The 121,896-nt window shown below is 43.4% G+C and overlaps 1 protein-coding gene across 2 annotated transcripts; it reads left to right on the top strand.

Moving 5' to 3' along the window:
• The first annotated feature begins 215 nt into the window (after positions 1-215).
• Positions 216-100,154, top strand: SOBP (sine oculis binding protein homolog). Of its 2 annotated transcripts, XM_086461319.1 has the most exons (7): positions 216-311; positions 9,643-9,781; positions 11,656-11,841; positions 23,980-24,131; positions 64,155-64,250; positions 95,783-95,854; positions 98,202-100,154. In XM_086461319.1, the coding sequence occupies exons 1-7, from the start codon at positions 216-218 to the stop codon at positions 100,152-100,154; spliced, it is 2,694 nt and encodes an 897-aa protein (XP_086317445.1). The 2 variants fall into 2 exon arrangements, with proteins under 2 accessions (XP_086317445.1, XP_009960247.1); XM_009961945.2 differs by lacking the exon at positions 95,783-95,854.
• Positions 100,155-121,896: the final 21,742 nt, after the last annotated feature.

The following is a 121,896-nucleotide window of genomic DNA, read 5'->3' as shown; positions in this document are numbered from 1 at the left end:
CTGACTCGCCGGGGCACCCGCGCCCCTGCCCGCCCGCGACCCCCGCCCGCCCGCCACCGCCGCCACCGCCACCGCCGCCGCGCTCCCCCCGGGCCCTCCGCGGCGCCGCCTGCCACCACTGAGAGCCGCCGCCGCCGCACCCCCCCCCGCGCCCCTCCCGGCCCCCCCAGAGCACCAGCAGCCATTTCATCTCCACCACCAAGTAGGCGCAAAAAATGGCAGAAATGGAGAAAGAAGGGAGACCTCCCGAAAATAAAAGGAGCAGGAAGCCGGCTCACCCGGTGAAGCGGGAGATCAACGAGGAGATGAAGGTAGGTGCCTGTGATGGGGAAGGGAGCGGGGGTCCCCCCCCCGCCCCCCCGCCTCCGTGCATGGAAATGAAATAAGAAAGGATCTCTTGTCATTTTTTTTTTTTTTGTAGGATGCACTGAATGTGTCTCAACTCCGCCTCCTGGGCTGAAAACAGAGACGAATTCACAGGCTGCAAATCCTGTTCATTGACCAGCTTTGATTTATTTATTTTTTTAAAATAACTCTCCCTCGTTGGGCTTCTAAGCTCCTTGGGTGCCACTGATAAGCCTTTTTTTCTTTTCTTTTTTTTTTTTTTCTTTTCTTTTTTTCTTCCCATAGGAATCCCCTCAGGTAGCTGGGAAGCCCTAAAGTTAGGAAAGAAAGGGACCTCTTTTAAACACTGTATTTCTCTCCTTTTTTTTTCAGTAGCTAGCTGCAACTGTGTAATTAAATTGTCAAAGTGAAATGTTACGGTCTGAGCCGCGCATCATTCTCGCACTTAGGCGCGGAGACCCCTTTTCTTTCCTTCTCCCTCTCGCCTCCTCCTGTGCTTTACGGGCTCCGCTTCGCAGTTCATCGCGGAGGTGATGCTGGAAGGTGGCTGTCCGAGGGCTGCTTTTGATGGAAGTGTATTTATCGTGCGGTGTTCCTGATAGGAACCGGTGCCAGTCCAGCTGTGCTCTGGAGGTAGCGCTTGAGGCGGCTGCTCCAGATGTTAGGATGGCTGCGATTGCACAAAAACATTATTTCGGGACTTCCTTTTATCATTAGGTCGCTGCTCGGGGCTTGACTGGTCCTATTTTTTGCGCCTGTTTTTCCACGGCTGTTACATGTCTGTTTGTTTTACGTCTCTGATTCCCCAAAGTTCGGAACAACGTATTGCGAGACTTTAGCTGAACTTGTTGTTGTTGTTGTTTAATGTACAGATAAAGTGACTGAAACAGCATAGTCTGGTTGTGAGATAAAGCTGCTGACATTTAATTTGAATATGTCATTTATTGAAAGGCTGATTGTAAGTGGAGGACTGCCTGGAAAATGTCACACATTCGCATAGTATGCATACTATATAGGCGAGTATATAAATATGCATGATGTCTAGTGAAAATATCTTTGCTTTCCGGAGCATTGATCTCCCCATATAAAATGAAACGGGAATGCACAATCCCCTCCCCTCTCCCTCCTTTTGCACACCACTAATTTCGGTTAGGTGCCCTTTCATGCCCAAGGCAGGCATTCTTGCTCCTGCTGCCTGCCTAATGAGCATGTACACAGTTCTGCATGAACATCAAATGGAAATGTGGACAAGAGTAGTATTAGGGGAATGGACAAATTAACGTGTTGGTGCATCTCTTTGGAAACAAACCGTACTAGTTTCAAGTCCTGAGGAGCAGTGTTATTCTTTGCAAGATGTATGACACATCCTATTTTCGGAGAGGGCTCTGTGCAGGCACCAAAGAGTCATTGCTCATTGTAATCCCACATAGTTTTGAGGGCTGCCGAGGTCTGTAGTATGGGGCATTGGCCCCTTAGAGCATCGCCTAATGCGATCTATATGGATTGCAGCTTTTAAGTTTCATAGGTTCTAGAATTACAAATTAGCTAATTTTAATCAAAACATGTGAAATGTTATCCTGGCTGGATATAAAGGCTGACTGTGCTGGATCCTCTGGGTTTGTTTTGTTTACTTTGGCTGCAGGCACACTCAGCGGTTTGGGAGATAGTTGTTCTTCTACAGTATAACAGATGTTTGTCTGAAAGGGTGAGGAAGAAACAAAAACAACATTGTGTGAAGGAGAAAAATTACACAATTTTAAACTAATGCTTTGGTATTAAGAGCTGGCGTTAGCCTTCCTGTAGGGAGTTTCTCTTTTTTTAATCATGGGTAGCTGCTTAAGGTTAGAAACCTCAAGATTTCAGCTGACTTAAAAAATAAAGGCAAGTAGAAACAGCACGTTGAACCAATGTGATTCCTGGTCAAGAGCGAGATAGCTGGTGGCAGAACCTGTCACAAAACACAGGCCACCTTTCAATGTAAACTATGCTATATATGCTATGCATTTTCAGTAGGACAGTTGGCTGCTATCATCCAACAAGGGGAAAGAGAGGAAGGAGGAAAAAAAAAAGTGGTTTGAATTTTTGACTGGTTGAGAAAGTTAAAATCCTGTGGTGATCATTTACTTTTTCTTTACTGATGAATTAAGATGTCTAGTTGTTCTTCATAAACCCGAGGAATACAATAATGTAACAAATTGGTTACACTGTGCAAGATGTTTGCAGTGAAATGACAGAGGGAGCACAATGTGCCCTTGTGTAGGTTCATATCTGTAATGTTCAAACAGACTGACTGTTTCCCTTCATCTGAACTGCTTTCATCTGGACCAGTGTAAAATAAGCTCTGGTAAGTAATCACGGCAGAGCAGAAAGAAAGGAATGTATACAGCAATAGACAGCCTAAGCTGTAAAAACTGTAACCCGAGTATCAGCAGCAGATCAGATATCAAGGCTTTAAGGTAGGGGAAATGAAAGAGATGAAGGGGAGGAAAAGACAAGAGAGGGAATGGAAAAGTCAACTTGGAAAGTGAAGGAGAAGTAGGAGGGCCCCCTCAGGGAAATTTGGCTCAGGGATTAGGGAATTTTATCATGGTGTACAGTGACCTACTCAGGTTTCAGCCCACGTTGGATCGAATTGCCTCCCTTTGCTAGCAGAAAGAAAAAGGACTGGTGTATATGTGTTTGCTTTTTTTTTTTTTTCCCCCCTTCAGATAATAAAAAGGCCATTGGTACAAGCATCTATTTTAAGTACAGCAAATGCAGGGCACTATGAATGAGCAATAAAATTACCTCATCACAGAGACTTCTTTCAAGATTTGCTGTTTGATACAGTCAAGTATTTACTCGAGAAGGATCACAACACCTAACCACTGGGTTTGGTGTCTTCCAACAGTAGTGTCACAGCTCGGTTTTATCATGACTGGATGGATATTTAGGTTGCTTGCTCTTTCCTTATGCCGGATATTAGGTTACATTTTTGTTACCACTAACCTAATGTACATGATGGTTATAACAAATTTTAATTTGATACAGTGTTGTGTGCAAAAACTACATGGCTCTGCACAGTTTTCTGATATTACATTTCAATGAAAAATATACTCAGGAGGAACTGTTTTGTTTCACTGTGACCTTCACAGCCTCTCTTTCTTTTTTCTAGTTGTTTTATTCTTTTGTCCTCCTTCCTCCTTCAGATGATACTTTCCATTTTTTTTTCTTCCAGAGGTAGGATTGTTCATCTCACACTTTGGAAGAAGAGCAGATAGTTATTCTGAAATTCAGTTCAGTGCCATTTCTCACTCGCTGATGAATAACAGAACACGTAATAGATGCAAAGCTATCGCAATCAGGGAACCCAGTGCTATTTTAAGACCAAAATATTTTTTACAGTTTAATTGATGAAAGCACTTGTCAAGGTGCAGTGATGGCTTCCCCATCCATCCCTCCTCAGCTTATTTCCATTTGCTGTCCTGCTGCCAGGCAGCAGTGCTGCTCAGGAGGAGCAGCTAGGTGCTCTGCAATGTTGTGAAATGAAGTTACATCCAGTACTGGATTGCACTGGAAGTTCTCCTGAACAAACAAGACAGCGTATCCACGTGTCTCTGTCAGTTGAAAGGTGAGCAATTAATTTGCACTGTAATTTCACAGGGCTGCTCCATGTGCCCAAGGAGTTTACCATCTATAAATATTCCCAGTAACTAATTTGTGTCTAAAATTGGGCTTCGTTCCTGATGCCTAGAGCTTAAGACAGCCCCATCTGTTATAGTTTAATAGTAAACTCATCAGAAGATCTTTCAGTTTAGTGTTTTAATATTCCCTGTTTGGCATTTAAAAGTACTACTGTCAGAAGGAGGAAAGCGGTGAAGCAGGCATAGCAGCACTGCGCCTGGAGCAAGCCAGAGCGCTCAGAAGATTCCAAGGAAACTCCTCCCTTCTCTCCTGAAAAGCAAATAATGTCTTCAGGAGAGTGGAAAAGCAGACAGAGTTTATCAATTGTACTATTTCAGGAGACAGGGGTGGAGGGTTTTTTTGTGGAGTCTGCGTGGATGGAGTTTTGTGGGATGGCTGCAAAAGGGAGTTGTGTTGTCTGCACCGGGAGCCTCACCTGCCTGTCCGCTGCAGAAACAGTGCTTCCCCAGACAAAGTGGGTATTGCAGAACCAACTGTGTATGTGGGATGGCGAAAGAAATTAAAGCATCAAGAAATTTTGCTTTCTGATAGCATGAAGGTCTAAACACAAAATTCAATATGGCGACAACATGAATAAGCAAAGAAAATGAGGTCTGGTTAAAAAAAAAATATCCAAGTTCGTATTGTGACTAGAGAAACGTTTCTATTTCCTTGGTGCAATGAAAGTGAAAAGTGAATTTGTGGGGCTCTGCACCGAGTGGGTTATGCAGGCAAGGAAATGGAATGGAGTCACTGTGCTTCCTCCCAGATCTGAAATAAACATTCAGCAGTAAAACCTAGAAGAAAATGAGTCTGACAGACTCATTCTCCCCTGCGTTTCCTGCCTCCGTGTTTGCCAGGCCTCGTTCGGTGAAGCCAGGCCTTGCCCCCTGTGAATAAGGTTCACAGAGAAGGAAAGGCAAGAGGTCTAAGATGGAAAGAGAAGCGTGGCTTAGCTTCAGAATGTATTAATTAGCAAAGATTTGGGAAGGTGGTGCATTGCAATGTAAAAAATGGAGCTGTAGGTGTACTGTTACGATGAAATGAATCCTAAAGCGGGAATAAATGTGATTATGTTTTTACTGCCTAGCTTATAAGTCAGTCTCGCGAAGGAGAGAAACCACAGTCTGGCGAGTCAACACACTCTTCATCTTTCTTGTGAATAGGAAGCAAATTCAAGTCAAAATACCAAGGAGCATAATAGTTAGTTAGTTATCCTGGCTCTTCCAGGAGGGAGGATATTTCTGTATAGTGCAAGAATAGAGAAATCATACAGTTAAAACATGCAAATTACACATTGCCCTGCAGTGGTGATAAGCAGTTTGGGACTTTGGGGGGAGGGGGAGTGTACCAAAAAAGGGGAGCAAAAAAAGAATTGCTGTTTATTAGGGAGGGCTTTGGTGATGGTGTGGGACTGGGGTCACTGGAGCAGTTTTGTGCCAGATTTTTTGTCAGGAGTGAACTGGTCATGCTGCAGTGGTGGTGAATGCCCTGGCAGTTAGACAGCTGTGATGTTGCACTGTCAGCTAGAGGAGCGCAGGAGATTTGGCTCCGGTGGGATGTTAACCTGCTGCCTGGGTGCGCTGGCAGCTGCAGAGGTTATCGGTGTTTCCAGCACAGCCTCGGGAGCCTGGCTGCTTGGTGCACACCCAAGAGGCCGAGTGTGGCGTGGAGGTGTGAGCACAGAAGGACATGGGGCAGGATTTCTGTGCTTGTCTTCTCAGCTCTGACGCTGGCCCATGTGGCCCATGCTGTGAGCGGCACTGGGGCTCAGTCTCTTGGTTTCCCCACAGAGGACCAATCATCGCTTCCTAGGCAGGGTGAAATTAGCTTCCATGCTGTGATTTTGCAATGAAATCCACGGACCCCTGCAGGGCTCCCTTTGGGATTTACTCTGGGCTCAAGGGTCGCAGCTTACCAATATGATTGCTGGCTTGGGATTTTATTGATGATGGGCAAAGTTTTTGTGGTGTGCTGGTCTTTCACATCATAGCAGCCCTCTGGCAGGGTTGCGGGGTTGGGGTGGCAGCCTCCATCCTGCAGACACTCTGCATCCTTTTAGAGAATGAGTCTGAAAGTAACCATGGACTGTCTGTCCTCCTGTCCTGTTCCTGCAAAAGCTTGGAATTGCGCCTCCTTGCACATTCTCTGTCTGTTCATTCATGCTCACCTTCGTATCTCCTTCCCCCTGGGTTTTGGCAGGTCCGTCACCTCTCAGTTCAGCTGCTTCTTGTCTAGCCTGCTTCGTCACTGCTTCTGCTCTCCTGCTCCAGCCTGGGGTCCCACATTCTTGCTTTTCTCAAACGTCGTCATTACAATCATCACCCTTCCTTTCACTATGCCTTTGAAGCTTGTACATGTTTCAGTGAGGTTCTGCTCTGCATGTACAGGTTGTGTATTAATTGGCTCGCTTCCTTTCCTTAATTTCATCAAGCACTGGGCTTTTTGCCTTGTTTTTATTTCCCCTGCATTCACGCAAAGAAAAATTGTCATGTCTCATCTCATCATTTGTGTTTTGACTATTGCCACCACAGTGGTCTTTGCAAATCCCATCTTGTTACCATATCTTGAATCCATGTAGATTGGGCCTACCATTGAAATGGAAGAAGGGAGAATACATGGAAACAGTGAAATAATAGTGGTCAGCTTCAGAGCAGTGGCTTCAGCAAGGAGCATGACCTGTGTGACCATCATCTTGACTGACGTGATGTTAGGACATCACTGCAAATGGGTATTGTAGTCAGGAGTCTGAGGGAAGGTGATGTTGTAGTTCTGTGGATGCCCATTTATGCAAGAGAGCGTGGAAGAAAACATTTCTCATCTTCGATTACCAGCTTGCTAAGGATGGCATCGTCCTCTTGGTTTGCTGTATATAAAGTGCTGCGTAATGAAGCCCTAGTTGTTAGCCACTGAGAGAATAGTATTAAGTCATCAGCATCATTGTAATAGGTAAGATAAATTATGAAGGAAGATGGCTTAATTGTTTTTTTTTTTCTCCAAACATCCTTGTTGAGAAATCACAGTGTTAAAAAGGTACTTACTTTTGTTACTGCTAATGTGCAACCTCCTTGTACACTCATTGAAGTTAGTAGGAAAAACCCCAGTGGGTGTGTTTTTTTTTTTTTTTTTTTAAGAGTCAAGTCTCTGTGATGGGTAATTTCAAAATCAAACTTATTTTTTGTCATTACAAGTGTTCATTTTTGCGTGTCAGTCATCATAGATAGTAAAAAGGAGGCTTGAAAGGTACTTAAACTTTGTGCTGTTACAAACCCAACCATCACTTGGACTAGATTCTGAAGACATATACGTGTATGAATTTTCAGAAAAAAACCAGCAACATATATACAGCCTTCCTTAAATATTGCTTGACAAGTAATTAGAAATTACTCATTGCCTGAGTTGATCAACAGTGCGAATAAAACACAAAGCATCCACAGGAGGCAAATTTAGAGCTACTCAATTAATTTGGTTGCATGGGGTTTAAGTCACGAAGACTTTGTCAATTGGTCTCTACCTTGCTCGATTAGTCTCTAGGGCTGCGTCTCCATAGTTGAAATTTAGCAAAGCAAGGGAAGCTGGCAGAGCTTGCCTTCGGGCCTCCGTGGACCCCTTCAGATCATTCTGGGTGAGCTGCAGTGGCGAGGTTTCGCTCCCTGTCTCCAGGTCATTTTGTTGTTGGATTCCTGTGGGTTGGAGACAGGGTTGGTGCGTTGGGACTTTCAGCGCTGAGAGAAAAGTTTTCTAAAATGCTGAAAAACAAAGAAAAAAATCTTTAGAAAAATTTCCCATTTTTGTTAGCATTTAAAACACTTGCAACGCTGCATCATTCAAATGAGAATTTAAATATGTGTTTTAGAAACGAGTGTAGATGTTAGCCACATTACACTGTATCGTACTCGTTGGTGGAAACTGTAGTAGTGACATAGTTCAGATGTAATGGGCTGTTGTACGTATAATGCTGACACTGGAGGTAGTGGTGGAACGATGCAATATTTTCTGGCAATTCGGGGCTGTGCAGGACAGCCCCAGAATCAAGACTTGCAGCAGGAGGTCAAGTGGAAACGAAAGGGGGAGAAAACAAAAGGAAATTGATGCTCCAGGGGTCTGCTGTGGTTTTGTTTCGGTTTTTCTTTTCCTGAAATGTGTGTTTGTAGCACAATTGCACAGATGATACTCCTGGAAGAGTACAAATTGCTTGTGTTTATTGCTTATAGCTGCTTTACAGCACTCCTTGAGTGACAGGAACACCTATGCAATCTGGTGTGATGAATGAGCCAGGAGCAGTGCGGTGCTCTGACGTTCTGGGGCAGAGTGCCTGCTGTAGCTTTGAATTCGGAAGCAATTATCATCTGATTAATTTTATTTATTTATTTAAATGACTGGAGAACTGCTGTGTTCTATCATTAGACTTGCTCCCACTCAAAAATTAAGCTAGAGCAGTTACTAGACAAAATCTAGCAACCTGCAAATTTGACACGTACCATTTGTTTTGAATTGGTGTTGTATTCTTATTCCTTTGCTGGTAGCCAGAGTCCCGGGAGATGGTGCTTATCAGGAGCATTATTTTAGATGTCAAGATCTTGCAGGAGAATGAAGTTTGGAGTTTGTTTTAAAAGAGCGATAGTAAAAAACCAGGGAGACCAAACAGAAAGGCTTTGTGTGTGGCTTTCTTGTTTCGTTTTATAGTTGTCATACTACTTTAATCTGATCTTTGCCATTGCAATAATTCATTAGCTGGTTTCCTTTGGTAGTTTCCTAAATCCATAAGCTGTAGAGCTCCATGGCACTATTTGGTTTCAGAAAGCTTTGTTGCCTGGCTGCAGATTTCTTAACTTACTCCACTAAATCTCCTGGCCCAGTAATGAGTATTTTCTACAGAAATATTTTTGCCATATGACCTAGAGGACATGTTTTTAATAGAATTTGAGAGTTACGACAGTCATGTTCCATATTTTGCATTTCCATACAAACATCAAATGTAACCACATGGCTGCTTGGAAATTGGTTTGAAAATAAATAAGGCAAAAACTGACAAAGGTTTTCTTAAACAAATACAAGAGATGTTTGTATGAAACATTATGGTAAAATGCTTTCATGGTGAAGAGTTTTTAAGTGGTTTGACTTTGCAAGGGCTTATGACTCTGAGGAAAAATGTCTTCTCTGTGATTTTATTTGATTTGGTTCATGGGCACCTCAAGGAACTGTAATTGTGTCAGTGACCTGCTCCAGCTGAAAAGACTCTAGTGCAGTAAGATTGATTAACTGCTGGTTTTCTGTTATTCTCTTGCTGGAGTCTTAAATATTTTATGGCAACACAGACAAGTTTGTGTGACAAATGTATGTTAAAATATTTCTGACATTGAATGCCAGAGCAAAAGTCATAAATAACTGTCCTTTTCATTTTCTTTAAATTACAGATGTATGAGTCCCTGTCATAATTACATGTGCCAGTAGGAGATTTAAATGCATTACACTTTATGCACTTGACTTATGAAACAAACATTAGTCTTTGAGAAGGTGGGCCAAACCTGACATTTCCTCATGTAGTACAGATATGGTTCGATTTATGCAGTCCTCCCTTCCTTCCAAATGCTTATTGATTACATAAATAAGTAGGTAATTTTTCTCTTTCAGAACTTTGCAGAAAACACTATGAATGAGCTCCTTGGCTGGTATGGTTATGATAAGGTTGAATTGAAAGATGGAGAAGATATTGAATTCAGGAACTACTCGGCAGACGGGGAAAGCCGCCAGCACATTTCTGTTCTCAAAGGTAATGAGACTTCATGTTTCTGTGTTCATGCAAAGAAAGATTAATATCTCAACCTGTCTGAATTGGCGTGGATTGGGAAGTGTGTTCTGCTGCTTGCTTCGTGGCTGGTTTACATAAAAATATCGGAGAGTGCCTTCTAGTATGAGGAAGCCAATAGGGTACGAGCAAAACCACTTAGCAAAATTGCTGTTAGTAGGCACTTACTAATATATCTTCACAAATAATATGTTTTGTGAGTCAGTTGAAAGTCATGTACCTGTGGTACCAGTAAACCACTACAACTGGAAAAGAGGGAGCGCTTTCTTAGCAATGTGGCTTCAAGGAACCCTTTTGCTTTCAAAACGAAGCCTTTTTGGCCTGTGGCTTTTAAAAATGCTGAAAGATTTCAAGCTGGAATATTCACAATGTGCGTAGGAATGAGTGTGAATGTTCACCAAAGGCTCCTCATCTGTGTTTGTACTATACTGTCTTCTGCAAGTGCTGTAGAAGTTCTCCAGGGATGGAATTTGTTTTGGCCAGTGCTGGATCTTTGTGATTCAAAATGTGAAGGGTGGGATCCAGTCTGTTCAGCCATTTGGTTGCTGCCTTCTGACTGCATATTCGCAGGGGATGGGTAGGACCTTGTCATCAGAGTGAAGAGATGAGTAGGAAGTTGCTTCATTTTGACTTATTCAACAAGAGTTCCTCAAAGGCGGGGTAAAGAGGGGAAGCTGCAGCAGCTTTTGTGCTCTTGGACTACGACTTTGCACACTGTTTGTGGCCAGCAGTGTTTGGGTTTCTTTTTCTGATGGCCAGCAGCAGCACTGTATTCAGTGAGTGTTGCAGTGAGTACTGATACCAGAGAGACCAGTTCTGCAGGAGAGATGTCTAGAAAAAAGGTGGAAAAATTAGAGGTAAGGTGAAACAACCTAATCGTGTTAAAATTGAATGTTTGCAACTTGTCAGTTCTATAGTGACATTGGTGATCAATATTTTTTTTTTCTTTGAAAATGCGATGTCATCAAGCCACTTTTGACTAAACTTGTTCTTATGTAGTAATGTGATTCATTTATTTGTTTTAATAAATGGATCCTGTATTGAATGATTTGTGGCTCCAGCCTATGCCTGATGAAATTTGTGATATACTTTTTTTTTTATAGACACATGATACAAATTGTATGCTTTATGTACCAAATAAAGATGTTGAATACCTGTGGCAGTTAGAAATTTTTGGTGCATGTAGTTTATGGGAGGGGGAAACAAGGGTGTTTCTTTTTCTGAGAGATTGGAGGAGAGGGAATAATAATTAAGTCCTGCCCCATAGCTAACTGAGGTGCGTTAGAGAAATTCCTACAAATCAGAATCCTGAGGTAATTTGGGATTAAAGAATTAGAGTGATAACTGTCATCATTTCAAGCACACTTTGCTGTGATTTCAGTATTTTGTTCCTTTATTTAAATCCTTGCCATTACTAGTACTCAGATTATTGATAGAGAATTAGGAATCCTTTTATTTTTCAGTTTATGCTTCTTGCATGGGTGAAGTCACAGTACACTGTGTGTGATCACCATGCAAACAGTAGAAGTAAAGGACAGGAATAGGGTGTCATTGATTAAATCAGACATACTACGGATATGCATGACAAAATAATCCCACCTTTTGGAAAGAAAAAAAGTGTGAGTTTGATTTTTTTTTTTTTTTTTAAAAAAAAAAAAGGAGCATTTCTGAAGAGTACTGGAAAGTATCCATCTTTTAAAAGGGAAAATGTCTGGGGTTTTTGTTGCACTCTTCTTGTATGAGGATAAGTAATTTAATGAACAGATTGGTGAAAGTACATAGGGGCATTTAAGAAATATATTTGCCATACTGTACAACGTGTTCTTTGTGTTTTACAGAAAATTCTTTGCCAAAACCAAAATTACCTGAGGACAGTGTTATTTCACCGTACAATATAAACCCAAGCTACCCAGGGCTTGCCACAGGAAATGGACTTTCAGACTCACCAGCAGGGTCGAAGGATCACGGGAATGTACCTATTATTGTCCCATTAATTCCACCACCTTTCATAAAGCCACCAGCAGGTAAATCCTAATGAACATTTAAAAATGGTTACTGTCATTGACATGTCCTGAGATTGCTTGATCGTGATGACTTAGTAAGAGGGCTGGTTTCAAAATGTTTGAAAACCAGTCGCAGGGAGTGTGACTTTATTTATTAGTATTCTTGAAAAACTTCTGTGAAGGCAATGACAACAGCCTTGTGCTGCTTGTGATACTCTGCATGCTGGATTATACTCTCAGCACTTCAACAGCATCTGCTTTTAGAAAAAAATGATTTCGTTCTGATGAATAAAGCCTTTAAATAAATTAATGAAAGATGATTAAATTAAAAATAAGCTCCACGAAGGAAACAGCGAAAGAGACAAAGCCATCAAATCAATATCATGTCTTTATATCAGGTTAACAAGCTCATCCAGGGAAAACTGTCTCTTGATTCTCATTGAAATCCCTGACCGTTGTCTCTTGAGGGTTTAATATGATCTTGACTCTACCCAGGAGACTGCGCTGAGATGTTTTACATTTTCATTAGATTTTTATCAGGAGTGATTTTATAACATGCCATTCCTCAGAGTTTGCATGAAAAATGATTTATTCCACACTGCATGCCGCTTACCATAATGTGTGAAAGTAACTCTTAAGGCTACACCAGGGTGATTAATTGCTGTGTTATTGTTTACTGCTGTACATGTTGTGATAATTGGTGAATTTAGATAGGAACAGGCTCGGTCCTGCTTCTGTGGAGGTCCCTAGGTGTCGTTCTGGGTGCTCTTGGGTGACCAAGGCACCAAGGAGTACAGAGTGACCTGCAATACCTACCCAAGAATAGAAGCTCTCTGCGCACAGGGAGGCAGCTTGGCTAAAGAATCCCCACCAGGCATGAGGATGCTTCTGCAGAGGCAGCTTGTAGGATCGGGTCCCAGATGTTAGATGATCACCTCTGCCCTTCGTGGCATTGACTGAAGGTAACTGTAAAATACCGATTGGTCCAAGAAAGTGTTTGCCTGTTGACAGTCATGTGGTAGACTACAGTTGCCCCTCCCAAATTAGTTTTATGCCGTTGAGTTTTATCTCTAAAGAAGTATACTAATATGCTATGAATAATTTTCAAATGTTACTCAATATGCATTCCCTGCCAAAGACTTTTCATCTATTTTATATGATATTTGCTAATTACCAAAGCTATTTGGGCCCATTCCTGCAGCCTTTACATAGCTAAAGATCTCGGGCCATATGGGCTGGATCCTCAGCTGTTGTTGATTTGGCCCTAAAGCTTTAATCAAGGGCTTGTGCCATCCCAAGCTATTTTCTCCTCCAATCTGAGTCATGAATCCAGAATGCTGAATTTGTGGTACACGAGCACAAGGCTATAACATGCATTGTGCAAACTGCCACAGTTGCTGGATTTTTATGACATCAAACAAGCAGGAGGAGATGGAACTATGAAGTAGAAAAACAAATTACTGCAACAGTAGGTAAGTGGACACAAGGGAACCTTGGCCAAGTCAACTGCCTTCTGTTCTTTGCCCGTCCACCTACCACATGTGATCCTGTGTTCAAATGTACTGCTAGGGGTAATGTGCAGAAAAGTCTTTTCGTAAGTATTTTCCAACTTTAGGTTTTTAATTCATTCATTTGCAGTGAATATAATTGTTTTACTTGCATAAGGGGTATGAATGCATAATCTCTGCATCCTCTGACTTCATCCCGCGATCAGTAATGAGCGCTGGATTACCATGACTTCTGAGCAGATGAACGTATTTATCTCACCTTTGTTTTAGAAAGCAAAGTTTGGGAGGACCGGAGGGGGAGGAGAACAACTACCTTTGTGGGATTTGCAATAAGCATCGGTAGTAATTGTTTTGTTTTATCTTAGGGCGTAGGTGCCCTAGTCATGATCACCCTAAAGAGCCTGGCAAGAAACAACTGGTGAATACAAGTAGAAAAGGGAGTACAAAGGAGCCAGGAGAGCCAGTGTGTGAGGCCGTGGTCTTGGCACTGCACTTTGACACTGTTTTGTGGGCACTACATCAAAGCAGAAAACTTCAGAGTGATACAAAGCCAGACAAGAGTAACTCTTCGAGCCCCTCACAAACACAGGGGACAACTTTGGAAACGGCACAAGGGTCCTTCTCTGAGTTGAGCAGGCAAATGAAAAAGATTCACGTCATTAATTGTTAAAGCTGAAAGTCAACATTTTCAACATGAGGGAGAGACGGGCTGTGACTGACCTGCCACAAGAACAGAAGCAGCTTACATTTGTTCAAGTTAATAAATGAAGAAAGGGGACAGGAGGGAGAGGCAGAAATTGTTCAAGAGAAAGCTTCAAGGTTAAAGTGCTGGTTGAAGAAGGAGATCTTTGCAGCATGTTTTGAGTGGGCACATATAGGACAAGGTTACATTACAGGCTAGAGAGAAAACGAGATGACTGAGATGCTGAGAACTGGGTTGAGTCTAGACTTTGTGGATTGATGGGGAAAGCTTTTCGACATTGTACAGGACAAAAAATCTACAAGATTTAAATATAGCTCTAAAGAGAGTGCCCACAGATGAAAATGATATCTAAATCATGAACCTGAAGGACAGGAAAGATGATGGTGCTATCCGCCATTATTGAGCAAATAATATGGAGTGAGCACTCAGGGAGAAATTATTAGGACTTTAATTCTTGCTGTATTGATCTTGAACTGAAGGGTCAGCACCAGTAACGAAGTGTCAGAGAGACAGGATGAGGTATTCATTTAGACAGGAGAGCAATGGTCTGGAGAGGTTAAGCAGATCCAAGAAACAGTCACAATGAAGTATTAGTTGAATAATTTTTGCAGATAAGATTCTGTACAGATAAGAGGGAGAAGAGAAAGAGCAGAGCACAGAGGATGCTCACAGAAGCCTGAAGGGAGAAATAAATAGGAAGGGTACTCTGCAACGTGCACTGAGGTAGCAATTGTGGAGGTAGGAAAAGCACTGGGGGAAGACAGAGTCAGAATTTCCAGGGAGGCATATATGATTCTTGGTTTCAGAAACAGCTACCAGCTCGAGAAGGAGGAGGAAGGAGTACTGATCCTGAGCTATGTCTAGGAAGCAGTCATTGAAGGTTTCAGCAGATCAGCTCTTCCTTGAGCGTGCTGAAAACTTTGAACTGTCTCCTATCTGCATTCATAGTTTGTATGAACAGGCTAAAACCTTGAACAGTTAACAAAATTACCTTTTCCCCCCTCATGCTTACTTTGTAGTAAAGTGTTTGGGTTTTTGTTTTTTTTTTTTTTTTCTTTTGAAAACCAAATAATTTTGAGCAGTCTGACTAAAGCTCTTCAGCTTTCTGTTTTAGTCAAGTAAAATACTGGGTGAAAATTTCCTTATACAATCCTGGAAAACATGAAGTTGCTACTGGACCAAATATAAACAGCTCCAATGAAACCACTCACTCCTTGCTGTACCCCAGAATTACACCCAAAAAGGCTGAGTTAAATGCATGGGCCCTATGTGGTGCACTGACCATCTACAGACTTGGGTTATGGCATGTCAGTGGAGGATACTAAATCCAGTCATAGGAAGCCTCCAGAAAAAGGATGCCAGTTACTCAGATCTGGAGACTGTTTGCAAGAGCGCTCCGCTGATCTGCACCACCAGGCAGATAGACCACACTCAAGCAGTGTCCAAGTCAAACGGGACTTTATCAGTCGACATCTGCCATCCAACCTGCCTCTGGAAACAAGTCAGAAGTCAGCGCAGCCTCCAGAGAGTTTGTGTAATAGTGTCCTTGTGGCTGATAACCGTCCTTCTTGCCCAGCAGGCTGGTAGCTACATTTGATGCCAGCAGCAGATTCTGAGTGATCTTCAAGGGTAGCCTGAAATACAACCTGTTGCAACAAACTGACACTATGATAAGTTCTGCTTGGTGTTAGAAGAGTCTTATTTTCTGCACAGTAATGTAAAGGAAGTATTTTTTCCATGGAAAAAATGACATAGAAATAGCAAGGAACAGAAGTGCAGTAGCCAGGAATGATCTAGAAATAAAAGTCCCACCGCAGTTGTGCAGGGTATATGGCTGTAGTATGCAGCATGCAAACATCTAACTGTTATTCTGCAGCTCTTAGTGATAGAGTGAATCTGAGAGGGCACTTAGGGTGACTCTGCCCTTTTGCTCAGACAAGTTTGGACGGCTGTTGTTACATGGGATGAACGAAGGCTAAAATCAAGACTAGTCAAGAATGCAAAAAATTCTTTCAATGCAGGCAAGAACATGCTGCCTCCTTCCCCTGGCACCAGCTGGAGGCTACGGTGTCTCAGTTTCCCCATTTTTTTTAAGAGTGCTGTTTGGTTTACTTTCTCTTGTGATCCCTGTAGCAGTGCCTTGGTAGGCGAGGTATAACTGCTGATTGGTCTAGCCTTTGAGCATGGGCGTTGGCAAAACCCTTCCCTTTCCCGCCTCCTTACGTGTACAAGTGATGCACAGAGCTGTTCTAAGCATCACAAACCAGAACCGGCTCCCGGCCATGCTGTGCTGTGAGGGCAGGTCACTGTCAAGGGACGTGGTGGAAGGGAGACAGAGAGGATGATACTATGCAGTTGACTGAGCTTTCTCCACAGGGGAAAGAAGAACAAGGGAAAAATAATGCTCCTTCCCAGGGTTTTCACAAGATAATGAGTACATTTGGGAAAGGAAAGGAGATTTAAATCCTCCAGCCCACAGATCAGTGCCTCTGCATAACATTTGGTTCAGTGATTTCCAAGTGATAATGACTGGGGTTGTACCAAAAGTTGTCAGAAAGCCATGAAAGTGAAGGAGGAATGGACTGAAGGAACTGTATCCGGTGAGGCAAAATGTCTTAAAGGAGGAGCAGAAGCATTTCCAGTGCTGACTACCTTGTAAAATAGGCTTGTGACCTAAGTTGCAAGGAAATGTCATATTCAAATACTAAAGCAACTAATTAGGTACGTTATAGAAAGGAACAAGTGATTTTCTGTGTTAGAGCTTAACAGAACTTTAGAATTAGAGTTTACGGGATTTTTTTTGTAAATAAGTGCACAAGTAACTTGGTGCAACACGTCGGATTAAGCAGAGTCCCTGCCCTGCGAACAGTCTGGAACTCCCCGCTGTAACCTCTCTCAATATTTAAATTGTATTGAAGGAATCTGGAAGCATAAAAGATATGTTAAGTGCTAGTTAGCAGGCCAGTAAAGACACATTCCAAGATCATCTGTCTAAATTCACTGAGGAATTGGTTCTATGACTGCATTATCAAGAAGTCTGATTCCAGGCAGAACCCAGTGGCAGTTTTCCTTAAATAACGACCATATTAACAGATCTAACTAAGTCTATATATTGAGGAAACTTTCATTTTACGATGCTCTGAATCCTGCTTCAGTATTTCCTGAATCTTACTCCAATAGCTGAACAACATCACAATTTCTTTAACTGCGGGTTTAGCTCTCTAATAAAGACCACCACAACAAATGCTATAGTCACTACTCTTCAAATTCTTTCTCTTGTTTTCAGTTTGAAACATCATCTAATTTACACTGATCATAGCGTTAGTAATGCCTGGGTTTTAAAATGCCAATGGTTGCCAGGATGCCTGCCCCATCTAGCCCACTGTTGATGTCTTTTGCTCTCTGTGGAGGGCCAAGTGTTTCCTTTGTGCTAAAAAGAAAATCACAAAGTCCACGTATGCACTTTAATAGCATATATTCAAAATACATAGGGAGTTCCCCCTCTATTAGCTGAAATAGGTGCTTTTTTTTTTTTGCGTGTTTAAAACCTGCCTAAATGCCAGTTTTTATTTGTGTTGTGCATTTAGTCCTTACTGAACTATGCATGAGAGTGCGTCTCAACTCATGCATAGAAACTCATGCATTTTGGTTCCCCAAAATGATTTTTTAAAAGGAGCTGGGACACTTTGCTTTATTGGCAAAGTAGTGATCTTCAAGAAGCTGGTCCTTAAAAGGAAATGCTTTGCAGAGCCCCTGAGGTATTTCCATAGCAATGGTTGCAGCAAGCTTTCTATTGTCAGCCCTATTTTTCAATCTTCCTCTTGTAATTACTTTTTCCAAGGTACTTTTTGTACCTTAGGTTTGTGTGTGTCGTGTGTTGTCGTGTGTCCCCCCCCCCCCCCCCATCTATTTAGAGGATTACCACAAGTGCTATCACAAGGGGATCTGCAACAGTATCTTGGGCGTTTTGTTTGTTTATTTTTAGATTGAGATTAATCAGATAAAGCACCTCGAATGTAAGAAAAGTCACTGTAATGGTGCTTCTGCCTTGCTTGGGATCATCAGCCTCAGGAACGGCTTTGGGATGAAAAATCTGAATACATGCTACTTGTTTTTCTTCTATGGCAAGCTGGAGTTTTAGGAGCGGCAGGCGGGTAACACAGAATTAACCATTCTGAAATCCTGGCAGGTCCCAGTGGAAAAGGTGAGCCCTTAGTGTTAATGCTGCAGATGCTAGAGTCAAGTTAAGATCTAATGTCTTTAAAAAGGAAGATTTGCAGTTTTTCATTAGAAAGTAGTAGTGAAAGCAGCTAAAATATTTAAAGATATATACCAGTGGATTGAGTGGAGTTCCCAGCATGGGGTAAAAGGGCTAATCTAGCTCCCTCAAAAAAAACCCCTGGGGTCCAAACTGCCTGTGTGAGGTGGTGGGATGCAGCAAAGGGAGAAAGGGTGGAAAACAGAAGAATGCAATATTGAGGAGACATGGCTTCTGACAGCTGTGGTGGAAGGAAACTCACGCCAGGAAGAGATGGATGGTGGGGAGACACCAAGGAGGGATGGGATGCCAGAATGTTTTCTGTATCAGATCACAGATACAATCACAGCCAAGGTACAAGTTTCACAGAGGCTCACTCAGTCCAGGGGGTGTACCCTTTGAGATCGCAGTCCCAAACCCTGTGCCCTCCTGGTCTTTCTGCACAACAGGACTTCTTCAGGACTGCAGTTGGGCACCTTCAGGAATGATGTTTTCTTCTTGACAGAAGAGTTGAGTATCTCCTGCTGAATTTCTTGCAAGGAAATGTGGAAAATAAGGCTTTGGAGTAGCGGCCTATGGATCATTATAATCTGCAGGATTAGAGCTGCAGCTGCATTTAGTTTCACCCACATTCTTGAAATGGGAGTTAAAATTGAAAATGCATAGCAGTTAGTTCAAAACTGTGTTAGTAGAATGTTGTAGTGTAAAAGTTAGTAAACTGATCAGGATTTAACTCTGGAATTGTAGGGATTTTAGGATCATCCTGCTAAACACTGTAGGCCATGCTGGTTTGTTTAGATAAAGGGACAGAGCTATCCATGATGGTTTTACTCTGTTGTGCTCGTTGCTTTCCTTCTCTTTTCCTCACCTCTCCAAGTTATGGCTCCGTATAAGATCTATTGGTGTAAACTGCTGCTCATTGGATCTAAGAGGAACAATTTTCTGCAGCTCCTTCACACTGGTTTGAAAGGAAAAAAACACCACAACCAAACATTCTGCTTAATTAAGACCTAAAGAGGCGGTGCAAACTTTTGATGATTAATTGAAGCATGCTTTAGACTGATGCATATTTAGTTATTATAATGTGATAATTTTATCTTGTTACACAAACTACTCCCTTTGGGAACATGCTTTAACACTGCAAACACTCTCTGTTTATTGCATTGTTCATTATGAAAAATACACAGGCTAAAAACCACAAGGAGATGTATCTGAAGAGTATCTGTGTGGCGGGTGCAGGGAGTACTTCTTCCATCTGTAATGACACAACCCAGGGGCAGAAAAACACAGTATTGGAACTCCCACAATAGCTCTCCCTATGAAGAGTTGAGAACTCAGAAAAGCAGAGGCTGGAAATTCAGATCTCGTACTGCATGTGGAAGGAATATGTCTTTCTATTACCTTGTGTAATTATAGAAGGCAGCGGTATGGATGTTCTGCTGAAAAATCTCCTTTTACCGTTCAGTTTTCTCTGTGCCAACTCCTCTCTGTCTCACCTGTATGACTACCCACGCTACCTGTCATAAGTGTGACAGAGCTGAGAACATGCTAAGCACATTGCAAGAGCAGGTCATAAAGTGGCAAGAGCAGATGGAGAAAAAAAATACAGTTGTTAAAATATATTTTCTTTTACTTCAGAATGATCTGTACCAGGACTTGCAAATGTTATTTTCATACTTTGCAAACATGCGTCAGCCTAGCTATGTGAGTCCTGAAAGTGATGGTGAATGATCTTCATCAGAGGAGCTGCTCCAGCGAGAACTCACATGATTGATATAGGTCTGCTGTCAAGATGAGCTCATGTTACTCAAGCAGATATGCTAGGCTAGACTACCAGTGAATGTTTGTCTGTGAGCGAGGGAGAACATTGCCAATGTAGTATACCAATGTAATTATTGTGGAGAAGCTTCCTTAGTGCAGACCTAGTCAGAAAAAGATTAGAATAAAAATTCAAGACAGGTAAACAGTCTCAAACTACTGGATTCAAAATTCCCTGCTTCCCTGTGTTCTCGTCACAGCACGTTCTTCTTGCTATATGCTCTAGGGATGGGGATTTGATATATTTTCCTGAGAGAAGGGTAAGAGTCTGGTAAAGTGATTTTTAAAGAATTCGGCCTTATAAACAAGGTCTGTGAAAAAGTGAGAGAAATTTTCTCTTGAATGAAAGATACGACTTTCTGGTTTCAGATTATTCCAGTTTCTGTTTAGCAAAAGACAGAAATTAAATCGCGAAAGTTTGGCTTTTCTTATTTCACACAATCTTGAAGTTTTGAGTTTAAGTTATTGCTTCTCACTGCTGTGGATTGCAATGGTAGAAATACATGGACTACCACTTTTCTGTTAATGTTGCAGTCCTCTTTTTCAGTCATTGAGCTTAATACCCTGTAACGAAACATCGCTATTGGTTATTTTCACAACATCTGCTCAGACCTCTAGCACAACCAGCGTCAAGAAGGAAAGCACATGGTCAGGTTTGGACCTTTATCATTGTGCCCAGCTGTCATCCACACCCGTAGGCCAAAGGGCATGGCTCTGTACCTATCGCAGGTACCAAGAACGGATCCTTTTCTCTGCTGTTCTTAGCTTGATTTGAAGCTGAAAAAATGGATTTGATTTTACAGCAAGTCTTCCTCTCACTGGGCTGCACAGGGCTCCTGTTGATGGTCTGTAGGGATTTAGTCGTGTGATACTGGATGTTTTCTTTTTTCACATGATGAACTGCATTACAAGAAGTTAGAGTTGCATCAAAAATTGGCTTGGGCAAACCCATACCTGCAGGAGCAAAGACGATTTAAAAAGTGACACATTAATGTACTGTTCAGGAAGTGCATGCTTCAAGCCCACTTCTGAAGTACTGCTGTTTCCTAGCTGCTTTATGTGACCATACTCAGCTAATCCTTTTGTAGCAGTTTTTCTGAGTCTATTAAATGGAAAAAGCATCTAGTTTTATTATTACTTTGCTATTAAAAGGATTATATTGTGTGTGACCATTCTTTGGTGACTGGGGTGAGAAGGGAGTAGAAGAGAGAAATGAAGTTCTTGGTGTTTAGGCAGATTCTTTCCTTCCCTTTCTCCCTTCCTTCATTCAAAATGATGAGCATTTTGATTTACATTGGTGATGCCTCCTGGATATCAGCTGTCTCTTCCTGGAAGTGCACACAGTGGCTGGAAGTAGTAGTTTGTAGACCATTTTCTGCTGTTTTATTGACTATCAGATCCATGGACCATGGACTATGCTGCTTCAAAGGATTCCCTGTGAGGTGGTGGTGAAGTTCTGTTGGTCAGGGCATGGAAGACAACCACCTGACAGTAGGTGCCTCTCCCTCTCTTCTTCCCTTGCCAGGATCTATCTTAGGGGAGGTCTTTGACAGAAGGAGATGGCTTGAGCTTTACTGTCCTGCATAACCTCCTGCAGAGAAGAGTGTAATGCAGCTTTTCCATGTAAACAGCTGTGACTGCTGCTGGGGTGCTGCGTAATAGAAAATGGACAACAGTGTAGTCTTTCTGATCACCCACGGGAGACAGTTCATGTGTGTCAGTAAACGGGAGTTGAGTGATAGCTGAGTTGTTTCCTCTATGAAGTCACACGTGAAAGCCCCTGAGAATCCCAGTGGTGGAGCTCTGTGCTTAAAAACTGTGCCCCAGATGAGCCAGCCTGCTTCAAAAAGAGCTACCCTTGCACCTAGTTTGCCAGTGAACTCTCTTTCAGCTCTGTAATTTTCTTTTTTCATTTACGACAGTTACTCTCACCAGAAATGAAAGCTATTAGAAAGGTATCACTGGTAGATCTTCTATTTTCCAGAGGTAAAATACTTCCTATCAGTAGGAGAATATATGTTGCTGTTATCTGAAACAAGACATCGCCGCCTGTTTCCTTTGGTTCACAGGATCTTCTGCTGTCCTGATACCTTCAAAGGGGCAAGTTCAGCCTGTAAGGAATTGGTTTATTATGGTGCAAAAGTAGCTGAATCAGGGCGCCTTTGTAAAAGCCTAGTACTTCAAATGGCTCAGGATAAAGATGGTGGGAAGAGCTCTTGGGCTGTGCTGGAGTAGTTAGCATCCTGGCCAAGACTGGTCTGGAGAGAAAGCTGGGACAACACCATGCAACACCACTGTAACAGCACCCTGCTCTCCTGCTGAGATTACAGCCAGCTCAAGGGCAGGCTTCTTGACCCTATAGATGGCTAGTGATAATTTTGCCAAATTGTTTTGATTTCCCTTGATGTTCAATATATGAAAACGTTTATAATATTGGCAAATCCCATTCTAAAGGGTAAGTGATAAAATACGTTGAACACAAATCTGTGTTATAACTTAGCTTTAAATATAGGTTTAAAGGTAGACTCTGAGTAAAACTAAAAGGTCATTATTTTACATTGTACAATTTTATTTGTAGCTATAAATCATAACACAGTTTATGGAAGGCAAAAAATTATTAAACTGGCAATATTTATTCCGTTAAGGTGAATAAAATGCAGCACGTAGTTCTGAGTTATGATAGCTGGGGAAAGGAGCCAAATCACTCTGCTAAAAATTAGTTTGCCAATAATTTCACAGAAAGATGACAGCGTAGCTTCAAAAACAAATCCTTTATAGGGAAATGGGATGGCTGCATGACAGACTCTCTGAGCTATGAATTCTCCACAGCTCATGGACCAAGAACTGCTTTAACAATTAGTCTTCAGGGATCTTTTTTTCCCAGAAGTTGGACAATGGCTGCTGTCTGTAACTGAAAGGTCACGGTGTATCATAGACTGGGCATAAGAACTGAAGAGTTCTGAGTTTGAAGTCAAAAAAATTCCTGCTAATTTACTGTCTTGATCTGTTTAGGAGGCTTAACTATTCACTGCCCCTGTCTGTGAAGCTGGGTTGGGAATGATCACCACACAAGGATATTGCAAGTACTTTGGTAATAAGCCCCTACTGGGTTTTTCTTGCATGGCAGAAAGTGTACATGCCACATTCGTAACACACATTAGAGAAGAGCTTGAAAGAGGCTCAGGAACTCTGCCTGAATTAAAATTTGACCAATGAGCATAATGACTGGGAATAACCCACCAGACTTTACCACAGTGCTGCATCTTCCTTCTTGCTCGAATCTGTGTTTATGTGGCTGCTATATGCACATGAAAGCTCCCCATTTTGTACACTAGTCATTATTTCAAAACAGGGAAAAGGGGTGTTTCATGTTCCTTCTTATTTAGAAGAGGGCTCTTGTTAGAGACCTGGCTTGGTGCAGTACCTTCCTTGTGTGTTTTATCACCAGCTTGCTGAGCAGAACATCTCAGGGGCTTACTACAACAGACTGTAAGTAACAAGAACAAAGCAGCAATACTCATTAAGCCTGTACTCTTGATTGCTTGTTTAATAAAGAGTTGTGCACTTTTAAACATGCTAAAATGCTCTCGAGATTTCCAGAGCTTTTCAGCAGTGCACCATTTTTTAAGCTAATAATCTTTTCCAGCCATCTTAGAAGCTTTGCCAATCTGCCGAGCCTGGCTGGCACAGGTCACCGCTGGCTGCCTGAGGATGAAGCTGGTGATCACAGGCATGCATAGTTCTGCCCTCAGACAGTGAGGAAATTAGAAATACGATGAGCCGGTGCTGGTTGTGTCTAAGAGTAAGTGTGCAGATGTCTGAGGAAGGTGTTTGCATCTCGTGTAAATATTGTTCTTATATTTTTGTTGTAGAAGATGATGTGTCAAATGTACAAATAATGTGTGCCTGGTGCCAGAAAGTTGGAATCAAGCGCTATTCCCTGAGTATGGGAAGTGAAGTCAAATGCTTCTGCAGCGAGAAGTGCTTTGCAGCTTGCCGAAGAGCATATTTCAAGAGAAACAAGGTAAGAGAAATAAGGAAAGATGTAACCTACATAGCCATAGCTTTAATCAGGCCCAGCCTGGGTCTCATTTAGCATCTAATAGAAGCTCTTTTCTTTTGTTTTCTCTGTTTCACCTAGTACCTCCACTTTCCATCTGTATTGTCTGTCAGACTGTCAGCCCTTTACTAACCTTGTTTCTTTCAGTTTTCTTCACCTCGATGCTTGGGTTTTGTGAGAGTCAGGGAATTTAAATACTAATAAGTATTAACATAAACATCCCAGTTTGTCCTTACAGTCTCAGGATCCTTGCTACGTATACACAACTAAGAGGAGGTATAATGGAAATAAGAGTAGAGGGGGGTTGCATGACAGTGTCCCTAAGTCCTGTGGCATTGGGATCATGGCCAGTGGGTAGATGTTTTTAGGGTCTCAGTCTGGGTCCCATTACGATAGAGGACATCTTCCCGCCGCTGCTAGTGAGCTCTAGTTTCATTCTTTTGAAATGTATCATTACTAATAAATCATCATTGCTGCAAAATTCAGACAATATACATTTTTTGGGTTGGGGTAAGCAATGTTAGAACATCTAGAGTAGCGTGAAAACCCCTCCTACTCAATTTAAATTTAACTCTGTCTAAAATTAGAATGCAAGCCTAATATTGAATGTCTACAAAAATTGCTGTAATCACTGAAGTACAGTGCCTGAAAATGCCCTCTAGGTTACTTCAGCAGCTGTTTTTCTGCAGCAGAATGTGCAATATGTCATTTAAAGAAAAATAACGAAGGAATGCTCCGGCATTTTTAGTTGTTGAAAAAGTAGCTGTGTCCTTTTGGTGCTTAATAGTGTGAGTCTTTGGGTGGCCTTTATTGTCCTAGAAATGTTTATTATTCATAAAACCCTTTACATTTTGGTTTTCTAAATGGTGCCATTTTCCTTCATGCTACAGAACATTCAAAGCCTGTCAAGTTGAAACTGAATTCAGGTCTCTAAATCTGGTCTTTTACATCTGTGGTAGTAACAAATAAGTACATGATGTACATGTGGATCCTAGATTCAAGATGCAATGTTATAGCAAATTACCCTCCTTTACAAATTTGGGTCATCATCCTGCCAAAAAAAAAAAAAAAAAAAAAAAAAAAAAGGGAAAAAATTGCCTGAAGAATTAGGTTGCAAAAATCAGTAGAGTGGAATTTTAGTGGCAGTCTTGGAGAATCAAGCTCATAATGTCTACTGGAGCAGACAGGCAAGTTAAAGTCATGTGAGTCTTCTGCGAGGAGTGGTGTTTACATCGTTTTTATCTAGAAAAAGTGTACAGGAGGGAAATATATGCTCCTTAGGCGCTCCCCATTTGAAAATAAGTTCCCATGGATGTATGTGTTTGTGCACACATGCCCATTTATGCACATGCATTTTGATGTGCCTTACAATGTGTAGGACACCTGGGATTACAGGATCCAGATCACCGTTAGGTGATGCTCCCATGATTTTGGCTAAGATAGTTCATAGTAATGGAGGCATTGTCAGTGATCCTAGTTGGGTGGTCTTGTGTGTCCAGCAGTGATGAGTATCAGATAATTCAGGAAACCATGGGGATGTAAATGAAAGAACAACCAGTTCATGGTGGATTCTCTTTCATCTACAGCTTAGATTCTGAAATAGGAGGTTTAGGTCCCTTACTAAATTAAAATAAATACATGTTAACACAATGCATAGGTGTACTTCATCCTTCTACTAGCCCATGAATAGTAGGATTCAGTAATGTTATATGGCCATGAATTCAATCAGTCAGGCATTATATGAAAAAGTTCCCTTTTACTGACTTACAATTTATTACCTGTGTGCTTTGTTGGTGGCCTCTGTGTCCTTGTATTATGAGAAAGGATGAATTAGAGCATCTTGTTCCCCCTTATTCCCTTTCCTACACTTCTATTATCTTCTGGAAGCTAAAAGATGCTGAATATTTCCATCTAGAAAGCTCTCTGAATTCATTATTTTGTATATACCTAAATAACAGTAGATGTTCCTAATCTTTTCATAGACCATCATATCTCAGTGAAATGTCCTATTCTTCACCAAAGAGGTTACAAATTAACAAAACGTCATATGGGAGGACTTGGCAAAGCACGGCGAGATAGCATAGAATTGATAACATGTTGGTCGCTGCATTGGCTCCGCTTCAAAGCCAAGCCAACGAGTCAAATTTTCTTCCTCTTTGCACCTGTGCAATCTGGAATTGCACAGGATCTGACCCAGCAGGGGAAATCTGGAGCTGCCCCTTTTAAGGGTATTTATGGCATTAGCTGATCAGGGGACAGAATATTTAGGGCATGCTGCCATTAAATTAAGACGGGTACAGTAGAATTCAGCAGACCCTCGTGCTTCTTGTTTTGCACTTCACCTGTTAGTAATAGCGTGGAGTCTTGAGGAACAAGATCAAAGGAACAGGGCTGCAATAGTTTCAGATTTAACTGCTGACCTTTAATCTGTTATTACTAGTCCAACAACGTACCTGTCTTCTCCATTAGTCTAATGCATTTTTATGTATTTAAGAAGCTATGCCACTCTATACTTTCTTGTTTTTCAAACGGAGGAGTAGAATAATCATGTTTCACCCGCCTTATGTATGTTTTAAACAGCGGATCTTCGCCACAGTATAGTGTTGTATTGCGTTAAAATATACAGCTGCTGCGTTTTTAGGAGCTGATAGGACTTTGTGGTCACTTCATTTAAGGCTTGAATTTCCTAATGGATCGTGTTAAGCAGTCTTCCCTCCCTCCCCTAGATAAGAAGTGCTGTAATAAGTGCTTGCTTAAAATGATAGGATTGTTTAAACAGTAAAGAATAAGTCATCACTAATGTCTCAAAATGGCACTAAGTAATGCTGCAAATTATCCATCCGTAAATGCCAATTCAGAATTAGGACTTTTGTCGTCATCAGTAACAAAATCTTCTCCCATGCACAGGGCAAATACACACTGAAGTGGTGCATGCCCACAGATTCCCATCTGGGAGAAGGCTTGGCGTGACACCACCTTGAAGTGCCCCTGGAGAGCAAAAAAACTGCTCCAGAAAGCCTGTGTTAGCTGGACACTGACTGCTCCCAACCTCTCTTTCCCAGCCCTCTCCTGCAGCAGGTTTAGCAAGAGTAGCAACACAGTGGAATAAGCCAGTACCCAGCTTCATGGCTGGGACGGGGAGTTTGTGAGGAAAAAGGCTTGTGCAGTTGTAAGTTGCTTTTCTTGTAAGAAATGCAAATTTTGCCCCAGATATTCTGCAGTCATGACCATTTAAAATTAACTATATTAGCAACTATGTCTTGCCAGAACAGAAAAATACATGTTTTGAAATTATAAAGGATCTCCCCACAGAGTGCAATTTTATCTAGATTACCAGAAATAAATGAAGAAAAAAAATTTGGGGTTTTTACCTGTTAGGCAAAAAGCAAAGTATTTTGACTAGATCCAATTTAGAAAAAATCTAAAAATACCACCACCACCCCTAAACATAAATAACTGAAGTCTGCATTCCTTCTCCTGTTTGGTCTAGTATGTGTAGTCAAATACACATAACAAACTACTGTATAATGACAACACGTTGTGCATAATAATAATAATAATACCAATTAAAAGAAAGCATTGCAAGAACAGGGAGCATTTCATACTAGTGTTTGTAATTGAAGATTTGAGATTTGGAGCTGTTCTGATGCTCCCTTCCTTAGAGATTCAGTTTTATAGGCCAACTAATATGAAGTTAAGTACCAAAGAGGCACATAAGGGCAAAAAGCACTAGACCACCAAGTTTCAGAATATTAAATTTAAAGGGAACGATTGGATTCATAATTGGATCCAGTGAGTTTGAAGCCTGAAAAGATTAATTTTGAAATTAGGTTTATTGACTCAATGGGTCAGAAAACAAATATATTATGACCACATAGCCAAACCTAGAATGAGGACTGAATTCATAGAGGTTATAGGCCCTGTTCACAGATATATTAAAGGATAATTTATTTGATTTGACTAAGACACTGGAGACAAAGTGACTGCAAGGCTGTCAGCCGGTATTTTATACTTGACCTTGTTCCTGTTTCTCACTGCCCCCCAATCACGAAAAAAAATGATAGATGTTTCTGTTTACAGTGCAGTCAAATTTAATTTATGCTAATAAACAAAAAGGCATAAGTCAAAAAGTAGAGGTAATCTACTGTTTAGCAGCATGAAGATGTAAACGATGTTGGCTCTTTTCTCCCCGTACGGGATAGTGGTGGGCAGCACCATGTGTGAGTTTGTAGCATAGACAGGCAGTGTGTTTTATGCTCTTTTATCTCATCTGTGTAGCAAGAATGATTGTGAACAATCAAACGGGGCTGGAAGAAGTCGTACGCATTTATTTAGTCCCAAGTTCTGTTGCATTAGACAATTCCTTACATTTTCAAATTATATTTAAAGATGATAAAGTGTACACAACATCATAAAGCCTTGGTACTCCTGCCTGAGTAGTTTTTTGGTTAATTAATGTATATCACTGTGGGATTAATATGGACATGTATATGCAAACACGTACGAAAAGCTGGGAGTAGACAGAAGCTATCGTTCCCCAAAATTATTGCTGAGGGTTGTCAGAGAAAGTTTTCTTGATTTCAGGCTTAATTGTGCAGCCTAACAGTGCATAAGAAACATTTAACAGTCTCCGTGTTAAGTCAATGAGTAATGGCAAATAAAAAAATGTTACTTTCTTCTCTTTCTTATGCATCTGCAAAATTTAATTTGTGAAATGATAATCATTCATGGAAATTTGGAAAATTGCTTAAAGCAACTTGATGCAAGTAATGCCCCTGACAAACAAACAAACAAAAAAGAGCTTAGCTGTTACATCTGCCTTTAGAGTCCCTTTCCATAATAAGTTTTGAAACACATGGGGCTCTGAATAGAAAACCTATTTCTCCTAGAGATTTAACCAGAATTAATTAGGTGTTCAGAAAGGTCAGTGTAGAGCAGGTGCCCTACCTGGTTTATGTGAAATTGTCCATATTTGGTTCTGTGGAGCTGTAGAGAGGGTGGGGCTCAATAAACTGTTCACAGAGTTGCTGCTTCTGCTGTGGGTTTCTGTAGAATGTGCGCATGTGTATTTATGTGTGCTTGTGTGTGTATGTGCACATCTGCGTCTGTGCGTACGCCTGTTTGCCACAGCAGCCAATTAATGAGGTTTCTTGCAAACGCTTGAAGGTAGAAGGGGAAAAGACAACAAACCTCTCCATAGCTATGGCTGCTGTGTTGAGATATAAATGAGTGCTGATGAGGGAATGTAGATGAGACGCTGGATCTGCAGAGGAAATAGTTCAAGTGCGGGACTCAAATTGCAAACTTCTTTGAGGAGCTATCTGGAGAAAGAGGGGAAAGGAAAATATCCTCCCTCAGAGGATGTTTCTAAAGCTTGTGGAGGGTAGAAGGCCGCAGACAATGACCAAGAATCTCGAACAGACACTGAAACACCAAGCAACTCCTGAGCTGTGAAAGAGATGGGTGGCATCTGTTGGAAAGGAGTAGAGTTGGCATCGTTGTGTAGCTGTCATCAGCTGGCCTTTTTACTTACTGGATGCTGAACCTAGAAATCTCATAAAACTCCTTCCCTAAACCAAAGCTAGGATTTTTCATGATTAGAAGAGGCAAATGAAATTCCAAATTAACCTACTGAGACCATCAGTCAGAGTATCTCAACTGCTCACCCACAGCAAAGCAAAACGTATTAACATTGCTAACGATGAAATGCATCAGCACCTGACTGATGCCACCAATGACCTAATGAAGGGATCTGGCAAACCCAGTGTGCTTGTCAGTTTGCAAACTCAATGGACATTTTACTGTCCATCTGCTGCCATTTAATACTATAAATTTGAATCAAATTCCCATTGTCTGAATTACTAGCAGGTATCCAATCCAATTAAAAGGCGTGTTTACTTTTAATTTTAACCACCATGTCACATTACATCAGTCGTGTTGCATTCTGGCTACTTTGGTTACATGAAGATGAATACGCTAATTACAGCTTGAGAATCTGCTGCCTCTTGGGCAGCAGGCGTTTGATTCAAGCAAAGCAACCAGTTTATGCGAGGTGTCCTTGCAACAGCTCTGGACAGCATCTCTCCTTCTTGCCAGAAGTAGGTTTTGTTTACATACAGATGTTACAACAAAACACTACTAATTGCATTAGGACTTGACTAGAAGTGCTTTTAGGGTTTTTGCACAATAGGTGTATGCAGTTTAGACCAATGATTTGGATTTAAATAGATGTTATGACACCTTGATATTGGAGATGTGAAAGAAGTTGCTGCCTACCAGAGTGACTGAGGAAGAAAGGTGTCCAGTGGCTATTTTTCTGGAGGTTACTAAGGTGCTTTATTGAAGTCTTAAATCACTTAGGATGAATTTTTGCAGGGAAGAGGGAGACACTAGGGGAAGAGACACTAGAGGAAAACCAGACATTTTGATCTGTTAAAAAGTTTGGCAAGATGGACTTCATGATCTGCGTCCAGAATGTTTTTTTTTAATCACCAAGGGATTTTTGATTAAAGAGTTTAGATGCATAACAATGATGCATTCAGAAAATGAGCAGATATAATTAATACACATGGGTGCTAACTTTACCTCTGAACCCCTTTGGCTCCAACCTGTGTGAGCTAGGCAGTCACTCAATAAAATACTGCTGTCCCCTATGTTCCAGTGTCTCGGTTCAGGTTACGTTAGATTAGCCCACAGTGCCTTGGTTTCGTCTGAAATTAGGCACCTTCCAGCTTTGTTTCCACATGATCAACACAGAATGAGCATCGAGAACAGTCTTTACTCTGATGAAAACTTAGGATAGATATCCAAAATGAATCTAATTTGCACAGATTATATTTGATGCCACTTTCCCCTTTCCTAACGAATACATCAATCATTACTACTACTACGAGCTGGGCAAATAATGAAATGCATATTCAATAATATGTTTGTTCAAAAATATCATGACATTTGAATAAATTATTGCCTTAATGCATCTGTTCACTTACCAGTCAGCTCATTAAATTAGGAAATATTGAAAAAGGAGCTTGAGTATTTTTTTCACTCTATATATTTTTATTTAAAAACCAAAATTAAGCAAATATGTTTTTCAAAAATATGTTTGGATTAGGAACAATATTGTGAATGACACCCTCCATACACATTCCTGAAAGGACGTATGGAATGTTACAATTAACGGTGTAGTTCAACGGGGTGAAATTCTGCCTGGACAGGGGACCACAGTGGACAGCAGTAGAAAACCTGAGGGGCCCAGCTGAAGGTGGAAGATCATTTCTAGTTCTGAGGTTTCTCAGGAGCACCTGTTGCTGTCACATTTCACTAGTGGCGAAGTAATTTGTGCAGGTGAGGTGGCAGTTCAGTGAAGTTGTGGCATTTCTTGTCAGCTGATGGTCTGTATTTGATTACTGCCTTACTCTTCTGAAGTGGTGACTTCCCTCTCCATTATGCATAGAAATCTTGGGACAAATTCGAGGATGAAACTGAGTCAGACCAGGGGAGTAAATCACATTGTATATCTTTTGGCCCATTCTAGGTAGGAAAGCTTCATCCCTTTTAGGTTTGTTTGCAATCTTTTGCTGGTTTATGGGAAGACTGAAGAAGCTCTTTCACACATAAGCCTCGAATCTGACCTCATAAGTCTAAATGAGGCTAGGAGAGGCCAAATGGATATACCTCACAAGCTGCTGGATGTACAGAAAAATCAACCACTGGGATTTGCTAGTTGAAGTTAGCTTCTCACTGTATATCAAGCTGTGTTTGATGCACAGGTGTTAAACTTGCTGGAAGAACAAGGTGGGGTTTATAGGGCAAAAGTCTGAATATGTCAAGTGTCTTTCCTGTAGAAAATTGTTTCTGCAATAATAAAAGACTGTTTGCTGGCCAGCGAAGTTCAGTAATGGGCTGTGCTCTGTCAAACCCAAGCATTTACAACTCCCCCCTTTGAATTTAAATTGGGCTGAAAGTAAACATATGTTGCAAGTTGTCAGCCTGGATACAATTTTGTGTCTAAAGTAAACGTACTCATCTGTTTAATAATTTTTAGGAACAGTCATACAGTATCTGGTTGTTTTGGGGGTGGGAGGTGTCTGTGTGTGCATGCACGCATGCATGGCTTCAGATGGTTTTGGTTTATTTAATCTCCTGCCTAAGAAGCAGGAGGCCAGACTCTGCCTTCGTTGGACGGAGGGGCTGGTGGAGATGCTCAGGCAGAAGCCAGATCTTTTGGCTGACGCGCACGTGGTGGGCAGGGGGAGATGTGGCTCCATTGCTGTCCATTTACTTTAAAAGCAGAGCAGAGTGTCTCTCTGGCTCTTATCGGGGCTTTATGAGGGAAAGGATCTTGAGTTGGGTGTGATAGCTCGGTGCAGCTTTACTGGGGAGTGTGTGAGACCATCAAGGACTTCGCTTCCCCCATTAGCACTGGCCAAATGCAGTAATTTTCCCTGTATCGCATAGATGGATACAGCAGTGCAGTATCCCGTATGCCTGTGGCCTGCCCTTCCCCTGAAATTCAAACTGTCAGATGAAAGGGAAAACCTCTTGAGTTGGAAATTAAACAACAACTCAGTCTCAGTTAGTCTTATTGCTTTTAGTTTAGCCCCAGACTTTCAAGTCGTCGTGTATAGTGCTACTAAATCAGGCAGAAGAGAGCTCCTGGAACTAAATATAAGTCTTAAAAGCTTAATCTAGGTATTTAGACAGAACGCTGACATTTAGATATTTATGAGGAGGCAGGCTTGAATAATTTCATGATGTAGTATTAATAATGTCAGTATTGTAATGTAGTATTAATAATGGTCAACTTTGGCCACTGTCGAAGTTCAGTCTCGTGTCTCCATTTGCAGAAGCACTTTACTAATATCAATGCCTTGATAAGGCAACTCCCCACTGAGTTTCATTTAATGCACAGGCATTAAAAGAAGAGATAGCCATACTCCTAACTTCTGTGTTGGAAGATGGTAACTTCATCCTAAAGAAAGGAAGGACCAGGGCCTCTGAAAGAGAAGGCTCTAAAATACCAAGGAAAAGGGTTAACCAAGAGAAAGTTTAAGAAAAGGGGAAAAAAGAAGCATTGAATCACTCTGGAGGCTATTTAAGAACACCATATTAGATGCACAGATGGTATCTATACCTCTGAGCAAGGAAAAAGTAGAAAGGGGAGAGTAAATCTGGCATAGTTAAGTGAAGAAGTGCATAAGCTTAAAGGGACACTGTCAACTTAAAAAATCACACTTTTATTGAAAAGTTTGTTACCTACTACTGTTACAAACAACACCTATGATTACTGTAACAAAAAGATGAGACAAAAAACTTCCCTCTGCTTTTTGGTGTGCTTCCTTTGGGCCAGATTCCACTGGCGTCAGTGGGTGATGTTCCATTGCTTGTAATGAGCTCCGGGTCAGGCCCTGTGCGTATTTGCCTGTAAGCTGTGTATGGGCAGTTTTATTACTTTGCCTGTGGTCTGTTTTCTTATTGTTTCTGTGGTTTTTCACACAGCAAGAGAGGAAAAAATATTTTTTTCCAAATTGGAAGTGTGGTTGTTAAACTGTGAAAATGCCAATGAGGTCCCAGGCATACTTGTACCAGAAATATCAAATCATTTGCTTCTTTAAGACAAAACTCATCCTTCAAAAAATTTAAAAATGCAATCAAATCAGTTATAACCAAAGGTCCCTGGGATAAAGTGGAGGAGTAAAAGGAAAAGTAGAAGCGTCTCTGTTGAAAAGAAAAAGCCACCCTGTGCCCATAGGCCGCCCAGCTGTGACTCTGGCCCCTTCTGAAAAAGCAGAGCAGCAGAAAAATTAAATTAAATTTTCTGCGTCTATCTTCACCGCAGAGGGTGATGAGGAAATTCCTGTTCCAAGGACACTTTTCACAGGAAATCAGAGTGTGGCCTTATAAGAGAAATTGAAGTCTCTTAGGAGGAAGTTATGGAGCAACTTCAGCAACTTGAGAGCAGTAAATCACCAGGAGCAGATGGTACTCAGCCGAGTGTTCCTAAGGAAATAAAAGTGTGAAGCAGCAGAGATATTGACAAGGATCTGCAATATATCATTAAAACCAACAACTGTTCCTGAAAATTTGGAAGTAATTTGTATGGTGTTTTAAAAAAAAAATAAAATACATATATAAAAAAGAAGGTTGCTTTCTTCTTGAGCATGGGAAATGAAGCTGAGAATTCCTAAATGTTTTTTATTTGATTTGCTTAATGGCAGAATAAAGTAACTTTCAGTTAGGCATGACCTGGCAGGTTGTAACATTATAAAGAACAGCTGCGATATAATTTTTGTACATAGCAGCTTTTAGACAAAGATATTTAGGCGAACATAGTTTGTTTGTACTCAGAAGCAAGTTTGCTGGATGAGGTTGTTTATTTTTGGTGTGTTATTTGATGTCTATGGGTAGTTTGATGCCCTCCACGGAAACAAAGAAAGCATTTTGGCACAGCAGCATACCTTGGTCCATGTTTTCTTTTGAAGTTGGACATTTAAGTAAGAAGCCGATTGCATTCCAAAGGACCTGAGTTTACTGCCAACCCAAAAATTATTTTAAAATGCTGAGGAATGTTTTATATGTGGTACAAAAGTTTTTAATTCAGTTTGCTACAGAAAAATTAATTGTTTTTAGAAAATGTTGAATTTTTCTACAAAAAGCAGATACTTCTATGTACAAACCCACTCAACCAAATCCTCATTTTCTGCAGTTATACCAGATGGGCAAGGAGTAATAGAGGAGTACAGAGGTTTTGCCAAGCAAACGGCTAGTATGTACACACACGCACGAAAATCAGCTGAGGGAAGCAAATTAGAAGTTCTAATGGATTTGGAATTTAGTAAAGCACTTGAAATAGCATCTCATGAAATCTTACCCTCAGATTAATTCACATTACTTTGGATATGAACACTGTCAAGTGGCCTGAAAACGGGCTCAAGGAATAAAGTAAAGAGTGGTGATAAAAAGCAGCATATCAGGTTGTGGATAGAGAAGTGCCAGAGGGAGTTCTGTGAGGTTGGTCTTATTTCATATTTCATTAGTGATCTCCAGGAGAGAACAGAGAAAACAGTTCACAAACTCTGCAGATGATACTAAACTAGAAGAAGTTGCATGTTCCAGACAGGACGGAATATAATTCTCTGGAGGAATTAGAAATAATGAAAAAAAGCAACTGAATCACTTGTATTTTGACAAAAGTGAGTTAATATGTCTAGGGGGGAAAAAAAAAACCCAACCTGAAAAAAACAATCTTAGTGGAATGAGTGAAGCTGGACAAGAGACTAAAGCTGAGGATAGGTAGGGGCAATAAGTTGGACTGAGCAGATGTAATGGTAGTTAAATGGCCATAGCTAGGGGCTGAAGTGTGGGGGTATTGGGGAGGATAGTTGGGTGGTTGCTGAAACATGGATAGAGCAAGGATCGGCAGGATTTGGAGTGAGTTTGGATGGGCAGGGTTAAGGGATGTGCAGAGTCAAAGATGATTCAGGGAATATGGGGGTGTTAAGCCTGTGGAGAAGGATGAGAAGGAAAGAAGTTAATCTTCTGCAATTTCAATGTATAATACTTCGATGTGTTAGCACTTGGAACTGTGGCCTGATATGAGCTGCTTTGCCTGGGAGGGACTGAGCTGGGATGAGCAAACACTAGTAAATACCAAAGCTGGCACTGGCATAGGGAACGCATACACTGTCTTCTGTGTATTTTCCGTCTCCAACTTCTGCAGAAATGAAAGGATAGCATACTCAGATCCAGCAGGCAGTATTGCTTCCCAAAATTACACTGCCTGTTTTTAGACTGAGCTATCACAAATAGTAGTTAAAGGCCTGAGCCACAAGCCACTGAAGTAAACAGGAATGCTCTGTCCGAAGTAGCAGTTGAACTGAGCCTGAAATTAAGTAGTATAGTTGCATAGGTTTGATAAAACTGATGATTATTAGCAAAATGTGTAGCTAAGCCAAGTAAAAGAGCAACGGAAGCCAGACCGCCTTCATCAGAGATATTGCCTGCCAGTGTAAGCCCCAGATGCATCCTCTAACTGCGAAGATTATAGGATATTTTTCACTCCTTCCTTCAGGTGTTGGCTATTGTCAGCTACAATTTGCCAGACGCGATGAACAAATGGGCTGATCACTATGGCGAGACTCATCTTTCTAATCAGAGCAGTCGCACTGGTGGTATAGCAAGCGTGAAGGGCTCTGTGACACAATGCACATCTAAATTGACATGTCCCATTTGGTCGGCTAAATACATAACTGGTGTAAGCAGGCGTAGCTTTATTAAAATCGATGGGGCTGCTTTACATCAGCTGTAATTTTGGCCCAGTGTAGGAATTGTACTAGCTCCATTTAGTTCTTACTGGGTCTGAAGAAGCAATAGGTTTCCTATAGTGTCTCTGGAAAGTTTTTTTTTTATTATTATCATTAAAATGAAAAAGTTTTATCTCGCTTTCAGTCATCCTCAAATCTCTCATAAAAATTTTCAATGTTCCTAATGCAGTTATCAGTGTCACCACACTGCTCTTTTGAAGTATTTTGAAAATAACACTATTTTCTACTGTTTACTGTTGATGAAAATATGGAAAGTGTAGAAGACTTTTTATAAAAGGATTAAAGGTTGTGTTCAAACTCGCATAGTAACGGCTATTTTTGAAGAAGTGTCATGTAGAACTCTGATTCATTATATCTGGACATTTCAGAATAAAATGTAATGTGTAGCACCTTCACTATGCCTAACTTTTCCGAAGAACACAACTAGAGATGTTAGAGCATGTTGCGTAATTTGTAAGATGTTTCCCAAAACTGGCTTCCTAAAGACAGCTAATCACAAATGTGGTTATTTTGAGCTTTTTGTTTCTTCATCCTTGAACTTAGGTTTGAATATAAATTGCAGAACAGAATATGCAATAAGGCACTGACCACCAGTTTCAAATCAAAGGAGGTATTTTGCTCTTGGGGATGTGAGGGGCAGTATTTCCACTGATGTCAGTAGGATGAGAGCTGAATCCCGAGCTACAAGCCAATAGTGGCATTTCAACATGAAAAATGAGGAATTAGGTATTTGTCTGTGCACTTCATGATCTACAACTACCACTTTTTGCTGATAAAGCTGGATAAGGTATTTTAAATTTAACCTATTTTATGTTAAATAAAATAAAGCCCAGGTCTGCCACACTTGGGGTGTATAGCTCTTTATTCTCCAGTAGCCCAGGACAGGGAGGTAATGTTTATTTTTCCTCCTTCACCATTCTGCCTTATACTTTCCCTTGCTTTTTTAAGCAGAACCTTTCTAGCCTTTGCAATACAGCTACCCAACTTTTAACCTTTCTCTGGCTATGTCTTCCTACGCTTCCTAACCTGTTTCTGCATTTTCACTGGCGAGGTTAGGATAAGGTATGGCATTTACTGTTCTGTGTTGTGTTTTGTATCTGCAGCATGTCATGTGTTGTCTTACGGATGTTTTCTTAGGTTGTTTTTTTTTTGGTGAAAGGTACCAAGGAGATTCTCAGTCGTTTTTTCTCTGTGCCCTTAACAGGGTTTAACTTACCACCCCATTAAACAGTCATTTCTTATGTGCAATTGTGATTACTGGAATGTAAGTTGCTATTATTAATCATCTTTCCATTTGTACTGTTACATTAATCATGTGAGGAGACGTGGGTGTAAGTTTGGATCCAGCAGGATGACAACTTCTTGTTCGTGGTGATCCGAAATTCAGCCTGTGAAGCAAAGAATGACTTTTACAAGTCATTTTCATGTTTGCCAATTTTGAAGGCGGCTCTGTGCCATTCTGCAGTACTCCATGCTAATTGTGACCCGTGTGGATTTAGGGATTTCATGAATAATACAAGGGATGCAGGAGCAATTGGAAAAAAAAAACAGTTTCGCACGTTGTTTGTGTCAGGGCTCAGTAATGGATTTACCCTCAAACGCAGCCACCCCTAAGAAGACATTCTGGTTTCCAGGGCCTCACACTGCGCGCGCAGGAGTCATTTCGGTTTTGCACACACGGCGCTCTAGCTGCTCTCCCTTTGTTTCCAAATAGCGCGTGCTCTGCCGCGTACATGTGCCTTCACATATTCCTACGGGAAATCTACTTTCATGCCCAAGAGGAAGAAAGTCTAGCACGTTTTCTGCAAATAAGCATGTTCCTTTGGGAAGCGTGCTTGCAGAGGAGCAAAGAGGACAGTACTGCTGTAAACATTCTGCTTGGAGATAATCAGCACCCCAGCAGGATCACCTTCCCCGCACAGCTGTACAATTCCCTTTGCTCTCTAGAAGGCACTGCACCCTACGTGCAGTTTCCAAGCTACATTTAACACAATTGCCCATCAGCACTTAGGAAGCAGTTACCACAGAAACCCAGCAGAGACCAATTAGTCACATGATTAAATTAATTAAAATAACCCAGGGTATCTGCCATCTTGCTTCTTTCTGCTACGCATAGCGCGTGACCCAGGCAGAGCTGTAATTGGGTAGCATTACTGTGCCTGTTAGTCCTAGAATCTTCTTCATACTGTACTGGAGGTGGTCTTTGATTTTTCCTTTTCCACCAGTCTACATAAATCCCTTCCCAGAGATCCACGTTATTCCCTTGCCACAGAGATGCATTATTCCTTTTCTGGAGATCTGTGTTATTGCAAAAAAACATTCTCCAGCCCCCTCAATAAGCCAAGTAGTATCAAATTTACAAAACATCAGATTTAACAACAGTGAGATTTGTTATGTTTGGGATAAGAGGATTTGGAAACATTTTCAATTGCACAGCTAAGACTTTTGGAGGTCTTTAATGACAGCTCTAACAATACTTGCCAGAGAGAGCTCTGTAATATGTATTAGCACTTGACCTGAGAATTGTAAAGCACTAAGAAAAGTCTGTACGTTGTGTCTTCATTTCCCAAGTAACACTGTTATTGCAGTGGGGCGCATTTAAGTGGAACAAGCTGTCTGCCTTGTAAGACTGCTTCCTGGGAAAGGCCAGCAGTTCGGTTTTCTCACTTGTTTTTAAACCCCAGAAATGCACAGTCATATTCTAACTTAGTAAATCAGTCATTTGTCCTTGGTCCTTTGGCTGCCCTGATAATGGCATCCCCTGAATATCCATGTCAGCTAGGGTTTTCTTCTATTATATCAGTGTCGTACCTCTGCATGCACACAAATCATCTCTACCTAAAATGGCATAAAACATGGAACATTGCAATTTCCATCTCATCAAAGATTTGCTGGTGACTGCTCTGAAGTTACCTTGATCCATGTCACCAAAATGAAAAAAAAAAAAAATTAATATTATTTCTGGCCCCAGAGTACAGAGCAGCTTGCCTCTCCAAAGCAGATTCCATACAAACAGACTTGACAAAATAGCGTGCATAAATTACATGGCTCTGATGCATTAATTCGTGCCTAACAGAGCAAGTGGCAACAACACCACATGTACAATGGATGGGTATAAGATGGAAGAAATGAAGTCTGTGGGTTAATGTATAAATAATCAACTGTTACGGAATTTGCAAATATTATGGAAGAAAGCTAGCAGGTTTTGCACGTGCTCTATTGCTAAAGTGCCGTGCACAAACACATTTGCTAGGCTTAACTGGCTCTGACTAGCCCGTCAGGAAGGATGTACATGTTTGGCAGTGCTGAGGCACAGATGCTCCAATATGAGATAGGGTCTAGTCATGAAATGAGGTCTCTGTCCACCAGAGTAATGTCAGTGACAAAAGTGAGCCTCCGCTATGTCATAGCGTGTTTCCCAAGGTGAAGCAAGCCTTGTGCCAGGTATAATGCGGGTCTGTGATTTTATAGAAATGATCCCCAAATGACCAACATCACCTGCATCCAACACACACACACATGCACAAATTACTAGGCATAAATGAAAGCAATGCTCTGAGTGTTTCAGTCTTACTTGTGTTTTACTTGTAAATTGTCATGGGCTGCTGCAGTGTGTGTAATACCCGCTGAAAAATCGCCTCTTGTGTAATGTTTGATCTTGCTATTTTTACAGTAAGTGACACTGAGAAAGAAATTCTCCATGGGATCACCCAGTTTTACAGTGTAGTAGTCACATAGAAATTGCTTGAATTATGTTTCTATAAAACTGAAGTAAACTAGTCGAAAATATGGTCTGAAGATTGTATATGCAGCAGCCACATGCTGTTGTTTCCAGAATTAAAAAATGTCCCATAAATAGACTCATGAAAAGGATGAGGAGAAGGATGCTTTCTGTTTCATATTCAAAGTACTTCATCAACAAACCTGTCTACTAAGTTCTCAAAGCTTTTCTTCCTTTATAACGCAGAAGAAGCAGCGTTTTTTTTTTGCATTGGAGCAATGAAAAGTTTTGACTGTGGTTTCTTGTCATGCTACATAAAATAAATGTCTCTGAAAGCAAAGGACAGGCTCTTCCATAACAGCCAAAGTGATGGCAAAGGCTGAGGTGGCTGTTTCGAAGTTTCCAATATAAACAGGAAGGGAAGGGGTTTGCTTTGATGTGCAGGGGCTCTGTGTTCTTCAGTACAAGTTTCTTGGTACAGGTTTCTGGCCATTCCCGGGGAACAGACAGGCCCTCTCAGCCGAGTGTTACGGAGGGGCTAATGGTGATGGAAATATGGGTCCCTCTCCCACTTGTCCTTGGAGTGGGATTCATTAACAAGAGAGCAGGGACTGAGTGGGTCAGTACATATCTCTGTGCCATATCTGCATTTCAGAGAGATGTGCTGACCTCTTCTCGAAGCAGGAGATGGGACGGTCCTGTGGGTACTGTTCTCCTTACCAGGTAGATGGGGGGGTTCATAGGGGCACTTCTGAAGTATGTTCACTGAGCTGCTGCTGCGGTGGTCACTCTGGGAGCACACAGATAAGAGGTAGGGATTACAGAAAAAGAGAAGTACTGGGGAGTAAAGAACATAATGTTACAGTTGTGAAGGTATTGGGCAGTGGGGCATTTGCAAAGGACTTCAGCAGGGTTCCAGACTTCCTTTATAAGAAGGTGAATAAATTATATTTGCACTGCTTGGAATACAAGAAAGGGAGGATATAAAAGGAAACTTGGTGGAGTGCAGGCAATTTTGCAATAACTAATGTGAATGAATGTTGTAAATGAACAGTGTAATGCATGCCAGAGTAAATGAAAGCAAATCAAGATAGCAAAAGAATTTTGGTGGAATATTTTCTGCTCACCACAATAGCTGAAGCAAAGAGTAAAGAGCCATATCGTAATGATTTGATTTTCCTAGATGGTGTGAACACCTCATCTCTCAGGAACTGCGATGGGGCTTACAGCTAGACACCCACATCTGAGAAAATCAGGTCATCTTTGGCCTGTTCATAGGCAGAGTGAAGTTAGTAGGAAGCCTGAGCTGAGTGGCAGTAAAGTGATTAGCATTTGACTTACATGATTTTAAACAGGAGGAATGGATAAAACGTGTACTTCTGAATCATTTATGTGTGATGTTTTTGTGTGGTAGAGGACGTGTAAGATAGTCTTCAGGCCTGGGCAAATGGTCTGATGCATTGCATGAGAAGGAGTGCCAATGAAAGAGAAATGCAGTGTCCTCTCAGAGTCAAGGAGAAGGTAATATGGGTGAGAGGAGGGTAATTTTGGAGGGTTTCTTTTTGCGAGAAGTCACTGCTAGTTCAGAAAGAGTTGATAAACCTACAGCAGTCTGATATCCAGGATTCATCCATCCCTAATCTTTCCACTCATTTGTATTCCTAAAAAGGTTCTGACATAGAAGTAGTTAGGGCAGAAATAACCTCCTGGAGGCCATCCAGGCATCTCCCTACATTGCAAGAGGGTTTGTTTAATTTAATCCTAGTCTATCCTCGTGGCATTACTAGACAAAAGCGTATAATAAATAGTCTGAGAGACTGTAAGGAGGTACTTTCTCTTTTGATGTATTTCAATAGCTTTCCTCAACGACTTGAAGTCCAGAAAGTTTAACAGAATATGTAAAAATTCACAACTAGCTTTCCCAGCTTGGATATAGTATTAACTGTGTAGGCTGTGGGGTTGAATTCTGGTCATTCTTGTCAGTTTGTCTCGAGTGATTTTAATAGATTAACTATTCATTTTGGAACAGCTGTATTCACAAGTGGGCCATTGCTTTAGGGATGGACCTGTTTAGTATGAAGGATGTTGCTGGTATTCTTGATTAGAAACAGTGTACAATTTTGGATAAAAGTCAGGTGAGAATTATCTAGCTCAAAGGGGGACACACATTTCCTAGTCAGCTGGGATAAAGGAAGATCCAGGTGATTCCAGCTTAGACAGATACAGCTTGTTCTGAGGCCATTTGGATAGGACCCAGTTTCTGAAGCCATATCCTCTACGGCTTGTATTGTCATTCAGGCTTTATGTAAACTGGACAGGATTTGCTTTGCTGTTGCCTGTTTCTCCAAAATGCCTTTGTCTGAAGGCTCAACACTTTTTACTTTTCTCAACAGCATTTCCGTTAGTCTTGATTTCCTTTGCCCATCTTTTTCTCCATCCTGCCACCAGCATCTGCTTACTCCCTTGACTCTTCCCGTCTGTCACACCTGCTCTCTGTATCTGCTGTCATGGACCCTGACACTTCCTATACACCACTGACACTGTGAACTCCACAAGAAAGCAGAAGAAAACTGTTTCTAAATTCCATATAACTAAGACTTTTTTTTTCCCAGAAGCACTACATTGTCTTTTAACATATATTTATGCTTACTCCTTGTGCTAGGAAGTGATAGTAACCGTGTCCCTGTCCCCTGGCATTGCCAGTAGATTTGTAATACAATGGCAAAGTAACAAGGCTCTGCCTAGGGAGCTGACTGGCACTGCAGGCAGCAAGGTGCAAGTGCCAAATAGGTAGTGCTTTTATTATAGGCTTTCAGCAGATTCTTTGTAGTTTCCCCCCACATTTCTGCAGCAAAAACTGGCCTCCGTGAGGAGCAAAGAGTGACTCTGGGGAAAGTTTTAGTTTATACATGTGATCTGTAGATTTCCGTGCCTCTTTTGCTCTCTGGCTGTCCCCTCTGCTTCCTTCTGAGCACATTCTTTTCCCTTTCACAGGTCACTGGGGTCTGTATCCTGGCCCCTTTGAAAGATAAAGGTAAAACTCAGTTGGTTTCTGAAGGGCAGGATTTTAGCCCAGCCACTCTCATTGAGCAGATGCCCGTCCCACGTTGCGGGTGGGTGTGTGTGGCTCTCTGCTGGGACAAGGCAGCGGTGTAGCAGGCTCAATCAAGGCAGAGCATGCCAGCGAGTGCCAGAGGAGAGACTGAGGACACTGGACCAAGATATGTCAATGTTATTATCTGTGCCTTTCTGAGCTGCTTGCAGCACCGCATGCTCCTCTGTCAATTCCACTCAGATTAAAATCCACAGTGAAATGTTCCTTTTTGTGCTTCTGAATGGGAAATCAGAGATAACTTAGATACCTAATTTGAAAAGATAAGTGGGTTTTTTTTTTTTTGCCCTCCGTTGAAGAGTCTTGCAGAAAGAAACAGTTGTCATGAACTACCTATAAGATGGTTCCCTTCTCCAGAGAGTTTATTACCCTTCATCTTCCATTACCCTAGGATATTTACAGGTAGCATATTCATTACCTTGAACATTCCCGCATGCTTGTACGAGCACACAGTGTACAGATGCTAGAAGACAGGCTGCGTAGCACCCAAAGACAGGTTATTCTCATTTAACGTTTTCATTTCACTGCACCAAGCTGTGGAGCTGCAACATAAGCAACTTAGGGCTTACTCAGCGTGCGAGACTCAGCGACACAGGGAGTTTTGACTGGTCACATTACGTGTCATGTTAAAGAGTCTTTTGTCTCCATTCAAGCTTTCTGAAACAAGACAGATTATGATATTTTCCTGTTAATTTCTGTTAATTTCTTTCCTTAATGAGTTTCATTAGAATCAAAGCTTCCAGAAGACTGGGCCATGACAGCTGTCTAAAGACTGTTTCACTTGCTATGGGCTGTTTGGGCTGAATAATTATTTCAGCTTTGTGAGGATTATTTCTTTAAATAAGAACAATGATGCTCTGTTTGGGAAGAGAAACAAATGCTTGGAGTGTGCAGCATAATTTTGTAGCACTGACTTGTAGTACTCAATGACTTTCAGCAATACCTGGGAAAAACACATGTCTCAGTCTGACACATTTTTTAATGATTTCACTTAAGGATACAAAGGCAGCTATTTTAGCTGGCAAGAGAAAGAGAGCTTGGCTTTTAATGAAGCAAATCAATTCTTCGAAAGAGAGAGGGCCTTATTCTTTACTGTTACATTGCTGTGAACGTGACCCAAGAATGAAAAACCGAGTCTTTCTGGTTTGCCATTCATGAAATATTCCTGTAAGCTGCAGGCCTGATACTTTGATAAGATAATGGCAAATATTTCGGTTCTTTTGTATTATCAGCACTGTAAAATCTTAAAGATGCATTGTGTATTTCACAGCTATTGTAATTAAAAGGGCAGGGTTTTTACAACACAGTTAAGTCTGTTTGCTAAGCTGACCATTTTCTTTTGACACTGAAATTCTTAAATCAAGGGGTGGGAAGATGGGAATTTTACAGTAGTCCACTGCTTCCAAGTCTGGACTGGACACTCACCACCTGTTTTCACGAGCTGTTGCACCGAATTCCTTGTCAGAGTTGCAGAAAACCCAGCAGGCTTGACAAAGCTCATGTTCCTTTTGTGAGTCTCAGATTTCAAGACATGAATGGTAGATTTTTTGTTTGGGGAAAGTGAGCATTTTCTGAGATTTAGGAACACTCTCTCAACTTCCTAGATCCTTACTTCCTGCCCCCTCTTTCTAATCCTGTATCCTTCCTGGTGCATATTTTATCACAGTACTCTTATTCCTTGGAGGATAGATGCCTGTGACCTCTGCTTAAAAGGAGGTTGTAGTTAAGAAAGTGGTTATTTAGAAACAGCACCTTCTTGTTTAACAAAGACACTCTGTGTGCTCTGTATGCTTCCTGTGTTGACCCAGACGTATCTTGTCCCTGTCAGTGAGGCTGGAGAACGACTAGGTGACTTCCCACCTCAGTCAGCATCATCAGGGTAATAGTCAAGAAAGCCTGACAAACGAGTTTTTTACTGCCAGGAGTGACAAAACACTGAAAGGGCACAGCTTAATTCTTGAATCACAGGTTGATTTTATAAGACGGACGGAAAAGCACAACCCTATCTGCCCTCAGAAAGCCACCGCTATAATGAAAAACGAAGCCAAGCGTATCTGATGTAGTAACTGTCAAAAGGGAAGTCAAGCTCATGTCGGTACCACAGGACAGGTCTCAGATGGCAGCCGCTGCTTGATGGATACTCAGGACACGGCGTGGGTCAAGTGTTTAAGGTAATTGTTTGTGAACTGGCTGGCTGACAGCTGAAGATCTGCGGTGAATTTGCAGCTTGGCCAGAGTTTCACAGGCAGCAGCCTCTCCCACCACCAAACCCTACATATCAGGAAAAGATGGGCTTCTGCCTTTTTATTTTCCTTTCTTATCAACAGCTGTAGCTGTTGGGGAGGTGCATGCTCCCAGCAGGAGAGGAAAGGCACCCGCAAAGGCACAGTGCAAGCCGGGCAGGTGCTCCTGCACCACATGAGCCCCTTCCTCCATGGAGCACCCATGAAGGGAGGAGGAGGGTGTCCCCTCGCCCCATGAGGAGCACCAAGCCTGAGCAGCCCTGATGCAGCCGGGCATTTGTGGCCAGTCCTGTCATCAAAACGGCTCTAGAATGAGGGAAAATCTTTCCTTTGCTCCTCTCCCCAAGGCTGGGATTTCCAAAAGCATGGGACAAAATTAAGCAACCTATTTCCCTGAAGAAAAACCAACAATGGGCTTTGTTTGCTTAGCCTACACGGGGTCTTCTGAGAATCCAAGCCCAAGTGGCCTTGCGAGAGGGAATTGCATGGCCTTTCAGCTTTGGCACTGTTGTATAAATCCAGAACCCACATCGTAATCTCTTTCTGTCATGTCCTAATTCCTGTTGTGACGTACTTTTAATGGGAAATTTCTGCAAGAAATTAGTCCCTCTTAAAACTTTCCTCTGATGAAAAATGAGAATAAAAAGACGTAGTTTTGGGCTAGTTTGCAGAAAGCTGCTTATTCGTTGCTAGAAAGGCCAGAAGAGCTGTTGCACTTTTCTCCTCGTGCTCATGTTTACCTGATCATCCTTTTACTTATGTTGTTGTTTAAAATAAAAACCAGAAACCAGGAGGGCCACTTTTCAGTCTGTCACTTTATAGGCATCCAGTGTCAAAAAAGCAGGTGTATGTAAGCCTGTTTATAAAAATACACCCACAATTGCCTTTTTTTCTAGTTCAGATATTCTCAGAACCCTAGATTTAGTTGTTGATTAATCTCAAATATTAGCACCATAAAATCAGTCGCATTTAAATGCTTTTCCTAAGAGATATGCTGTCTTTCCAGTCAGCATGTTTTGCTCCAGGAGTTCAGGACCTGCCTCTCTGCGTTTGCCGTTTCATGAAGTTTCACTGCGGAGACTTGATCTCCAACCATGAAAGCTATTTAAGATTTGCAAAGAGCCCCGCAGCTTCTGCGCCCTGGGAGCCCGTGGAATGAAAGCCTTGGCGTGCATGCTGGGCTCGGCTCTGCCGCTTTCTGCTCCGTGGCTAAAAGTAGCCGGTGTAAAAATTCGCTGCCTTTCTTGTTGAGTGGCGGCTTTTAGAAATTACCCCATCTCTTGCATGTAAGACGTAATGAGTATAAAGGAGCCACATGCTTTGTTATCATGAGAGGATCTCCTTGGAGGGTTGTTTAGAGTTTAGCCTACTTCCAAAAGTGTTGGTTACTTTTTCAGGTTACTTACCTCTGGCAGATACCCAGTCTGACAGAGAAACTCCAAAAGTCTGTGCTTTCAGTGAACCTGGAACCCAGTTATTTTTAGCATATATTGTGCATGGATTTCTAGCTGCCTCTCAATGATGTGAAAGCTCTTAATTGAATGTAATCCATGAAAGATTTATTCTCCCAATCAGCTTTCTCACAGGAAGTGATTTTAGACTCATCAGATTCCAGCTGTTACTTAAATCCATTCAGCCATCAAGGCTGTCAATTTTATTGTGAGTATTCCAGGTCGGTTCCCTGCCAAGGCCTAGATGTGGGCCTCCTATTCTTCTGTTTTCCATTTAAGTCGATCTGTAGAATAACACAGGTCTTTCCTGATGTGTGGGGAGACGAGCAAGGATGTGGAAAAAATGGAAGTTGGTCTGATCTAGCTGATCCAACAAGGGTGGTTTAAAAACCCCTTTTCAGCTTTGTTCTTAAGATCTTCTGCTTCCTGCAGTGATCTTTCTACAGCAGCCAGCACTTGTTGCCCAAGAGGGATAAAAAATGATTCAAAAAGAAAATAAAAAACACATAGACTTTTGTGAGCTTTCACAGCATTTGACTAGCCTTAGCTACATGTGGCAGCTCCACCCTCTTGTGAAGCAACTCAGTTGTCGTTTTAGGATGTTAAGGGTTGACTTTAAAGTTTCCAATTACTTCTCATGAGAGGTGGAACTAAACCTAGAGTTTTGAGCTCATCCACACATACACGCACATGGGGAGGCCGCTGTATCTTTTGCTCTGAACCATCTAAAGAGAAATGGCATATCTTGGTACAGCTGGTAGGTTTTACTTCTTTTCCATCACTACATTCTGCTTTCTGTGTCTCAGAGGTGCATAAGTGTTCCCCATTCCACCTGTTATCGCGGCATGTGACTGACAGTAGCAAGAGGTTGTGGATTTGGGGGTCTCAAGAAACCAATGGAGCTATTGAAGGTGTTTTTGAAAGACCTGGGTAATACAGCTAGTAAAACTGTGGTATCAAAGTTTGTTAAAAATGTGTCCAAGGCTACTATTTTCTTTCTTCTACTTTTTTTAATCCCATGTTCAGTAAATAAAATGTTAGAGGTCCTGCTAAGGGTTGAGACAAAATCATTTCCTAACATCTATAATTGCCCTTTCCCTTCCCGCTCATGTGTTATAGGTAAAGTGTCTGTGTAGTTGGTAATACTTTAGCAAGCTCCCATTCCAGTAGTGGTGTTTTCTAGGATGCTCATTTGTAATTGTCTGAATTCCTCTGAACAGCTCTGCATTCCTTAGATCAGGAGAGAAAGACTTAAACTCCTGCTGAAAGTCATCATAGGAGTGATGACATTTCTGTTTACTTCATGTATCTCTAGGAGTATAATCTAAGTTGGTTTTCTGGATTACCATTACTCAGAAATGCAGGAAAAATAGACGAAAGAAAAATTAGGAATCAGAGTGAAATTTATCTCTTTTGTACTCCTCATCATATTTGCATGTTTCCATGTGGATGTTTATGTGTTTCAAGTCCAGTTGTCTCATTTTAGCCCAAGTCAGGATATTGTAAGTTGTTGAGTTACAGGAGCACTACGCTTTCTCACAGTGGGAGTAGATACGCAGAAATTTTTTTGTGGTGTGAACAGACACCTGGAAGGCCAGAGAAGCTGTGACCTGGCTTTCAAAAGCCCTTCAATGACAAACCTTTCCTAGAGCATGTATAAGAAGAAAAGCTAGTCCACATCCAGTACCGTCAGGAGATACGCATATGTGTTTTGCCCTTCTGTCTCTCAGCCAATGTGTAGTGTAACCAGATGTGCTTGCTGTGCATCTTAAATTCAACCGCTGTCTCTGAAGTCTCTCACCAGTTTCAGAAACAATTTATTTACCTTTTACTGGGGGTAGAAATTATAGCCCTAACTAATTCCCATGGGTTACTTTTGAGGTTTGAAAACAGATCTAGAGTTTCCATCTCCAAAGTCAGTTCTTAGAGCCTGATTGCAGAGAGGCACAAATGTCCCAAAACTCCGGATGAAGCCAGCCTGGACCCTGCAGGCCAGACTCGTGGCTCTTTACATCGAGGCCATCTCTGTACCAATTCCTTGAAACTACTGTCATGTGGGAGCGCTTGTACTATTGTTGTTAATAGCTGATGAATGTGTCCTTCCAGAGTGTATTACACTGCTCCTGGATTCGTGCATAGTTTTGGCCTGCACACCACCCAGCATGGTGACTTGTTCTGCAACGAGTTATTTTCTTTCATTTATTTTTGCACATTTATTGAAGCTCTAGTTTTTTGCATTGTGAGAATGGATAGTTAGTATCCACTTTTTTTTTTTTTGGTAACAAAAATACGGGGTTTTTTTTGGTAACATAAAAATGTAGTAGCCTACACAGACTACTGTCATATTCATTCTCATCTTTTTTTCAAGTGGGTAAGTCCTTGTTATTTAATATCTTATGTAAGAGCTGTTTCAAACCTCTGATTACCCTTAGCTGATACTATGTCCTTTAATGCAGACCATAGCCTGGTTTTAAGGAGGAGCCTGCCATGTATTTTAAAATAACATTTGAAAAAGAAGGTTTATCCAGTGTGGAGTTGCAATTAAAGCTGATTGTTGAAAATGAGCTAACATCAACAGCAATTAGTGCTCAAGGCAAGAACTTGTTATTTTCCCCTTTCCTTGCTTCTCTTTTATTTTCATATCTTTGATAGGAGAAGTGACAAAATGTCTGGCTGAGCCTTAAATTGCTGTTTCTTGTCTGTCTCCTCCAAAAGTGTGACAGCCGTGTCCCCCTTCCCTTTTGCCATGGAGTAGGCAGGGAGTCCCCCTGCAGGGGGAGTCCACCTGCAGTGCTGGGGGAGAAAGTGTTGGACACTGGGCGATGGCAGAGCCGTGCAACTATGCTTCCACAAGACAAGGCAGACAAGCTAAACTTGTTATTTCGTCTTCCACGGCGACACACTGCGCAGGGCAGTTGTCCTTCCAGGGGAGCCCCAGGGGTGCAGGGCTGTGGTGGGAGTGGGTTGAGAGCCCGTGCCCTGCTGCAGGACTCCTCCAATGCCTTTTGGGCAGCCCCAAGGAGCAGCTGAGTTTGGAGGTGCCATCATGACTGTGTTGGAGGAGGGAAGCCCCCTCTCAGCTGAGGGATGTGGTGGAGGCTAGGAGAAAGCTTCCTCGTGAGATGCCTTTGCTCCTCAGCTCCTGTTGGCAGGATGGTTAAGCTCCCCCTTCCTCTCAGGATCAGGTGGGCTCTTGCCTGAGAGAAATAAGTCTGTGTGAGGAGCAGAAAATGGTGTGATTCCCCTCGCTGAGCACCTGTGGGATGCTGGGGAGCTCTCACTGTGAGGACGTGCTCTCCACAACCTGTAGCTGTCAAGGAATCTGCTGGAGGCAGAGGCCCACTTTGGGACCCAGTTTCATCTCAGGTAGCAGTGGGGCTGGACAGGAGGGATCTTCTCCCAAATGTTAGCCAAGGCTTCCTCTGGCCAGGGAGCCCTCACAGCATGCAGGGGAAGCACACAAGTCAGCTCTGACAGCTCCAGCACTCAGCTGTGTGAGGAGTTCATTCCTATGAGATCAGGGAGGAAGCGTGATGTCTCCAGTCATGGCTTTTTTATCAAGGTGGTTCCTCTGTGTCCTGAAAATGCCATCCCATCTTGTGTTTCCCTTCCCTCTTTTGCTTACTCACCACACTTCCTCTGCCTACACATAACATGCACATACGGAGTCCATCAGTAGCTAGGAAAGGAGATGTTCTACAGTCTCTTAGCTTAGTGCTGCACTGTGAGATATATGTAAAAGAATCCACTAGACGTACAGGCCAAACTCAGTTATCAAACCTCTCACACACCCACTCCCACTGCCCTCACGGCAGGTCTGTACCCCTGGAAGGACTGGTGGCCCATTGCTCCTCAGATTGTGCTCAAGAGGGTGATACTGGCTACTGCTGGAGACAAGCCTGGGCTAGGTTACCTTAGATCTGACCCAGCCTGGCCATTCTTACTCAGATTAAAATAGTAAGTCCCTGTTTCAAGGTTGTGGTGGAAAAAAAAATCTACCAGACATCTGGTACAACCTGCACAGGAGAGTTTCCTACCATATGTTTCCACTACCTTCAGCCCAAAGAGCTGGGAAGTAGGACACACAGGACTGATCACAGCTTGAAGGCTACTGTGCTGGGTGAGGAAGGGAGCCACAACCACTTTTTGGCTTTTGCTCACCCTCTCCTTGAATCCCTTCCTAGCGCAGGCTGCCTGCGAGTGCAGTAGGGCACCAGGGTGGGGGGGTGATTTGTGTGTTTGCTTGCCGGTTGCTGGCTGGAAGCCGTGTGCTGGAGTTGGGACTCATTGTCCTAGAACAAACGAGAGACGCAATTTGTGACCCACGGCAGTGAAAACCCAAAACATGAAGTTAGGGCTGACACCCCCTCTTTATCTTGAGCCACTGTGCTTTTCATCACGATGCCAGGAGTTGTCAGCTTTAACTCCTGCTTTTTTTGGCTTATGTCACAACCTAATAAGTTATAGGCCAGCTTCTCCTGTCGATGTTTTTGCTGCACAGAAGGCTTCACATTTTGTAAGCTTTTACAGCACAGCTGTGCTCAGAGATAAAACAGAATGTGTATACAGTACAGTATGCATTCAACTGATGCACTAGATTCTTCCCACCATATGTATGGAGTGGTGTGCATTTCACTTCGATACCTCACTGCCAAAACTGCCAGAAGCAAATAAACAAATGGCGGAAGAGAGACACCATATGACGCAGTGCCAGGCACATGACCTAGACTTTCAGAAAGAGACCCTGGCTGCTTTTAAATGATTATAGTGGTCCAATTTTTTAAACCTTGCCTCCCACTGTGTGAAATGTTCTGCCAGTGTACGCTGTGAAGTGTGCCACTTGTTAAGGAACACTCATAGATTTCCCCTTCCTGCTCAGCAGCTGACGTTGCAGCTCCTCGTGCTCAGTACTTATTTCCCCTTTCTTTGATGGCAGTGATTCCCCATCAGGTTTCTAAACCGAGAGAGAGGAACAATGGAGATGTATGAAGTAGTCTAATTCTGAAAGGAACGCTACTGTAAAAAGACAGAACACATGTAATTAGGATAATGAGATTAATAATATTAGTAACAATTTAATGATTAATATATAAACAATACAAGTGAGACAAATGGTTGTTCCATCTCGTTCCCCACAAAAAAAGTCACTAAGTTGCATTTCACAGCATCGATGGTGAAGATGCCTGTAATAAACTGACATGAACATTAATTACATGGTTAGATGTAATTAATTTAAATTGTAATTCTGTTCCTGGAACTCACACTCTAAGCTTGAAAAGAGGATTCTTTAGCTTCTTTTCTCTCTGACCAGCCTGTTACTAAAGAAAAGATGATGACGGCCACCACCACAGTGCTCCTCCTGCTAGTAGTACTGGGAAACATGTATGGATTGTCCTGTCTATTGGCCTCAATCTTACGTTAGGCTGAACATCTGTCAGTAGCCCGGTGGTTATCTTGCTAGCTCTGGCCTTTGCCTAAGCTTAGCTTTACTGGTGATTGCATGAAGGGCAAGCAGATGCTTTCTTCACTTTAGAGAAGCTTTAGAACAATAGAGGTCAAGATCATTACTGTGCTTTATGAAGCTGATACCCAACGCAAAAGGATCTGGATGCAGGCGAGAGAATTGTGTCTTGGATTTTGATGGAATCAGATACAGAATAGAAAATTATGTTAAGTTTTTCAGATAGCAGCAATATTCAGTAGAGTAAGACTGTGCTTAAAGTGTTTATTTAGAGTTGCTTCTTCCAGCTTTTATACTTCTGTGTAGTGCTAGTAATAAGAGCACCAGTTTCCCCCAAGCCTTGCTGCCTCTTACTGTAATAAACACTGTGACCAAGAATAAAGACCTCTGCATCTTGGTCAAACAATGGGGAATTTGTGAAGCTGAGCACGGTGGCTGAAAGGCCAAAGGCCACATTTCTACAGACTCTGCTTAGACAGAGACATCATTTTGACTCTGCCCTAAAATGAGATAGATAAGTCTCTGCACTGTGACAGAAGAGGCAGGTGCTCAGTTTACAGCCTGGGAGTGGAGGAACACCAGGAGTACTTTGCTCTCTGAATATTGCAAAGACCACCTGACTACTTCAAGCCTAGTACTCAAATGGATAAGCCAGGGGCACTCACTGTGCAGGGGGTGTGATTTTGGCAGCTTGTGGCTCTGTAGCTGCAGCAACCTCTTTGCAGAGAAATGTCCTAGCTTCATCTCTTTTCTTCCCTGTGGAAGCAGTAGCTCCATCTTTGAGGAGAATGGGACAGACCTATGGCAGCAGACCTATTGCATAAGCCACCAGCTGCACATCAGTGGGCCCAGCAACACAATGGGTATACGTTTGAGGTGACACCAACCAGTTTGTTGGACAGTGAGGAAACATTAAAGAAGGACAGAGCTGTAAACAAGGTTGTTGGCTAAGTATTTGTGGAGGTGTTGGGCAAGTAGGAGTTATATAAGGGTCCAGCACATGAGAGTCTGGAATAAACCCAAGGAAGCTTTAAAAAGCTGATAGTGCCACCCTGAAATAGTAGGGATGGCATGGACATACTCATGCATATGCATGAGGAGAGAACATTGCTAGCTGGGAGCATGCAGGAGGCTGGTGCAGCCTCAAGGGATGCTTTTCAAGACAGGAGCTGTGAGTGAGAAGTAAGAAAGAGCAAATCAGGATTACAGGAGAGGTGGCATAACACACAAGCCTCTGCCGTGTGGTGAAGGGCCAAGCAGGTCAGTTAAGGATGGAGGCGGCAAACAAGCTGTTTGAGTCAATGCAGAAGACAAAAAGACGGTGAATGTTGCTTCTACGTGCTCCTTTTTCTAGTGGAAGCATTACCATTTTTAAGCCTGTCTTTAAAAGTTAGAATAATACAATTTATTTTTTTTTTCTGTAATAACAATGCACAGACTTGAAAACAAAGGTGTAGTCTGATAAACCCTGGGCCTGAAGTAAACTGCTGAGAATAGTTAGAATTGGATTGCTTTAACGTCAGAAACCTGTCCAAGGATCTATCCACAACTGCTCCCCATGGAAGATGGTAGTGAAGGGAACTGGGAAGACATAGGCGTTTTTCAGCACATTTCATCTTATTGTGACAGAAAGGAGAAAACACAGAATGGGACTTTCCAAATCCCAAGGCAAGTTGGGACGATAAATTATAGCTGGTTTCCTCCCATTGCCTGAAAAGATCTGTGTATTCTGAACTTTCCTATGAATTTGAGCAGACGGTTCCCTGGTTTTAGACATGATACATGGTACTGGAATCCCTCTGGGTGACAGAGGGTTGCAGTGGAAAACACAGGCACGCCACTGTCATTTAGAAATAGCATTCTGCCAGCATTGGGAACGAGCTCAGAGGTGTTTGAGTTATGTCCTGTTTGTCAGTGAGAGCATGGCATCCCCCGTGGTCATGACTTCTCCTTTAAAGAAGAGTGGAAATCCTGGAAAAAGGAGGGCTACCTCATTTGGATGGTAGCAGCCTGTTACTCTGCGAAATGTCTTTGAAAGTGAAACTTTGAATAAAAGCCTCAGAAAAAGGTGGCAGGAGAGGAGGGAGAAGTACTGTACCTGGATAAGGCAGTGGCAATATCTTGACCTCAGTCCCTGACCTCCAGCTGGGCTGTCGGGAATTATAACGAATGCTCTGCACCACCAGCCAGGTTTTGCTTTTGTCCTGCTTATAACTGCCACTATCCCGCCTTTTATTGCAGCCATTCATCATTGGCAGAAAGACTAGGAGATGATATTAAGGTTGTAGAAGAAGTCGTTTGTATGAAAGCTTCCCCTCCTTTCTTTTCACCCTTTCCTTGCTCATTCTCCTGCATATGCTCCGTCGCTATTGGCTTTTGCCCCCCTCTCCAGAGCAGTCATCCCTTTACCCAGCTCATAAATGATTGCTTTAATAATATTATGGCCCCTCTGTTTTGCTGTGTGAATGGCCCAAGTGGCATGTTGCTCATAACTGAAGCAGGGAGAGATTTCTATTTTCACCCTTTAAAAGGCCATAGAAAATACAGACTAGGATCCTCCTTGTCTTGCACTGATCCCAGACAAGCATTTATTGCTGCGGAGTAGCTTGCAGACACAGACCATTTGAGGGAAAGCTTTACCAACCAGATCTGGCCGTTGTTTTTCCTTCTCTGCATTTATTCAAAGTGCAGAACTGTTTACATGCCACAAAGATGAAATTAAAGAAAAAGAGTACATAGAGAATTTACCAGCTGTTTAAGTCTTATTGTTACCTTCTGTATCGATCAAATCCGTTGCCTCTTAATTGGATATTGACTGTTGTGAGGCAAATAAGGCAAGCTGTCAGGGAAGGGAGGGATGGGGCACGAGGTTTATCTTAATGGTATGTTGATCATGACTAGTCTATAAAAGCCAGTGGGAGAGGAGTTCATTAAACCAGCCTGCAATTGCTTTAAAAAAATATGCTCTGAGTCAAGATGATTAATCATATATGTGACACCGCAATCAGAGAAAAACCGCATTGTTGCTCTGGTATTTACAACGCCGAAGCCTGAAATAAGCAGATGCATCGAAACAAATTCATTAGGGATAGTGATTTGTTTGGTCTGTGAGCCTTAGCTAACCGTAACCAACATTTGAGGATTATTTTTTTTTCTTTTTTTTTTTTTTTTTCCTTGGTGTTGTGTTTTGTTTTTCTGCTTCCCTGCTGCTCGGCAGGGTGATTGGAATTGTGTGCTTCCCTGCACAGGAGTCTCTCATCTGTGCTGGGGAACCCTTGTAGAAATGGCAGCAGTGAGAAGGATACTTGAGCTACCTGACAGTGAACCACACAGAATACTTTGGACAACGCTTTTATCTCATAAATTATAATATGCAGGGAACGCGAAGAGAGAGGGAAAGCTTATCAGCTACACTGGTGTGAGCTACCCATTACAAAAATGGAATCTGCTGGGAAGTCTGTAGTATATTTTCATTTCTTTCCCAGCCATATTTTAGGCTGCGTATTGAATATGTTGCAATAACTGTCAAGCACAGTCCATTAGTGTCTCTGGATCAGGCCTGTTGTGAATCAGAAGGGAGATTAGTAGGATAGCTCACTTTTATGAAGGTCCCACGCAGCTGTGACTTGTCGAAGAAATGTTCAAAGGGGCAATAAACAAAGTTTATTTCAAATTATCTCAATGTTATGTGTTTGTTATCATATTTATTCTTTGACAATTCGGAACTGGTTATTAAAAATTTATGATATGGGTAAAGGTTTGTGCAGTTTGAAAAATTACCTTTTGAGGCAGCCACCTGAACAGTTCTCATATATCACCATGCCATGAACTGTCAGGGAAAGGCTAGCGCAGTGCCACGGAAGCTGGTAAAGCTGCAGAAACTGCCTGGTTATTAGCTGATAGAGGAAGGAAAAAGGTGTGTAAGTCTGGAATGCAATGAGAAAATGAAGTTTAATGGGGAGTTTTCATTTGAGAGCATAAGGCAGTTCCTTGCTCAAGCAACTGGATCGAGGCTGGACCACCTTTGCCTGCTCGTGGGCCCAAGTCATTTAACGTCTCAATCCTACTCCTCTTCCTATAAAAATTAAACGAGTGGTCCAGGGCAGTGTGCAGCACTATTTTTGCTTCAGTTACTCTTTCTGGATGTATTGTGAAACTGAAGGTGATCATCGGTTTTTCCTAAGTATTTTACGATTGTGGTAGAAGGGGCTATAAATGTGCAGCTTTGGAAGCTGTATAAAAAGAAAATTCTGATTTTGCCTGGAAGGATGAGAAGTCCAGCAGGAAATCAGGATTCTTCTATAAAGGGTATGAAATGAAACTGGGGAAGGGGGAGAAAAAGGTACATAGAATCCAAAAAGCTGAATCCTTCTTTTTTTTGGTGTAAGTTTTGAGTGACTGTTAAACGCAGTAGGATGAAATTTATGACTTTAGCAGGCACTAGGGTAGTACTGTTATTAGTATTTCCTTTTGATTCACTTATAATATTACTTACATTATAATAGAGTTTGCAGCTTGCATTTTAAATATAAACTGTGGATAATTTTATACCATGAAATCCTGAGCGAAAAATGTAATACATAAAGCTGGACCATTTGGAGCCATAGCCCGTGGAAGACAACAAGCATTATTAAAAAACCCCCAAAAATCCGTAAATAGCCATTTATCAGTTTTTCAGGCACATTCACTTGGATTTTTTAGCGTGCTTCAGTTATGCAAGATAATGAACATGACGTTCCTCAGTTGCTTTGACAAGGATAATTTCAGAAACACTGCCCTATCATTCCACAGATTGGCACCTTCTCCTTCTTTGTTGTAACGCATTTTTTCTGGGACAGCTTTTCTCAGCAAAACTGCCTGTTACCCAGCAGTTTTTACACCTGTTCAGAAAGGGACAATGAGGGTGTGTGGGTTGGGTTTGGTTAGAATAGCAGGTTTGACCTGGTGACTATTTATTTTTAAAGCCAGGGAGTATTTCTTCTATCAGCACAATGGAGAAGATTGCAGGATATTCTAAATGATTCATTTTCTCTAGTTTTAATCACACTAGCCAGATCACTGGTTCCCAAAGACATTTCCACACCAAACCTCCTAAACACGTGGACTGGAAATGCTTTTCTAATCCAGTCTGCCATTAGTGGTGATGCGTTCAGATTTGGTATTTGCTTTTGAAATAGCTAAAAGTTGAACACAGGTTAGAGTTTGGGTCTAGATTCATCACTGTCTGTAATGGACATGTTACAGTAAAGCGTAAGCAGCTCTTACCAAAAGATACACCAACAATCGAGGCTCTTGTCTTGCCAAGGATGCCTGCAGGGAATTGAGCCGCAGGCTCTGCTTAGGGACTGCATCTTTGCAGGGACATCTTTGCTCCTTCTCAGTGACAATATAACTTCAACTCTGTGAAAGGGACTCCACAGCTGTGGAGCCTGTACTGTAGTATATAGGAGCCAGGAGCAGCTAGGTGCCAGGGAGAAATTTCAAGGAAGCCTGTGGATAGATCCCAGGCAACAAAATGGCACAAACGTGTCTCCAGTGGTACGCCCTCTGCTCAGGACCTGGGAAGAGCCACACGCGTGGTCCCAAGGTTTTGCTTGTTGCACTGATATTTTTCTGCTGTTTCTATCCACTGGTGACTTCTTCCAGTGTAGGCAAGATCTCAATTCCTAACTTAAATAATGGGTGGAGATGTGCACGTGTGTGTTGGTATGGGTGTTTGTGTGCGTGTTGAGGTGGCATGTGTGGGATAGGAGGCAGCACAAGAAGTCAGCAAAAGCCCTTCTGGTTTTCCTCTACATACTTAATAAAGAAGTTATAAGAGGGCATATTCCCAGTTTCTTTTTAACTTTGTAGATCACCTCCAGTAGACAGATTGTCTCGTGAACCACTTCCCCTCCCCTTGGCGATCAAGTAACATTCCTGTGGTGACTACAGCAGTTGCTTACATGGAAAAATAACATTAGGAAAGTATTTAATGTATTTTTAGCTGTCTTTAAATGCATTTTAGCAGCTGGAAACAAGGGGAGCTAGTAGCACGTGACCTGCAAGCTCTCTATAGACCACCACCAAGTGTGTAGAGAGCTACTGCTGGCAGAGAGACCCCAGGCTGGGAAACATTGGGTAGGTTGGTCACCTCTAACCTGGGGTGGTCACAGGAGGTCAGGCAAAAGGGATAACCTCGGTTTTAGTGGGATGTGATAAACAACAGTGATAATGATGTGATAAACACCCAGTGTGATTTTAGGTCTTTTGTTTTCACTGATCAGAATTTCGGGAGATTTTATGAAACATTGTTTTGACGTGTTTCAAAATACCTGGGACTTTTTCGAAAAGCTTGAGAAGATTTTAGAGGCTTGGAGTGGCAAAATATTACAACTGTAGAGATTAGTGAATAGAGTGCAGCTGAGAAAGGCAACAAGCTAATAAATACCACTTATTCCATCACTCCACAAATCAGTAAAAGCCTGAAATCCTTGTGAAGATCAAACCTCTCATCAAACATTAGCGGGAGCTTTCCCTGAGGGAAGACTTTCCCTGAGCTGAGGGCTCACTCACTCCTGTAACTGCACGGTTGCTGGACCGGGGACATCGTCTCCGGACCATCATCCCTGGCCCTGCTCCAGCACAAGAAGTCAGCAAAAGCCCTTCTGGTTTTCCTCTACATACTTAATAAAGAAGTTATAAGAGGGCATATTCCCAGTTTCTTTTTAACTTTGTAGATCACCTCCAGTAGACAGATTGTCTCGTGAACCACTTCCCCTCCCCAGTGCTGAGCCACGACCCAGGACCCTGACATTGGGCTCCCCCGCCGCCCCAGCCCACAGCAAGTGCATTCAGATTTCTTGGAAGAATATACTCAACAGATGGAAGTTTAGTACTATTTTTACCGTTACTGGTAGAGTGAATGTAGAGAGCATGATAATCGATTATCTGGGACAACAGAAATGCACAGGAACTGGAATTTCAAGGATTAGGGTCTCCCCAAGGATTTCCTTCGAGTTTCAGTGAAGGGAGAGATAACCTTTGTGGTAGAAACGGAAACATGGCTTTCAGTTCCCATCTGCGGCCAGCCTCCGGACACAATAGTATTAAGGGTGATGTGAACTTCCTCTGTTCATCGCCACGGGACGGGAGCCTCGACGCAGTTATCTGTGCTTCTATAGCAACACTGTTCAACCTCTCACAGCTTTTTTTTTTGTCCTGCCAGAGACGTTCAACTAATGCCTGCGTTTAACATGTCTGTTATGGGGTAACAGTCCCATGTTTCATCTGTTTTAAAGGACATTTATGGAAATTAGGTGGCAATTTTATCCTGAGTAATCAGGCTAATATTCTGTCACTCTTACTCAAGTGTTACTCAAGTGGCCATGGCTCTTAGAAAATAGATGTTAGGTGTTTTCAGTTAAGTGGCTTTAAACGTATGTGGACCAAGCAGTAGGATTTCATTGCAAATGCATTGTCCCATTTTAGTGGAAGCTTTGCATTAACAAGATCCATCCTAATAAATTATTCTGTTCAACCTGCCTTGTGACTTATGCTATCGTAAGATCCTGCCCTTAATATTAAAATGTAAGGACAGATTTCCTCTCCCAAGGCTAAGCCTGCATAAAAAGACTTACACTGAAGCTAAGAAATCCTCTGTCTGGATCAAGATAATTTTTCTCTGAGACTAAGGAGAAACAAATATCTATGCACTTCAGAGAGGAGGAAATTCTGCTGTAGATTGTTCTTCCTCCGTCTTGTTAAAAAAGGGAATCTTGACTTAATATATAGTCTGTTTCCAAACTATTGGCATCTTTCACAAATATAGGCTGGCTGGCTTATGAACAGATAGCACAGTTTGTATAGCCAAAGATAGTTGTCATCATGCACTTATTAATGAGTACACATATCTCTGAACATCAAATGCTGTGCTATTTTCAGAGAGGTCCTTTCAGATCCTGTTTTCTGTTCTTTTTTTAAAATTACTTTTCCTTGCCCTCCTGACATTTTCCTTCAAAGCTCAGTGGTAGAAACCAGAGAGGAAAGGACTTGGGAAAGGAGATGTTCTCATCTGTCCAGCTTCCCCATGTCAGAAGCTACTCTGTGCATGTCATTCCTGACAGATGTTTGCCTAATCCGCTCTTAAAAAACTCCAATGATGGGGCTTTGACAGTCTCCTTAGGCAATCTGCTCCAGCGCTTTGCTGTACCTATCGTTAAGAAGGGTTTCCTGATATCTAACCTGCAATTAAAGGCCACGATTTTCCGTGCAACCCATCATCAGGCTGATCTTACAGCTAAGCCAGCTCCACCAAGTCGACTGCAGTTTCCTTGCTAGATCTTCCTTGCCAAACACTGCTTGTTGGGTAACGTGCTCTCTTCTGCCATGAGTAGCCAGGGCAGTGCGAGTGCTGCCGGTTTTGTCGAGTGTCCAGCCCGGCGTCCCATGGGCTGGTGATGGGCACGTTTCCCTCTTGGATGCCATGCAGCTGACGGGAAGGCGGCTGCCTGCCAGTAGAGGCTATTGAATTAGGAGATTCAGTAAATCCCAGGAGAGGTGCTGCCACAGTGAAGTTGCAGCAGTTTTGCGCTGATAAAACTAGCAGTGCTCACCATGATCCCAGGCCTCAGAACAGGAGCTGAAGCCTTTTTTGTTCTGGAACAAAATGTGCTGTGAGAGCAGTTGTACCATATATTGCATATGTGCAATCAATCACATCTAGCATTTTGGACATACATTTTTTGATGAGAGCATTTCTCTAACGATTTTAGCAGTTTAAAAGCATTTAAAAAATGAGAGAGATCACAGGTTTGGCTTGTTTTTTTTTCAGTTGCTTCCTTTTAAACAATAGCAGGCAAAATACATCCCTTGGCAGCCAGGCCTGATGGAGAAGCTGTAGATGCCAGCTTGCTGTGAGCGAGGTCGAGATGCTGGGGAGCTGAGGCAGTTGCTTACTGGTGTGCAGCAGTGACTGAGAGTGAGTCAGTGTAGATACAGGCATATGACAATATTACCATGGCAAGATAAACTCCGAGACACTTTTTTAATATGCTTAGAACAGTGCTGAGCATTGTAAGAGTGTTTCCTTCTGCAAATTATTTACAACTGGAAGATGGTAGTAATGAATTCATGTAAAGCAACTGGAGAATTAGCCCTGACTGCTGGGAATAGGTATTTTTTGCAAGGGAAAACGGCTAGCTAAACTAGGTATACTTTTACTGCCTGAATAAATTGTAGCAGTATGTCGCTAAACTGGTTTTGAGACTAGGTAATTTTGGTGATGCCCAAAGTTCAATAAAACAAGATTTGGATCAGTGGGAGAGGGGGCATGTTGCCATCAGCAGGGGTGAATAACCTTTGTGTAACTGGCAATTTTGGTAAGTGGATCAAGGTCCGTGGGGTTTGTCTCTGTATTTTGACACATGCATGACAAACACCCTGATATCCATTTCATTTTACAAGGTGTGTGCGTGCACCAAGATAATGCTCCAGAGGGTCACTGGCAGGTTACAATGTGCCAGCCGTCACGTGCACAATGTCTAGAATAGTGCCAAGATACAATTTCAGGGGTATGGGGGCACCAGTAGCGTTCAGAGCCCTATATAACACCTGTGCCCCACGCAACATCTCACTAGCGCTCTGTCACTGAGCTTCCCGTGGGCACCTGTGATTCCGAGCTGACAGGTCCGTTTCTATTTGTGCAAGGTATTTTTAAGGCATTTGTCCCCCAGTTGCCTTCTAGATGACCTGGAAGAGCTTCAGCGACTTGCCCGTGTTTCTTCATGGAGGAGAGGAAAGGACAAATTTTGTTTTCGAAGTGAGAATTGGGTTCTTGGGTTTTTCTAACAAAACACGGTTAAATTTGGACTTTGCATTCCACGCAGCATGGGAGGTAGATTTATTGTGCGAGAGAGGTTTCACTTTCAAACGAATAATTAGAAGAATACATTTAAACCGGTGTCAATATAAAAGTGATTTCAGGTGCTCAGGAATGCTCTGCCTCTTCCTTGTGGTTTGAAGGAAAAATTTTAAACATTTTCCACCCCGCAGCTATTGAGGGCAGTGAAAGAAAATACCTATGAGCTCCTAGGAAACATATGGAATAAACTTGTTTCCCACTTCCCGCTTCTTGTAATAATCATCAGTTGTAGGTACTACTTGAAACATACTTTTGGACAAACTTTGCACTTTTGAAAATGGTATTTTCTGTCACCAGAGTTTGTTCACACCACATGGCTGACAAGCAGAGGCCCAAGTCACAGCCCGCTGGAGTCAACGGGGTTTCGATGTGGTGCAACCCCTTCATGTTTTCCTAAAAATCCCCGGCGCTGTTAACCATGGCTCCCCTTTCCCACCCCTTCTCCCTGGGGAGAGGCAGAAGCCTATTTGAAGGCAAACAAGCCGTAGAGCCTACAAGGTGTAAATATCTTTCATAAATGCCAACGCTGAAAAAGCCTGGGCGCCGGGAGTGTGACACACGACGACAGGCAGTTCACGCCGCGTGAGGGGGGAACGATATGCCAGTGCTGCTGCAGCCGCCGAGATGTGCGTGCGTTGCACCCGGGCATCCCTGGGCCCCCCTGCCCTGGGGAGGGACGTGGGGCAGCTGGAGGGATGGGGAGCAGGACTACCTGATCCTCGCCCCGTCGCCTCTGGCTGCTCCCCTCGCCCCCCCGTTCCGGTCTGCCCCACTCTGCCCTCCTCCTCTCCCCGGCTTCTTTGGGCAGGGGCTGATTTAAATAGGTTGGCAGGGAGCCAGGAGCTCATCATTTTAATGCAGTGTAAAATGGAATGTGCATAATTATATGCAAGCCATATGTGAGGGAGACAGCTCAGCTGTGAATTTCAGGAGGCTGCGAGAGGGAGAGAGCGAACAGTCAGGGATCAGATGAGATGGAGCGGAACGGAGTGCAAGTGTCACTCAAATGAACAGTGTAATGAGTGTATTGCTGACACTCCTCCTCTCACCTGCTTCTCCCTTTTGCTTTAACTCAAAAGCAGAAAACGCTGTAGGGAAAAATACTATATGCAAGCAGGATTGCTAATGGGCTCTGGTAATGTCTCCATTTAAACTTCAGCTTTCTTAATTAACAGCATAGTTCCAAATAACCGGTAACTTTTAATGCATCTTTGTCATTAAATATTTTGACCACATTTGATTGAAGGATCTTTGTTCTCACTAGGTGATTGCTCCTTTCAAAGCTTCACTTAAACATGGAGGGGGGAATCCATTTATCTATAATAGTATCACATGTAAATTATGAGTATGAAAACTTATTTATTTTTTTTGGCCTTGCTGTTAAACTGAAAATACATTATCTAGGGATTGCTTAAGCATGTCAAAAAGTTTAAACGAGTACGTATGTAATGTAATCCTGAAAAATGCAATGGAGTAAATTGAAACTCTGAGTTGCTCACAGTTTCCAGCTCAAATATTTCATTTTGGGTTTGTCTTTTGTTGTTCTAATTATTACACCACAATGAATTTGCATGTTCAACCTAAGCTATGTAAGAAAACAGCATCCCAAGTTCTCATATCTAAAAGGTGTACTGCGTATTTAAAGAAACTTTTAAGTAATGTTGTATTTTGGGATTCCCGTCTGTTTTAATGATCTGAGCTGTTATGCTTTTAGCTATTTTTTTTTCCTTCCATTATTTGTAAGTCCCTAAATAGGCCATTATATTTCCCTTCAGGCTAGAGATGAAGATGGACATGCTGAAAATTTTCCCCAGCAGCACTATGCTAAGGAAACTCCAAGACTTGCCTTCAAGAATAACTGCGAACTACTTGTAAGAATAACATACTTACAACAAGTCTAGATTGTTACTTTAGCACAGTGAAAACCGTTTTTTTTTTTTGAAAGGCTTTTGTTCATTATGACATACATTATGAAATATGATAGGTTTTTTTTTCCTGTTTAGCGTTCTAATGCTAGTTCTGCTATCCATGAACAATTTAAGATCTCAAATTGCTTGAAAAATCTCTTACATTTGATGACAGCACGTGAATGGCCTTGTCGTACTACCTTGTCTCGCACGGTAAATCAGGGAGAGCCATGCAGGGAGCAGCTGGTGATGCACGAAAAGTCCCCCCCCACACCCCCCTGAGGCACCCCAAAAGTCACTCTCCCGTCCACCTTTTAGCTCTGCCTTGTTTTCGGGCGGCAGCGCCACATTTTATTCTGCTGACACGCTGTACTCCCTTTAGAGCTCGCCTTATTCCTCCCCTTCCTAGCTGCATGCAAGCAGGAGCATCCTCTCCTCTCCACTCCTCTCCTCTCCACTCCACTCCTCTCCTCTGCTGCGGGGAAAGAGCAAAAGCCAGGAAAGCACATACAGGGAGCCTGGAGTGTTTACAAGCTGTAAGAGAGATGATATCAGTTGTGAAAGCATCTCCATTCCAAGGCAGGGTTAATTCACTGTTCATTTTAGCATTTGCAGCTAGGCGAGATTAAAAGCAAGCAGGAAAGCCTATTGTATTTCTATTAAATGAATCTGTTGGGACCTAATGTTCTTGATTAGCTTGCGAAAATGAGTGCTCCACGATGAGTTTTTCTGTTTGCCTAAAGTAAACTGAGAATGAATTGTAATACATTTAAGAGAAATTAACGCATGGCTTTCAAAAAGGGAGTTTTAGATGAATTGGTAGATCTCTCCCTCGCATTCACCTTTCTTCTCAGCCGTACTTAAGTAAAATGTATCGTTTGGCTAAATGGAAATATTTGTGGAGAGTCGGAACACGGGGTCATGTTTTGAAACAACACTTTTTTTCCTCATTGTAGCTGTAGGAGAGGCGGGTGGTGGTGGAGGAGCAAGCTGTGTTTCCTCTGCATTAAAACCCGTGTCTGTCTCCCCCGTAGAGGATGGGCAGGGCCAAACACTAATCTTGGTGTCCCAGGTGCAACATCCAGCAAAGTCGAGCTGATGAGCCGAGGTAACCCAGTGCCGAAGCCAGCCCCCAGATTCAGGCAATTGATCAGAGAAGCCCAGACTGGAGGATGGCAGCCTAGGGGTGGTGGCCGGTCCCTGCTCCCAGCACTGGCCAGAGCACAGGGCATCTTGGCCACACCTGCACTAGTGGACCCACAGGCTCTTCTGCCCCCCAGGTGTCCCCTGTGCTGAGCCTGTCCCTGGTTAGGTAATGGCAATGCTTTTCAGAGCCTTGGAAGGGTCAATTTGTTCCCAGTATAATTCTCCCCAGCCAAAACCGACGTGACCCATAAGACCTGATCTTGCTTCCTCTTACACCCGTTGCAAAGTTCCTGTGGGTTTCAGGGTCAGCAGGGTTATGTCCTGAGGGGAGGAAACCAGACAAACACAAAAAGCGATTGCCTGGTGCAGTCACAATTCTTGTGCTGAATAAGTGAAACTGTGTTTTTAAAGCCGTGCTTAATTACTGTGCCACTGGTCAAATCAGGCCTGATGAACCGCCACAGCACACCAAGATGCCCCACAGTCAGTAGGGCCTCGTGGTGCTGGAGGAGTTCAGGACTAGGGTTGGGAGACAACACAATATAAAATAAGTCATGTATTATTTTGATTGAAAATCTGCTTTATTTTTAGTACAAGCAATCAATGAACCAATTAACCCCCTTTGTGCTATTAAAATGAAGCATTCTTTTAATGCCCAGTTAATTATTCCTCTATTAATACGCATTTAAATTTTTGCTTTATTATATCACTCCTGTACCTGGCAAAATCTCAAGTCATCCAAGTCAGTCTTTCATGTGCTTTTCTGGACAAGTTTCAGTTCTTGTTTAAGGAAGTAATAAAAACAATTTGTCATAGTTTTATTTTTCCTATGGTATTGGAAAAAAACTGGCAGGGTTGTAATCTGTGCTCTATTTGTACGTGAAAAAAAAAGTAGACAAATAATGAATATGTACTTCTGCTATCTTGAAAGATGTATTTTAGGAACTTTCAGTGAAAATACGGTGTTAAGCCTAGGCTTTGGTGATGGGGGAACTAATGTTATATGTCAAAGATGCTATGTGCTTCACAGAGAGGTAGTGGGTTTCCTTCTATATTTTTACTTTTTGGGAAGCAACGCTATATTAAAATGTGCTCAAGAGTAAAGTGAATTTCATAGGAACTGACCATTAAGATAGCATCTTTCTCCTAAAGGCTAGTCAGTCTTCCTACGTTTGTCTAGGAATTGTCTCCTTGGGAGGGGAGAGAGGAAAAAAGATAGGAAAGAAAGGAGTGGGGACAGCTGATTCTTCTAAAAAAATATTTTCCCAACGGGAAAAACTTACCCAGAATCTAACAGTGCAGGTCAGATGCTGGCTAAGCAAAAAGCTGAGATTTTTTAAATGAAAGAGACTGAAACTTGTTTATGCTTTTGAGAATCTGTTTGAGATCCTTGGAGTTTTCTCACTGCAGTTAAGAGTAAGCACTGTAATAGCCTGTCAAATGAAATTGGAGGCTTCGGCTCAAAAGTGCTTTCTTTGCTTTAGAATTCAGCTGCCATTTTCCAGCAAAGTTTGTTCCGGCAAATGCAGGCTCCTCTGTTTGGGAAATGCTCGTGCTGGGAGGGTGCTGCCAGGCGGGATCCGGGGGCTGAGGTACTGCTGCTGGGTCTGCGAGCCCGGACTCCCTCGTAGGAGCCATGCTACACCAGCTGAATCTTAACATCCCAGGTCACAGGCATGCACGGCAAGCTTTGACTTCTCAGTAGTTGGAAAGATCTGAAAGCATAGTAACACAGAGTATTACAAATTGTATGCTTGCTTCATTGCTTACTCTTCAGAAGAGGAGATAATTTGGGTAGTGACGTGCAACTCAGCTATTAGGGTTTTTTTGTTTGGGTTTTTTTTTCACAGAGAGATTTTAATAAGAAATAGCAGGAAGAAAGAGGTATAATTTAGGCAAAAGAAACCCCTGAAGTGCTTGCAGTACTGCACGTTAAGAAAAGTGGTGACAATTAAAGATTTTGGTTGGTATAGAAAGCCATTGTGCAGTTAGGGGATTAGGTTAGGGTATTTGTTTCCCATGCCAAATCTAGATCCATTGTGTCGGGACGTTTGTTGTACAGTGCAGAAAACAAAGCAGTTAAGGTGCTCTAGTCAATAAGGACATCAAATTTTCCTGGTGAACTTTTCAGTATTTTTCAGAATAATGTTTTCTTAAGTTTAGATAACCATGATAAATACTGGGAACTACATAAAACAAATTTATTTCTAAAGAACCAGGCCAGCATGCTGTCTTGGCCAGCCATCCACTCTTCTCCCATAGGCACTGCCTCAGGATTTTAATTTCTTATTCCACAAATGGCTGGAAGCTTTTCTTTCAGGCACATCTCTTTGTTTCCAGAAGGAAAAGATAGAATTTAGTCCTCTGGAAGCTGATTGTCAAGGAGCAGTACAGTCCAGCTAATAATGGATGTGGGGAGAGAGATGGGATTAACTGCAGAGAAAGGGTAGGCTGGAGTGAAAAGGCCAGTGAAAAGCCCACAGCCCTGTCTCTAGCTGGCTGAAATTCCTGAGCCATTGCCTAGAGAAAGGAAAAATCCATCTGGCACCTACCCAGGTTAGTCAGGATAGGAAGAGCCATGCTTGGATGCCTTTTAACAAAAGTGGGAAAGAAAAACCAACAGTTCATCCTTCCCCCCACCCCCAGTTACCCAGAATATTGAGTCAAGGTTCCAGATTTGCATGCTGCTGTATGAGCAAAGGAGGGTTTGATGGGTTAAGGAAATTAAACGCCAGGTTGCTTTCGAGATCATTTGTTTATGGAGATGATCTGTGTACCACCCACTGCTGTGGGATTATATGTAAAGCAAACGAATAACCAAACAAAACATAAACACCCTGAAAAAAAAATTATTTCCAGTCCCACACCCAGCTGTGATCCATGGTTTTCCTGCAGTAAAATCATGATCTTTTTCTCTTTGAAATCAAAAAGTCTGCTTCTAGTAGTTCTGCTCCAGGAGGATAAATTTGTGAATCGAGTATGTGATGAATTATAAGGTAGCCCTGGTGCTTGGAGCTGTTACATAAAAGACACAAAATAAAACATGCTTGTTGTTGGATTTAATGCAAACTCACCTATGGCCAGTTATCTTTAATCACTAGCACAAAGAGGCAGAGAAAGCTCTGAAAACACATCTACTATTGAAACATGAAATGCAAAACGTTCTCCTACAAGCAAAAGGCCTTTGGGGAGGCTATGGCAAGGCTGAAAGGAGCCAGACCTACAGCTGATGCTTCACTTGAAGTCTTGTCGCTTTGCTCTGCTGTTCCAGCACTAGAGGCAGGGTCAGGAAGCATGGCACATGGGGGGCGTCCAGGCAGGGCAGGAAGGATGCAGGCAGGTTAACCTCAGTGTTACAGTACCTGAGTGTGGGAAAAATTTCATACCTACATAACTGATTTTAAAAAGCACTGAGAATTTGTGATTTGTGATCAGATAAGGCCAGTAGGTTTTGTAGTTGTAGTCAAGTTAAATGTAAATATGCATATTGATGTCCTTTGGAGGCCATGAGAATTTTGGTTTCAGAAAGTGAGGTTTGAATTCTTTTTTTAAGGTACCTGACTTGTTTCCTGTGCCCCAGTGTCAAGCAAAACCTCTCCCTGTTAGTGCTTCAGCATTAAAAGAAAATACTTCTCAGTCCTCTTCTAATCATGGTGCCTTCAAAGGAAGACCAAATTAGGGGGATATAGCTTTGCTCATCCCTTCTCTTGCCTTTCCACCCTTTTTGTCTCCCATGCTGCCTCCTTATTCTTCGCAGAGAGGAGAGGGAAAACGCAAAGGCTCTTCCCCGTGTAGCTCTCCCTGGCTCGTCCTTCACCCTACTAGGTTCAAAATGGCAGAGGGAGAGCGCTGCCTTCATCCTGGACCAGGCTTTGGGATATGCAGGGCTTTCAGCTAGAAAGCTGGAGTGGGACCAACATCCAGTGGCTCTGAGGGATGCAGGGCCGCATCTAGCCTTTAAGGTACTGACCTTGTGTCAGGAGGCAATTTTGCCACCCTGGAGAGGCAGGAGGAGAGAGGGGGATGAGACCTGTGACACCCTGTGGAGCTCCAGGTCATAGGGCTACTGGTATCAAGCCTGCCAAGGTTTAAAACCTTCATGGCAGTGCCTACCCCTGTTTCAGCATCACTCGACGTTTGCTGTGTGTCACCGCTGGTGCTATTTTTTGGTGGGTTACTGATGGATTTCAACTGTTCCTTGCTCACTTTGCCACTGCAGTCTGAGAACAACTGGTACTGCTCCATCAGCTGCACCATGGTGTACACAGTGATTCGAGCAAATGGCCGTGCAAAACCCAAAACAGCCGATGGAGAGCTTGCCGTGGGTTTCAGGGACTTTGGATCAGGCACAGAGAGCTGTCAGAGTGGCAGTTATGGCTCTGGAACAAAATACTGAGAAAAGCAATTGTAGCAGTGAATTGATACTGGTGTTCTTAAAACCTCAGTAATCTTGGCCACATGAAATGCAACCTTTCTTGCGACTGAAATAACAGTGAGGCTTAGGTCATATCGTACACTAATTGCCTGTAATGTTTCATTTTCGAAAGCTAAATTGTTCAAGAGTTATAGCAGAATATTTTTAAAAGAACCTCCCCAAAACCCCACCAAAACCTTGCGTTCTGTTTCTTTTCAAGCGAAGGCAACAAACCAGGAAAAATTGTTGTAAAGTTTTTTTGGTCCTTAATTGCTGCCAGGCTGAACAAAGGGCTGTGTGGTGTTCACCTTACGCATGCTCCCAAAGATGGTTGAAGTTCACGGGCGCTGGGTGAATGCACTGGAAAAGGGCAGCGTTCAGCCCGTGGGCAGGTTTGCAGCCCTGGGAGGAGAGGGGAGCCCCGACACCCAGCTCCGGCTGACCCTGCCTGCCTGCACAGGTAGGCACCCATGGGGCGCTGGCTGCCTCGGCAGCTGAGCCCTGATAGGCATCTCGCCGGGATAATGCGGGACCAAATACCGAGCTGCAGCCTGCCAGCCGCCCCGCGATACGCTCTCCCTGGGAAATGATAGGCTGTATGCCCGCCTGCACAGATCTATTTACTGTTTGAGAACAAACACGTCCACTGTCTTGACCGGTGCACGGGCTGGGTCCTTCTTGCTCTGCTTTTTTATTACACGTTTTCCTACCCTGTAGTGGAAGTGAAGGCCGTTGCTCGCATTACGGCAGCATGGGCTGGACGTGGGAAGTTTGGGTCCTGTTCCTGGGGCCACAGCAGAACTTCTCGGGGTTCTTGAGAGATTTCATTGGTCTTTCAGGCTTTGTGTTCCCCTTCCCCTGTCCTGCACCACCATCCTGCTAAAGAAATATGCTTTTTTTTCTTCACTCACACCGTGTTTAGGACTCCAAAGCCCAGTAAAATCAATAGGATACCTCCCATTAACTTTAAGTGGGCACTGAATGACACCCTGTATTCTGTAGACGGGAAAAGACAAACAACTGCTTTGAGACGTCTTCCCTCTCTCTGACCGAAAATTGCTGTAGGCCAGCTAACAGCAAATTTGAAGTGCAGAAAACATGATCTTTATTAATAATATTTAAGCTGAAGCCTGTAATCAGAGACAAGCTCTAGGAACTTACAGAAAATAAAACCCTGTCATAGCAAGCCTCTGAGACAGCAGCTCTACTGGAAATAAGACACAAACCTCGCTCCTTTTATACTCGGGGTTAGCAAGTGACCGTGACCTACAGCACTAAGGAGGGTGAGGGATTCCCCACACCTCCTGCAGAGGTGGGCAGGGGAGTGCCATTAACCCTTGAGAGCCGCAAGGAGGGTAAGTCTCTGCCAGTTCCAAACAACACATAAAATACGAGGTGTAAAATCCCCAGGAGCATGGGGAGCGGGGAGAAGGAAGGGAAGGAGACAGGGATAAAAGGAAGGAAGCTTCCCCATGGCCAGGGATGTGGTTTCACATGCAAGCAGACTGGTACTTCCAGTAGCTCTACATAATCCCTGCCTTTTTGATCCAGTGAACTGAATTAAGGCAGATGATTCAGGGAGCTAAAGAGGTGGAATAAAAGGTGTGACAGTGAGAGGAGCGGGTGGCATGGGAGAATGGGCAATGGGAATGGGGCAGATTTGGGAAAGACCATGGCCACTGACAGTGGGTGTTTGGCTTCCCAGAGCCAAGAGCGAGTCATATCCCCTTTCCTGCAGCACTCGCCTTGGGTACGCTAGAAATAACATGCAACTTTGCCCCAGTGTCGCTAGTTTAGCGTTTTCCTTCATAGCAATACAGGAGCATTATTTTAGGATGTGACACTTGACACTTTGTGAGCACAAGCCTGCCTTTCCTCAGAAGGAAGCGTGTTTTCTAATTTTTAACATCACTGTTGTTATTTCGAAAGAGAAGCAAAATGCATTTGTTAAAAAGGAAAATAATTAAAATCCCATTAGAACTCCAATTCTGTCATCTTCCTTCCCAGAACAAGCATTAAAATTTTTATTAATAAATGTGCAATTACTGGTGACCTCTAATAATTTCTCCAACATTAATTTCTCCTCATTGCAATACTGTGTTGTGTTACTCTATTTTTACTCTTTGCTTTCCTCATTTGATGTGTTTATTAAAGTTATAATTTTCAGATTAAACGTGTTCTCATTGAAAAATTGCTTTTTCAAAAATGATTTAAAAAAAATACTAATCTTTTTATTGACCTGGAATTTAAACAAGTAAAAAGTTAAGAAACTGTTAGCTGAAAATGCATTTTTTTAGCAGGCGACTTCTTAATAACTGTTTCAATAAATTTTAAAGTAAAAAAGCCTGAAAGAATCAGTCAGCCATCTTCCCCCCCGCCCCCAAACCTCTATAAAACTGGAAAAAAAAAGCGCAAGTTTGTATCCCTTGGAAAGAAAACCAGTTGTGAATCGTGGCTTTGCTTTATGAAACTGGCATTCGTAACCCATTTAAATAAAATTCAGACAGTTTTTATAGAACGTTAAAGAATAAAGATATGCCTTGTTCCAAAGGAAGTGAAGTGCGGTGAAATAAAATTCATCAGATTTCCTTCCACATAAATTGGAAATAAAATTTCCAAAGTCATCACCCAGAGCTATAAATATTTTCTTCTTGGGGCCTGTGCAGGAGATGCAGACAACTCAGTAGGGCTGGTGGGGCACCCTGGCAGCAACTACATGGGAGGAGCTGACCCCAGCACTGCATCTTGCCACGGCCATACCTGCAGCACAGGGTCAGGCCATGAAACTGGCTTTAGTCCCCTGGTGCTCAGGTCCTTTTGCACCTCTGACCCTGGCTGTCACTCATGCAGGATGTTAATGAGAGTGGGTTTTGTCAGGTCTGAAAAGATGCTTATGCAGACCAGCATGAATTTCTGTAATGGTGCGGTTGACTTATGCCGCATCTTGCTGCACGCGTCATCCTCTCCCTTAAAAAGAAAAAGAATTTGAAGGCTTTGACCCCTTTAAGAGCCAATATACAGCGGTGTGGGATTTTCAAACTCAGGAGCCCATGCTCTTTTTATTTCTCAGAGTTAAGATCCAGCCCGTGGGAAGGAGGGTTGAGAAGAGCCTGGCCACCATTCAGCCAGAGTGCAGGGAAGCTTGAGGGTGCTCTGGGATATTGTGTGTGTGCCCCCCTCTCTTTGAGGTCCCTAGGACTGTGCAGGGCTTCCAGGAATAATGTCATGCCTGCAGGCACATCAAAGAAGATCTGTGTGCAAGGGGCGCGTGTCTCACTGCTCACTGGTGTCTGTAGCAGACACTTGTTTTACACCTCAGCAGTGACGTGTATTATATTGCTTTTGGGATGGGAAAAAACCACCCCAAAATATAAATCCTGCATTTTATTATAGAAGTTAATACCAATAATTACTTAAAATCTAATGAATTTTGGTTCTCACTTAATTGCTTTTGAGTAGTTCACTTAACTTATTAAAAAGAAGCAAGGACATATTCATTTAATGAGCAGCCGCAGCAGCCTTGGCCTAGCATCTGCCTACGTTCTCTTTTCAATTAATCAATTATAGTCCAATGGTGTGTAATTACACATTAAGAAAGTTATTGGATATCGCAGCATGGCTGTCCCAGGGGGCTCATGAATACACTAATATAACACACCTGTAATGACCTGTTCCCAGATCTGCAAATTGCTCCCATTTCTCTCTCTCTCTCATTGCTAAATGAAGATGAGAGCAATTACCATTAACTTTTTGAGTCACATCTAGTCAATGAGAGAGAAAAAAGATCCCTACCAGCATTCATAATAAATCTGCTTGTTGGTACTGAGTATTTTAACTGCACCAGGCATTGAGCTGTAAGGCAGTAAACGTGTGTCGCAATCGCACAGGGTTGTGGGGATCCCGGGGCCTGTCTGCCCTAAGCACACGCTTCACCTGTAGGTGAGAGAAACGGGCAAGCAGGAGAACCTTGTCAGATCACATCCAGGCGTAATTTGCCTGGCTTGGTTCGAATCAAACCAAACTCTGGAACTGATCCCTATGCAGTGGCTCTAAGTCTTTGCATAGCAACTAAGCCGTGTTCCTGTTGTGTTGAGGGTTTTTTTGAACTCTAGAAAGAACAAAATTTACTATGTAATGGCAGAAAGGCTTTGGTTGTGCGAGATGATACAGTCACCAATGCTCTCTTATTAATGCATAACAAATGAAACCAAGGAGAGATTTAATCTGCATAGTGAAGTCTGACAGATTCTAAATTGGTGATTCAGTCAACTAAAGGGTCCAAAAATGCTCCGTGGAAGTGAGCTTTTGATGGCTCCGTAAGTCAAACGGGGGATGATATCTGTCAACATTTTTATGAATGTTGTCTTGCACAGTGTGATTTCGATGTGCTGTTGTCTCTCTCTCTGGGAAGAAGTGTCTGTTTCCCTGCATGAAGTTTTCTTGTTCATGCTTTCATTTGCAGACTGGGGTCTTTCAGGTGGGTGTACATGCAGATCAACATGCAGCAGTATCTTAAGCACAGCTATTCTTTACAAGCAAGGTCCATTTTGCTCATAGTAATCTGAATTGTTTCCATGTTGTATGCCTTGCACCAAACTAGCATTAATAACTTCAATGAGACCTTCATCATGCGGGAGATTACTTCTCTTTTTAAGGACTGTGCATGTCTCCCTGTGCCTGATATCCCTCAGGATAACACTCCTGTGGGTTCAGGTGGTCAAACGTTGCTCTCAGTTGTACTCACATTGAGGCAGTGGGTGTTTCGGTCTGAGCTTCAGCTGAGTCCACATTTCACTCTGTTTTTCACCACATTTCTTCCCGGTTCCACAGCACTCTTTGGTTTAGGACACGGTTCAGTTCACATGCCTAGCTGTAGCATCTCAGTATTTGACATCTGGGCTGGACTGTCTCTCTAGGTCCTGTTGATAGTTAACAGAGGAAGGCAAGTACTTCTAAAGTGTGATTTACTCAAAATAATGAGGTGCTGATTTAGGGTTGGTTAAACCACCTTTAGATGTGCCTATGTCTCTTCATTAACTAGATAAATACCTTCCATATGACACCTACATTTTCGATAACTACAGTCACCAGTTGAACTGCATATTTCTGCATGTGTCTAACTTCACGCTTGTATGTAGAGCCATTCAGTTCAAGCAGAGGGACTGCTTGTATGCTTGAAGTTAGGTATCTGCTAACTTTGTGTTTAGATGTCTGGTCTCCAGCTTTGAAATGGGGATGCTGTTATTTAATTGTCTTTGCATGCAATTTGAGGTTGAGATTAAAACATTAGAAGTGCAAAGCGATATCTATTATTTAATGTTGTGTTATACTTCAAATAGCTTACAACAGCACCCTTGGTATTTGCCAAGAAGTTCATTTATTATGAATTATTATCTGACACAATAGGAGGAAACAGGTTCCGAGGTTTACTTTTAGATATTTAAAAACGATTTGACTGCCGAAACAAGCAGAGCAGTGAGTGTGGATCCCACAAAGTGATTGGAGTGTGCATATGTACAATGTTCTCAAATTCTGCTCAGTGCACAGCTTTGTTTATGCTCGGGACCAAAATTCAATCCAGTGCTTTTTTTTTCTTTTCGATCGGTGCCTGAATGATCAATCAAAAGTGTTTTAAACAGAGAAAGGAACACAATTATAGTCTAGAGCTTTAATATACAATACAGTATACAATTGTACAGGCTAGTTAAATACTGGTCCTAAAATACCTGTCAGTTGGCTCTTAAGTTGTGTAGTTTTTGTGTGTCTGATGGGGAGGAGGGTGGTATTTCATTCAACTGCAAAAAATTCATTTCTAGCTGTATTCTCTGCAAGAGGTTGTAACTCTTTGCATGTCACTTTCCTAATTGAGCAATAAACTGTATTGTACTAATACTTTTTATTATGAGGAATAAACATGCTTCTTCTAGACAGGCAGAGGAATAATTGACCACCTGTGGCCAGTCCTGAATGAACATTACTACACATGCCACTGAAATTAACATCTCCTTAGTCAAGACGGGAAACAGTCATTTTCTGAGAGATTTTTTTGTGGTTAGGAAACTAACACACCCGATACATTTCCACTACCTAACAATGTGGATTCCCAACTGCCAAGGGAAGAAGCACTTGGTGCTCCCTCAGTTACTGACCTTCTCCCTGTCTTTGGGATTCAAACAGCGGCTTCATTTGTAAAACACATTAAGCAAAGGGCCAGATTCTGACTCAAGCCAGGGATTCCTTTACATCACTCTTGCCATACAAAGAAGTCTTAAAAGGTGGTGTGCATGTAATGCACTCCTGTGGCCCCCTTCTGCTACCAGAGTGGTGCAAAGGAGTCTCAAAGCGGATGAAGATCTGTCCCAAACATAGGTTTCTGTAGTGCCAGAAGACAGCGCTGGGATATTGTGCTGATGTGTCGTGTTACAGCTGGCCCGGCACCAAGTCATAAGGGCTGAAGGATGCTGGAAACTAAAATATTAAATAGCTAAAGAGATTGGCTCAGTAGAGAGAAATGGTAAATGCTTCTCTTATCAGTTATTTTTCACTTTGTATTAATAAATCTCTGGGACTGTATCGCATGTAAGTTGCCAGATCCCTCAGGATCCAGTCTCTTCTTTAAATTGGACACACAGAGTGCCATGAGAAGAGCAGGCAGGTGAGATTCCTGGGTTTGCACACACCCACAGCATGCAGTGCCCCTGCCCGAGTACCTGCCCGGGGAGGAACAGCATCCTCAGCAGGAGCACATGCAGGCACAGGGCTTGCGCAGGGCCTGGAAAATGGTTTCAGTCTTGTCTTATGAATATCCCATTTCTTCCTTTCTGAGAGATTGTGGGGGGCTGTGTTGTGCAAGTGCTTTTCTCCCCACTGGGTGTGCTCAGTGTATTGCCACAGCACTCTGTGCTCTCATCCTTCTTATTCACCGTGCCACATTTGTTTAATGAGGGGTTATAGCTGATGTGCTTGCAGAGTCTGGCAGTCCAGCTTTAGGTCCCTTTTTCCTCCAGCACAAACTAGGGCTGAAAGTCTCCCCAAAGCACGGCCAAGGCCCGGATGAGTGCAAGCTGTCCAAAGTTCAAATGAGATTAGGTCAAGATCACTGTGGTCAGTGAAAGGAAATAACCAGAGGGCCCGGCTGCTGACATACTGCCCGTATAAACGGAGATGTTTGTCCACATTGGTTATCAAAATCCTTCCTTGGGGTCCTCAGCGAAATCTCAGCTTCCATAAGTCACACAGTTGCAGTGACAGAAGTGGTGGCTTTTCTCTCCCGTGGCACCCTGGTGAGATGTGTCCCTTTGGTGTCCCTGAGCTGCTGTCCCTCTGTGACCACCTCTGCGCTCAGCCAGGAGGTGGGGGCTGAGCGGACAGCAGCTGCCTGCTTGGGTGAGCTGCAGTGCCTTGCTCGCATCCTTGGAAAGCAGGCCGTGCTTGCCTCCATCAAATTTACTATAATCCCCACCGCTGTTTGCCTCCAGCTCAGCTGAGTCAGTGTGAGTGCTGGGAGGAGCCATCATGTAGATGAGTTTGGCCCAGTTTCCTCCACTCTGTGCTGTTAGAAAAACCTGCTGAAAGCAAATCTAATTAACGCAGCAGAGCAAAGAGCTTTGCTGTAAAACGTTGAGGATTGCCACTAGTGCAGGTACGTTGTGCGCAGAAGGCAAAATGCCTTTTTGAATGTTTGCGGACTGATGGGTGCTGCAATTCGTGATCTCTGCTGGCTGTCTGCCGGTTCCTAGGTGCTGAGCTAGCAAAATCCTGAGTGCCCTGGGGAATCTGCCTTTTATTTTCAGAGCCCCTTTTTGAGTGGCAGAATGGCAGCACATGGATACCACAGTGCACCACCACAGCAGGAGTGTTGTGGAGGTGCCGCATCCCTGGTGTACAAAGCCCTGGTACAAAATCCATCCAGATGAATGCAGGTAATTATGCCGGAGGTATGAGCTGCTGTGGGCATGGGGACCTCCCAGTGCTCTCAGGTTTGGAAAACTGCAAAGAGGGCAAATTCAAAATAGCCTGGACCTTGTTGATCCTCCAGGAACTCCGCATAGCTCTGTTTTAGAAGAGGAGTTTGGAGAGTGCCTGAGTTGCAGCACTCAGAGGGAACCAGAAGTGTTTAGATTTCACATTGTGTGTTTTCTCACTGCTGCTTGTTTCCTGGGTGGGATTTGCTCTTTTTCATAGCTGTAAACACAGCACTTGGGTGAGCTCTGGGAGGAGCCTGACTTGAGGCAGGTCACCCTGAATTTGAGAGATGCTTCATCTGAATATATGTAAAGTGAAAACCTAGAAATGGAAAAGATCTATTGGTTCCTGCAGCTGGTGCTTCGATTCTAAAGCATACCTGTAATGTGCTGTAGGCTGGGGGCAGGGAGAGAAAATTGCTTGCTTTTCTGTAAATGGAGCAGCAGTGAGTATCACGATCTGGTCTGAGAGAAACTGCTCTGCAGTCTCAACAGTGTGTGCTCCCTTTTAGACAACCTCACTCTTCAGTGAAGGTATTGGGGGCCTTTTTGAAGCTATGCCTGGCGCCCCTGCCTGTAAGCATGATATAGAAAGAGAGCAACTGAGAAGACAAGAGAAGAGAGAGAAAAGGGCACAGAATTTTGGTGAGGACAGGGAAGTGATTTCAGGTGTTTGTGACACCATGTGAACCTTGTGTGGTTCGTATCTTCCTGAGCACGATATACCCTGGAGGGTGGAAGAAATGGTAATGGATAGAGATGGGATGGAGGGAGCAAAAACTACCTGCAGATGTGGCATCTGAAAAAATCCAGAGGCAATGTGACTATTTTTAGCAAAAGTGCAAACAGTGGTAGATGCCACAGGGCTGCTGTCACTAAAATTTGGCTATAAGCAACATATTCATATTTAAACAAGTCAGCTTTGCACATTGAAATGAGCAAACACTCAAACCGTGCTTGTTTGTTTGTTGTGCAGAAGCCATCAGCTTTCGCTCCTTATCCCTTCACCATGGTGGTGATGCGGAGTCATGACGATAGATCGGCTGTCTATCTAGCTTATCTGCAAGGCCACAAAACGTTTATATCTTATATGGCATGATAGGCTGTTCTCATGCAACAGCGAAAAACAGGAATTTGGGGCTGCCCTTGCAAAAGTACGAGCTCCTGCACAACATTGCCATTCTGGTAAGCTCACTTGGCACAGTTTGTACAGCTAAGTACATCCACTGTGAAACGTAACACTGGGATGCACATGAATAAAATCACACAAAATCAGGAGAGGAGCGAGCATCAGAGAAGCTTTTGATCGCAGGGGGCAAACCAGCAAGGATGGAGTTCTTGCAGTTTCTCTCCTGCTCAGAGGGGGCCTGTGTCACCTCTGGTAAAAGGCCTCCGGCTTACACCAGCATTATACTTGGCTAATTATCTTATTTAGGTATCTCATATATATTTAGGTCTTGAAAAGGTCAATGGCAGAGCATAGCTGGGCAGGGGTTTTTGAAGCTGTAGGACTGGAAGCTTTGCTTCTAGCATCATTAGAAAATAATTGCTTGTGAATGTCCAGGGATTTGAATCTACATGTTGGAGCTCTGAAAAGGAGGGCAGGAAGGTTTAAAACATTATTGAAACAGCTGCTGCTTATGTTAAACTCACTGCAGACACCAAGCAGGGAGCAAGTGGAGCACACCAGGGGGCATGGCTACTGTGCCTCACCTGTCTCAGTACCCTTGAGCTGGGAGCCTGTCTCCTCGGGCTGCTTCTCTTGTGGCTGTCCCCAGCACAAATACGCTCCCCCGTCCAAGATTTACGCAAGCTGGTGCGTGTTTATTGAAAGCTGCAGCAAGGCAGGGATCCTCCCTGTGGCACTCCAGCTGGGCTGTTCTCACCTCAGTATAGCTGCTGTTCTTCCATTTTAAATTATTTTGTCTTTTGTTTTTGGTTTTCTGCTCCTTGCGACTTTTTCCTTAGGTCTCTCATCACCTTCTGAATATCTCTCTTCCTCCATTACTATCTTTCCTTTCTTTCAGTTTAAATATCTTATTCCCCAGGTCCATGATAAATCACATCACTTATTTTTTATGCTCCCACTTGTTTTCAAAGTTCCTGTAGTCTTTGGCTCCTCAGTGCTATTAGCTGTAGAAAGTCCCCTTCCCTAAACGTTGTAAGGCCCAGATATCACTAAATGTGATTTTTGCCATCTAAAAACCTGACAGTTACTGGCCGCTGCTAACAGCTTGATTTCTCAGTATGACCAAACTGGGTGGCTTGTGACTCTGAACATAAGCCGTGAGTTGCTTGCAAGGAAGGTTGCCTTGATGCCTGGTATTAGACCAGTCCTTAATGAGGCATCTGTTCCCTCCTCAGCTCTGTTACAGATATTCACCTCGACCCTGGCCAAGTCACTTTATCTCTCTTTGTCTCTGCTTCCCATTCATAAAATGGCCATAATTGCACTTCTGAAGCTCATGTGGAATTGCAACAATGAATTCCTCTTGCTTGCTTTGCCTTTACCTCATCCCTTTTGTCTGCACGATTGTCAGCTGGGATAAAACGCCACTGAATCAGGGTAGCCATGGTCAGTGCAAAGCTTATACTCCAAGTAGCTAGCCCAGCCACTCGACATATCCTTATAAGACTGATAGCAGAGAGTCAGCTTTATTACCGTTTGCATAGCATTCTTGTGTGCTTTGAGGAGCTTCCTATGCTATCTGTGAGTAGCGAACAGAGAAGTTTCTAAGACAGGGTGCTCAGGAATACACAGTGGTTATTGCAGGACAAAGAGATAAAATGGCTTCCTTTCAGACCTTGCTCCACAGGGTCATTAGCAGAAAATGTGGGCCCTTGAAAGTACCAGAAGGAGAGGGAGGGAGGCAAGGCAATTGCTCCATTTGTAAAACCCATCTCGGGTTTTCATCCCTGTTCTGCATCCTCTTTCCCTCACTGCTTTAGTTCTGTGACAATAATGAAATAAAGGAATGCAAGGTAAAGGCATCCTTAAGGCTGTCATTGTTGCCAAGTAATGCTAATAGCACTTCCTCTCTCACATACCTGCTTCTGAATGCTAACGTCATGAAGGTGCCCACACACAATTTCAATACGGATGTAATTGTTAGAGGTGGAACTCCAGTTAAGCACACACCAAAAGCAAGTGGTGTATTTTTGATTTGTTACCTGATTTATTATCGTTTACCTCACCTGCCTCAGACAGCACTGTCTGAGTCAGGAGCAGAGAACCAGCCCTTTGTATGTAAAGCTGGCTCTTAAATTTACCCTTAACAAGAAAGAGGCAACTGACATAAAACATTTGTTTTTAAAATACAACTGGGAGTGTAGTTTTGAAGCATTCTTTCCATCTCAGGTAAGGAACACAAGCGAGGTATGATTTTTGGTAAGCGGATACACATCTCCAAAATAAAGCACTGCATACAATACCATTCACATACATGACATATGTCAAAAGGCCTTCAGTGGAAATCCATATTATGCAGGGAAGAAAACCCATCCTGCAACCTGTTTAAATGTGTTGGCCAAGTCAGCTAAGAAGATCTGCGGGCTTGGGCTTCCATAGCTGGGGGCACATTGTCTGCCTACCCTATAATTATTGGGGTTTTAAATTTTTAGGTATCTCCTAGCATAGCATTTTTCAATTCTAGCCAGTCAGCCTTACATTTCAGGGTGAGGAGCACAGTGCTGGAGGAGCATCCTGCCTTGCCGTGCACAATGTTTGGGCACATTTATAATGTTCTGTCGCTCTCCCAACCTGTAAAGAGTCCTTCTTTGAATACTGTGCACTGCTCACCATGCAAGCAGCTCATTATCCCAGTCATTTCAAGACTAATTTATAGGACATTTGGTTAATTTGCATAAGCCATCCAGTACACAGAACATGTCTGCACAATAAAGTAATATGCCAAAATCAGGATTTATGTGAAAACACGAATACTGGGGGGGGGGGGGGGAATATTTTTAAGAAGCTGTCATTAGCATGGATCTGTAAACGAATACCTCTGATAAAAAGTCACAGTATCCTGCCTCTCCACCTACTGTATGTGAAGCTCCCATATAATTTTCTGCTTTGAATCTTGCTCGTCTTTTTATTAAGTAAGATGGGTTTTGATCCTTAAAACAGCCTTGAAATATGAATACTTGGCACTGTTGGCTTTGTCTAAAAAGGAAACAAAATCCCCCAAACTGAATCCAAATCGAGGGCTGCATGTTCAGCTATCACTGCGAGGAGCCTCGTGCGTCCGCTGCTCTGATTATTACCTTGACACCAGAAACAGGAGGGCCTGTAATCCTTGAAACAGCTGACATCTGAAGCGCTGATTCTTCCTGTGCTTTGAGTTAGTCAGTCCTTGATCTCTGTGCCTGGCATGCAAGCCTGGCTTTCACTGAAACCTGACCTCCTGGTCCCTTCTTCTGCAGCCCTGTTTGTCTTCTGCCGTTCAGAAATGTGCAGCTTCTGTCCTCAGGACTCTGAATTAGAGCTGCACGGGTCAAAGGAGCAAACAGGAGAGTTGTCATTATTGGATCCAATGCCTGCCCTCGATTTAGGTGTCCTTGGTTGTTTTTTTTTAACAACAATTACAAAATAAGAACGTTGCAAGACTTTTTTTTAAGCAAACCTTTCCCCTGCAACGTGACACTGGCTTTCCGTGATCTCTAATGCATGACTGCTTCATCTACAGAATGTACAGATGTTTTTGCTCCTTCCTTGCAAAGCCAGCCTGGGATTTGAAAGTCAAGTTGGTTTCTTTCTTCTCTCTCTAATATGTCTTCTGCCATTGTAAGTCCTCTGAAGAGCACATTAAGTCCATATTTACCCTGTGCAATCTAATTAACTTCCAGAATAACTGTGCAGGTGTAACTGAGATCTCAGTTTGAAGGCAGCTTTGCTCCACTTATAATAATTGAAGGAACTGTTTGGCCAGCAGCCTTTCTATTAGTAATAATGCTGTTTGAAAAGGAAATAACTTAGTTGGACTTTCAGACTGAATTTGTAGGAATGCCAGCTAGAATTGCATAAGTGAGTGCGTATATATCTGCTTACTTGTAAACAGAAGCTAACTTGAGCTGGAAATCACATGTACAATAAACATGTAATCCTGATGCCATTGGTACAAATTCATTTCCCAGAGCAGAGCTACGGTTTCAAGGGCCTATTTCAGTGCTTTGTTGGTTTGAAGATTTGAACAGTGTTAGCTGTCCGCTTTGGTGCATCATGTGTAGTTCCAGTTAGGTGAAACTTGCTAGGTATTTAATGGCTTGTTCAGCTTGAACCAGAAGCAAATAGAGGGAAATAACATGTTGTAGGAAGAGAAGTACTGTAGATGAAGATTTGTTGTTCTAGATCCTGTGGGGAATTTGTGGGTTTTTTTTAGTCAAACTGAACTACAGGTTACACGGCACTAACAGCATTAGCTTGAACATACTGAATATGTTCAACAGGAACAATACATGCAGTTTTTTGGTTTACTCTCTTCCAACTTGAATCACTTTTTACTATTCTAAGATGTTAGAAGCACATTTTTTTCCTCTGGGGTTTTACAGTTTCTCTTAGTGTTTTGATTACTTGTGAATAATTTGATAGAAAACCCCTTACACGTGTGCCTGTGAAGTACAGCATCTAGCTTGAGTTTGGTTTTTGACTGATCTCTAATAGCTGAAGTTACTGTGTACAACGAAAAACATTTGCAGTGCTGTCAGACAGGAAAAATCTCCCTTCTGCACCTTGACTCAAATCTGTTATGTGTATAGCTCCATGAAGTTCAATAGATGTAAATACAGATTAATTATTTAAAAAGTAATAGGAAGGAATGAGCTTCCAAACATGTAGTGTTTAATTATTTAAAACCTGTAATGGAATTTCAATCCTCGCGCATACTTCAGATCTCTTGTTGTGCTTGGACAAGTGCCTGAGGTTAACTGGCATGTCCCCACGTCCCAGTCATCTCCCCTCCTATATCACAGGATGATAAATGTGTCTGGTAGATGTGAAGAACAGGCAATGTTCTCTGTCATGTCCGCTAGTAAATACGCTATACTTAACTCTGTTTTCCTTTCCCCCGTTACTATATTGCATCCTGCAACAGGCCATTCCATATGACAAGATGTGTATGAGTGTGCAAGTGTGCGCATGTCTGTACCTAGCCACAGAGGACCAAATCCTAAAGTCAGGGCTTGTGCAAAGCCCCTCGTGATTCCTGATCCCATGGAGTGGAAAGAGCCCCATGGTAAAGTTGCACTTTAGTTGTTTGATGGTGGTGGTTCAAGGCACCCGCTGTATGTGATTGATTGTACTGGATGTTGTACACACATGTAGGACAACCTGATTCCCATTTCAAAAAACTCATGCTCTAAGTAGGCTAGTCAGATAAGGGGAAGCCTTCTCCCTGTTTTAAAAGGACGATCAAAGATACAAACTGAAAATAACGAACAAACAAGCCTCCCAGCTTTAGATACCTGCCTGATCAGGCTTACCCTCCCTTTGCTTCCCTCTGCAGTGGATGGAGAGAGAGAGTTCTGCTGGAACCAGTTCAGAGCGTTAGTTATGTTCCTGCCATGATCCACCCTCCTGAGATGCCTACCTCTGTCCACAGACCTGAGCCGGGCAATCAAAGCAAACACCTAAAATCGGGCCATCCGGATTATTTCACTGCCTACCCTTCCCCTTGTCCAGAGTTACTCAGGAATTTTCTGTTTGTGGGGAATGATGTCTAATGCCAATCTGGCAATTCCTGTCTTAGCACCCTAGCTACCTTGTTTTACTGCTGTAAGTCACTGGATGAGGATCACTTGACCCAGGGTGGGTGTTGAAATAAATTTAAAGAAAAGCCCTTAAAAGCAAAGCTAACACTTCAGTTGCATTGAACGAATACACAGTTAGGAGTCTGTATATGATGGCTACTGGTCTTCATTTGCCAGCCAGATCTCAGCTGGTTCAATGAGGAATATTTCCAGTGCTGCTCTACCCTGTGAAATTGTTGTCAGAGGGAGTTTTGTAGAAAGAACTAGACAAGGGGAAGGGGTGGAGAAAGCAAGACAGAGTTAGTCCTTTTTGAGGAGGAGTCTAAAGAGCATAGCCCTCCTGAGAGCCTTGCTTATGATACACTTGCATGGTGAGGCTTTAAATACATTGATTTCTTTTGTCCTGGTGTGCAGCTTCCACATAGCTGCTTTGTCACGCATGCCACGCAGTGAGAAAATCATCAACATGATCTTGTAAGTATGAAAGGGTTTGCCGTGATGCATTTACATAACAAAATCTATGCAGTTGCAGTGTGCATCATACATACAGGCAAGGAATGAGTGCCATCTACAGTAACACAGTACGTTACTAAAGGGTCCTCTGTAATTGTGTTCTTTACCAAATAGCGCATCTGATGCCTTCTGCTGTAATGTACCCTCCTTGGTGAGAAATTAGTACTTTGTGCCAAATTCAGCTCTCAGTTACATGGTTCAAATTGAAAAAACAACACTGGCTTCAGTGGAGTTATCCCAGATTCATCCCAGGGTTACTAAGAATAGATGTGATTTATGTAAATAGCTGGGTGTCAGGTACGCTCCAGTGCTAAACACTTTCTAAACAGAGGGATGAGTAAGACCTTTTCATTTGAATAGGAAACACATAGTGGAACTTTTTTTTTTCCACGTCCATACCCTACTTAGAAAGAGGTAGGTGTAAATCACCAAGGAAGAAGGTGCATTTTCCATTCCTTGAGAACCAGCAAATGTTTCGGGCCTGACAAAAGCATCACAGCGGGCAGCGGGGTATGTGAAGGGCTGGCTCTTCCTCCCTCAGACGTCAGTCACAAGTAGAGCTGGTTGCTGCCCACCACCCTCACAGCCAGCGGGTCCTGTCGGAGGAAGCCCAGCTTCGCAGCAGGAACGTTCATAGTAAAACAAGAGGGGCATTAGCAGAAGAAGACAAGGAAGTTTTCGCACACATTAGTTCACCATATGTTTGGCTCTAGGCTGCAGTTCCAGATCTTTCTAACTCCTCATTTATTATTTTTAAGGCTAAAATCCTAGAAAACAGTGGTTTAAGACAGCTAGGGACCGTAATTGTCATGGTAAATCCTACCTACCTGAGACAGAGTCTTCTTGGTTTCTTTTTTTTTTTTTTCTTTTTTCTTTCTTCTCCTCAGTTTTTTCCTTTCTTCTTTTCCCTTTCCTCTCCTCTCCACTCCTCCCCTCCCCTCCCTATTTGGAGGATGTGCAGACTGTTGCATTCCCCATCTCTTTTCACTGGCCCTTATTTCAGTCTTACCTGCTCCATGTGGGAGTGCCCAAGAGTGAGCCTAAGAGTTGCTCAGAATAAGCTTCTCTGCACTGGTGATTTTGTGCTAATAGAAGGGGAAAGGGGAGCTGGGTCTGTATCAATGGGCTCTGGGTTTCAGCCAGGATCAGTGCCTTGCAGCAAGAGAAACTAGAGGGATGCAGAACGCTTCCTCTGTGCGTGGCCGAGCAATTTCCCTTGCTTGGCTTCGCCTTCTCCAGCCCCCAAATCTAGAGGAAATGGGAAAATAAATACCACTCTCCATGCCCAATCTGCGAGAGATGTGACATGTCTCGGTCCTGGGCTGAAACCGATGTGACACACTGTTCCTTTATCCAGGCAGATTTTGGATCTGGCCCAGGGTTGTTCTAATCAAATGTGGTTTCCAGAGAGAGAGCTGCTCTTTAAACTGAACATATTCTGGGACGCGGGGTGGTGCGTACCATTACCAGCAGTGAAACAAGCAATTCTCAAAGTGTGAATCGCACGCAGTCAAACCTGGAACAGTTTTGACTCCCGTCTATAGACTAAATCCCAGCAATGCTCCTCTTGGAAAGTTTGGATTTTTTTTCATCCATTTTTACTAACGGTCGAGTCAGTCCTTCCCTAATCAAGTCAATCTTTCCCTAACATTATTTTTCCAAGTAAGCAGCTGATGCAGTCCCTCAAAGATTTTACATGTTTGGAAAAGGTGGGGTAATGTGTGCAAGGGGTCTGCCTCAGGTGGGCTGTGAGACCCAGACAGTTCTGCTGCAGCCCACGCTGTGGTGCATGTAGCGTTATGGGTCCTGGCCTGTAAATATTGTTGCGTGATAAAGATTAACATGTAATGATAAAGGCTGAAGATCCCTGACCTATATAGATAAGTGGAAAACCCCCATATATATATATATATATATATATGTATATATATATTCCAAAGTACCCAGAGACATCTATTCTGTAAGCCTCTTGCTTGTATGAGCATAAATCAGAAGAAAGAACACAGAAATCTGTGAGAGTCTTGCCACTGCAAAATGGCATAGGTAAGAGGAAGAATTGGACTTAGAACCCTTCATTACAGGTAAATAAAGATTTCTCAAAGTTTCAGATTGCATTCCTATTTGCTATTCTATGGACTAACGATATTTCAAATCTGGATTACAGTAATATTCTCTAGACCCAGTAATATTACATATAAGTCTTGAGTGATTTAATGGCTGTTCAGTGGTGGTTTTGATCCAGGTGAAGTGGTATTGGCCTCCAGCAATGCCTGAAGCTAAAAGCATCATGTGTTAGCAAAAAACATTAACTTGCCCCTCAAACCTCCTCATTATTACATTTATAGTCCTGTCAACCAACCTATGAGCCACTGGAAACGTAATGGAGGGGGTTTTATTGTTATTTTTATATTCTCTTGAATATTAAAAAGAAAATATATTGGAGAAAAAATACATATAAGATATTACTAGATATAAATTCTAGATGGATGAGCCACATGGGTTATTTTCCATCTCACAATGTTACTTTGCTATATGAACAGAATAAAGTTTTTTTTGGAAAAAAAGAGTGAACATGTTTATTCAGGTACTGAATAAAAACCTGAATTAATTAGAGAATATAAATCTTCATCTGGTTTCTGAAGTTATCTGCAGGTGTGGCAGCGTGAGATTGTCAAGGGTGAAGATTTCTCATTTGGGGAGATTTTGGTCACTAAGTCAGTGAGATACTATTTGAGGCTAGTAAAGTGCCCCTTTCCTCTTTTGCCTCTAAGTTTAGAAACATTTACAACGTTAATTGCTCTCAATTTCCCTTTCTTTGCCTGATTGCTGGGGCTGGATGCGGGGACTGCTGCAAAGCCTGGTGTATACAGGCTGTCTTTCCTCAGTGCACCGGTTGACAGCTGCTCTGCAGAAGAAACCTTCTGCGGCTGATGCTTGATCCTGTTCTGTCCCTGCAGCCCCTGCATAGGAGCCAGGAGCTCCTGGCATGGTAGTGCTGCTGGCCCTTTCATCTGTTCCCTGAAAGAGGGGCTGGCAATGGTTCTCAGCCCAGGTCGCTGCAGCTTGGGCACCCCAGGGATGGAGAAGCTGCTCTGCTGCCTCCTGTAGCTGAGCATGTGGAAATGTAAACTGTGCAGAAGCTTCTCCAAGGACATGGAGGTAAATGTCCTCATGAGGAAAAAAATGCATTTCCACTCTCTGGGGGAGAGGAAGGAAGGGCCTTTTCTAGTGCGACCTTCGCCTGCCACCCCAAAGAGATTGCAGGCACTGGAGACTGTGAGGAAGTACTTCTAAGCCCCAGAAATGTTTTTCCAGCTGCTGGCTTTGTTTTCTCTTTTGCCTTCCTGAATATTCAAAGCCAACAGTTCTTGTCCTGTTCTCCAGGTGTTTATGATGCTTCTCACTACCAACACTTTGCATGGCTTTAGTGGCAGCAGTTTGAGGCGGTACATTCATGTCATCTTTAGGAAGAAGAGAAGCTCTCACTGTGGCACTAACAGCTTAAGGATCATAAGGCAAAACCTCCTGTTGTGGAAAGACACATGCTGTAGTTCACCGAGACTCCCAGCTTCACCTACTCGATGTAGTTCTTGCTTCTGGCTGCTCAGTTTTTCCCCAGATCATTTCAGGACCATGAGAATGCACATCATAGGAAGCCTTGGCCTTGAAATCAGGTGTCGGAGCTCAAGGTGACCAGTGCCCACATAACCTGAAACTGCTTGCCTGACCAGCAAATATGTCTGTGCCACTGGTCTGCCAAGCTGGCTTCTCCCACTGCCACCCACAAGCTAAGGACCATGAGAAGCATGGCACAGACACTCAGCTGACTCCACAGTTCTCTACCTTTGAACCAAAGAGATGGCTACAGACACACTCTTCTGTCAGACCAGGTTAAGTCTGGAAGAGGAACTGCCTCTTGGCCTTTTTGTGTGAGCACACCACCATGCAAATGCTGGGCTGCTGCTTGCAGATCTATGGCAGCCATCTGATGAGCTTGAGTCTTGATGGGAGCTTGAGAGTTGAACTTGAGACTCCATGGCTTGAGTCGGGGTTTGCTCTGCCCCACAGTCTCTTGCATGACGTAGTTACGCTTAAAGGCCCATTGACTTGCAGTGGGATGAGGTTTCTCAAGGCCTGCATTACCCTTGAAAAGGGCATTGAGGCTTAGGTGTTCTTTAAGCATTTCTCTAATGTGAGGCTTGGTGACACAGGTTGTCTGTCCTGCTGAGGGCGTGTAAACCCCCTGCCTTTCTTTTCTGCTCTTGCTCTCCTTTCATCTTCTGCATCATCTTGTTTTTATTTAGGACTTATGTCACTGCTGTAGTGGTGGCCTTAGCCAGTACTGGAACAGCAGTGCGGGTGTGTCCTGTAATCAGCTCTTGCATGGTACAAGTGTAAAAACCCCACATTAAGGATTTTAAGGTTTAAATGCTGTTATTGTCCCATTCTGTGTTATTTCAGCCAGGAAGGTTTCTGGGGAGAAGAACTTCCCTCTTGGCAAGCCCCAACTCACACTACATTCATTTTCCCTGAAGTTTCACCCACCATATTGTGGGCTTCACCAGCGGTTTCAGATCCAAAATTCCTCCTGTGGTTTCAAAGCCTCAGACTGAAGTTGAAAACACGGAGCTCAGCTGTTTATATACAAAATCAAATATGTAGCCACTCTGATGAAACAAGACCCAACCTGGATTTCCACTGGGCATTAGCATAACTTCGTTGCTTTTGGCTGGGAACATTAAAAAGCCACCCAACACAAAGGAACACAAGGGCTTTGAAAAGACTATGTTTTAAATACCACAGATGACAACTGCAATGACTCAAAAAATGAAATCAATTTATCATTAGCCATTAATTACCAAATAGCTCTATTTTCTCCTTATGCTTCATGTAGCTTAGACTTTTGCATAATTAGGATGAAAAATGGAGGCAGAGTGGGTCTTGCATTTAAATGACATAAAGTCAGTATTCACTCCTCAGAAAACTGTGGTAAAGATTTTCAGGAGGACAAGAAGTTTAGGAGGGTTACATCAGGGAAAGGAAAAGCAAGTAAGCAGGCAAGCTTTGTTCTCTTTTAAACAGAGAGAAACTAATCACAGGACAGTCTTAAGTTGCAGGCAACTGCAGTGTTCTGTTTTGTCAACTGTTTTTGCACAAAGCTCCAAACATTGTAAAAATCTGTTTTCCTTCACACCTAGCATTGCTATGAGCTATATTGTAACCACATTCGCAGTGTGTTAGAGCCTGCCTCGGGGTTCCTTCACGGCAGGTTTCAGCTGGAATGATTTTTTAAATTTATTTTTTATAATAATCATTCCATTCAAATGGAACAATCGTTATAAAAAATTATCACAAGCCATCTTGGACAGAAAAATCCTGCCACAATAAACATGCTGAATGTCTTGCAAGAAGCACATCAAAAATGGTGATTGAGGCTGGATAACTGCTTAGACCCACACTCTGGATTATGCCTGTTACTAGTATTGTTTGACATTTGGTAGTGAAAACCATCAATTCCCAGTGACGACAAGTGAGGTAGGGACTTGGCCATAGTCATCTTGAAAGTAAATGCCATGAACTGCCCTCCTCCTTTGGGGACAGCCTGCATCCCTGCCAGGGACCCCCAGACCAAAGCCCCCTGCCCCATGGGCTAGCATGCAGCAGCTGTAGTGCTGGACCCGCAGGCCCCTGCGTACCGTGCTCAGCCACTGGCCGTGCCCTGGGCTACCCAGTCCCTCTGAGGAGGAAGCCTGAGCAGGTCCAGGGTGGGTTCTTTGGAGAAGGATCAGGTAGGGAAATGCGGGACACTTTGGTGAGCGATGGCAAGTTGTGCAGCTTCTGGCGAGGCTGCACCCACTCCATTGCTTGGTGCAGGATGCTGGCAGCTGAATACTTTTTGTGATAGCTCAGTTAGCTGGGAAAAAAGCACAAGAGCATTAGGATAAGCAAAAAAGCCTTTAAGTTATGAATTTCAACGCCATTATGCTGATTACTACTAACCTCTCAAAGAAGTTTGTCATTTGCCGTGGTCTCTGAGTGGAACATATTCCCCTCCTCTTCCTCACTCTGACCTTGAGCATCTGAGCGGAGCATGGCCATGTTCTTCTGCAGGTCTTCACCTACTCACCTTCCCGATCAGCACGGCAGGTTGCCTACCTTGCACTTCTGAACATTCATCCTTTTTCTGAGTCAGTCATGCTGAAAGGAAACTCCAGTGCCTTGAAACAATCTTTATGTCAAACAAACCACCATGTGTTTGAGTGCTAACAGCTGAGCAGCACCTTCCCAACCCGGTGGGGGCTTTGCTTCCCCAGGGGCAGCTCTGCAGAGGGACCTTCAGGAGGTGGGCGGGGGGTGAAGAGTTGGTATAGACCTCCGAGTTGCTGTTTGCAGGAGGGATCAGTCCGATCTAGAGCCCCACTGGAGCCATGGCTTCTCTGTCCTCACAGACGCAGAATATGTTAATGCTTGAGGTAGAGCTCTTGCCCCAAAGTTTCTCTGTGCTTGGCCATGCAACAGACTGCAGAGATGGGGCTGCGTGCAGGGTTTAGCTCCACAGGTGGGATCTGCAGGGGGATTTGTGTAGAAATTATCATTACCTTTAGGTGACCTGCTCCAAAGAGGAGCCTTTGTGGTGGATAAATAGAGGAAAGAAGGGAGGGGCCAGGCAGCCACATTGCTCAACAAGCCGGGGAAGCTGGTGAGGACAGCTGAGAGAGGTTTCATACTCCTATGCCCTTTAAAGATAGTTAGGCAAATAGTTCTTCAGGACACACAGGTCTGGGTTTCTTTCCTTCTGTTAGACTGAATTTTCCACTGGTGTCCTGCTGGGTGTGCTTCATAGCCTCGCGAGGGGGCCCGGGTGGCAAGGTGCCTTGGTGTCTATGTCATGGCAGCCACTGGGTGATCTGCAAAGGGTCTGACTGAGCTGTGTGTAAGAGCACTAGTTGTGACACATTTGGCGTTTACTACAAACCTCTGTATGCGCATTTCAAGCCACTTCCTAATTTCTAGATTGCTGCTGCATCCAATGTTTGGCAGGCTTCAAAAAACTTGAGCCCTTGCTGAAAAACATATGGCTGGTGTGTCAGGTTCTCGCTTGGCTGCAAGGCAGGAGCGTGTGCAGGGGGAGGGGGCTTGTCTCCTTGCCTTGTGGCTTTTGGGATGGGGTGGGAGCCTTTGCCTCCACGCGTCGCACATCCTGGGTGGGTGGCGGGGTTGGAAACTGCAGGGAAGGGTCTGGGACACAGTCTGGGCTGAAAGGAAAGGCAGCCAGGGCCAGAATGAGTCTATAGGAAAAGTGCAGTGATGTCAATGAAGCCAGAACATATGCCTGAGCATGTATGAAGAGACAGCAGTTGGATACCACAGTGGGAAAAGGGAGTAGAAACTACCCAGCAAAGTTGAATTCATGGATTTTATGCCAAGAAGCGAGGCTTTGATAATCTTCAGTCCCGTATTTCGACATCCTTTATAAGACCCTGGTCCTTACGAGGCAATGCAGCCCTCCCTTGTGCAAGATATCCTGCAATGGCATTCTCCCGAGCAAGGAGAGGGGCTTTTAGTCACCCTATGGTTCTGGAGAAGCTGAAAAGGGACTGTCTTTGCCCTAGTGACCCCTTTCTGTCCTCTTGCTAAGCTTTACTAGGGAGTCAATATTAGTCCAAAATGCTGTGTAAAAGGCACAGGCTGTATTTCATCTCAGAGGTCATGTTTGCACGTTACTCCTTCCTGTTTTTTTCTCAGGCTGATGTAAATACCTCCACAGACAGATTTTAGCAAATGTGTTTCTTACTGAAGTAGTGTCTGATAATACATTATCATTCAGAGGTTAGTGGTGGACTGCTCCAACAGATGAATTTTATGCCTGTTTGACAGCAAATTAAAGAATTAATTACCCTGTGCCTAAAGCCCAAGTGTGGCCTTTTTAAACGCAGCAGGATGCCTGTGTTGTGCCCACGGGGCAACCTCGTGGCCACGTCTGGACTCCGCTTTGGACATTTCTATCAAAATAAAGATACAGATACCATCAGGAATGGTTTTTTTCCCCCCTTGGTATTAGAGAAATCTGAGTGTTACAGGATCCCTCAGTCCTGGCTTCCTTGGTGTTCCCGTATCAGGTGCGAGTAGTGTTTCTGCTGATGCAGTGTCTTCTGAGTCGACTCCTGGTGTAGATTGCTGCCTGCTTCACAGGAAAGCGGATGAATGATATCAACTCATTGAGCTTATAAGTAGCACATTGGCAACACGCCACTAAAATATAAATACATTAAATGTACTGAAGGAAATGTTCATTCTGTTGTTTAGTGTTGGACATGCCCCAGTTAGGTAAATTTAATCTTCTTGAGGGTTGTTGCATTACAGCTGAATGAGATAGGCAGTTATCTTATTACTGATCTTTCTGTCATTCAGGGGTTGTGTTCTGGCGTTCGCGGTGTGAAATGTGCTCGCCCAAGAGCAGTACTATGAGTATTTTCCAAGGCAGATGAAGGTGCATAGGGGATCTATTACCACCTTGCAAGGTCTGACCCTTTATCTTGGAAATGTTCACATTCCTTGTCAGTCACACTGCTAGCATTCCCACCTCCTTTTGGGCAGAAACGTACAAAATGGTTGCTTCACCTATGTTTGTTAGGAAATGTCTGAAGCTCAGCCTCGCGGCATTTATTTTCTTCCCGTGTATTCCTTTTGTTAACTTGTGCGATGGGATTTTCTGCCGCAGCTCCTTCCAAAATCCCCAGCTCTGCCTCTGCTCCTGATGAGGTCAGGGGCAAGGCTCCCACTGACTCCAGGGTGAGCAGAGGCCAGCGTTAAGCATCAGACCCAAAGCCGATTGATTGCATTAAAGAGGAGTCTCTCCATTGTTTTCCACGGGTGCTGGGTCAGGCCCTCCGAACGTGATCCCACAGCATTAACTCTCATGACTGATCCCACTGAAACCGGGGAAGCTACTCCCGTCCATAAGCGCTACCAAATCCAATGCACAGCATTAACAAGCACTCTGCAACAGTTTAGCTCTTCTCTTCATTGTACGGTGAAGGGCAAGAACGAGGCAGGAAAAGGGAAGCAGAAGGAATAAATGAACAGAGAGACTTTGAGATGGTTGTGAAGAACGATGGTGTTCTGTATGGAATGCAAGTACTTAAATAAGACATTGGCTGTGTGTTTTACAGATAAGAAAATGTTATTTTATTGAACAGAAAGATACATGTTTCACCTACCACATCTGAACTAATCAGTGTAGGCTTTTAGAAAAAGTCTGTAATTACTCTGAGCACGTCATTAGTTAGATGTAAAATGAATGATATTGCTCCGTTTTATTACCTCTAGTGATATAGCCATTTGTATCATAAATTCATTGACCTCATCTTAAATGATCAATCCTGTAAGACAGACTTGATTCATTAATTCTTAAGTGACATTTTTTCTCCTCCAGTAATTTCCTCCTCATTGTAGGGACTGTTTTTCTGCCTTTTAGTATGGTATTGTAAGATGTTATATTACCTGCGTATGACATGCACATTTTATACTTCTACCTTAAATAAGCAGCGTAGACTGATTGCTTATATAAATAGATAGATCAATTGATTGGTAGATAGATAGAAATAAGGAAAATACTGAAATACATGGATGTAGTAGATGATAGACATTTCTCACTGACATTAACTTTAACACTTTGAGATGTTGCATAAAATCAATGAGCTAATTATCAGATACTTGGTCCATCCAGGATGCTCAGAGGAACAGAATTGCTGCCTTTAATTTCTGTGGCTTTAATTAATTTTATCTAGTGATAAAATATACGGAACAGTCTGTGATCAATATGTGAGTGAGGCAGGCAGACTTCAGAGATTCTTGTAGCTCAGTGAATTATTGAAAACAGGAGAAATCAGTAGAGAATTTCTAAGCAGGATTTCTAAATATTTTACTGAGGAAGAGAAAATATTTGTTTAGCCAGGGGTGACATAGGAGCCCACTCGAGATAAACAAATCAATACAGCAATAAAGCAGTGTGCTATTTCAGTGAATTTTTCAACTGATAACTAATAAAATTAAATTATTAGAAAAGATGCCACAAGTTTTTGGGGGACTGTATTTTTCTTTCAGTCTGTTTAATTAAAGTCACTGAGGGTACTCTTCCTAGAATGATAAGGAGGCCGGGTTTACTCTCTCGTATTTCTCTGGCAGCAGGCTTAGAAGTTCCTTTGCTTCCTTTGCCCAAAGGAAGGGCAAGTCTTAGCTGCACCATCCCAGGACTAAATCCGGGAAGCAGCTGCATCTGAAGTCCTGCCCCATCACTTACAGCAGCCATCTCTGAGGCTGGTCTCCTCCTTATCTCTCCCCTGCAAGCAGACACTGTTTTTGTGGGTGATGGGCTGGGATTGTCTTCATCCTGCCCCAGTCTGCCCCGGGAGCCAGCTGGGAGCTCCTGGTACATCTTTGTGCAGCTCTTGGGGTACATGCAGAGACCCCCCCCTGCCTTTTTGCACAGCCCCTGGTGCACGAGCATGCCCTGCAAATGGCAGAAGGAGTGTGGTGGTGTACATCCTGATTCCATACATGCAAAACAGATAGCATTTTGTGGCTACAGCAGTGAGCTCTCGATCGAAAATGACTTTAAGGCAAATTCAGCAGCTCTACTGAGTTAAATAGTACTTTATTAACTCACAGTGTAGACTCACAAATTCCTCTTTTGTCTGCTTGGAAAACAGTGGCAAGCCAGAAAATTTCAGGGGGTCAATTATAAGATGTTTCCATCAGATGATCCTGTGCTGACTTGCCAGGTGGGTGGCAAAACTCATACCCATGCCAAATACCCAGGATGGTTCAGTGCCCACTGGTGCATGTTTGCGCTATTTGCGGGAAGGGGTTGCCCAGCTCCAGTGCTGTCTGCGAGGGCCGCTGAACCTTCCTGCGGGGAGCAGAGGGAGAGCCGATGCCTGGTAAAACCTGGGAGCCCTTGGAAGTGGGGGGTGCTTCTGCTTTGCCCTGCTCCATGCGCTCCCGCTTCCCATCCGCCCCATGCCTGGGAGGGATGTATGCGTTGTGGCAGCGGTGGCATTTATCTCAACTTTTGTGTGTGTTTGACAGCCTTTTTGTCCACGTTTTTTAGGGTGCTACATCATCAGTGTGTGTTCAACGCAGAGCTGGACTTGTTTGTAACGCACCAGGAAATTTTCTTCCTTGCATGGGGCATTGTGCTGGAAATGCACCCACCCTAATGCCGCACACTTGGAGCAGGACCAGTACCCCCTCTGCTTTATCTCACGTGGCATTGTGTCTGTGTGCCCAAGCTAAAAATCTGGGCCCTGCATTCCCAAACTTCAGGGGTGACTTAATAGTTGCTACTTCTCAAGTAATTATTTAGTTTGATTTAAATGTTGGGATAAAAACTTCGTGGTAGAGAGAGGGAGTGCGTGTGTGAGTGTGTGAATGGGGAGAGGGAGACAGGAGAAGGAATCAAATAGCAACCTGACTGGATAACCCAACAGCTTTCAGAGTTAAAATAAATGGGCTAATAGCCATAGCATATAGTATGTGTATATAGATATATATTAAAGATATATTACTGAGAACTCAAAAATGTCACCACTGTTTATATTAAAGGAAAGCTGAGAGTTAAATGAGATGGGTAATCAGATGCCTGACATATGTTGTTTTGAATTGTTTATATGGCCAATAGTTATTAAAATTAATTATCCTTTTAATGCAGTCTTTTCACAATCATTTTTTTTTTTTTTTTTTTTTTTGTACAAAAGATATAGTCATTTCAAAACAAGCTAATATGGGCTCTTTGGAAAAGGCAGAACGAACAATACCAGGATGTATTCTGACATGGTCATAGGCTCAACATGCTGATAAAAAGCACCAAAATTCTCTTTCAGTGGAGAATTTTGAGAACTAATGTAAATGACAAAAATGGTTTTTTTGTGTCTGTGAAATTCTGTCAAAAAAGTAAGGCACTGAAAAATCTGACATCTGTTTATCTGTTTATAGCTATGGCAAGATTACTCATATTAATTCTTGTTTAAAATGCCATATGAAGGAAAGGCATTTGTGCAAACAAGAGTCATATTTGAATTGTAGATCATGTCTTCACCATCTGTGAGAGCTGTTGGTGTTGCAAAATTAATGTGTTAATGAAATCACAATAATTTCTCTGAAGTAATGGATTCTGAAGCTTAGAATGACTATTTTTTGAACTTTGGTGTCTAGTGGTTTACAACTGGGAAAACCTTTCACAGCTTAATTAGTTCTGCAGCCTTACTTTAAAAAAAATTGGCTGTGCCTTCACCACACCAATAATAACACAGAAAAGGATTAAGTGGAAAGCAGAGAAACAAAACAAAAATGAGCCTGCGATGCAAACTTTTTGCCGTAGTATTTGAAAAGTTGCTAAATAGACCCTTGCTTGCCAAGAAGTTTTACTCAAAGTGACTCGTACATGAGAGTGGGCAAACAGTTCAGAAAATAATTCCAGCTTGCCAAAACACCACAAATTTGGACTATTCGAACCTTACACAAATGTCCTGACTATTTCCAAGTTTCTCCTTGGAAAGAAGGGCAAAGGATGAATGATGCTTTTTGCTTCATGATGCCATTTTAAAATACCACACCCTGTCCAACTTACTATTTGATACACCTAATAGAATACTAAATGTTACAGCATGCTGCAGTTTAGCAGAAATGGTCTGAGTTCATTTCCAGCAACTTTCTGAGTCCTTTTCCAGTTATCATACTCCTTGTGTAGTATGGCATCTCAGATGGTATAGGTATGCTTAGTTTACCACTGAGGAGTAATCGCAGCCACACTCATATGGATTTTGTATACTTACTTATGTGTGTTATAACAGTTTATGCCAGCTGAGGATTTTTCTCTGTGGTATGGGTTTAAGATACAAAATGTACTGTATAAGGTAGAATTGAGATCATGGGAGCCATAAAAGGGAGTGGCATTCAATTCACCAATATTTTTGAGGGAAAAAAAGCGTAGTTTTCACAAACGTAACTATTTTTTTTCTGCTAGAAAAATACTGTCTTTAGAAAGCAACTGAAAAATTACTTTTAAAATAACACTATGAAGAGAAGATTGCTTTTCTTACCTGATTTGATTTTATTACTGTGTTGTAGGTATGTGACTGGTGTAAGCACATAAGACACACAAAAGAGTATCTGGATTTTGGGGACGGGGAAAGAAGGCTTCAGTTCTGCAGTGCAAAATGTCTCAATCAGTACAAAATGGACATTTTCTACAAAGAGACACAGGCCAATCTTCCAGCTGGACTGTGCAGTACATTACATCCTCCAGTCGAAAATAAAGCAGAAGGCACTGGGGTGCAGCTGCTGACTCCAGATTCTTGGAATATACCGCTAGCAGATGCTCGGAGAAAAGCCCCATCCCCAGCGTCTGCAGCTGGCCAAATTCAAGGTCCTGGACCATCAGCGTCTACCACTGCCTCTCCATCTGACACTGCCAACTGCTCTGTCACTAAAATCCCCACGCCAGTTCCCAAACCTATTCCCATCAGTGAGAATCCAAATATTCCACCAGTTTCTGTCCAGCCACCTGCTAGCATTGTGCCTCCAATTGGTGTCCCACCTCGCAGTCCTCCCATGGTGATGACAAACCGTGGGCCAGTTCCTCTGCCCATATTCATGGAACAGCAAATTATGCAGCAAATCCGTCCACCGTTTATTCGTGGGCCTCCTCACCATGCCTCAAATCCTAACAGCCCTCTGTCAAATCCAATGATTCCTGGAATCGGTCCCCCACCAGGTGGTCCCAGAAATATGGGTCCCACCTCTAGCCCCATGCACAGGCCAATGCTTTCGCCTCATATCCATCCCCCCACAACACCTACCATGCCTGGGAATCCTCCCGGCTTGTTGCCGCCTCCCCCTCCCGGAGCTCCTTTGCCCAGTCTTCCCTTTCCCCCTGTCAGCATGATGCCAAATGGTCCTATGCCTATGCCACAGATGATGAACTTTGGATTGCCATCCCTTGCCCCGCTGGTGCCACCCCCGACTCTACTAGTGCCATATCCTGTCATTGTCCCTTTGCCTGTCCCCATCCCCATTCCCATTCCCATCCCTCACATCAACGACTCCAAACCCCCCAATGGCTTCTCCAGCAACGGCGAAAGCTTCATTCCGAGTACCTCCAGCGAGACGCCTGGGGCAAAGCCAACCAATAGCTCTTCGTCCCCTCGAGAGTCAAAGCAAGGATCATCTAAATCCTCTGACTCCTCACCGAGCTGCTCAGGCCAGTCCCTAAATCAAGCTCAAGTGCTTCAGGAGCACAGTAAAAATGAAGTTGTTGACTTGACTGTCAGACCTAGTAGTCCAGTGAACAGTAAATTTGGTTTCCCCAGTGTGCTACAGGGTCCACAGGATGGTGTGATAGACCTAACAGTAGGCCACCGGTCTAGGCTGCACAATGTTATCCACAGGGCTTTACACGCCCAAGTGAAAGTTGAACGTGAACCTAACAGTGTTGTAAATTTGGCTTTTGGTAGCTCAGACAAAAGGAACTGCAGTGACTGCAGGGACAACTGCAGCCCAGTTGACTCAAAAACGTTACCGTGCAGTGACGGAGCTCACTGCTGTCCTGTCTCCTTGGCCTCTGGCACGCCGGGACTGGAAGCTGGTGCAGCGGTGTGCAACGTCATTGTGAATGGCACGAAGAGCACGGAGGGTTCTAAGAACCCAGAGCCCCCCCAGGAGCCAAAAAAGCCCCAGCCCCCAGAGGAGCTGGCGGTGAGTGAGCTGGAGTCCGTTAAGGAGAACAACTGTGCGTCAAACTGCCACCTCGAGGGAGATGTTGGCAAGAAGACTGGGGAAGAGCCCCTTGCTGGGGGAGACAAACAGGACCCGAACCTTAACAATCCAGCAGACGAGGACCATGCATATGCTTTGCGGATGCTGCCCAAGACAGGTTGCGTGATCCAGCCTGTGCCAAAACCAGCAGAAAAGACTGCTATTGCACCATGCATTATCTCAACGCCAATACTCAGCACAGGGCCAGAGGATCTGGAGCCACCATTGAAAAGGAGGTGTCTCCGAATTCGAAATCAGAATAAGTAAAGGTTTGTGTAATCACTACTGCCTTCTGTGTGAATAGAATGAGTATTTTCAGGTATGAGGTCAAACTCGTGTGGATGTGGCCTTCGTGAAACAAAAAGATACAGATTCCGATTTAGCAGCACTTTCAGAAAACTATTGGTATTTATGTTTTAATATTGTTCTTTGTGTTGTATTGCATCTGTACTTGTCAGTACTCCATCCATCAGCAGCCTCATTACACTTTTGCTCACAGAACATTTCATGATGGTGCTGGCTGTGAAGTTATTGTTCTGTGTATGTCAAAGTCAGTGGTTTTCTGCCTAGGATATGGTTTAGGTCTGGGCCATTAATCTGCTTACTTATTCCAGCTGAGTTACACAGCAACTCAAGCCTTCATGATGATGATTGAAACTGCCCTACAGCATAGCATAGAGCAGGACGACCCAGCTGCTTCCTGCTAGCTCAGATCCAATTGACTTACCAAATGGTCATCTCCAACTATCTTTCTTTGACCTGCCTCCAGACTGCACCCTGGCATTCAGCCGGGCTGTTCTCTGGAGAATGTATCCCCTCTCCCTGAGCTTTCCTTCCTTGGGTATGGGTGCTTAGGGACTGCCTGCTCTTTGGGACCTGCCTGCTGTAGCTTATCTCAGCAAGACCTGTGCCATGGAGCTTTACTCTCTTACCTGAGGTATCTGCCTTTGGTACGACTCTCCCACCTTAGAAAAGCAGTTGATGTTTCCCTCAGCCCTGAGGTTCTTACATGTGTGTGGTTCCTGGTAGGGCCACAAAGCAAGGCAGAGATACAGGTAAGCCCATCAACAACTGTGGCTTGTCCAAGGACAGTGCTCCAGAGGCAGAAACCCAGCATCCTTCACTCCAGCCTACTGAATCCCTCTGATAAAAAAGTGCCTTTGTAAAACTGTTAGTTTAATATATGTCTGTTGCTTCAAACCTGTGAGCAAGGAACAAATGTAATTGCATTTGTTTAGATTCACAAGCGTGGAGAGCTTCTTTCAGGAAAAGAGAAAATGGTGGGTGTTGCAAGAAATCTGTTCAGCAGTAAAATACTGACAGTTTGCCGGATGTGGCTTGATGACATGCCAGATTTCATTACAATCCGTGGAATATTCTGTAGCCTCCAGTAAATCCCTGTCCCTGGTAGCACAAATAGTGACTGCAGCGGTGCAATACGAATATTGCCTTGAAGGGCTTGGCACCTACAACCGTAGATAGCAGCGCAGGCTGTGGAATCTGGGCCATTGCAACATCTCCCTGCTCCATCAGTACAGGCTAATTGCAGCATCAAAGATACCGCAGTATAGTCAGGACTCCCTTTTTATTTGTTAATGCTGCGTTCCCTGTGCTGGCTGCAGTGCCGGAAATGTTACTTCCCTTGATCACAAACAGTATTTATTTACTTTCTTCAGTGGAACAGAACCATTATTCTTTGCTCTCGGCATGTGCTGACACATTTAAAAGATACATTTGTAAGAACAGACAACTGTAATTCTTGGACGGATAACCAACACATACAGTAACTCAGAAGTGAAATGAATATTTAAAATCTTTACACACTCCTAGGCCCTGCTAGTGGGGATCCCCCTACCCACCCCTGAGGTATGGGTGGACTATATGTGCCTCTCAGCAGCAAGATCTTTATTGGAAACCCCAGTATGCCACCTTTTGAGCTTGAAAGATTGTCTCTTCATAAATGTGCATATGCTTTTACCTAGGGACCGTGATTTGATCTAGTGAGAAGGCTGCTACTTGACTGTATCCCTTTCATTTAATTCTAGGAGAGCTGTGGTTAACCCATCCTTTCCCACCTTGCTCAAGCTTCCCATAGCTGTGGTTCGTTTCAAGCCAGTGCTAAGAGACTTGCACTTTGGTGTGCTGACACTGTAGTCAAAGACAGACTGGTTCTTAGCATCTGTTTATGTTTGCCCAGACAATCCAGGCTCCAGTAATGCCACTGCTCCAAGGTCCCGATCCCAAGAAGGGTTTAGCGTCACCCAGAACCAAAGCTTTAAAACTCAGAGGGAGTTCTGTCTTCACTGAGTTGTGTATTTTTGCCTGTTGATGCGATTATACATGACATCACTTCATGGATAGTATTTGACAGAGAAAGTGGGCCAACTGAACAAGCCACATTGAAAAGACAAGAAAGATGCTTTATCACTCAGTTGTTGTCCTCGGCTCTTTGTATTCTCTGAATGTCAATAACTACCACTGTGGTTGTCCTTAGGAATAACCATTTTCCCATTCACCAAGAGTTTGATATATTCCTTTGTCTCAGCGTAAGGGTTGTCTTACAGGAAAGTTTTCAGGTTGCCAGGCAAAATTAATCTGACCCAATGTAGACATCTGGAACGAAGACACAGCTGAGCTAATTGTCTAAACTCTCTTTAAAATCAACCTAGAGAAGCAGGCATTTCAAAGAGAGTGAGCTCATCCTGAAGTTGACAACTAAGACAGCTCAGACAAATTGTGCCTTAGGAGTGCCTGTTTCTCCCTGCTGTGAAGGAAACTTAGGGTGACTGGCACAGACATAGATGTCCCCATAGACACTGAAAGTTAAAAAGCCCAGCCTAGGTGTCTGCCATGCCTCTGGGGTTTGTGCAATAGCACGGCATGGCAGAGTGATAGTTATTAGGCAGTCTGTGTTCATCCCCTCCTTTCTCCACAAAACCAAAAAAAAGTAAGGCCTCATATCTCTTCTCTATGCAGAAGAGATATGAGACCAGGATCCTCTTGTGCTTTAAGGGAAAGAGGATACCCAAAATACTTTGCAGAAATAAACAGCATCTTAACTATCTCATTCCAGCGGGTACCTCAGTGAAATGTGGGTGGGTTTTGAGCCTCTCAAGGCACGCACAAGTGATTTGTGCAGCTCTGATGATTGGTTTGAGGTGAGGTGTCATGGTTTAACCCCAGACGGCAACTAAGCACCACACAGCCACTCACTCGTTCCCACCCAGTGGGATGAGGGAGAGAATCAGAAGGGCAAAAGTGAGAAAACTTGTGGATTGAGATAAAGACAGTTTGCCAGGTAAGGCAAAACCCGCAGGCACAAGCAGAGGTAACCAAGGAATCCGTTCAGCACTGCCCATGGGCAGGCAGGTGCTCAGCCATCCCCAGGGAAGCAGGGCTCCACCACGCGTAACAGGTACTTGGGAAGACGAACGCCACCACTCCAAACGTCCCCCCAGCCTTCTTCTTCCCCCAGCTTTATGTGCTGAGCTTGACATTCTGTGGTGTGGAATGTCCCTTGGCCAGTCGGGGCAGATGTCCCAGCTGTGTCCCCTCCCAACTCCTTGTGCATCGCCAGCCTGCTCGCTGGTGGGGCGGGGTGGGGAGCACAAAAGGCCTTGACTCTGTGTGAGCCCTGCTCAGCAGTAACTAAAACATCTCTGCCTTATCAACGCTGTTTTCAGCACCAATCCAAAACATAGCCCCATACCAGATACTATGGAAAAAAATTAACTCTATCCCAGCCAAAACCAGTGCATGAGGACTCTTTGGTTTCATGCAGAACCCTGCTTTCACTAGTGCAGGTAATAGCCAGTCCAGGGGAGCAGGGAGGCTGCTTAGATTTCTGGCCTCCCAAGCAGTCTCTCTGTGAAGGCTGTGTAGGGCTCAGAGCCTGCCCGCGTCTGTACAGAGGGGACGAGCAGGGCGAGCACAGCATCAGTGCAGCCTCTTACACCGCAGCCCTGACCTCTGCCATCCCCATAAGTTCCTTCTGCCCAGGCCTGGGCAAAGGCGGAGGTAAAACCCTGCTCCTTCAGCAGTCTGATTGAGGGGAGGATCCCTCATGATAGTCCCAACCTCATAGAAATGCCATTAAAATACAAAGAGGGTAGGAGCTGCACTAATAATTGTGTTGACTTGAGCCCTTGGAAGTTTGAATCGATTGCACTGGCCACACTAACCCAGGAGAAGAAAAAGTTCAGAGAACTGTCTTTTTCTTTCTTGCTCCCCACCTACCCTAATTGGAAAGTCTGATCATATTGCCCTAATGTGCTTCTTTTCCTGGATTTTATTTCCTATCAAATTGTATGAAAAGAAGGAAATTAGCCAAATATTTTTACGCCGGAGTTCTGGACAGACAGATTGAGTTCATGTAATAGCAACATGGACTCTCTAAAAAGGAATCAATGCAAGCATGACCTTTTTGGGCAAGTTGCCAAACTCTGGATTGTTTAATGTACCAATTACTTGATTATTGGAAGTGCTAATCAGCAATATAATCCTTGATGTTAAAGTTTAGTCTCTCCATCAGGATGTGGACTGTCAAGCTGTTCTAGCTTGATGCAGTTTGAAGAACCAGCAAAAGATATCTTGGTGCCAAAGTCCTACTATGATAAAGGAATGAAGCTAGAAAGAATATTCTGTTGAGTGTTATTTTTTTCAAGTTTGAGCAACATGAGTTTCTAAAATTAGCAGTGTTAAGTGTTGCCTGCCTACATGCTCTATGTCCAGGCAGGATCAGTTTTAACCCTCCAGTTTTGGTGTCAAGGTTTCCTAAAGCAATAAATGGAAACACTAAGTTCTGCTTGGATTTAACATGATAGTTATGGTAAACTAAATTAGAAAATCAAGTGGCACACACTAAACTCACAACTGGCTTCTGTGTGTATGTGTGTGCATTGACTAATCCTATGTTGAGGGCAGAATCGAGTTTTTCTGGTTGTGTCAGCAGAATTTCTTCCAGAAGTAGGAGAAATAGTGAGAGTATGGCCACCTACAGAGTCAACCCATATGTCCTGGGGTCAGCATCTGCTGAGTTATAGGCCCAAACCTCTAGCTGTCTAGTCCATACATTGTAGTCGTAAAATTATACAACATGCAGAATGCTCCAGTTCGGAGCAGAAGTAATATATATCCCACTGTGAGCTCACCTGCCCATAATGGTCCAGCACAAGATCTCCTGCTCTGGTCAGGATTCCTGAGGCAAGGGGCATAGCTATTAACCTCCCTTTCTGCCTTAAGAGTTTTTATCGCTCCCATGTCACTGTGGCATCTATCTACCAGCATCTTACCCTGCTGTCCTCGCTCTGATCAGGATAGAATTTGACCTTAAAGGTATACTTGAAAACAGATTTTATATATTTAAACACATGTTTATGCTCATCATCTTCATTGACACAGTACTATGGGGCAGAGCCTCAGCTAATTTTAACTGGATATAGTTCCACTGGTACTAAACTAATTTAAATCGGCAGAGTAATTTGGCTCGTACACTTAACACCTACTCTTCTGGTTCAGAAGTTTTCCTTCACCTGCCTTCATATGAGCCTACAGAAATTTTCCATTTATCCGAAGGGGGAGAGGAGAGACTGTTAACACCACAAAGCCTTAAACACATTTGCCTGGAACCAAAGCTTTGCCCTTGAGAGCTGCCTGGCTCTAGCAGTGTGATCTTATGTTTCAAAATTGCCTGTGTAGCTTCTGAGAGATATTAAATCAGAAAAAGGATTTCCCATAAAGAAAAGAAAAAAAAAGAAAGAAAAAAAGGGTTCTCAAAATGGTGAAGTATAAAATGACATACTTCCAGGGTAGCTTTCAGCTCCCACATCTTGCTGCCGGGGTGTGGGAGCGCTAACTTCCGTCTCAGTGGCAGTAAATAGCAAGCTCATGGTACGCTGCCATAGATCATGGCACACTCTTTGAAATCAAAGGAACAAGTGCTCATTTCTGATGGGTTCCTTCTGCTTTTCCATAAAACCTCCTAAGGCATATGTTTCATATATGAAATCTGATTCTTGAACCCAATTTAGAAAATAACTATACCTGGTCTGATTTGCAAAGGTAGTGAGCATCTAGGGCTGCTGGCAAACAAAACACGTGGCCAGAACTTCAGCCAGGAAAAAATACTATTGCGTGATTGAAAGACCACAGAAATCTGCAGAGCCTGCAGCTTCTGGAGGATGTAGCCTACCTGATAGCTCCCAGGATCTGAGACCACTGACTTAAGAGATAGTTTTGATGCCTACTTGCCCTTATTAGTTTTAATTGTCTTGTGAAATGAAAATTATTTGAACAGAAATAAGCATCTTAATCCATGCCATTCCCTAAGCTGGTACAGCCCACATTCATACTGAAGCAATGAGTTCCTCGTAATTGTTTGTCAGGCTTTAAAGACTGACCAGTCACTTTCATGCATATAAAGCCTAACAGTGCTCGCATTTAAGTTGGTGCAGAGTAGATTCAGCTGCATTCAAAAGTGCTAAGTGTAAAATGGGCATAGGGAGAGACTCGAGCTCTCCATCAGTCTGTTCTTGCGCTGTTGAGCTACCCAAGTCAGTGGCACAGGGGAAGTTTATGGGGAAAAAAAGCACAACTCATGATTAAATACAGAGTCCCTAACAACAAAGACTATAGTAAAACAGACAGGCACCCTTGTAAAAACATCATCTGAGACGACAATTGCCTTTACATTCAGAGGCTGAGATCCTGGACAGTGTGTGTCTGATTGCCACTGAAATCTGATAGGGAGCTAAGCACCTAATAGCCTTTGTGAAGCTTGACCCTGAAACAACCATGGCCGACTTCAGTGCGGAGCGGTGAGCTCTGAACAACTGTGAGGAGCTTATAAACTGTTTCTCAGTATTACAAGCAATACCTGAAAGTGGGTCAGAAAGGAGCACAACACTTTTGAGGGCTGTGGCTGTGAAAAAGTTGGACATAACTGAGCAGTGAGCAACAGATTTTAAGATAAAATTAAATTATTGTTTTAAAAGCAGTGGTAGATTCAAGAAAAGCAGGAGCAAAGCTGTTTGAGCAAGAAACCAGGAGGAAATCAGACTGTGACAAGCAAGATTTTCTGAAGCACTTTTTGTTTCCAGATTACCTGCTGAGTCTCCCTCTGTATTTTGAGGTCACATAGAGCAAAACGGGCAAGTTAAGCACATTCCTGGTGCCTCCATCAGTTGAGGCCTCGCAGATCATTACCTTATTTACACTATTTTGATAATGAGTTGCATTTCACTCCCGGGACAGAGATTGTGTTTGGAAGCATGTGTGAACATCTTGTGAGAGCTGTGAATCGAAGTAACCTCTGACATTTTGCAGAACCCTCAACTATTCAACATTTGCTTCTACCATGAAAATTAGAGCTAATTAAATATCTGGGCTTAATTCTGAGCAGTAGTGTGCACACTCAGCGCTCAGTGCCTCTAATGCAAGTCGAACACCCGTGGCACGTTACAGACCGAGGTCCTGCCTCTGACTCATTTGCATGGCTTTGCTTCCCCGGAATGATTTTGGTGTTTGAAAAGGATGGGATTCCTGTACAACATGTGTCTCAATTTGTAACGATATCCTCCCTGCAGCTGGCTTGCTTTTCCAAGTGTTTCTGAAACATTACTGTCTTAAATTCAAGCCAACCTACAATAACAAATTATCGAAAGGCAAAGAGGCTGAACTGCGTTTGTCAAGAGGACACCCCCACTCTCTGCCGCACTCCATCTTCCAGTCCCGGTTTTGGACTTTCAGGCTGTGTAATGTAATCACCTTCTATGGAAGCACACATCTACAAAAAAAAAAAAAAAAAAAATTGTAAAAAAATAGGGGTTTTAGGGACTGAGTGAAGCAGAGTGAAATAACTGTCGAGTTCCAACCTCTCTGGAAAGATCTGCATCCCATCATCAGCGGATTGATATTGAAACCTATGGTTAGAGCAATTTTCAGCTATTTATTTGGAGCCCACTTGGTTAAATGTAAAACTTTGTGTTGCCTGCTTATGCTCCAAGTATTTATAAGCTTTCATGAACCACTTGTGCTGCCACTTCTATGTTGCTTATCCAAAAGGAGGGGGGAAAAAAACCTTTCCCACAGGAATTCTCCAATTGAGAGATGTTTGAACATGGGTAGAAAAGAAAAGATACGTGATGAAGTCACTGAAAATTTGAATTCTGACCCTAATTTTCAAAGGTCAATTAGAATACCAATTCAGTTTTATTTGAAGCCGTTTACCCATTATTGCTGAACTGGTTGTCTTGGTGGTAAAAATACTGTTCCTGTTTTCTTGAGGTGGGAGAGGAGGGGAGAAATAGAGAAAATCTAAAACAATGGTTGGGTCCAATGCAGGTTTCTCAGTGTCCAGCAGTGCTGGGGATAAGGGAGATGCCCTAAGGTGCCTGGCATTGCACTGAGGTCTGTGCCAGGTCTCATCCACATCCTCCTTATGTGTTCTTGGTGGGTTTTTCCTCTTCATTCCACCACAGTACAATCTATCTGACATTTTGGACACCTGAGCATGCCCCCTTGCCTTTGGATGGGTCTGCATCTGCTCTTGCTTAGGCTGAAACGAACCAGTATGGGGGCTGTGAATACCAGGGAGAAACCCCATGGGGATGGTGCCAGGCATGCAGCCCTGGATGGTTATGGATGGAGGGCTTATCCATGATTGCTTCCTGATATGGGATGCTGAAAATTTCACTAAAAAGATTCAATGCTGCTTCTGAAAAAAAACATGTTATTATTGTTATTGTTGTTGTTATTGTTGTTGTTATTGTTGTTGTTGTTGTTATTTTGTGGTCCACAATAACATTTCAGATTAAAAAGCCAGGCTGAGGCATAACCCAGGTGAGGAGGAGGACTCTCACAGGGAGGTACAGGCTGTTTCTTGGCGAGACTCCCATCCTCACCACCAGTCCTCCTCCGCACCGCTGCCTACAGTTAATCTGCCTTTTTCTGGCTATTTAGCTGGTTTTACTGGGGAGATCAGCTTGGATAAGAAAATTGAGAAGCACCTCAGAATAGTCAAAAGCCTAGTGGTTTGGGCCCACAGGAGGCTGCTGAAATTCAAGTTGAAGTTTCTATTCTGATTCAGACAAAATCAGAGGCTTAAAGAAGGGTTATCAGATCACAGTGGTTGACTGTTTTCAGGAAAGGAGGGTAGAAACTGTCTGGATTTGTTTTTCCTTCTGTTTCAGCTTCTATGTTTTGGTTTTTTGTTTGTTATTTTTTTGCAAAGGATCCTTGCGAAGTTTCAGCTTTATCCCTGTGCAGAATGGGAGAATTAGTTGAAAATTTGGCTGTTTTTTTTTTAAAGGAAAATCTTCTGCTACCTCTGCACATGAAGCATCAGGGGGGCAAAACAAATTATTTACAGGTCTGCCCAATACACTGGTGCTGCACTAACTGGAGAGCAAGGAGCTGCCTTGTTGTTGCGGAGACATACCCGATTACCCCAGTGTAAAGCAGAATCTGGCCCAGGCAGGCTCTGTGGTCTGACACAGGGGACACGGCCAGGGACAGCGGGTGCTACAGCTGAGATTAGAAGTTGAGAACCGTGATGGAATTTTGCTCTTCACATGATCTGTGTGCCTACCTTGAAATGCCTCGAAATGTAAACCAGAGACCCTCTGCCAGTGAAAGCCTGGAGAAAGATGGTGCCATGGGGCTGGGTGGGAGGGCCTGCTTGACATTGGTTTTGTCTTTAGTTCAGATTGAAAGTGAAGAGGAGTTTCATGAACTCGCTGAGCAATTGCTACTTTGAAAAGTAGGAAGTGGTATAGGTGGGGAAGGATGCTAATGGCAGAGAAACCTGACAGCAGCACCAATGCTGATATCTGGGGAACTGAGCCCAAATGTTCGTCTTAGCTTACCAAGACAGGTCTCCTCTGCCTTCCTCCAAAGTTGGTGGATAGAGAGGCTCTTCCCAGATATGTTTTGGATCACTGGCAGCAGTGCCTGCTCTGGAGCACCCCTGGGTGTGGGAAGGAGAATGAGGACACTGGTCCCCCCCAGGTTAAAATTAGTGAGCCCCTGCCTCTCCTCCACCTGTACCACAAGGAGAGGAAAGGAGAAAGCAGTGTGGTTCGGTGGGGAGCTGCTTTCACAAAAAGCTTGACAGTGATGGGTACATGAGGAAACAGAAATTTAAAACGCTGCAGCATGGATTCCTAGTGGCAGCTGTTTTGCCCAGGAGAATCCAAACCTGAAGGGGAGAGAGGTGTCATGTCCCCTGGGTCTGTGCAGAGCAAGTTGCGCGGTGAAGTTGTGTTGCTGCTTTGTAGTACAGGGGAGGATTTACAGCAGCCCAGGCCATTGTCCCCAAGTACGTGACTGCTGTCTGCTGAATTTAGGGAATTCTATTTCCACTGGCTATGAAGAAGAGCTGCATGCTTACCCAGGCCAAGACTGTAGGCCTGTTGTGGGGGGACCACTGTCTTTATGGAAATGTGTAATAGAGGAAAGAGACTCTTTTTCCCTTCGCTTTAAGCTGTATCCCTACCATGGAACCTGGGTCTGGAAAAGAAGCAGTCAAGAGCAGACTCTGCTGTTAGATAGCTGGGTTCTGAACAGTTGTCACCATTTTTCAGAGAGGTAGAGAGGGCTTCATTTCTGTCCCGTTTCTTTTCAGTGAACTGGCTGCCTGGTAAACCTAGGAGTGCAGACCCCACATCTTCTTGGTGACTCTCTTCCACAGTAATGATTCCTTTGCTCTTTCTATTTAAGAGATGCAGGAGCATGATGGAGAGCCTAGAACTGTATTTCCACCATTTCCTTGCTGCATTTTCCACCTGAACATGAGGAGAATCTTCTTTACTCTGAGAGTGACAGAGCACTGGAACAGGCTGACCAGGGAGGTTGTGGGGTCTCTTGACTCTGGAGATATTCAAAACCCACCTGGACACCATCCTGTGTGACCTGCTCTAGGTGAACCTGCTTTGGTGGGGGACTTGGACTAGATGATCTCTTCCAACCCCTGTCATTCTGTGATTCTGTGATAACAAGGGCATGGTGATGTATATCCCTGTTCCTAACTTCGCTAGCTAGTTTCAGGGTTCAATTTAACTTACATTGAATGAGTTTAGTGAGAGATGGTACCAAATGTACCAGCAAGGGGCCGAATGTAGATGTAAACTGGTGAAATTTCCCCAAAGGCTTTTCTAGCAATAGACACAGGGAAGCACACGACAGACTTTCTGCTTTCCAGTTCGTGTTTCTCCCTCAAGGTCCTTCTCCAGCTACAAGGCGACTGGATACAATTGCAAGCACGGCTTCTGGTGCACCCCTGCAACAATTCAGTCACAGAGTTGGGGGTGACTAAGCTGTACATACCACTTCTTCTGCCTAGGCATAAAAGGAGGGCAAATCCCAAGCCTCTTACCCAATGCGTTCCTTAAAGTCACAATGTCTGATTGTGACAGCTCAGATAACAGCTCCCATTTCAGTAGGCGGAAGAGCTTGAGTTGCATATCTAACTCAAAGTTGAGAAGGATCCATAGCTTACAAGACCAGAGCAGAAGGAAAACACCATCTTCAAAATCGAGGGTTGATGCTTAAGGACCCTGCTTATTATCCCATTTGTGCTAAAGGCCTCCCCTGACTCTTACAATGTGGCATCCCTTCAGTTAGCTCATGGAAAGATAAATCATCAAGTATTCAAAGGGGAAGGTTTTGATGAAAAAGCTTGAAGTGCTTTAAGAATTGCTACAAAAAAAAAAAAAAAAATAAATTACAGAACTATTACAAGTAACAGATGATTCCAGAGTGTTTCCAGGGCTGAGCTTGCTCCCATGCTGACTTTAGCTGCACTCTTGTGGTTTATCTTCAGAGCAGTTTCCCTGAGAAAATAATTGCAGTGCCTTTACTCTAGGGCCATGCATGTCCCAGATGAGCTAGGCCTCTTTTAGCACATCAGCATTCATTGTCCGGGTGAATTAAGTGCTGTGCTAAATGATGGAAACTCTTCCATGCCAGCCCACATCAACGGTTGCCTCAGCCTTCCCCACCCAGTCTCTTAATTTTTTTCTGAACAATAAGATGTGAATCTGGAGACAGAAATGTTCAATGGAGCGCAGAATGAGCGGGAAGCAACCATGGAAAACACTGTGTGTGCCTGCATGCATGCATGTGTCCAAAGCCATGTCAATGACATGGCCCCTCTGAGGAGGTAGGACATGGCTGGGGAGGGCACTGGGTAGAAGCAGCTATTTCTGGTGGCTATCGCTGCCAGCAGGAGTGTGCTGCCAGCGTGGCAGCACTCGATTTGTGGGGCAGCGCTGGGAGCAGGCACACAGGGATGGGTGCTTGGGTATGGGGGAGCAGGAGAAGGAAATGCCCCTGCAGCTGAGCTACCCAGCTCCTCAGCATGGAGGCACGGAGGGGGAGTGGAGTGAGGAGCACTTCTAGCAATTGGCTCTACCAAGCAGGGCCAAGCTTCCCACCACACCAGTTCCAGGGGCTGCACAGGACAAAGGGCTGTGGGTCTGCAGCAGCACCTGGAAAGAGCTGGCTAGCTGCAGAAAGGGAGGAGGGAAGCTTGCTGGGAAGGCTTTGCTGTAGCTGCCAAACTGTCCTGCCAAGCTCTAACTCTGTGTTGTTCTGAGCAAGGATTTAAATCTTCACGTGTCAGGGCATAAACCAAAGAGGAAGCTCTGCGTTGGTGCAGCCTGTTTTCATAGCTGCCTATTGCTCAGGTTACAGCTAACAGCCACAGAGGGCATCAGTGCAGCCAGGTCTCACCTACTGTTCAGGGGAGCACTGTGTCACTGTCTGAGACTTCATAGATAAACCTCCAAGTTACCTGCTTGAGCTGGGTCATCATCCAGTTGAGTTATTCTCCTTTTTCCCCCCTGCAATGACAGCAGGGCAAAAATGAGCCTTCCTACTTGTGCTCTTTCTGTCATCCTTTCCGTGCTGCTCCTGGGGTTGGAACTACAGCCTGCTTCTGACTTCTAAGTGGTCTTCCACCCAGGATCAGCCCAGTCCTGCTTAGCTTTGGAGAGCAGGAAAAACCCGGTGTGCTCACCTCCGTGCAACTCATATAAGCTCAAATACATGGCTTTATGCTTACAAGAATTCTTCTTTTGTGGTTGATGCAATTTTTCTATCTGTTCAGCAATAGTTGATGTGTGTTGAGGGCAAGTTCAGCTGGGATGAAAAGCATATGTCGCTTCCTAAAAAGTAATTTGTTTTTTGGGGAGATAAAAATAGCTGACTTTACTGTGCTGGTCATGCACACTAGTGTTGGCATGGAGTGTGTAACATCTAACTGTGAAGTGGTGATGACTAGTGCATTCTCATTTCTTTATAAAACTTTGCATATATGCCTGATACGGATTTTTATTCTGTCACTTGATCACTACAAAGATGCATTCATCAAATGCAATTACTGCCATATGAGCCAATCAATAGGGAAGGTCCTCCTCTCCAATCTGCACATTCAGTTACACTGAGTCTATCTGCAGCAGGGGAAAAGAGACAGGACTTACAGAGCTAGCTGACTACTCCAGGCAGAAGCATCAAGAGCTGGTGAACCTCTTTATTCGCTCCCTCTCAAATCACTTATCAATCTGTGCTATGACATGCCATTTGAGACTGATTAGTGAGGGATGGAAATTCACTTCCATTGATGTCTGGAAAGAGAGGAGCAGGCAAAATACCTGAAGTGCAGAGTGAGGTTTCACACAGACATTACATGCTTTATTTTCTCTGCTTCCCTTTTTAGCTAATCTCGGAGCAAGATTTCAAGCCAAAAAGTGACAGAACGCAGTTGTGTACTTTATGGGGAGTACTTAGTAGGTGGTTACATCCCCGTTCTCCATCTAGTTCTTGTCCACAGCTCTCTGTACACACAAAGCTGGGCACATTGCCTGAAAGCCCGAACGTTACTCCTTAACCTAGATATAGTAGCCTCCATGCTCTGGGAGTTTATGCTGGTCAACATATTCAATGTGCCTTCCAGTCTCTGCTTTGAGAAGGGCGCAGGTTTGGCAGGGGGATACAAGCACAGTGATGAGAGGGTTAGCAGACGAGTCAGTATGAAGGGGAGATTGTAGAGCAGACTGAGAAGGCAAATGTGACCTAGCACCAAAATTAAGGCAAATAATAAGTACTTCAGAGTTTCAGTCCAAATCTTTAGGGGACAGCAGATGCCATCCAAGGAGACAGAGTCCAAAGCACACCCTGTAGAGAGAGAAAACAGTCCCTGCTAGGCAGTCTACATGGTCAACTGACAAGGGGAGCAGAAGTACATGAGGCCATGGTGTACCATACACTAGCCCCTAAATAAACTAAAGCATCAGGAGTTTATAACCACTGGGGTGTTGTTAGTTGTGTTAGATTGATGAGAAGGTGATCTGTGTTTTCGAAAATGTGGTTCCAAAAATTTTCATGACTTTGGCTTTCACCACTGGTAAAGCTCACCTTGTTTTAGGGGAGCTATCATGCAGCTTTCTGAAGGCCTCAAATCAGTAAAGCTGTGTTTGCTCCAGTATTGTTCACCCAGTCAAAGCACTGGCGGGCTTCAGAAGGGGGTTGACTGAGTAAGTCCTGTGGGATGCATCCCTTTTGTGTTGTAAAAAATGAGAAAATAAAGAAAACAAAAGCAGTCAGAACATCTGGTCTCATCTCACACATGGTCCATGGAAATGAATGTGTTCAACACTGAAAATACCAGATCTTGGTAGCAGTTTACCTCTGTGAAAGTAATGCCTAGTTCTGCTTTGGATCCTAAAATGCCTTTATTTGCATTCTGTTTGTCATGCTAGGCAGTGTCAGTCACGATGCTCTGCTGGTTGTGACCCCCTGGTGCTGTAGTTGCAGTGGTGGTGGTGCAAGACTGGTTGCAGACCATCCCAAGAGAAAACTGAGGAGGTTGTGGGGGACTCCAGCCTGACCTCCCTTATTGCAGCTCTGTTTTGCTGTGCTGAGCATACATCTCTCCTTTGTATGACTACAGATTTGGGGAAAGGCCAAGAGGGTCATTTTCGGTTTGCATGCATAGCACACATAATACCTACAATTTAGCTCTGGTCGTGGGAGATGCATATTTACATGAGAGTGGAGCTGTCTCCAGGTACTGTCCCAACTTCTCTGTAAGACCAATCAGCCCTGTGGAGCTGCACATCAGCTTGTGCATTGATATGTCTCTGGGGAGCCCTGGCACATGTGCTATTCCCCATCCTATCCCCATCCCAGGTGCTGAGGGATCCTGGTCCAAATGCTTCTACTTCTCTGACTCCACTTTCCCGCCTGTGCCATGCAGAGAGCAGTACATCCCAGCTCTGTAAAGCACACTGAGATCAAGGGGTGAAGGGTACTGTATAATTGCGATGTATCATTATTCACCCGTGCTCTTGTAGGATGAAAGGCGCTCTATGAAACCCAGAGAATGAATTATTATTATATCGGTTTCCAGCTTTTTATCACAGGAATTCCTCCATCTTCCTCTCCAGCAATCTCGGAGGCTGCACGTACCAACGGCCCTTGTGGCACGAGGGGCAGCCAAGGTCAAAGCCCGGCCGGCTGCCCAGCGTGAGGCTGTATGCGCTATGAGCTCAGGCAGTGCCCAGCCCGCCTGCAATGGGTCTCCTCCCTGACCACCTTTGCTTGTCTGCTTTGCAGGAACGCTCACCGACAGGGTACCTTGCATGGAGAAAGGGAGCAGAGCAAACCACGTCACTCCACCGAATGACACCAGCTGGCCCGCTCACCACCCCCTCTGGCTGAAAGTCCAGCAAAGAAAGCAGCTTCCTATCACAAAGTCCCTCCGAGGAAGCCTCGGTCCCACGGGTGCCTTTGACCCAGAAGACAGCACATCATGGACCCACACAGTGTGCTCAGCATTCCTGCGACCACCCCACTTCTCCTCCAAGGAACGCTTTTTCCTCTTGGTTTCTTGCTGGGGGGGATTTTTCACCCTGGTTTCAAAAACCACACGGACCAACATAGGTACTTTTCCCTCTCTGACTTCAAAGTTCAGATATTTGAGACTGGACAATGATACGGATTTTTTTTTAAATTTTTTTTTTCCTTTGAAAAACTGCTGTGGTTTTGCTGCTACACTAAGAATCGTGATTTGCATTGTATGGTTTTGGACCTATTCAAGTTTTGATGGGGGAAAGGGGTAATACTGGAGTAGCAACGCTTCAGAATCATCTCTGTCCTACCCATGATGCACTTTTAAATGAAGAGTTAGAATATTTTATTGGCTAATATACTTTCCTTGTTATTTTTACAAAGGCCACCTTTATCCTTTCTAATGCCATATTTTCAGTGTTACACTTTTATGGCTTTTAATTTTTGATTTGACAGATGTAAGAAGCAGCATGAATAGTTTATACTGTGGTTTTTCAGAGACTGAATGCCAAGAGAACTCAGTAAATGTTTATTCTTCTCAGCTTTCTCTTTAAATTCCCCTAAATAGCGCCCCATTTGGGAACAGAGCAAGAGTGTTGAACTAAAGACCAAAATTCCCTCAAGGTGTAAAATAATCTGAGGGGAATATTTGCTGGGCGTCACGAAAGACTTGGATGAAATTTCAACCCTGATGGTTTTCAGTGATCCAGGAAGGCAGTGAGACAATCTCTCCATATGCATAGCCCTTTCATGATAATTAGAATGGTATGGACAAACCAATGAAAACAAGGGTAAAGTGAGAAAGATCCCCCATGGTTCTGTTTCACTGTTTGCTTTCTCCTGTCATGGTTAAGAGAAATGTGCAATTCGATCCTCAATCAGTGGGTGGAGGATAACAGGGTAGAATTTACTTGTGTGCACTTGTACAGTTGTAGCCAAGAGTCCAAAAGTACACTAGAGCATGTTATACTGGCACTGAATTGGTAAGAGAGTCGTGGAGTATCCCATTCTGACAAATACAAAAAAAAAAAAAAAAAAAAAAAAAAAGAAAAGAAAAGAAAAAAAAACACAAAAAACCCCATAAAAATCCCACAAAAAAATTTAAAAAACAAACAAACAAAAAAATTTTAAAAATTTCAGATCACCTTGTGATTCAGTGTAACTGTTTACTAACTCGAATAAAGCAATTGTTCACTCTCGAGTGTTCAGAGTACACCTTTTCTATAAGGCTGCTGCAGGGAAGTGAGGAGCAGTCTGCAGGAGCAGTGTCTCTGACTGTGTCAGCGGTGTTGGGAGCAGGGTAGCAGAGTCAGCTGAACCAGAGCCTTGTAGTGATGGTGCACTATGAGCACTATGTATATACTGTATTTCTATATTTTCCTTTGTACAGATTCACTTAAGTCAAGCTACTGTTTTACAGGTGCTCCTTATTTATTAGAGCTGTGAAAGCTTGGAAAACACACCGGGCGAGTAAGCTCGCTTTTTAAAAAAAAAAAACAAACAAAAAAAATTTAAAAAAAATAAACAAAAAAGGGGGGATATCCAACAACTCCTGAGTCTAGGGAGAGAGCTCAAAGAGATACTGATGAAACATCTTCAAGAGAGCAAGAATCTGAAGCACCCTCAGTGTGCTCTGCTTTCCTTTTGGGCTTGCAACGCTTTTCTCTCTCCCTGACTGGTGTCAGATTTATTAAAACAAAATAAATCTCCAAGAAAAAAAAATGCACTTAAATGTGCTGTTGTTTTATTATTTTTTTTTTTCCTTTTTGTGCGTGCAGTTATTCATTCCTCTACCTGCCTGGTCACAGACAAAGTCTCGGAAAAGTATGTCTAAGTATTCTTCAAGGCTGTACCTATGTCCCTTCCATTTTCATGACTCCCTCGCCACTTCTCAGTTTCTGCGGTGTTTAAGGCATGGGGAGAAAAACCCTGGTGGTTAGCACAGTGCAGAGTTAGGTCGGGATCTTTGAGAAGAGCCCTAGATGGATGCGCTGGCTGCAGCTTCATTCCTTTCAGGGGGGTCTGTGCAAGCACAGTGTGCTCCTGCTGCATTTGGGGCTGTGTACGGAGCGTGTTCTGCCTGCCTTTTGTAAGGACGGGCTTTTTCTGTGTATGAGCTTGCCCTGAAATCAAGCTTATGTTCTTCAAAGCACCAAACTCCTCCCAAATGCTCCTAAAACTCTGAGAAAGCAACAGATTTGCAGGCCCTGAGCTATCTCGCACAATAGCGTTTTCTTCTCAGCTCTTGGCCAGCACAGCCAGCGCTGCTGATGGAGGGGTTTGAAATGTCCGGTGAGCTCTGTAACCGTTTGACTGATTTCATTAACCAGCCATGTAAGGCAAACAACAACAGCATAAGCATGCCTGCTTGGAAGGGCACGTAGAGCAAAGCTTGTCTCCCTAGTAAACAGCTTGCTGCATCTCTATTTATTCATCTGAACTTGGCTGTAAAATGAAGGCCGTGTGTATTGATTTTGCTTTTGTCAGTGGTCCAGAATTGTTAGCACACATTTTCACTCTTCTGAAAAACAACAGACTCTTTAGAGAAATCTTTCTCTCTCGTGAACTGTTTTTTCCAGAAATGGAATCAGCTTGTCAAAAATCATCAGGACAGCAGAGGTAGAGAAAGCGATCTAGGCTGGAGTTGGCTTCACGCATTTCCAATGATCACAAATGTACCTTAGATTTCCTGAAAATTTGCCTGCCTTACACTTTCTTAACAACTTACCCCAAAATTCAGAATCTGAACAACTGCTTTGGACAGTTGAATCAGTTCATTGTTTGCTATTTTAAAAATATCTCCAGCTGCATATCTGGGGAGAAATATCCAAGTACACATAAACCTTCAGCAAAATGTAGACCAAATGGTAACATACATTATGCAAAAGAAACCTGCTTTATTTTTGAGGCCAAATCCATCCCTTGTACGACGCCAACAAAATGAATGGAATTACACAAAGGATGCAGGAAGGTCCTTCACAATTAACGGGAACCCAGCAAAGGCTTGCGGAATGGTGCTTGCTCGCTGCTGACATTATTTATTACACACTAAGACCTAATAGTCAAGCCAAGCTCTTTCCTGGAGACCTCGCCATCAAGGAGCCAGACAAAGAAAATCCTGATGCACTGGGAGATACAGGGGAAGGTTCCGGCATGCAACAGCAATCACTCCAGATCTTGCACACGTACAGTTTTGAGATGCAGAGGCTGTCTTCATGAGCAGAGAGAGGCAGCTTTGCCTCGGGTCTCTAAGCAGCTGGCCCTGCGTCCATCCCTTCGCACTGCCGGGGCAGAAGCGGAGTTTGTTGTGATCAAGCTGCACGGGTCCTTCTGTTGGCACTGAATTCTTCCTGTCAGCAAGAATTTTGCCCTTGCGATAAGAGGGGGTCTGTGTGCTGCAAACACTCCACACTCCACATTAATTTCCTCCTGTGTTGTCTTAGATGATTTTAAGGGCTTTATTTTTTTTCAGAACTGTGACATACATCAGTATTTGAGTGGCCCAATTCCGTGAATAAGAAGGTCCCTCAAAATGAAAACATTTCATGCTTTTTCTGTGCTAAATGATAGAAATAAATTCGCTTTGTTCAAATAAGCACTGCACGCCAAATTTGCAAGGATGCTTATCCAAGTGAGATATCCCATTCTGAGGTCCATATTTGGACACCCGAATCAACACTCAGCCAAACACATGCATGAGGCATTTCAGTGCCATTTGGAGTGTCCATATATAGAACTGGATGCCCTAACTTCATTGCCTTTGTTTTAAAAATAGGCCTGGAATATGTAAAGGCATCATTTAATAACAACTATAACAAACATTCTGTGCTCAAACTGAGAACAACTTTGCCAGTGCTGGTAGGGGTTGATTCCCCTGGAATTGCTCTGGATTTCCGGAGGTATAACTCAGAAAAGAAATGGCCCCTTGAGTTGTTTTGCCTACCACTCCCACCCAGAGCTGACTTGATGTTTGGGATCTGTGAGTTAGGGAAGGTGGTACTAGGGCAGTACCTACATGCATGTGTGAAGCAGAGGGAGAGAAAGAGAGAGTGAGGAACTGAGTTGAGCCTGCTTGTATTGAACATAACTGCTCAAATGTCTTGAAATGGGCAAAACAGCTTTACATAGGCTTGCACACATTTTACCTGTCATTTATGTGGTAGCAGGCAAAGAAATACAATGCTACCTTGAGCAACCCCGGAATATTTTCCACAAAGCGTAAGATGCACCAGCAAAACACGAAGCTGTGAAAAATACAGCTGAACAGCAGCTCCTGGCTGTTTTCTTCCAGCAACAGTGGCAGCATGGCCCCTTGGAGGTGCAATGGATACTGGCTGTAGGGCACTGCAGCACCTCCAGTGGAGACAGGGTCTCTGACGTAGGGGTGCTCCTCAGCCTGTCACGTTGGCCAGTCAAGAGCTGTTGGGACTTGAACTTCTGTGACACTGTGGGAACTGACCCAGCCACCAGGCAAAAAGAAGAGTAATTGAGGCTGCTGACAGTCTCTTTTCTCAAAGATGTTCCCCGATGCCTAAAGCATCACCTATCTACTGGAGCAGGTGAGTGTCCCAGCCACTTCACCCGCTGCTCTACTGAAATAGTTTTCCAAGGACATAGAAGACAGACAGAGGGAGCCAGGTTCACTGACCGGGATCTTTCCTTAGAAATGATGCAAGCATCTAAAAGTTACGTGTCCCTACATCAAATGCCCAGCCACCTGGCTGTCACGGGAGAAGGGGCAGCCTCCCCTGCACCTCCTACATGGGGCTTGTTGGCATCCGGGCAGCCCACGCTGCAGGTGGGATGGTGCCCAAACTGGGAAGAAAAGCTTGGTTATTATTAGCCAACAAGATAGCTGAGGACAGAGATGTGTTGTGATTCTCACCTCTCATCAGGCCAACCTTTTCTTTGAAGGACCTTGCTGGACTGATTTAGTAAAAGAAAAAGGCTTGAGGAAGAAGTAATCTGCCTTCTTTTCCAGAAAAGTGTTGTGGTTAGGTGGCTTGCTGAGGGGCCAGGAGTCTCAGCTTCACTCCTTCAGCTGAAGGAATCGAGCCCACATAGGCCCACACAAAACAACGTGTTGAGAGAGGCTCTCATCCCTTCCCATGTCCCAGACAAGGATTGATGAGATATACTCTCTCCCAGCCTGTCCACTGGGACATGAGCTATGCCAAGAAAGGAAGGAGAGGTGCTCTTCACTCCTCATAGAAGAGACACAAACATGACATCCACAGGGCTGGGAAGAAGGAGTGAGGGCCTCCAGTTTGCAGTTGAGGCTCTCTCCTGGAATAAGAGAGCCTGCTTCTGCTCCTAAAATGGCTTCAGAGTTGCTGCAGTAAATACTGACCCATTACAGAGCCCATCTCTGAAGCTGGCTCTCAGAGTCCACCTCAGCGTGTCACAGCCCCACGGTCCTCCACACTGCCAGGGTCCCCAACAGAGCAGGACAGGGAGGGCAGGAGGCCGAAGAGGTCCCTGGGGCTGCAGCACTGGCAGCATCACCTGGTCGGTTTTAGAGCAGGGGAGCGTGCCAGGCTGACAGGATGGCACCAGCGAGCCTGCCCCGCATCTGCCGTGTGATGCTGGGCCTTCACATTACCTGCCCTTTCCTTCCAGGGTACCTCGGGAGACGTGGTTTTCAGTTCTTGCCAAGGGAGATTGATTTATTGCCTCCCAATCGCTGGTGTGGTCTTTGGAACGACAGGCATTACCGCATACATGAAATGTACTGCTGGGGAAGGGGACAAGGCTCGGGAGCAGCCCGCTCTTTAGCTCACAGGTGTCTTTCTAAGCATAAGCCTAAGCAGGCACCCAGGCGCTGAACCACGGCTGGATGCTGGGGAAAGCTGGCTGCTGCCCGCCCGCGAGAGAGGTCCGGCGCGATGATTTACGAGCAGGGTCAGGTAGAGGAGCTGACACAAACGGGTCAGAGAGGACGGGTGCCAGCCCACAGGCTTATTGTCAGTCGACATCCAGGGAATGGGGCGGGCAGCGGGGAGCGTGAGTCGAATTCCTTAATAACGTGAATTATAAAATAATTTCCTGTGTTAGGGGTTAGGAAGGAGAGCAGAGGACCCGGAGATCTTCCAAACAGAAAACAGCTTTTGTTAAGGCTTTTGGCCTAAGGAGTTGGGGGGGTGGGGGGGGGGGTGGGAAGAGA

This window comes from Leptosomus discolor, chromosome 2 (assembly GCF_034619465.1).
Source record: "Leptosomus discolor isolate bLepDis1 chromosome 2, bLepDis1.hap2, whole genome shotgun sequence".
Lineage (NCBI taxonomy): Eukaryota > Metazoa > Chordata > Aves > Leptosomiformes > Leptosomidae > Leptosomus > Leptosomus discolor.
Note: the sequence above shows the minus strand (reverse complement) of the source record. Positions and strands in the feature narration are given on the sequence as shown.

Coding starts and splice junctions, on each gene's coding strand:
- SOBP (XM_086461319.1), top strand. CDS start 216: ATGGCAGAAATGGAGAAAGAAGGGAGACCTCCCGAAAATAAAAGGAGC. Junction 312..9,642: donor AGATCAACGAGGAGATGAAG/GTAGGTGCCTGT, acceptor TTTCTCTTTCAG/AACTTTGCAGAAAACACTAT. Junction 64,251..95,782: donor AGAATAACTGCGAACTACTT/GTAAGAATAACA, acceptor CTTGGAAAACAG/TGGCAAGCCAGAAAATTTCA.